This window comes from Anolis sagrei, chromosome 6 (genome assembly GCF_037176765.1).
Source record: "Anolis sagrei isolate rAnoSag1 chromosome 6, rAnoSag1.mat, whole genome shotgun sequence".
NCBI classification, from domain to species: Eukaryota; Metazoa; Chordata; class Lepidosauria; order Squamata; family Dactyloidae; genus Anolis; species Anolis sagrei.
Genome location: NC_090026.1, coordinates 2,222,502 through 2,366,680, shown reverse-complemented (window position 1 = coordinate 2,366,680; position 144,179 = coordinate 2,222,502). Strand labels below are relative to the sequence as shown.

General features: G+C 45.9%; 3 protein-coding genes across 7 annotated transcripts; 2 read left to right on the top strand and 1 right to left on the bottom strand.

Annotated features, from left to right (window-relative positions):
* Positions 1-33,320: 33,320 nt before the first annotated feature.
* On the top strand, positions 33,321-50,457 carry LOC132777493 (UDP-GlcNAc:betaGal beta-1,3-N-acetylglucosaminyltransferase 9-like). 3 transcript variants are annotated; one of them, XM_060779813.2, is made up of 3 exons: positions 33,321-33,560; positions 35,990-36,552; positions 47,957-50,457. In XM_060779813.2, exons 1-3 carry the CDS (start codon positions 33,352-33,354, stop codon positions 48,412-48,414), a joined length of 1,230 nt encoding a protein of 409 aa, XP_060635796.2. In that variant the 5' UTR covers positions 33,321-33,351; the 3' UTR covers positions 48,415-50,457. The 3 variants fall into 3 exon arrangements, with proteins under 3 accessions (XP_060635796.2, XP_060635798.2, XP_060635795.2); XM_060779815.2 differs by having other exon boundaries at positions 33,499-33,543; positions 47,957-50,455; XM_060779812.2 differs by having other exon boundaries at positions 33,554-33,643; positions 47,957-50,454.
* A 16,474-nt stretch (positions 50,458-66,931) lies between these two features.
* On the top strand, positions 66,932-78,997 carry LOC132779159 (beta-1,3-galactosyltransferase 5-like). The gene is made up of 3 exons (XM_067469658.1): positions 66,932-67,362; positions 72,720-73,252; positions 78,189-78,997. The coding sequence occupies exons 1-3, from the start codon at positions 67,358-67,360 to the stop codon at positions 78,749-78,751; spliced, it is 1,101 nt and encodes a 366-aa protein (XP_067325759.1). The 5' UTR covers positions 66,932-67,357; the 3' UTR covers positions 78,752-78,997.
* A 4,845-nt stretch (positions 78,998-83,842) lies between these two features.
* SRRT (serrate, RNA effector molecule) lies at positions 83,843-143,863 on the bottom strand. Of its 3 annotated transcripts, XM_060779808.2 has the most exons (20): positions 143,740-143,863; positions 139,135-139,278; positions 136,714-136,842; positions 133,785-133,931; positions 126,710-126,898; positions 120,459-120,628; positions 110,815-110,987; positions 109,706-109,810; positions 106,685-106,799; positions 103,026-103,195; positions 102,665-102,726; positions 101,691-101,769; positions 98,150-98,341; positions 96,937-97,107; positions 95,047-95,200; positions 93,164-93,357; positions 92,909-93,065; positions 89,240-89,329; positions 87,199-87,295; positions 83,843-84,116 (listed from the first exon to the last, which is right to left on the bottom strand). In XM_060779808.2, the coding sequence occupies exons 2-20, from the start codon at positions 139,251-139,253 to the stop codon at positions 84,041-84,043; spliced, it is 2,589 nt and encodes an 862-aa protein (XP_060635791.2). In that variant the 5' UTR covers positions 139,254-139,278; positions 143,740-143,863; the 3' UTR covers positions 83,843-84,040. The 3 variants fall into 3 exon arrangements, with proteins under 3 accessions (XP_060635791.2, XP_060635792.2, XP_060635793.2); XM_060779809.2 differs by lacking the exon at positions 89,240-89,329; XM_060779810.2 differs by lacking the exon at positions 133,785-133,931.
* Positions 143,864-144,179: the final 316 nt, after the last annotated feature.

Genomic DNA, 144,179 nt, shown 5'->3' with positions numbered 1-144,179 from the left:
GGAGCCTCCACCACACTCCGGGGCAGAGAGTTCCACTGCTGAACGACTCTCACAGTCAGGAAGTTCTTCCTCATGTTCAGATGGAATCTCCTCTCTTGTACTTTGAAGCCATTGTTCCCTTGTGTCCTAGTCTCCAAGGAAGCAGAAAACTCCTCCCTGTGGCTTCCTCTCATATATTTATACATGGCCCTCATCATATCTCCTCTCAGCCTTCTCTTCTTCAGGCTAAACATGCCCAGCTCCTTAAGCCGCTCCTCGTAGGGCTTGTTCTCCAGACCCTTAATCATTTGAGTTGCCCTCCTCTGGACACATTCCAGCTTGTCAATATCTCTCTTCAATTGTGGGGCCCAGAATTGGACACAATATTCCAGGTAAAGTGGTCTAACCAAGGCGGAATAGAGCATGGGGAGCATGACTTCCCTGGATCTAGACAGTAGGCTTCTCCTCTTGATGCAGGCCAAAATCCCATTTGTTTGTTTTTTTGCCGCCACATCACATTCCTGGCTCATGTTTAACTTGTTGTCCACGAGGACTCCAAGATCTTTTTCACACGTACTGCTCTCGAGCCAGGCATTGTCCCCCATTCTATATCTTTGCATTTCGTTTTTCCTGCCAAAGTGGAGTATTTTGAGGCATGATCATCCCACAAACTAACATTACATATATATAGATTTAAGCATACATTGTGTTTTAAGGCATCGAATCATTGCCTGTATGTATGTATGTATGTATGTATGTATGTATCTATTATACTGCGTCTGCAAATGCCTGCTCAAACAACCAGGTTTTAACTCTCTTTCAAAACGTCAGGAGGGAGGGAGCCAATCAAATGTCCCTAGGGAAGGCCTTCCATAGCCAGGGGGCCACCACTGAGAAGGCCCTGTCTCTCGTTCCCGCCAATCGGCTCTACGAAGAAGGCAGGACTGAGAGCAGGGCCTCTCCACGGCATACCCCGCATCTATCCAGTTTGTAATTCGAAAGAGTTACAAGCTGGGTAGATGCGGGGAATGCCGTGGATGGAGCGTACCTGGATTTCAGAAAGGCCTTCTTGGACAAGGTCCCCCATGACCTTCTGGCAAGGAAACTAGTCCAATGTGGGTGAGGCAAAACTACGGTGGGCTGGATCTGGAATTGGTTAAGGGTGATTCTCCCCAAGGCTTCCTCCTCTTCATCCTGGAAAGAAGTAACAAGTGGAGTGCCATCCGCAGGGTTCCCTCCTGGGCCCGGTCCTGCTCAGGATCTCCATTAATGACTTAGATCAGTGGTTCTCAACCTTTCTAACACCATGACCCCTAAATATGCTTCTTCATGTTGTGGTGACCCCCAACCATAAATTTTTCGTTGCTCCTTTATAATTGTAACTTTGCTACTGTTATGAATTGTAACGTAAATATCTGATGTGCAGGATGTATTTTCATTGTTACAAATTCAACATAAAATGTGTTGAATTTGTAAAAAAAAAAAGTTAATCTACATCTGGATAGCATTGTGAACCCAAACAACTATGGATCTGGACCATACGTGACACGAATACTCAATATGCCTAAATTTGAACACTGGTGGAGTTTGGTGAAAATAGACCCTGGCATTTGGGAGTTGCAGTTGCTTTGATGTATAGTTCCCATGCCATTAAAGAGCATTCTGAACTTCAGCAACAATTGAATTGAACTAAACTTGGCATACAGAATTCCCATGACCAAAAGAAAATGCTGCAGAGGTTTGGGGCCAAAGGAGGCAGCCTCGCGACCCCTCCGAAATGGCCAAATGACCCCCCTGGGGGTCGCAACCCCCAGGTTGAGAACCACTGACTTAGATGAAGGGCTAGAAGGCAGGATCATCAAGTTGGCAGACGACACCAAACGGGGAGGGAGAGCCAAGACTCCAGAGGACAGGAGCAGGATTCAAAGGGATCTTGACAGATTAGAGAGATGATGGGACAAAACTAACACAATGAAGTTCAACAGGGACAAAGGCAAGCTACTCCACTTAGGCAGGAAAAACAAAATGCAAAGAGAAAGAATGGGGGATGATGAGGCCTGGCTCGAGAGCAGGATGTGTGAAAAAGATCTTGGAGTCCTCGTGGACAACAAGTTAAACATGAGCCAGGAATGCAATGTGGTGGCAAAAAATGCCAATGGGATTTTGGCCTGCATCAAGAGGAGCCTAGTGTCTAGATCTAGGGGAGTCATGCTCCCCATGCTCTATTCTGCTTTGGTTAGACCACATCTGGAATATTGTGTCCAATTCTGGGCACCACAATTTAAGAGAGATATTGACAAGCTGGAATTTGTCCAGAGGAGGGCGACTAAAATGATTAAGGGTCTGGAGAACAAGCCCTATGAGGAGCGGCTTAAGGAGCTGGGCATGTTTAGCCTGAAGAAGAGAAGGCTGAGGGGAGATATGATAGCCATGTATAAATATGTGAGAGGAAGCCACAGGGAGGAGGAGGGAGCAAGCTTGTTTTCTGCTTCCCTGGAGACTAGGATGCAATGGAGCAATAGCTTCAAACTACAAGAAAGGAGATGCCGTCTGAACATGAGGAAGAACTTCCTGACTGCGAGAGCCGTTCAGCAGTGGAACTCTCTGCCCCGGAGCATGGTGGAGGCTCCTTCTTTGGAGGCTTTTAGACAGATACTGGATGGCCATCTGTCAGGAGTGATTTGAATGCAATATTCCTGCTTCTTGGCAGAATGGGGTTGGACTGGATGGCCCATGAGGCCTCTTCCAACTCTTTGATTCTAGGATTCTATTCTAAGCCAATCCTCTTATCCTTTAAGTAAGATTTTCTGATTTGTGCGAATTGGAACCATGAGATGCTTACATCTAGTATTTTCTATTCTTCTTGTGTTTTAGTATTATTTCGCCACCTTGTTTTTTCAGAATATCTTTGTAAGTTAACTATGTTTTTTGTGGGTTTTCTCTTCTGTGGACTGCTTCTTGAGGTGATATCCAAAGTGGGGACTTGTTATGGAATCGGTCCTTATATTTTTCCCATATCTTAATGAGGGCGATTCTTTTGGACATACCAAAAACTATTCTTTTAGACATACTTCTGGGTTCTGACAATCCCAAATGGGATATTCTCTCAGCCCTGGAGACAAACCAAGTGCAAAGAAGCCAGAATGGATGTCCAAAGAACTTCTAACTGTGCTAAAACACAAAAGAGACATGCACAAGAAGTGGAAAAAGGGAGAAATCACCAAAGAAGAATTCAAACAAATAGCCAACACCTGTAGGGAAAAGGTCCGCAAGGCTAAAGCACAAAACGAGCTCAGACTTGCCAGGGACATTAAAAACAATAAAAAGGGCTTCTTTTCTTATGTCAGTAGAAAAAGGAAAAACAAGGAGGCGATAGGGGCCTCTTCGAGGAGAGGATGGGGCAATGCTGACAGGGGATAGGGAAAAGGCAGAACTACTTAATGCCTTCTTTGCCTCGGTCTTCTCACAAAAAGAAGGTCATCTTCAACCTCAGCAAGATGGAGTGGATGAGGGATTAGAGGACATCCAACCCCAAATTGGGAAACAAGTCGTCCAGGAATACCTGGCTGCTCTAAATGAGTTCAAGTCCCCAGGTTGGACTGGATGGCCCATGAGGTCTCTTCCAACTCTTTGAATCTATGATTCTATGACCTTTCCCATGAGCAAGAGTTGGATGGGGATATCAGGGTCTAAGGCCAAGAGTCACCTTCACAACCCTTTGGCAAGGGTACGGAGCCAGGACCGGTGGCTTCAAAAGTTCCTGTCAATGGTAGAGGACACCCTTCCCTTTGAACTTAGGCAACTTAGTGGGGTGATTCACAGAGAGAGTAAAGAAGAAATGCAAACAACACTCCACTAGATCCTGGAGATAATATCAACAAGGAAGAAAGATTTTGAAATATATTTGTTGCTTGCAGAATAGGTTTCTGGCCGTTCCACCGTCCCAAGCCAGTTTCCTGCCGCCTCCCAGCCTCATTAGATTTAACAAATGAATGACTAATCTGTGTTTATCACAGGGCCAGCAAGACGCAAAGCCAAATGAATTTATTTATTTATGTATTTACTATATTTATATACCGCCCTTCTCAGCCCAAAGGCGACTCGAGGTGGTTTACAGTCAGCAGTCAATGCCCCCAAACAACATAAAATACAGTCAAAAACATTACATATAATATAAACCATATATTTAGACTACTGCAACGCTCTCTATGTGCAGAGGTGGCCCTAGGTAATTTTCAGCAGTAAGCAAACAGTATTTTGCCCCCCCCCCCCCAACCAATCATTGATATATATTTTCTGTTTGTCGTGGGAGTTCTGTGTGCCATATTTGGTTCAATTCCATCATTGGTGGAGTTCAGAATGCTCTTTGATTGTAGGTGAACTATACATCCCAGTAACTACACTTGCCGCATTTGCTCCCTTGGCTGACCCGCTTTGGGTCCGGAGGTGTGCCTGAAGACCCCGGCGTGTGCACCAAAAGTCACCTCGTCTCCTGACTTTCTCCTCAGCCATTGGGACCGAGAGAGAGAGAGAGAGAGAGAGAGAGGTGGAGATGCCCACCTTTCCTGAAGGTAGGCGCAAAAACAAAGGAGGGAGCGGAGGTGGGAGATACCTCCAGCCGGAAGGGCTCTCTCTCTCTCTCTCTCTCTCTCTCTCTTGGTCCCAATGGCTGAAGAGAAAGTCAGAAGAAGAGGCGACTTTTGGTGCGCACGCTGGGGTCTTCAGACACGCCTCCGCACCCAAAGCAGGATTGGGGAGAGGAGAGGAGGCGGGTGGAGTTCCAGGGGATCAGAAAAGGGAGCCGGTCATGGGGAAGGGATCGAACGCAGAGAACGATTGAGCGCCGGCTCTGCTCGCACACCCTTTGGCCTGGTGGAGCAGGAATGAGAGGGGCTAGGCGAGGCTCAAGGGCCCGGCCCCTTTGGGAAGAGGATTGCCCGGCAGCGAGGCAAGAAAGCCGAGGCTCCCTCCGGACTGCTAGGGCTGTTGTGAGCTGAGGGGCTCTCCTCAAGTGGCAGTCGAGGGGCATTTACAGATGCGCCTCTGCGCCCCTGGCAAAAAAAAGTGTTCTGCGACCGCTTACTTCGCGTAATGGACGAGCCGCCCCTGTCTATGTGGGGTTGCCTCTGAAGACTGCCCGGACGTCCATTTCGATTTGTCTTTCCATCCTCTGGCAATCACTGCATGGGCTGCTCTTATTGTTACCTTAAATAACTCCTGGCAATTAATTATTATACTCGGATGATCCAACACTCCCCAAAGTAGCAAATCATTATTAATTTGAATTCTTATCTGGAATATCTCCTGAATTTTTACTTGTATGATTTGCCAGAATTTTTTTATTTCAGAACACTCCCTCCACATGTGTGAATAAGTACCTTTTTCTTTATTACAATGCCAACACTTCGAATTCTTTCCTTTTAACATATAAGCCAATTGTTCAGGAGTTCTATACCATCTTAATATCATCTTTTTTTCTAATTCATTATATTTTTCTATTTTTATTTTATTCATATTCCTAATTATTTCCTCTATTTCTCTTGTCTGTAATGATTTAACTCCAATCCATTTATTACTTATTGCTCTAATCATAAACTCTTTATCTTCTACCATTAAATTATATATTTTTGCCACTGTTCCTTTACTTGTCTTTTCTCTTGCATTTAGCAATTTATCTACCTTTAGTTCTTCAGTGGGTTTTGCACCCTCTTTTTTTACTTTTTCCCAAATCCCTCTTAATTTTAACCAATTTTCTTTCCCCCCCTTTTCCAAAAATTCTGGCCAATTAATTATCTCTCCATCTTGTTTCCACATATCTTGTACCCTCCTTAATCCCTTTTCTTCTAAGTTATTTGCTAACCTTTCGGGGAGTCCCATGCTCTTAATAGGGGTCTTTCCTGATATTTTATATGCCCATAGTTTTTGCCATTTTTGCCAACAGTCATATGCTACCTTTCTCGGCCCTGTTAGATTTTCCTTTATTTTGTTAATATCTCTGGTGTATAGCCCGTATTTTCCCCATCCTAGATTTATTTCATTCTCTACTTTTATCCATTTATCTTCTCCCTTTAAACTTATTTCTAGTAGTGCTCTTAATTGGAAAGCCTCATAATAACATTGTAGGTTTGGAAACCCCCATCCAAGAATTCTCTTTGGGGTATATTGAATCTTTTTCATTATTCTGTTTCTCTTTTTCCCATATATCCATTCTCTCAAAGTGTTGTCCCATTCTTTTAATTGTTTATATTCTATTTTTATTGATAAAGTTTGGAAAAGATAAAGTAGTTTGGGAATTATGCACATTTTCAGAGCTTGTATTTTCCGTGGGATACTTAATTGCTTATCCCTCCAGGCTTTTATTTTTTCCTGAATTTTTTTCCATATTGCCCCATAGTTGGCCACTTTTAACTTGGTTATTTCTTTTGTAATAGTAATGCCTAAATATTTTATTCTATTTCTTATTATTTTTATTTCTCCCATTTTTGCCTGCAGCGCCTTCTGCTCCTTTTTCCCCATATTGTATATAAGCATTTCTGATTTGCTCATGCTGACTTTCAATCCTGAGTATCTTTCAAAATCTTTTAGAATTATTTGTATTTCCATTATTGCTTCTATTGGGTTTTCCATTATTAATAAAATGTCATCCGCATAAAGATTTATCTTCAGTTCTTCGTTCTTAATCTGATAACCCTTTATCCTGCCATTGTTTCGTATTCTGTCTGCCAGAGGTTCCATTGCTAATGCAAATAACAGCGGAGATAGAGGGCAGCCTTGTTTTACTCCTCTTTCTATTTTCAAGAATTTTGTTAGTCCTTCATTTACTCTTATTCTTGCTCTCATATTACTATATAACTCTTTTATTATTTTAGTAAATGAAATGTCAAATCCATAGTTACCCATTAATTGCAACAGATAATCATGGTTTAGTGAATCGAAAGCTTTGTATATGTCTAACTTTAAGAGTGCAAATTTTCTTTTTTGTTATGATTAAGAATGTTTAATACATTTCTTATAGGATGTGCGATGTTTCTACCTTTTATAAATCCGTATTGATCGTCCTTTACTATTTTACTTATAATCCCTTCTATTCTGTTGACTAATATTTTCGTGAATATTTTGTAATCCTGATTTAGGAGGCTAATGGGTCTATATGAATTAGGGTCTTCTGGATCTTTCCCGCTCTTTCTCACTGTTATTATCTCTGATTCTCTCCATGTGTCTGGGGGCTTTCCTCCTATCATTATACTATTAAATAAATCCTTCAATTCTGGGATTATTATTTCTTTCGTTTCTTTGTAAAACTCTGCAGTGTACCCATCACATCCCGGGGATTTTGCATTTTTCAGTGTATCAATCACCTGCTCTATTTCTTGATATGTTATTTCTGCTCCTAGTTTCCTATTGTCCTCTCTATCTAATATCTTTGGTATATTTTCATTAAACTTTTCTCCATGTATTTGTTTTCTATATAGGCCTTGGTAGAAATCTTCAAATACTTCTCTTATTTCCTTATTTGAATTTACCTTTTTATTATATTTATTCTTTAACTGGGTGACTCTTCCTTTCTCTTTCGCATTTTTCAAATAGTTAGCCAATTTTTTCATTGTATTTGTATTTTGTCTTTGAAAATTATTTTTAAGAAATATCTCCTTTCTCCACAAATCCAAATTATCCATTTCTTCTAATTGTTTCTTTAATTTTTCTAACTTTAGTTTCACCTGCACTTGGTATTTACTTTGCAATAGTTTTTGTGTTTCCTCTATTTCTTTAACCATTATTTTTCTTTCTTTATCTTGCCGTTTCTTTACTGCCACTTCTTTTGCTATGCAATAACCCCTAATAACTGCTTTTGCAGCATCCCAGACTACTTCTATACTTGCTGATCCTCTATTTTCCTTGAAATAGTTTTTTATCTCTTCTAATAGTTCTTTTTTAAGTTTTTCTGTCTTGATTATCAAATTTTTATATCTCCAAGTTTTTATTACCTCTGTTTCATCTGGCTCATCTAGCTTTAACTCCACTATAATAGGCGCATGGTCTGAAATCCAGATTGGTTGTGTTTCTGTATTTAGAATTCTAGACCTGTTAGTGTTTTTTATTAATATGTAGTCTATCCATGTGAAACATTTATGACTATTTGAGAAGTATGTTGGCTTTTGATTTATAGAATTTCCTTCAAATACATCCTCCAACTTCCATTCTTTTAAAAGTTTTTTATTATTTCTAAGGTCCATGTTAAAGTCTCCTCCAACTATTAGCTCCCCTTGATAGATTTCTTGTACTTTCTTGAACCACTTTCTAAAGTATTTCTTTTGTCCTTTATTTGGACCATATACATTACCTATTGTATATTTCCTGCCATTTATTTTACATATCAACACTATATATCTCCCTTCTTTATCTATTGTTGTTTCTAATATTTCCAAATTTAATGAGTTTTTCATTGCTATTGCTACTCCTCTGGCTTTATTTGTACCCCTCGCTTCTGCTATCACCCTCCAACCTGGTATATTTATTAATTGTTTGCTATCTTTTTTATGTTTGTGGGTTTCCTGTAAACAGAGGACGTTGCAATGCAATTTCCTTACTAACTGTGCTATTCTTGAGCGCTTCAAATCCGAAGCCATTCCGTTTGTATTAAAAAAACACATTTTCAGATTATCACCCATTATCTTTGTCTATTTGTGGCTTTTCATCTGCTATTATCCCTTGTCTTATAACTGTGGTTGCCCCTTCCCCCTTCTCAAATGTTTTTTTAAGGAAATCTATCTTTCCTTTCATTTGAGATTTCTTGGAGTACTACGCCCCCTGTTCCATCTCCTGTTTATTTATTATTAGTATTATTATTCCAGTCCGTCCCATTACTTCATTGTTTTTTACCCTTTGTATGACCCTGCCTTCAACCCCCTTCCCTCCATATATGCTAGTTTCCTTATACCAATATTACAACCCATCAACCCTACAATCATCTTATGAAAAGGTTCCAAAAACAACTTCCAATAGGAATCTTTATCTTTTTCTCCAGATAAAGAAAAAAGCAAAAGTTACTTTCACCCTTACTTCCCCCCATACTTAGTCCCAAGGCAGAGTTAGTACTTATAATAATGTTGTAGTCCATGTTCATTTTGAAGTTCTTGTTAATCCAGTTACTAGTTATCCTTCTGTAACAGTTTGATCTTCATCTTCATCTTCCTCTCCTTCTTCTGACTTGCTTACTTCTCCTTTTTTCTCTGTTTCTGGTATTGAGGGAATACCCAATTTTTCCAGCATTCTCTGGGCTTGCTCTGGAGTTCTTGCAATATATTTTTCCTTATCTTTATAGACCAGAATGGCCATTGGTAACACCCAGGAAAACTTTATTCCATGAGCAAACAAACTGTCTGCATATGGTTTTAGGAGAGCTTTTATCTTCAAAGATTCAGGAGACAAGTCATGTTTTGGAATTATTTTTTTTCCTTTGTATAATAAGTCTCTGTTTTTTCTAAGATGTTTAAACACTTCCTCCGTTTTTCGTTCTGAAGTAAAGGCAATTAGGATGTCTTTAACGCCTCCCCCACTTGCTTGGCGAAAAGCTCTGTGCACTCTTTCGATTTGAGTTTGCGTTATTTCCAAGTTTAATCCTTGAAACCATGATATTAATTCCGCTTCTAGCTTTTCTGCAGGTATCTGTTCTGGGAAGCCTGACAGTCTTAAATTCTTTCTTCTTTGCCTGTCTGAAAGCTCAGCCACTTTAAGTCTTAAAGCTGCAATTTCTTCCTGGTTCTGCTGTGATTTTTTCTCAGTCTGTTTGAGCTTTTTCTTAATTATTTTGTTATCTTGTTGTATTGTCTTCATTTGTTCCAATAGCAAGTCAACCTTTGAATTCAGAGAGTCAGATAGCTCTGTAATCGTTTGTTGAATGTTTTGCAGCTCCCGTTTGGACGCCATTTTTGGCTGTCTTCCCGGTTTTATGCTTACTTGATAAAGTCTCTTTTCCCCCAATGTTTATACTATAAAGAGAAAGTTCATCAGCTGCGGGGGCCTCTTATGCAGAGTTATCTTTTATCTGACTGTTAATTAGTACTTATCTCAGGCTCTGGACATTTATTTTCATTTGTTTCTCCGGAGCGTCAGGAACAGAGTTGCTTCCTCTTAGCCAGGCATGCGCAGTCCCCAACTAATTGGAATGATTATATGTACGACCAAGTGCTGTTAGACATTACGGGAATTATGACCAAGCAAACACCAAGAATGGACAAAGAAAAGATCATTACAAATAGATGGAAGGTCTACTTCAACTGGGTGAAAAATGGAGGAGCCAACGATCACATCAAAGAAAAAACACAAAGACTCTACCAGTGGCTGGATCTGCAAGATTAGTTAGAAATACACTGTGGTTGAAGAGGGAGGGAGGGTGGGAGGGAGGGAGAGGGAGGGAAGGTGGAGATAAGGTAATATACACCAGTGTAAATTAGTATAATATCTTTAATATTTGTCGAATTATTTAGGTTTTATATGTGTAACACTTGGAATTTGGCTTACTGATCTGTGTGTATAATATAATAAAAATATCTTAAAAAAAAAAAAAAATGAAGACTGCCCGGAAGCTGCAGCTAGTCCAACGCTCAGCAGCCAGACTACTAACGGGTGCTGGGTACAGGGAGCACACCACTCCACTGTTACAATTAGCTTCCGAGCACAATTCAAAGTGCTGGTGTTAACCTATAAAGCCCTAAACGACTCCGGCCCGGTTTACCTCTCCGAACGTATTCTCCCCTATGAACCATCAAGATTATTAAGATCGTCTGGAGAGGGCCTGCTCTCGGTCCCACCGCCCTCGCAAGCACGCCTGGTGGGGACAAGGGACAGGGCCTTCTCGGTGGTGGCCCCTCGACTTTGGAACTCTCTCCCACTGGAGATCAGAACCGCCCCATCTATCCTGACATTTAGGAAACAGGTGAAGACTTGGTTATGGAGACAGGCATTCGATGAGTGAGCCAACACCCTGAGGTATGGATGGAGGAGGATGAGCAACGATTTTAGTGTGACGACTGACCATTATAGTTATTGATTGTAATTGCTGTTTTAATGTTTTACTGTAATATGTATTATGATGTTTTATTGATTGTATGTGATATTATGGTTGGAAACCGGCCTGAGTCCCTCAAGAGAGGTGAGAAGGCCAGGATACAAAACTTTTAAATAAATAAATAAAAGCAATGAAACAATAAAAGCCATAAAACACAAGTCCTCAGCGTCTCATCACTAAAATCATTTTTCTGTCACATCGTCCGATCGCTCCGTGGATCTCAATTAGTCTGTTACACTGTGTCTGCAAATGCCTGCTCAAACAGCCAGGTTTTGACTCTCTTATGGAATATTAGGAGGGAGCGGGCTGATCTAATATCCCTAGGGAAGACGTTGCTTAGCCGAGGGGCCACCACTGAGAAGGCCTTCTCGTCCCTGCCAATCGCATCTACAAAGCGGGCGGGACCGAGAGCAGGGCCTCTCCAGATGATCTTAAGCACCTAGATCAGTGTTTCTCAGACTGGGGGTCGGGACCCCTGGGGGGGTCGTGAGGGGGTTTCAGAGGGGTCGCCAAAGACCATCAGAAAACACACATTTCTGATGGTCTTAGGAACCGTTTTGGCAGAGAAGGCTGAAGATCTCTCTGCCTGTCCTCATCCTTGTTGGTGTTGGTAAATGACAACTCCCAGAATTCAAAAACAGCCCCCCCCCCAACCCCACTAAGATCGTCTGGAGAGGGCCTGCTCTCGGTCCCACCGGCCTCACAAGCACGCCTGGTGGGGACGAGGGACAGGGCCTTCTTGGTGGTGGCCCCTCGACTCTGGAACTCTCTCCCACTGGAGATCAGTTAATGTTGGCCATGTCAGTAGTGTGCCAAGTTTGGTGCAGATCCATTTTGGGCTGGGTTCAGAGTGCTATTTGATTATAGGTTAAGTATAAATCCCAGCAATTACAACTCCCAAATGTCAAGATCTATTTTTCCCAAATTCCACCAGTGTTCACATTTGGGCATATTGAGCATTCATGCCACGTTTGGTCCAGATCCATCACTGTTTGAGTCCACAGTGCTCTCTGGATGTAGGTGAACTACAACTCCCAAACTCAAGGTCAATGCCCAACAAACCCTTCCAATACTTTCTCTTGGTCTTGGGAGTTCTGCATGTCAAATTTGGCTTGATTCTTTTGTTGGTGCAGTTCAGAATGCTCTTTGATTATAGGTGAACTATAAATCCCAGCAACTACAACTCCCAAATGACAAAATGAATCCCGCCCCCCCCAACCTCACCAGTTTTCAAATTTGGGCATATTGGCTATTTGTGTCAAATTTGGTCCAGTGAATGAGAATACATCCTGCATATCAGATATTTACATTGCGAAGTACCAATTGAAATAATGTGATGGTTGGGGGTCACCAACACATGAGGAACTGCATTAAGGGGTCACGGCATTAGGAATGTTGAAAACCATTGGCCTAGATGGTTCATAGGGACAGGTGCGTTCGGACAGGTAAACTGGGCCGGAACCGTCTAGGGCTTTAAAAGCTAAAGCCAGCACTTTGAATTGTGCCCGGTAGCAAACTGGCAGCCGGTGGAGCTGACGCAACAGAGTTGTGTGCTCCCTGAGCGCCACTCCTGATAACAACCTGGCTGCTGCATGCTGGACCATTTGAAGCTTACGAACAGTCTTCAAAGGCAGCCCCACGTAGAGCACATTGCAGTAGTCTATACGGGATGTAACCACAGCATGGACTACCATAGCCAAGTCAGACCTCCCAAGGTACGGGTGCAGCTGGCGCATGAGCTTTAACTGGCACACAAGCTTTATGAATGGCACTATGTGGCATTTGCAGGTGATGTGGCTGGCTTACCTTACTGCATTTTCCTGCCCCATCTCTTCCTCCTTGAAGGAAGTTAAAGAGACGGGAAGCAACCCTGAACATGATTTATATCGGCATCACTCAGCGTGAATATAATCATTCTGGTTCAACTGTTCTTGTGAGGTCGAACCCAGAACTCCCTGCCTTCAATCTGATCTGACCTGCAGCAGGGAGTTCCTCAGTTCTCCATTGCCCCACTTGGGCCAACCTGCATGAACGTGGCCACAGCAGCAGCTGCAACTCAGAAGCCTTCTTATTACTTTCATAGAATCATAGAATCATAGAATCAAAGAGTTGGAAGAGACCTCCTGGGCCATCCAGTCCAACCCCATTCTGCCAAGAAGCAGGAATATTGCATTCAAATCACCCCTGACAGATGGCCATCCAGCCTCTGCTTAAAAGCCTCCAAAGAAGGAGCCTCCACCACACTCCGGGGCAGAGAGTTCCACTGCTGAACGGCTCTCACAGTCAGGAAGTTCTTCCTCATGTTCAGGTGGAATCTCCTCTCTTGTAGTGTGAAGCCATTGTTCCCTTGCGTCCTAGTCTCCAAGGAAGCAGAAAACAAGCTTGCTCCCTCCTCCTCCCTGTGGCTTCCTCTCACATATTTATACATGGCTATCATGTCTCCTCTCAGCCTTCTCTTCCTCAGGCTAAACATGCCCAGCTCCTTAAACCGCTCCTCATAGGGCTTGTTCTCCAGAACTTTTATCATTTTAGTCACTCTCCTCTGGACACATTCCAGCTTGTCAATATCTCTCTTGAATTGTGGTGCCCAGAACTGGACACAATATTCCAGGTAAAGTGGTCTAACCAAAACAGAATAGAGGGGTAGCATTACTTCCCTAGATCTAGACACTAGGCTCCTATTGATGCAGGCCAAAATCCCATTGGCTTTTTTTGCCGCCACATCACATTGTTGGCTCATGTTTAACTTGTTGTCCATGAGGACTCCAAGATCTTTTTCACACGTACTGCTCTCGAGCCAGGCATCGTCCCCCATTCTGTATCTTTGCATTTCGTTTTTCCTGCCAAAGTGGAGTCTCTTGCATTTGTCACTGTTGAACTTCATTTTGTTAGTTTTGGCCCATCATCTCTCTAATCTGTCAAGATCCCTTTGACTCCTGCTCCTGTCCTCTGGAGTATTGGCTCTCCCTCCCAATTTGGTGTCGTCTGCAAACTTGATGATCCTGCCTTCTAGCCCTTCATCTAAGTCGTTAATAAAGATGTTGAACAGGACCGGGCCCAGGACGGAACCCTGCGGATGGCACTCCACTCGTCACTTCTTTCCAGGATGAAGAGGAAGCATTAGTGAGCACCCTCTGGGTTCGTCCACTTAACCAATTCCAGATCCACCTCTCCGTAGTTTTGCCTCACCCACATGGGACTAGTTTCCTTGCCAGAAGGTCATGGGGGACCTTGTCGAAGAAGGCCTTCCTGAAATCCAGGTACGCTCCATCCACGGCATCATTCCCCGCATCTACCCAGCTTGTAACTCTATCGAAAAAAGAGATCAGATGAGTCTGGCATGACTTGTTTTTGATAAATCCAAACTTTGCTTTCTTCCCCCTCCTAACATTGTAACTAATCCCCCCAATAAAAGTATCAATTAATTGTAACCTTTCCCCTCTCCATAGTGTTACTTTGTGTTCTTTTACTTCCTCTAACACCTCTCTCTGCATGAACCTTTCCTCTCCTGGCTTGCAGTTGGCTGCCGGCCCGCCCGGGATGCGATTTTCATGTCCTGGGGAGGCTGAAACTGCGTTCCCTTAAATGGCGGATAAGGAAATCCATCGGGTCCCCGTATCTGCAAGTCAACGGCTTGCTTTGAAATTGATGTCATTCTTCTCCTGGGAGAATTCTAAGACTAATGGCTACCTCAGTTTCGCTCCGCTAACCTCTCCGCCACGGGAATAACCCTTTTTGCCTCTCAAACCTCGACCTGGAGCCCGGCTGTTTCTCTGAAGACACTGCCTTGTTGCCACCATTTTGTGGGTGCCCAGCGAGCCTGCCGATCTTGGGAAACTGTCGTGGTCACCCCATAGGATCCCCAAGATGTCGGCGGGCCACCTTGGTCCTTGTTGAGGAGGGATCTGTAATTCTCTCTGTGGATCTTGATCTCCAATGCTGGCAGTTGGCTCATAAGAACTCTATGGACTCTGGGACACCTTTTCCAACTTGCCTCCCATGGATTTTACAACTTTTATCAACTTTTATCAACTTTGCCAACTTAAAAAAAACTTTTGAAAACTTTCTGGAACTCTTTCTCCGAGCCCTAAGGACTCCTCATCATGATTTTGGAGCTATATTATTTCACAATATTGGGCTCTCTATGGACTTTAGTGGGTGGGATAGGTTTATATGAATTTCCCTTTTGCTTATGTGCAAAATATGAAAAGCCACCCTTTCGTGACCCCAGCATGACAAAAACAATGGGAAATTCTGAGGTGAATTCCCCATTGACTTAAGGATTCCAACAAGGACTTATTGCATGATAATAACCATGGTGCGCCTTGGGTCTCGGAGCATGACCGCCCGAGGAGGCACCCCATGGTGAACCTAGTCACTTGTCAACAATGGGACATCCTGCCTTCAGGGAAGATCAGGATGTCCCATCCGCCTCTCTCATTGTCTTTGCCCCTTGGACTGAAAGCCACACACAGATAGCATCAATCAATCCCATATCTGAGACAGAAGGATATCAAGACTTGGCAGCCGTGCCAGCAACATTTGCATATTTCAACCTCTCAGGACAATACAAGGCCAGTTTGAGTAATCTCCAGATTATCACCGGCCATCGGACAACACATTAAGTCACAATAATCCACTCATTTTTCCTCTCGGTTCATTATTTTCCCGCATGTATCGCCTACTCAACTTTCATTGGCTCAGGAGCTGAAGCGGTACTGGCTTCCCCATTGGCTGAGGCGCGCCTAAGCCGGCTGCGCCTCCCTCCAGCTGATGACACCAACCAATCAGCGCGAAGCTGGCAGAGGGACGGGGGCGGGAACTTTGAATCTGACAACTCTGTATTTTCTATAAAATGTACCCTTTTCTCCATTGCCAAACATGTCGACTTTGGCAAAGGATTGCGGTTTTACATCCGTACCAGTTGGGACGAAATAAAGACAACTCAGTGGCTTTTCTTCAACTTGGTGAGACTTTTATTGGGAAAAATTAGGAAAAATCTTGGGTGCTTTCTTTGTCTCGCCAGGGCTCCGGACTCTCCTTGGTGAGTCTGATTGGTCTTTGCCTCCTAGCAAAGACCCCTAAATTCTTGCTCGATATCACTTGGACACCTGTGTACAGATCTAGCCACCACAACTCAGAAAAAGGCTACTTGGAGTAAATACCCAATTTCTACAGTGGCACAGTGGGTTAAACCATTGAGCTGCTGAACTTGTTGACCAAAAGGTTGCAGGTTCGGATCCAGGGAGCAGGGTGAGTTCCCACTGTTAGCCCCAGCTTCTGCCAACCTAGCAAATGCAAATGTGAGTAGACCAATAGGTACCACTCCAGCAGGAAGGTAAGAGCACTCCATGTATTCATGCTGGCCACATGACCTTGGAGGTGTCTATGGACAACGCCAGCTCTTCGGCTTAGAAATGGAGATGAGCACCACCCCTAAGTCAGACATGACTTGACTTAATGCCAGGGGGAAACCTTTACCTTTACTAACCTTTCCAAGCTCTGGCAATGAGCTTTCTGCCCCCCCCCCCCCGCCCCGTTTGTTCCTCCCCTTCTTCCTGTAATCTCTCACAATTTTTACTAAGGTTAATTGTATTCTAAACATGGGGAAAAGGAATCCCGTTTATTCTGTTTTTATGGCCCCGGGAGTCATAGAAATCTAATTGGAATGGAAAACTTGACTCACCAGAGTAATCTCTCCAGCATCTTGGGTCAACCAGAGTCCTTTAGAATTACATCATATCTGTTTAATATCTTCATAAATACACATTATTCTGCCCAGTCATTCTGTTTGCAGAACAAATCGCAGGAGCAGGGAGGAAACAGAGGCAACTTAGGATACCGGTAAGACTACAAGATTTGATTAAAGACACAAAATTATAGTGGATTGCATTGTCCAACCCCAAAACTTTTTTTTTCTTGGTGCCTGGTTTTTAGGCCTGTTTATGAGGTTATTTTGGGCGCTGATTCAGAAAATTGCATTGCAGAGACCTCATAAGCTCTCATTTCTTAAATAGTTTATCATGGTTTTCTAATGACACATGTCACATTATCACGGGGTACTGTAAACCACCGCCTCCTCCTGAGAAAAATGTATAATATCACAAAGGACGACCACCTCACCCACCTCATAGGAAACCTGCTACAAAACAGGAGCTTTTCTGTTGAGTTCCAGGGCCAGAGAAGCAGATGGCGGAAACAGAAGAACGGCCTGCCTCAGGGGAGCGTGCTTGCTCCATCCATGTTCAACATCTACACAAATGACCAGCCACTGCCAGAAGGGACAGAGAGCTTCATCTATGCTGATGATCGTGCCATCACCACACAAGGAAATCAGCTACAGAACAGGAGCTTCTTTGTTGAGTTCCAGGGCCAGAGACGCAGGTGGCGGAAACAGAAGAACGGCCTGCCTCAGAGGAGCGTGCTCGCTCCATCCATGTTCAACATCTACACAAATGACCAGCCACTGCCAGAAGGGACAGAGAGCTTCATCTATGCTGATGATCGTGCCATCACCACGCAAGGAAATCAGCTACAGAACAGGAGCTTCTTTGTTGAGTTCCAGGGCCAGAGACGCAGATGGCGGAAACAGAAGAACGGCCTGCCTCAGAGGAGCGTGCTCGCTCCATCCATGTTCAACATCTACACAAATGACCAGCCACTGCCAGAAGGGACAGAGAGCTTCATCTATGCTGATGATCGTGCCATCACCACACAAGGAAATCAGCTACAGAACAGGAGCTTCTTTGTTGAGTTCCAGGGCCAGAGACGCAGGTGGCGGAAACAGAAGAACGGCCTGCCTCAGAGGAGCGTGCTCGCTCCATCCATGTTCAACATCTACACAAATGACCAGCCACTGCCAGAAGGGACAGAGAGCTTCATCTATGCTGATGATCGTGCTATCACCACGCAAGGAAATCAGCTACAGAACAGGAGCTTCTTTGTTGAGTTCCAGGGCCAGAGAAGCAGATGGTGGAAACAGGAGAACGGCCTGGCTCAGGGGAGTGTGCTTGCTCCATCCATGTTCAACATCTACACAAATGACCAGCCACTGCCAGAAGGGACAGAGAGCTTCATCTATGCTGATGATCGTGCCATCACCACGCAAGGAAATCAGCTACCGAACAGGAGCTGTTTTGTTGAGCTTCAGGGCCAGAGAAGCAGATGGCGGAAACAGAAGAACGGCCTGCCTCAGGGGAGCGTGCTTGCTCCATCCATGTTCAACATCTACACAAATGACCAGCCACTGCCAGAAGGGACAGAGAGCTTCATCTATGCTGATGATCGTGCCATCACCACACAAGGAAATCAGCTACAGAACAGGAGCTTCTTTGTTGAGTTCCAGGGCCAGAGACGCAGGTGGCGGAAACAGAAGAACGGCCTGCCTCAGAGGAGCGTGCTCGCTCCATCCATGTTCAACATCTACACAAATGACCAGCCACTGCCAGAAGGGACAGAGAGCTTCATCTATGCTGATGATCGTGCTATCACCACGCAAGGAAATCAGCTACAGAACAGGAGCTTCTTTGTTGAGTTCCAGGGCCAGAGACGCAGGTGGCGGAAACAGAAGAACGGCCTGCCTCAGAGGAGCGTGCTCGCTCCATCCATGTTCAACATCTACACAAATGACCAGCCACTGCCAGAAGGGACAGAGAGCTTCATCTATGCTGATGATCGTGCCATCACCACACAAGGAAATCAGCTACAGAACAGGAGCTTCTTTGTTGAGTTCCAGGGCCAGAGACGCAGGTGGCGGAAACAGAAGTACGGCCTGCCTCAGAGGAGCGTGCTCGCTCCATCCATGTTCAACATCTACACAAATGACCAGCCACTGCCAGAAGGGACAGAGAGCTTCATCTATGCTGATGATCGTGCCATCACCACGCAAGGAAATCAGCTACAGAACAGGAGCTTCTTTGTTGAGTTCCAGGGCCAGAGACGCAGATGGCGGAAACAGAAGAACGGCCTGCCTCAGAGGAGCGTGCTCGCTCCATCCATGTTCAACATCTACACAAATGACCAGCCACTGCCAGAAGGGACAGAGAGCTTCATCTATGCTGATGATCGTGCCATCACCACACAAGGAAATCAGCTACAGAACAGGAGCTTCTTTGTTGAGTTCCAGGGCCAGAGAAGCAGATGGTGGAAACAGGAGAACGGCCTGCCTCAGGGGAGCGTGCTTGCTCCATCCATGTTCAACATCTACACAAATGACCAGCCACTGCCAGAAGGGACAGAGAGCTTCATCTATGCTGATGATCGTGCCATCACCACACAAGGAAATCAGCTACAGAACAGGAGCTTCTTTGTTGAGTTCCAGGGCCAGAGACGCAGGTGGCGGAAACAGAAGAACGGCCTGCCTCAGAGGAGCGTGCTCGCTCCATCCATGTTCAACATCTACACAAATGACCAGCCACTGCCAGAAGTGACAGAGAGCTTCATCTATGCTGATGATCGTGCCATCACCACGCAAGGAAATCAGCTACAGAACAGGAGCTTCTTTGTTGAGGTCCAGGGCCAGAGACGCAGATGGCGGAAACAGAAGAACGGCCTGCCTCAGAGGAGCGTGCTCGCTCCATCCATGTTCAACATCTACACAAATGACCAGCCACTGCCAGAAGGGACAGAGAGCTTCATCTATGCTGATGATCGTGCCATCACCACGCAAGGAAATCAGCTACAGAACAGGAGCTTCTTTGTTGAGTTCCAGGGCCAGAGAAGCAGATGGTGGAAACAGGAGAACGGCCTGCCTCAGGGGAGCGTGCTTGCTCCATCCATGTTCAACATCTACACAAATGACCAGCCACTGCCAGAAGGGACAGAGAGCTTCATCTATGCTGATGATCGTGCCATCACCACGCAAGGAAATCAGCTACAGAACAGGAGCTTCTTTGTTGAGTTCCAGGGCCAGAGAAGCAGATGGTGGAAACAGAAGAACGGCCTCCCTCAGGGGAGCGTGCTTGCCCCATCCATGTTCAACATCTACACAAATGACCAGCCACTGCCAGAAGGGACAGAGAGCTTCATCTATGCTGATGATTGTGCCATCACCGCTCAAGCAGGGAGCTTTGAGATGGTTGAACAGAAGCTCTCTGAAGCTCTAGGTGCCCTTACCACCTACTACAGGGAAAACCAGCTGATCCCTAATCCATCTAAAACACAGACATGTGCCTTTCACCTTAAGAACAGACCTCAGAGGATGCTTGCCATAGATGCAGGCGAAATGTCAGGAGAGAATGCCTCTAGACCATGACCATATAGCCTGAAAAAACCTACAACAACCCAGTGATTCCAGCCATGAAAGCCTTCGACAATAACATATTTAGTTTACACACAACTTCATGTGTTCAGCATAACACAGGTACATAGCTTGTCAGTCCAGTTACAGATATGTTTGAAATAATCTCTGTGTGCAGATGGCACAAAGCATCTTTCTTACAACAGCAGCAGGCATGTGTTGGTCTGAGCAGTCCCAAAGTCTGAAAAGTCTTAAATCAGATCATGTGGTTTGCAGCCCCTCCCACAACCTCTCAGGAAACATAGAGCAAAAGAAGCTGCATATCAAAACAGTGGTATGGGCATACCAAATCACCTTGTCTCTCTCCTGAGGAATCTCTATGATGACCAAGTAGCAACAGGAAGAACTGACCATGGCACAACAGACTGGTTCAAGATTGGGAAAGGCGTACGGCAGGGTTGTATCCTCTCACCCAAGCTATTCAACTTGTATGCAGAACACATCATGCGACACGCGGGGCTTGAGGAATGCAAGGCTGGGGTGAAAATTGCTGGAAGAAACATTAACAACCTTAGGTATGCAGATGATACCACTTTGATGGCCGAAAGCGAGGAGGAGCTGACGAGCCTTATGACCAAGGAGAAAGAAGAATGCGCAAAAAACTGGATTGCAGATAAACATCAAAAAACCAAGATCAAAGATTCGTAGAATCAAAGAGTTGGAAGAGACCTCCTGGGCCATCCAGTCCAACCCCATTCTGCCAAGAAGCAGGAATACTGCATTCAAAGCACCCCTGACAGATGGCCATCCAGCCTCTGTGTAAACGTTTCCAAAGAAGGAGCCTCGACCACACTCCGGGGCAGAGAGTTCCACTGCTGAACGGCTCTCACAGTCAGGAAGTTCTTCCTCATGTTCAGATGGAATCTAATTTCTTGTAGTTTGAAGCCATTGTTTGAACCCTCTTCCAACTCTTTGATTCTATGATTCTATGATTCTAAGAAAGGCAAGGGAACTACTCTGGAGATCTGGGCTTGAATCCCTGCTTAGGTCTTTAAAACTCAGGGTTTCCTTGTTTCATTCCAACTTCTTTTCTTGATAAGCATTAGTAGGCAGCCTCAGCTGAGTCCATTTGGCTTCGAGGGAGATGTGTTCCCATGTATTTTACCTTTTTGGCACTCTGTGAGATCCGCAGCACTCTCCTTCAGCGCTGCATCTCAAATGAGTTGATTTGCTTACTGCCAACATTCTTCACTCTCCAACTTTCACAACCATGAATAGGAAATGGAAATACTTGGATGGACAGCGTGGTCTTGGATATTTAATGATGTTGATGGTGGTATTTTAATGACGTGACCCAATTATTCTTCTTCTTCGCATTTCATGGAGTTTGTAGTCATAGAATCCTAGAATCAAAGAGTTGGAAGAGACCTCCTGGGCCATAATCCAGTCCAACCCCATTCTGCCAAGAAGCAGGAATATTGCATTCAAATCACCCCTGATAGATGGCCATCCAGCCTCTGCTTAAAAGCTTCCAAAGAAGGAGCCTCCACCACCCTCTGGGGCAGAGAGTTCCACTGCTGAACGGCTCTCACAGTCAGGAAGTTCTTCCTCATGTTCAGATGGAATTTCCTCTCTTGTAGTTTGAAGCCATTGTTCCATTGCATCCTAGTCTCCAAGGAAGCAGAAAACAAGCTTGCTCCCTCCTTCTCCCTGTGGCTTCCTCTCACATATTTATACATGGCTATCATATCTCCTCTCAGTCTTCTCTTCTTCAGGCTAAACATGCCCAGCTCCCCAAGCCGCTCCTCATAGGGCTTGTTCTCCAGACCCTTGATCATTTTAGTCGCTCTCCTCTGGACACATTCCAGCTTGTCAATCTCTCTTTTGAATTGTGGTGCCCAGAATTGGACACAATATTCCAGATGTGGTCTAACCAAAGCAGAATAGAGGGGTAGCATTACTTCCTTAGATCTAGACACTATGCTCCTATTGATGCAGGCCAAAATCCCATTGGCTTTTTTTGCCGCCATATCACATTCCTGGCTCATGTTTAAGTTGTTGTCCACGAGGACTCCAAGATCTTTTTCCCACGTACTGCTCTCGAGCCAGGCATTGTCCCCCATTCTGTATCTTTGCATTACTCTCCTTCAGTACCACATTTCAAATGGAGAGGCTTCTTCGCACCAGCTATGCGCATCACGCAGCCGTCCTCTTGACCAAGGGGTGGCAGGTGGATGGAGAAGCGGCCATCTTGGGCCCTGAACCAGAACTCTCCCTGGGCAAGAAAAGGAAGGGACCACATTTCATCTTAGAATCCACTTCAAATCTGGTTTCTGCAGAATTTTGGGGTTTGTAGTTTAGAGAGTCTCCTGAGGAATCTGTATAAGGACCAAGTAGCAGCAGTAAGAACTGACCATGGAACAACAGACTGGTTCAAGATTGGGAAAGGCGTACGGCAGGGTTGTATACTCTCACCCAACCTATTCAACTTGTGTGCAGAACACATCATGCGATGTGCGGGGCTTGATGAATGCAAGGCTGGGGTGAAAATTGCTGGAAGAAACATTAACAACCTGAGATATGCAGATGATACCGCTTTGATGGCCGAAAGCGAGTTGGAGCTGAGGAGCCTTCTCACCAAGGTGAAAGAAGAAAGCGCAAAAGCTGGGTTGCAGTGAAACATCAAGAAAACCAAGATTATGGCAACAAGAATGATTGACAACTGGGAAACAGAGGCAGAAAACATGGAGGCCGTGACAGGGTTTGTATTTCTAGGTGCAAAGATGATTGCAAACGCAGACTGCAGCCAGGAAATCAGGAGATGCTTACTTCTTGGGAGGAGAGCAATGACCAATCTTGATAAAATAGTGAAGAGTAGAGACATCTCACATGTAATGAAGATCTGCATAGTTAAAGCAATGGTATTCCCCATAGTCACCTACGGATGTGAGAGCTGGACCATAAGGAAAGTTGAGGAAAGGAGAAGAGATGCTTTTGAACGGTGGTGTTGGAGGAAAGTTCTGAGAGTACTGTGGACAGTGAGAAGATCCAACCAGTCCATACTTCAGGAAATAAAGCCCGACTGCTCATTGGAGGGAAGGAGATGAAGTCCTTTGGCCACATCATGAGAAGAAGGGAAAGCTTGGAGAAGACAGTGAGGCTGAGAAAATGGAAGGAAAAAGGAAGAGGGGCCAACCAAGGGCAAGGTGGATGGATGGCATCCTTAAAGTGACTGGATTGACCTTGAAGAAGCTGGGGGTGGTGACGGCCAACAGGGAACTCTTGCGTGGGCTGGTCCATGAGGTCATGAGAAAGCTTAGAGAAGACAATTATGCTGGGGAAAGTGGAAGGAAAAAGTAAGAGGGGCCGACCAAGGGCAAGGTGGATGGATGGCATCCTTGAAGCGACTGGATTGACCTTGAAGGAGCTGGGGGTGGTGATGGCCAACAGGGAGCTCTGGCATGGGCTGGTCCATCAGGTCACTTAGAGAAGACAATGATACTGGAGAAAATGGAAGGAAAAAGAACAAGGGGCCGACCAAGGGCAAGGTGGATGGATGGCATCCTTGAAGTGACTGGAATGACCTTGAAGGAGCTGGGGGTGGTGACAGGGAGCTCTGGCGTGGGCTGGTCCATGAGGTCACAAGAAAGCTTAGAGAAGACAATTATGCTGGGGAAAGTGGAAGGAAAAAGTAAGAGGGGCCGACCAAGGGCAAGGTGGATGGATGGCATCCTTGAAGTGACTGGATTGATCTTGAAGGAGCTGGGGGTGGTGATGGCCAACAGGGAACTCTGGCGTGGGCTGGTCCATGAGGTCACGAGAAAGCTTAGAGAAGACAATTATGCTGGGGAAAGTGGAAGGAAAAAGTAAGAGGGGCCGACCAAGGGCAAGGTGGATGGATGGCATCCTTGAAGCGACTGGATTGACCTTGAAGGAGCTGGGGGTGGTGATGGCAAACAGGGAGCTCTGGCATGGGCTGGTCCATCAGGTCACTTAGAGAAGACAATGATACTGGAGAAAATGGAAGGAAAAAGAAAAAGGGGCCGACCAAGGGCAAGGTGGATGGATGGCATCCTTGAAGTGACTGGATTGACCTTGAAGAAGCTGGGGGTGGTGACGGCCGACAGGGAGCTCTAGCGTGGGCTGGTCCATGAGGTCACGAGAAAGCTTAGAGAAGACAATTATGCTGGGGAAAGTGGAAGGAAAAAGTAAGAGGGCAAGGTGGATGGATGGCATCCTTGAAGCGACTGGCTTGACCTTGAAGGAGCTGGGGGTGGTGATGGCCAACAGGGAGCTCTGGCATGGGCTGGTCCATCAGGTCACTTAGAGAAGACAATGATGCTGGAGAAAATGGAAGGAAAAAGGAAGAGGGGCCGACCAAGGGCAAGGTGGATGGATGGTATCCTTGAAGTGACTGGATTGACCTTGAAGGAGCTGGGGGTGGTGACAGGGAGCTCTGGTGTGGGCTGGTCCATGAGGTCACGAGAAAGCTTAGAGAAGACAATTATGCTGGAGAAAATGGAAGGAAAAAGAAAGAGGGGCCGACCAAGGGCAAGGTGGATGGATGGCATCCTTAAAGCGACTGGATTGACCTTGAAGGAGCTGGGGGTGGTGACGGCTGACAGGGAGCTCTGGCCTGGGCTGGTCCATGAGGTCACAAAGAGTCGGAAACGACTGAACGAATGAACAACAACAAGTTTAGGGAGGAGCCTTTAACAGCCTCACTAAACCACAAAGCCCAGAATTCTGCAGGAGGCAGAAACCAGATTTCAGTGGATTCTTTCTCTAGTAGTGTGATGAGGTCCCCGCTGAACTGCTGCTTTTGTGCCGCTCACTATCCCAGTAGAGGAAATGACCACTTTGCATGCTAGAAGATAGGTGTGACCATCTGAAGCATTTTGTCTCAGTGCATTCCTGACATTTGTCTTCTCAGCCGTGATAAAAGCCTGGGTGCTGCTCTGCCACATTCTTGCCCTTCTGCTTTTGCGTCCGGACAGGAGTGGTTTTTGCTCAGCAACCAAGAGGCTGCAAAGTGGAATGGTTTGAAAGCCTGGACATGGGGTTCGAATGCCCACTTGGACATGGGGACCCACTGGGGACCCTTGGGCAGGTCACACTCTCTCAGCCTCAGAGGGAGCCAAATGCAAATCTGCTTTGAACAAATCTAGCCAAGAAAACCCTGCCAGAGGTGTGTTTTTGGGAGTCAGAAACAACTTGAAGACACACTACCTGATGCACGATGTACACTGCCTTCTGCACCCACAAGACACAATAAATAAATACCCAGAAGACAACCGGTTCTCGTAAATCTTGTGGAAGTACTTCCTCCTCGTACGCATTCAACCGTCAAGATTAAGTTACCACGTCTTTCTTCCTCTTTTGAGCACAAGTCTCGGCATTTTCTTTCGGTCTTCCACCCGGCGACAGACCCATTGGATGTAAGTTTAGGTTTCTGAATCTTCCTTTTTTCAGAGCCAGAAGTGGACAACCATTTCTTTATCTTTTCAAAAATGGGGGGGGGGGGGTCTGTGCAGTCAGTCCCTGAAGGGTCCCCAGGGCAGAGACATGTGGCTCCCCCCAACAGGCTACCTTGCCCCTTCCGGGTAGAGTTTCCCCACAAAATGTCACCAGACCGTCACTTCTTGGCCATCAATATGCACTTGAAGGACCCCTAAGGCTCTAAGGCTGGATCTTCATTGTCATTTAATCCAGTTTCTAAATCCTGATTATCTGCTTTGAACTGGATTATATGACTCTACACTGACCTACAGTATAATCCAGTTCAAAGCAGATAACGTGGATTCAGATACTGGATTATCTGGCAGTACTTACTTACTTACTTAGGCGATCCCTCGTTGGACGAGTAAGATGGTCTTCCATTATGGATTTCCTTGTGGGTCCGTATGTGGCTGTGGAGCCCTATTCTTGCTCTGCATCTTCTCCCGCAGTGAGGGCATTGGTTTCCAGGTGGAAGGCGGTCCCGGTCGGGGTTGGCTTGACGCGCCTTCCTCCTGGCACGTTTCTCTCTTTCACCCTCCACTCGTGCCTCCTCAAATTCTGCAGCACTGCTGGTCACAGCTGTCCTCCAGCTGGAGCGCTCAAGGGCCAGGGCTTCCCAGTTCTCAGTGTCTATGCCAGAGTTTTTAAGGTTGGCTTTGAGCCCATCTTTAAATCTCTTTTCCTGTCCACCAACGTTCCGTTTTCCGTTCTTAAGTTCGGAGTAGAGCAACTGCTTTGGGAGACGGTGGTCAGGCATCCGGACAACGTGGCCGGCCCAGCGGAGTTGATGTTGGAGGACCATCGCTTCAATGCTGGTGGTCTTTGTTTCTTCCAGCACACTGACGTTTGTCTGCTTGTCTTCCCAGGAGATTTGCAGGATTTTCCGGAGTCAGCGCTGATGGAAACGTTCCAGGAGCTGCATGTGACGTCTGTAGACAGTCCACATCTCACAGGCGTATAGCCGGGTTGGGAGGACAATAGCTTTATAAACAAGCACCTTGGTGTCCCTACGGATGTCCCGGTCCTCAAACACTCTCTGCTTCATTCTGGAAAATGCTGCGCTTGCAGAGCTCAGGCGGTGTTGTATTTCGGCGTCGATGTTGACTTTGGTGGAGAGGTGGCTGCCAACGGAGCGGAAATGGACCACATTTTCTAATGTTACACCATGAAGCTGTATCTCTTGCATTGGAGAGGGAGTAGGCTTGGGTAACTACGGAAAAATTTGATTCTAAACTCGTTTAGTTTTTAGGGGGCCCTTGAGTTTCGTTTTTTTAAAGAATTCCGAAATTTTCCTTTAAAAAAGTTTGAAATATACGAAATTTCGTAAAATTACGAATCGATTTGTTAATGGCGGACCCGATTGCGCAATATGCTAAAAAACCCTCCAAATGGGGTTCCAGAAGCTACTTCTGAAGCTTCCCTCTCCCTCTGTTGTTGACTGTTGGTGTGATAATTTATTTTTTATCACTGATAAAACAAACAACAACTATAAAACTTGCACCAGACATACGGAAAGAATTACGAAACAATTTTGAAACAATTTTGAAACAATTATGAAACAATTACGAAACAATACGAAATAAATTGGAAAAATTGTTTCGATTTTTAATTACTCCTCACAGTAGTCCTGCATGGCTCAATATTGGATCGTAAGCTAATTTAAATACGAATTAATAACGAATTACGAAATTAACAAACGAAACCGCCCAAGCCTAATAGACAGGGCTCCCGTTGCTTGAACCCAAATGTACTGATTTGGAAAGGACCGTACTTATTATGAAATGGCAGGGAGAAGGTTTCAGGAAAAGAGACAAAGAAAGGTCCGGAGGTCTCAAAAGCACGGATTTTATTTCCAGCTGGGACTCTGGTGAGGAGTTCTGTCCAAAAGCACCAGAGCAATGACATAGGCGTTGACTGTGGCTTTTATATCCTCCAGTCGCAGTCAAACAAAGAACATGCATCTACATACATTGACATCATTCACTGTGTCATCTTAGCAATATACAAATATCAAGTTCTACCTTCCAACATGCAAAAGGCATGCCTGTATGTATTTCTTTCTAGCAGCAGCTTACATCCATCAGTCAAGGGGCCTAACTTTGACCTGTCAGGAGGGAGAGGGGGACTCCTTTTAGAGCCTAGTTGTACCAGTCTGTTGCCACTAGGACAGGCTTATCTCTCTCCTGGAATGTATAGATAACATGCCCCCCCCCTCTTCAGCCCCTCTCTTGCTGTGCCTGGACAGCAGCTTGCTTGTCCGTTAGCATTCTTTCTATACAGAGAGAGCCTGATTTTTCTATACATTCCAGTGCTTGTAAAGGACATACAATTTATACTTAAATAAATATCTATTTTTCCAATATCTCATCAATTAACCCCCTCCCATAAGGCTTTTTCCACCTGCCTTTTGAATGTTTTGTTTTCTCCTTCTGCCCCCTACTTGATGCTTCTGCCTTTGGCTCTGTTCATCTGCTGGCTGTTGAATTGGATCACACGTCGGACCCATCCCAGGTGTCTAGGACTGTGTGATGTATCAGTAAATAATACACCTTACTGTGCAGATCCCAGTAAGGTGGCCTTCAGCAGATGGTAATTTTGTCAGCGCCGATTGTGTTTAAGTGCAGGCCAAGGTCTTGAGGCACTGCACCCAGTGTGACGATCACTACTGGGACCCCCTTGACTGACTTGTGCCACAGTCTTTGCAGTTTGATCTTTAAATCCTCGTCTTGTGTCAGTTTTTCCAGTTGTTTCTCTTCAATCCTGCTGTCACCTGGGATTGCGACATTGACGATCCATACTTTGTTTTTTAACACGATTGTGAGGTCAGGAGTCTTGTGCTCCGAAATTCTGTCTGACTGAATTCGGAAGTCTAGAGGGGTTTGACGTGTTCATTTTCTGTAACTTTTTCCGGCTTGTGATCCCACCAGTTCTTTGTCGCAGGCAGATGGTGTTTGTGGCACAAGTTCCAATGGATCAGCTGAGCAAAGGTGTTGTGCCTCTGCTTGGAGTCTCTCTGCGCGATTTGAATGCAATATTCCTGCTTCTTGGCAGGGGGTTGGACTGGATGGCCCATGAGGTCTCTTCCAACTCTTTGATTCTATGATTCTATGATCTTCTTGCAGCAGCTGAGGATGGGATCTATTGTTTCATCTGCTTCCTTGCAGAGTCTACACTTGGGATCTGTCGCCGACTTTTCAATTCTGGCTTGGATGGCCTTGGTTCAAATGGCTTGTTCTTGGGCTGCCATCAGGGGCGGCTCAACCATTACGCAAAGTAAGCATTTGCAGTAGAGTTGATTTTGCCCAGGGATGCTCTTGAGGTGCTCTTGGGGGAAAATAGACCTTGACATATGCAAGTTGTAGTTACTGGGATGTATAGTTCACCTACAATCAAAGAGCATTCTGAACCCCATCAACAATAGAATTGGGCCAAGCTTCTCACACAGAACCCCCACGACCAACAGAAAACACTAGAAGGGTTTGGTGGGCACTGACCTTGAGTTTTGGAATTGTAGTTCACCTACATCCAGAGAGCAGTGTGGACTCAAACAATGATGGATCTGGACTAAACTTGGCATGAATCCCAATATGCCCAAATGTGAACACTGGTAGAGTTTGGGGAAAATAGAATCTTGGCATTTGGGAGTTGTAGTTGATGGGATTTGTACTTCACCTACAATTAAAGAGCGTTCACCTAAAATCAAGGAGCATTTTGAACTCCACCAATGATGGAATTGAACCAAATATGGCACACAGAACTCCCACAACGAACAGAAAATATATATCACTGATTGATTGGGGGGGGGGGGAGCGCCAAAATACTGTTTGCTTACTGTTGAAAATTACCTAAGGTCACCTCTGGCTGCCATATATTATTATTATTATTATTATTATTATTATTATTATTATTCATTTAGATCCTGCCTTTCTCCTGATCATGGGACTTAAAGTGGCTCACAACGTATTAGAAAGAATACAAATTTAAAACAAGACAAAAGTGTTAGCAAAAGTACACCCAAATAACTGGGAGTTACCCTGGACTGTGCTCTGACCTACAAGAAGCATTGCTTGACTATCAATATCATACAAACAATATCATACGAACGCTGACTGGCACAACCTGAGGATCACAACCAGGCACAGTGAAGACATCTGCCCTTGCGCTGTGCTACTCTGCTGCTGAGTATGTGTGCCTAGTGTGGGGCACATCTCACCACACTAAAGCAGTGGGTGTGGCTCTTCATGAGACATGCTACATGATCACAGGATGTCTGCGCCCTAAAGGTAAAGGTATAGGTAGTCCCCTGACATTAAGTCCAGTCATGTCTGACTCTGGGGTGTGGTGCTCATCTCCATTTCTAAGCCGAAGAGCCAGCGTTGTCCGTAGACACCTCCAAGGTCATGTGGCCGGCATGACTGCATGGAGCGTCTGCGCCCTACACTACGGGATAAATTATACTGTCTCGTCGGTATTGCACCACCTGACATCCGCAGGGAAGTAGCAATTAATAGTGAAAGGACCAAGGCGGTGACATCTCCGGCCCATCCTCTGTTTGGATATCAGCCAGCATGCCAATGCCTTAAATGAAGAAATAGTTTTCTAAGATCTACAGAGACACTCGCAGGAATACCTCAGCAAGCGAGAGTCCAAAAGTGGCAGGCTCAAACCCAGAACCTCAACTAATGGCTGATACCAAATGAGAGACTCCCCCCTGGGCACACAGAGGACTGGGCGACTTGGAAGGCGCTGAACAGACTGCGCTCTGGCACCACGAGATGCAGAGCCAACCTCAAGAAATGGGGCCACAAAGTGGAATCCACGACATGTGCATGCAGAGAAGAGGAAACCACTGACCACCTGCTGCAATGCAACCTGAGCCCCGCCACATGCACAACAGAGGACCTTCTTGCAGCAACACCAGAGGCACGCCAAGGGGCCAGAGACTGCTCAAAGGACCTTTGGTAGAATGACAAGGTTTTTTTAAACGTTGTGTTTTTAAAATACATTACAACTGTACTGTTCACTCCTGATATGATAAAAAAATACGTGAAAACAGATCACTCATAACATCACAATGGTTCAAATAAGTCTCACTTATAAGACTTTTTTCTGTGTCAGGAGCGACTTGAGAAACTGCAAGTTGCTTCTGATGTGAGAGAATTGTTCATCTGCAAGGACGTTGCCCAGGGGACGTTACCCGGATGTTTGATTTTTTTTACCATCCTGTGGGAGGCTTCTCTCATGTCCCCACATGGGGAGCTGGAGCTGACAGAGGGAGCTCATCTGCGCTCTCCCCGGATTCAAACCTCTGACCTGTCAGTCTTCAGTCCTGCCGGCTCAAGGATTTCACCCATTGCGCAACCGGGGGCTGCCATATAAGACTGTATATAAGACTGTAAAGTAATGAAACATTCACATAGTACTGTTTTAAGGTTTGTGTATCCCCCATGAACTAATGTATATAGAAATTGTATATAGAAATGTATATAGAAAACCAAAGTGCTCTTCCAACAGGCACCAGCCAGTCCCTTTCCAGTGCCAGAAATACAGCTTAATGGTGTTGACTATTTCCTCTCCCTTGGCAGCCACCTCTCCACAAAAGTCAACATTGACACTGAAATACAACACCGCCTGAGCTCTGCGAGTGCAGCATTTCTCCGAATGAAATAGGGAGTGTTTGTGGACCGGGACATCCGCAGAGAGACCAAAGTGCTTGTTTATAAAGCTATTGTCCTCCCAACCCTGCTCTACGCCTGCGAAACGTGGACTGTCTACAGATGTCACATGCAACTCTTGAAACGATTCCATCAGCGTTGCCTCCGGAAAATCCTACAAATCTCTTGGGAAGACAAGTGGAGAAATGTCAGTGTGCTGGAAGAAGCAAAGATCACCAGCATTGAAGCGATGGTCCTTCGCCATCAACTCCGTTGGACCGGCCACATTGTCCGGATGCCCGACCACTGTCTCCCAAAGCAGTTGCTCTACTCCGAACTCAAGAATGGAAAACGGAATGTTTTTGGGCAGGAAAAGAGCTTGAAAGATGGGCTCAAAGCCAACCTTAAAAACTCTGGCATAGACACTGAGAACTGGGAAGCCCTGGCCTTTGAGCACTCCAGCTGGAGGTCAGCTGTGACCAGCAGTGCTGCAGAATTTGAAGAGGCTCGAATGGAGGGTGAAAGAGAGAAACGTGCCAAGAGGAAGGTGCATCAAGCCAACCCCGATTGCGACCGTCTTCCACCTGGAAACCGATGCCCTCACTGCGGGAGAAGATGAGGATCAAGAAGAGGGCTCCACCGTCACCTGCGAACCCACCAGTACACTTTATTTATTCATCACGTTGTTTTGCATTTTTTAACAAACAAACAAACAAACACAGACAAAACACAAAATTTGCAAGCTTGGTAGTTGATTAAATGTCCTTAGAGCAGTATCTGGCCCCTTGGAGTGACTCTGGTGTTGCCACAAGGAGGTCCTCCCTTGTGCATGTGGCAGGGCTCAGGGTGCATTGCAGCAGGTGGTCAGTGGTTTGCTCTTCTCCCCACTCGAATGTCGAGGACTCCATTTTGTGGCCCCATTTCTTGAGGTTGGCTCTGCATCTCGTGGTGCCAGAGCGCAGTCTGTTCAGCACCTTCCAAGTCGCCCCGTCTTCTGTGTGCCCAGGGGGGAGTCTCTCATTGGGCATCAGCCATGGATTGAGGTTCTGGGTTTGAGCCTGCCACTTTTGGACTCTCGCTTGCTGGGGTGTTCCAGCGAGTGTCTCTGTAGATCTTTGAAAACTATTTCTTCATTTAAGCTGTTGGCATGCTGGCTGATACCCAAACAGGGGATGGGCGGGAGATGTCACCGCCTTGGTCCTTTCACTATTGGCTGCTACCCCCTGGCACTTTTGGACTCTTGCTTGCTGAGGTGTTCCTGCGAGTGTCTCTGTAGATCTTAGAAAACTATTTCTTGATTTAAGTCGTCATGCTGGCTGATACCCAAACAGGGGATGAGCTGGAGATGTCACTGCCTTGGTCCTTTCACTATTGGCTGCTACTTCCCGGCAGATGTCAGGTGGTGCAATACCAGCTAAGCAGTGTAATTTCTCCCGTGGTGTAGGGCGCAGACACCCCGTGATAATGCGACATGTCCCATTAAGAGCCACATTTACTGTTTTAGTGTGGTGAGATGTGTTCCACACTGGGCATGCATACTCAGCAGCAGAGTAGCATAGCACAAGGGCAGATGTCTTCACTGTGTCTGGTTGTGATCCCCAGGTTGTGCCAGTCAGCTTTTGTATGATATTGTTTCTAGCACCCACCTTTTGCTTGATATTTAGCCCTTGTTGTCCCTACTCGGACAACAAGGGATCACCTAAGTAACAGTAAGTAAGTAATAGAAATTTTAGACAAAAAGTGAAAGCAAATAACCTGGCTTGGCTTATCTGCAGGGCAATGTCATTATTTACCTTACCCCTTATCAAAAGAAGAGTTTTTCCCCTTTTCTCTGGTAGGCTTTTAATACATTTTGAACTGACTAAAAGCCACCCCAAGGTGAGAACCGAACCTTAGCCACCTTTCTGCAGAGCATGGCAAGGGCCACCCCAATCCATTGGCAAGAGGCCGAGAGAGGACCATCTCTGGCTCTCTGCTGGGTTTCCTCCCTCCCCTTTCCTCCTGCCGAAGAGGGCTTTGGCACCGCCCTTGGCAGGGGAGCCTCCCTCCAGCAAAGGCTTCAGCCTTCAGCCTTCATTTCCAGCCTGCAGCCTGGTGGGGCACAGGTAGGAGGAGGACACAGGTGGGAAGAGGAGGAGGAGGGCAAAGGAGCCTTGTCTGGGTCACAGGAGGCAGAAAGGAGACTAAAGAGGCCTTCCTTGGCAGGTGAGGCAAGAAGCCATAGCTGGAGGGCAGGGAATCTGAGAGCGGTTTGGGAGAACCCTGAGGAGGGAACCGACCGGCAGGTGTTTTACAGGTGAAGGGCGGAGCTAGTGCTCCCAAACTTTTGGTGTCTCTTTGGGGCTGGGCGCTAAAGTCTTCACTGTCCCGCCATACATTTTGCTTCTGACTGTAAGAGCTGTTTAGCAGTGGAACTCTCTGCCCAGAGTGTGGTGGAGGCTTTGAAACAGAGGCTGGATGGCCATCTGTCGGAGGCACTTTGAATGTGTTTTTCCTGCTTCTTGGCAGAATGGGGTTGAATTGGATGGCCCACCAGGTCTTTTCCAACGCTAGGATTCTATGTTCAGCAGTGGAACTCTCTGCCCCAGAGTGTGGTGGAGGCTTTGAAACAGAGCCTGGATGGCCATCTGTCGGGGGTACTTTGAATGTGCTTTTCCTGCTTCTTGGCAGAATGGAGTTGGACTGGATGGCCTACCAGATCTCTTCCAATTCTAGGATTCTATGTTCAGCAGTGGAACTCTCTGCCCCGGAGTGTGGTGGAGGCTTTGAAACAGAGGCTGGATGGCCATCTGGTGGGGGTACTTTGAATGTGCTTTTCCTGCTTCTTGGCAGAATGGGGTTGAATTGGATGGCCCACCAGGTCTTTTCCAACGCTAGGATTCTATGTTCAGCAGTGGAACTCTCTGCCCCAGAGTGTGGTGGAGGCTTTGAAACAGAGCCTGGATGGCCATCTGTCGGGGGTACTTTGAATGTGCTTTTCCTGCTTCTTGGCAGAATGGAGTTGGACTGGATGGCCTACCAGATCTCTTCCAATTCTAGGATTCTATGTTCAGCAGTGGAACTCTCTGCCCCGGAGTGTGGTGGAGGCTTTGAAACAGAGGCTGGATGGCCATCTGTCGGGGGTGCTTTGAATGTGATTTTCCTGCTTCTTGGCAGAATGGGGTTGGACTGGATGGCCCACCAGGTCTCTTCCAACTCTAGGATTCTATGTTCAGCAGTGGAACTCTCTGCCCCAGAGTGTGGTGGAGGCTTTGAAAGAGAGGCTGGATGGCCATCTGTCGGGGGTGCTTTGAATGTGATTTTCTTGCCTCTTGACAGAATGGACTTGGACTGGATGGCCCACCAGGTCTCTCCAACTCTAGGATTCTATGTTCAGCAGTGGAACTCTCTGCCCCAGAGTGTGGTGGAGGCTCCTTCTTTGGAGGCTTTGAAGCAGAGGCTGGATGGCCATCTGTCAGGGGGTGCTTTGAATGTGTCTTTCCTGCTTCTTGGCAGAATGGGGTTGGACTGGGTGGCCCATGAGGTCTCTTCCAACTCTAGGATTCTATGTTCAGCAGTGGAACTCTCTGCCCCAGAGTGTGGTGGAGGCTCCTTACTTGGAGGCTTTGAAGCAGAGGCTGGATGGCCATCTGTCAGGGGTGCTTTGAATGTGTTTCTCCTGCTTCTTGGCAGAATGGGGTTGGACTGGATGGCCCATGAGGTCTCTTCCAACTCTAGGATTCTAGGATTCTATGTTCAGCAGTGGAACTCTCTGCCCCGGAGTGTGGTGGAGGCTTTGAAATAGAGGCTGGATGGCCATCTGTCGGGGGTGCATTGAATGTGTTTTTCCTGCTTCTTAGCAGAATGGGGTTGGACTGGATGGCCCATGAGGTCTCTTCCAACTAGGATTCTAGGATTCTATGTTCAGCAGTGGAACTCTCTGACCCAGAGTGTGGTGGAGGCTCCTTCTTTGGAGGCTTTGAAACAGAGGGTGGATGGCCATCTGTCAGGGGTGCTTTGAATTTGTTTCTCCTGCTTCTTGGCAGAATGGGGTTGGACTGGATGGCCCACCAGGTCTCTCCAACTCTAGGATTCTATGTTCAGCAGTGGAACTCTCTGCCCCAGAGTGTGGTGGAGGCTCCTTCTTTTGAGGGTTTGAAGCAGACTCTGGATGGCCATATGTCGGGGGTGCTTTGAATGCGATTTTCCTGCTTCTTGGCAGAATGGGGTTGGACTGGATGGCCCACCAGGTGGAGTGTGGTGGAGGCTTTGAAACAGAGGCTGGATGGCCATCTGTGGGGGGTGCTTTGAATGTGTTTTTCCTGCTTCTTGGCAGAATGGGGTTGGAACTGGATGGCCCACCAGGACTCTTCCAACTCTAGGTTTCTTGGATTCTATGTTGAGCAGTGGAACTCTCTGCCCCGGAGTGTGGTGGAGGCTTTGAAACAGAGGCTGGATGGCCATCTGTTGGGGGTGCTTTGAATGTGTTTTTCCTGCTTCTTGGCAGAATGGGGTTGGACTGGATGGCCCACCAGGTCTCTTCCAACTCTATGTTTCTATGATTCTGCCCAGGCTCACCATGAAGAAGTCCCACCGCTTTTGGGTGATGGTGGTGGTTCTCATCTGCGTCGTCATCTACGCCAGCTTTGTCACTCGGCACCATTTGGAGCCTCCGCCACCCCCTCGGGACAAAGCCGTCATCCTCAACAATGGCTCCACAACGATCCGCCTCGACGGGAGCGTCTACGAGGACTTCTTCCCGCAGCTCCAGCGCTACCAGTGCCATGAACTGGTCTCCCAGGAGGACCTGTGCCAGAAGGACCTCTCCCCAAAGGGCCCTCCACTGCTGCTCCTGGCCATCAAGTCCCACCCGTTCTCCCACCATCGGAGGTCCGTCCTACGCCGTACCTGGGCCCAACCGAGAGAGACGGGGGGCTTCCAATTGAGGCACGTCTTCCTCATGGCCATGGACCCCCACTCTAAACACTCCAACCTGGCGTGGGAGGAGAGCAAAGGCATCGGAGACATCCTGATGTGGGATTTTGAGGAGTCGCACCACAACCTGGCTCTCAAAGAGCGGTGCTTCCTGCAGTGGGCGCAAAGGCACTGCCAGCAAGCGGCCTTCGTCTTCAAAGGTAAGAGGGGAGGTGGGCGAGGTGGAAAGAGGAAGGGGAAGTGGAAGTGTCCTGGGGAAGAACCATCACGTAGGAGTGACAGCCCAGGAGTTGGAGCTTCCTCACTTGAAACCTGAGACCTCAGGAAGGCCCTCAGCCATCTTTAGCATTTGGCATTAGGTACGAAAGCGAGGAGGAGCTGAGGAGCCTTCTAATCAAGGTGAAAGAAGAAAGCGCAAAAGCCGGGTGGCAGCTAAACATCAAAAAAACCAAGATGATGGCAACAAGAATGATTGACAACTGGGAAAGAGAGGGAGAAAACGTGGAGGCCGTGACAGGGTTTGTATTTCTAGGTGCAAAGATGAGTGCAGATGCAGACTGAGGCCAGGACATCAGGAGACGCTTCCTTCTTGGGAGGAGAGCAATGTCCAGTCTCGATAAAATAGTGAAGAGTAGAGACATCAGACTGGCAACCAAGATCCATTGCCTAGTCCAAGCCATGGTCTTCCCTGTAGTCACCTACGGAGGTGAGAGCTGGACCTTCGGGAAGGCTGAGCGAAGAAGAGAGATGCTTTTGAGCTGTGGTGTTGGAGGAAAGTTCTGAGAGTGCCTTGGACTGCGAGAAGATCCAACCAGTCCATCCTCCAGGAAAGAAAGCCCAACTACTCATTGGAGGGAAGGAGAGTAGAGACAAAGTTGAAGTCCTTTGGCCACATCATGAGGAGGGAGGAAAGCCTAGAGAAGGGAATGATGCTGGGGAAAGTGGAAGGTAAAAGGAAGAGGGGCCGACCAAGGGCAAGGTGGATGGATGGCATCCTTGAAGTGACTGGACTGACCTTGAAGGAGCTGGGGGTGGTGACGGCCGACAGGGAGCTCTGGCGTGGGATGGTCCATGAGGTCACAAAGAGTCGGAGACGACTGAACGAATGAACAACAACAATCAAAGAGCATTCTGAACTCCACCAACGATGGAATTGAACCAAACTTGGCACACAGAACTCCCAGAGACGACTGAACGAATGAACAACAACAATCAAAGAGCATTCTGAACTCCACCAACGATGGAATTGAACCAAACTTGGCACACAGAACTCCCACAGACGACTGAACGAATGAACAACAACAATCAAAGAGCATTCTGAACTCCACCAACGATGGAATTGAACCAAACTTGGCACACAGAACTCCCAGAGACGACTGAACGAATGAACAACAACAATCAAAGAGCATTCTGAACTCCACCAACGATGGAATTGAACCAAACTTGGCACACAGAACTCCCAGAGACGACTGAACGAATGAACAACAACAATCAAAGAGCATTCTGAACTCCACCAACGATGGAATTGAACCAAACTTGGCACACAGAACTCCCAGAGACGACTGAACGAATGAACAACAACAATCAAAGAGCATTCTGAACTCCACCAACGATGGAATTGAACCAAACTTGGCACACAGAACTCCCAGAGACGACTGAACGAATGAACAACAACAACGAAAGGCAGGTGCCCACCCACAGCTTGCCTGTCAAACAGAGGGAAAAGGTGACATAACGTCTTGCCCTGCTTGGAGATTAATGTGCAAATCTTCGCTGAAGGAAATGTTTCCAGATCAAGATAAGGATTATTCCTTCACACTTCAAAGCTTATCACACAACACAACAGCACCTCGGACCAGGACTTTGCAGTTCTCCGGATGCTCTCTCAGTAGCAAAGCGCCTGGAAAGTGTTGCTTTTACAAACACAAACAACATGGGGTCGTTGCAGGTTTTTCGGGCTATATGGCCATGCTCTAGAACAGTGTTTCTCAACCTGGGGGTCGGGACCCCTCGGGGGGTCACGAGGGGGTTTCAGTGGGGTCATCAAAGACCATCATGAAACACATATTTCTGATGGTCTTAGGAAAGCTTTTGGCAGAGAAGGCTGAAGATCTTTCTGCCTGTCCTCATCCTTTTTGGTGTTGGTGAACTACAACTCCCAGAATTCCAAATCAGCCTCCCCCCCAACCCCACCAGTAGTTAATGTTGGCCATGTCAGTAGTGTGCCAAGTTTGGTGCAGATCCATTTTGGGCTGGATTCAGAGTGCTATAGGATTGTAGGTTAACTATAAATCCCAGCAACTACAACTCCCAAATGTCAAGGTCTATTTTCCCCAAACTCCACCAGTGTTTGCATTTGGGCATATTGAATATTCGTGCCAAGTTTGGTTCAGATCCATCATTGGGCTGTTGTAGGTTTTATCGGGCTATATGGCCATGTTCTATAAGCATTCTCTCCTGATATTTTGCCTGCATCTATTGCAAGCATCCTCACTACATCTGAGGATGCTTGCCATAGATGCAGGCAAAACGTCAGGAGAGAATGCCTCTAGAACATGGCCATATAGTCCGAAAAAACCTACAACAACCTAGTGATTCCGGCCATAAAAAGCCTTCGACAGATCTATCCTTGTTTGAGTCTGCAGTGCTCTCTGGATGTACGTGAACTACAACTCCAACACTCAAGGTCAATGCACACCAAACCGTTCCAGTACTTTCTGTTGGTTATGGGAGTTCTGTGTGCCAGGTTTGGTTCAATTCCATCGTCGGTAGAGCTCAGAATGCTCTTTTGGTTGAAGGTTACTATAAATCCCAGCAACTACAACTCCCAAATGACAAAATCAGTCTCCCCCCAACTCCACCAAATTTGGGTGTATTTACTATTTGTGCCAAATTTGGTCCAATGAATGAAAATACACCCTGCATATCGGATATTTACATGACGATTCATAACAGTAGCAAAATGACAGTTGTGAAGTAGCAATGAACATAATGTTATGGTTGGGGGTCACCACCACATGAGGAACTGTATTAAGGGGTCACAGCATTGGGAAGGTTGAGGAACACTGCTCTAGAAGCATTGTCTCCTGAATGCCATGGAGAAGAAGAACTCAACAGGTTCCTGGACCATCTCAACAGCATCCACCCAAACATATGGTTCAGATATGTGGATGACACCTTCACCATTTGGAGCCATGGAGAAGAAGAACTCAACAGGTTCCTGGACCATCTCAACAGCATCCACCCAAACATATGGTTCAGATATGTGGATGACACCTTCACCATTTGGAGCCATGGAGAAGAAGAACTCAACAGGTTCCTGGACCATCTCAACAGCATCCACCCAAACATATGGTTCAGATATGTGGATGACACCTTCACCATTTGGAGCCATGGAGAAGAAGAACTCAACGGGTTCCTGGACCATCTCAACAGCATCCTCCCAAACATCCAGGTCACCATGGAAGAAGAAAAGGAAGGAAGGCTGCCTTTTCTAGATGTCCTAGTCAGCCGCAAACCAGATCAACAATTGGGTCACACTGTTTACAGAAAACCCACACACAGAGATAGAGATCTACATCGAAACTCCAACCATCACCCAAGTAAAAAAAGAAGCACCATGAAAGCCTTGGCAGACCGTGCAAAAAGAATCTGCGAAGCCCACCTCCTCCAAGATGAACTGAACCACATCAACTGGGCTCTCCAGGCCAAGGGAGACTCCACCTCAGACATCAGAAGAGCTGCAAGACCACCAAGAAGAAGCCACGAGAGTCAAGACGAAGATCCACCCAGAGGAAGAGTGTTCTTGCCATACGCCAAGGGAACCACTGACTGCAGAGTGAAGCTGATGAGGAAACACAACACACAAACTATCAACAGACCCACCAAGACAATCCAACCAATGCTTCGTTCAGCAAAGGACAAGAGGGATCCTCTCACTTCTGCAAGAGTCTACCGTGTACCATGCAGCTGTGGACAAGAAGTCTCCATAGGGACCACCAAACGCACCTTTGCCCAGACACGCATCAAGGAACATGAAAGGCACTGCAGACTCCTTCAACCAGAGAAGGAGTCTGCAGAGCACCTGAGGAACCAACCTGGACACAGCATATTATTTGAGAAGACAGAAATGCTGGACCACTCTCACAACCACCATGTCAGACTACACAGAGAAGCCATTGAAATACGCAAGCATGTGGACAATTTCAACAGAAAGGAGGAAACCATGAAAATGAACAAAATCTGGCTACCAGTATTAAAAAAACTCTAAAATTACAACAGCACAACAACAGAGAGGAAATAAACAAGGACATCTCATCACCTCTCAGCAAAAGTTTGCTCTAGGAACTGTCAGGCCATTACATGCTAATCAAGGTGATCAGTTGACACATTCACACCTAGCTCCAGCAGGCAAGAGTCCTTTGTCCCACCCTGTCATTCCACAGATATATAAACCCTTTTTCCTAGTTCCAACAGACCTCACTACCTCTGAGGATGCTTGCCATAGATGCAGGCGAAACATCAGGAGAGAATGCCTCTAGACCATGGCCATATAGCCCGAAAAAACCTACAACAACCCATTCTCTCCTGACATTCTGCCTGCATCTGTGGCAAGCATACACAGATCTGACAACCTCTGAGGATGCTTGCCATAGATGCAGGCGAAACGGCAGTAGAGAATGCCTCTAGAACATGGCCATTCCCAACCTCTGAGGATGCTTGCCATAGATGCAGGCAAAACGTCAGGAGAGAATGCTTCTAGAACATGGCCATTCCCAACCTCTGAGGATGCTTGCCATAGATGCAGGCAAAACGTCAGGAGAGAATGCTTCTAGAACATGGCCATTCCCAACCTCTGAGGATGCTTGCCATAGATGCAGGCGAAACGTCAGGAGAGAATGCTTCTAGAACATGGCCATTCCCAACCTCTGAGGATGCTTGCCATAGATGCAGGCAAAACGTCAGGAGAGAATGCTTCTAGAACATGGCCATTCCCAACCTCTGAGGATGCTTGCCATAGATGCAGGCGAAACGTCAGGAGAGAATGCTTCTAGAACATGGCCATTCCCAACCTCTGAGGATGCTTGCCATAGATGCAGGCAAAACGTCAGGAGAGAATGCTTCTAGAACATGGCCATTCCCAACCTCTGAGGATGCTTGCCATAGATGCAGGCGAAACGTCAGGAGAGAATGCTTCTAGAACATGGCCATTCCCAACCTCTGAGGATGCTTGCCATAGATGCAGGTGAAACAGCAGGAGAGAATGCTTCAAGAACATGGCCATTCTCAACCTCTGAGGATGCTTGCCATAGATGCAGGCGAAACTTCAGGAGAGAATGCTTCAAGAACATGGCCATTCTCAACCTCTGAGGATGCTTGCCATAGATGCAGGCGAAACGTCAGGAGAGAATGCTTCTATAACATGGGCATTCCCAACCTCTGAGGATGCTTGCCATAGATGCAGGCAAAACGTCAGGAGAGAATGCTTCTAGAACATGGCCATTCCCAACCTCTGAGGATGCTTGCCATAGATGCAGGCGAAACGGCAGGAGAGAATGCTTCTAGAACATGGCCATTCCCAACCTCTGAGGATGCTTGCCATAGATGCAGGCGAAACGGCAGGAGAGAATGCTTCTAGAACATGGCCATTCCCAACCTCTGAGGATGCTTGCCATAGATGCAGGCGAAACGTCAGGAGAGAATGCTTCTAGAACATGGGCATTCCCAACCTCTGAGGATGCTTGCCATAGATGCTTGGGGTCTTTTCTCAGGCCCTCTCTCCCTCACCATCCTACCCTTCCTTCTCTTCCTTCTTCCATCCTTCCTTCCTTATCTCCTTCTTTCTCCTTCCCTCCCTCCTTCCTTCCCTTACACCCTTTCATCCTACCTTCCCTCTCCCTTTCCTCCCCTCTCTCCCTCTTTTTCCTTCCTTCCTTCCCTTTTGTCTTTCCTTCATTTTCTCTTTCCTTCCTCCTTCCATCCTTATCTCCCTTTCTCCTTCCCTCCCCTTACGCCCTTTCGTCCTTCCTTAATCCTTCTTTCCTCCCCTCTCTCCCTCTTTTTCCTTCCTTCCCTTTTGTCTTTCCTTCCTTCTCTTTCCTTCCTCCTTCCATCCTTATCTCCCTCTTTCTCCTTCTCTCCTTCTTTCCTTTCCTTACACTCTTCCGTCCTTCCTTTCCCCTTCCTTCCTTCCTTCCTTCCTTCCTTTATGCCCTTTTGTCCTTCCTTCCCCCTTTCCTCCCCCTCCCTCTTTTTCCTTCCTTCCCTTTTGTCTTTCCTTGATTCTCTTTCCTTTCTCCTTCCATCCTTATCTCCCTCTTTCTCCTTCCCTCCTTCTTTCCTTACACTCTTCCGTCCTTCCTTTCCTCTTTCTTCCTTCCTTAATCTTTCTTTCCTTCCCTCTCTCCCTTTTTCTTTCCTTCCTTCCCTTTTGTCTTTTCTTCCTTCTCTTTCCTTCCTCCTTCCATCCTTATCTCCCTCTTTCTCCTTCCCTCCTTCTTTCCTTTCCTTACTCTTCCATCCTTCCTTTCCCCTTTCTCCCTTCCTTCTCTTACGCCCTTTCGTCCTTCCTTCCCCCTTTCCTCCCCCTCCCTCTTTTTCCTTCCTTCCCTTTTGTCTTTCCTTCCTTCTCTCTTTCTTTCCTTCCTCCTTCCATCCTTATCTTCCTCTTTCTCCTTACCTCCTTCTTTCCTTTCCTTACACTCTTCAGTCCTTCCTTTCCCCTTCCTTCCTTCCTTCCTTCCTTCCTTCCTTCCTTCCTTCCTTCCTTCCCTTACGCCCTTTGTCCTTCCTTCCCCCTTTCCTCCTCCTCCCTCTTTTTCCTTCCTTCCCTTTTGTCTTTCCTTCCTTCTCTCTTTCCTTCCTCCTTCCATCCTTATCTCCCTCTTTCTCCTTCCCTCCTTCTTTCCTTTCCTTACACTCTTCTGTCCTTCCTTTCCCCTTCCTTCCTTCCTTCCTTCCTTCCTTCCTTCCTTCCTTCCTTCCTTCCTTCCCTTACACCCTTTTGTCCTTCCTTCCCCTTTTCCTCCCCCTACCTCTTTTTCCTTCCTTCCCTTTTGTCTTTCCTTCCTTCTCTTTCCTTCCTCCTTCCATCCTTATCTCCCTCTTTCTCCTTCCCTCCTCCTTTCCTTTCCTTACACTTTTCCATCCTTCCTTTCCCCTTTCTTCCTTCCCTTACGCCCTTTCGTCCTTCCTTCCTCCTTTCCTCCCCCTCCCTCTTTTTCCTTCCTTCCCTTTAGTCTTTCCTTCATTCTCTTTCCTTCCTCCTTCCATCATTATCTCCCTCTTCTCCTTCCCTCCTTTCCTTACACTCTTCTGTCCATCCTTCCATCCTTTCCTCTTTCTTTCTTCCTTCCTTCCCTTATGCCCTTTTGTCCTTCCTTCCATCCTTCCTTCCCCTTTTCCTCCCCTCTCCCTTTTTCCTCCCTTACCTTTTGTCTTTCCTTCATTCTCTTTCCTTCCTCCTTCCATCCTTATCTCCCTCTTCTCCTTCCCTCCTTTCCTTACACTCTTCTGTCCATCCTTCTATCCTTTCCTCTTCCTTCCTTCCTTCCCTTATGCCCTTTCATCCTTCCTTCCTCCCCTTTCCTCCCCTCTCTCCCTCTTTTTCCTTCCTTCCTTCCCTTTTGTCTTTCCTTCATTCTCTCTTTCTTTCCTCCTTCCATCCTTATCTCCCTTTCACCTTCCCTTCCTTCCTTCCTTCCTTCCTTCCTTCCTTCCTTCCTTCCTTCCTTCCTTCCTTCTTTCCCTTCCCTTCCACTCTTCTGTCCTTCCTTCCTTTCCTCCCATCTCTTCCTCTTTTTCCTTCCTTCTCTCTTTCCTTCCTCCTTCCCGCCCTCCCTCTTTCTCCCTCCCTCCTTCCCTTCCACCCTTTCGTCCTTCTTCCCTTCCTGCCCTCTTCCCTCCTCTCCCCCTCTTTTTTCTTCCTTTCTTCCCTTGTGTCTTTCCTTTTCTTTCCTCCCTTCCCTTCCACCCTTACATCCTTCTCTTCCTTTCTTCCCTCTTTCCTCCCTCCTTCCCTTTCTCCTTCCTTCCTTCCCTTTTGTCTTTCCTTCCTTCTCTCTTTCCTCCCTCCCTCTCTCCCCTTCCACCCTTCTCTTCTTCTCTTCCCCCCTTCTCTTTTTCCTTCCTCCTTTCTTCCTGGGGGATGTTTAGCTGGGAGAAGAGATGGTTAAGATGGAACATGAGAACCATGTCTCAAAATTTCAAGGGGTGTCCCATTAAGGCAGAGGGGGGGACTGACCTTCTGATGTTCCAGAGACCAGGGCACAAGAAGGAAACAAAGGATTCAAATGTCAGGGAAAAAGAGACGACTGAAAGATCAGGAAAACCTTCCTGGAGAGTGCTAGGTGGTCCTGGAGATTAGGAAGAGTACTAGGTGGTCTTGGAGATTAGGAAGAACTTCCTGGAGAGTGCTAGGTGGTCTTGGAGATTAGGAAGAACTTCCTGGGGAGTGCTAGGTGGTCTTGGAGATTAGGAAGAACTTCCTGGAGAGTGGTGCTAGGTGGTCTTGGAGATTAGGAAGAACTTCCTGGGGAGTGGTGCTAGGTGGTCTTGGAGATTAGGAAGAACTTCCTGGGGAGTGCTAGGTGGTCTTGGAGATTAGGAAGAACTTCCTAGAGAGTGGTGCTAGGTGGTCTTGGAGATCAGGAAAACCTTCCTGGAGTGTGCTAGGTGGTCTTGGAGATTAGGAAGAGCTTCCTGGAGAATGCTAGGTGGTCTTGGAGATTAGGAAGAACATCCTGGAGAGTGCTAGGTGGTTTTGGAGATTAGGAAGAGCTTCCTGGAGAGTGCTAGGTGGTCTAGGAGATTAGGAAGAACTTCCTGGAGAGTGCTAGGTGGTTTTGGAGATTAGGAAGAACCTCCTGGAGTGTGCTAGGTGGTCTTGGAGATTAGGAAGAACTTCCTGGAAAATGCTAGGTGGTCTTGGAGATTAGGAAGAGCTTCCTGGATAGTGCTAGGTGGTCTTGGAGATTAGGAAGAACTTCCTGGAGAGTGCGAGGTGGTCTTGGAGATTAGGAAGAACTTCCTGGAGAGTGCTAGGTGGTCTAGGAGATTAGGAAGAACTGGGGAGTGCTAGGTGGTCTTGGAGATTAGGAAGAACTTCCTGGAAAATGCTAGGTGGTCTTGGAGATTAGGAAGAGCTTCCTGGAGAGTGCGAGGTGGTCTTGGAGATTAGGAAGAACATCCTGGAGAGTGCTAGGTGGCCCTGGAGATTAGGAAGAACTTCCTGGAGAGTGCTAGGTGGTCTTGGAGATTAGGAAGAGCTTCCTGGAGAGTGCTAGGTGGTCTTGGAGATTAGGAAGAACTTCCTGGAGAGTGCTAGGTGGTCTTGGAGATTAGGAAGAACTTCCTGGAGAGTGCTAGGTGGCTTTGGAGATTAGGAAGAACTTCCTGGAGAGTGCTAGGTGGGTCTTGGAGATTAGGAAGAACTTCCTGGAGAGTGCTAGGTGGTCTTGGAGATTAGAAAGAACTTCCTGGAGAGTGCTCGGTGGTCTTGGAGATTAGGAAGAACTTCCTGGAGACTTGTTGTAGGTTTTTCCGGGCTATATGGCCATGTTCTGGCTGCTAGGTGGTCTTGGAGATTAAGAAGAACTTCCTGGAGAGTGCTAGGTGGTCTTGGAGATTAGAAAGAACTTCCTGGAGAGTGCTAGGTGGTCTTGGAGATTAGAAAGAACTTCCTGGAGAGTGCTAGGTGGTCTTGGAGATTAGGAAGAACTTCCCGGAGAGTGCTAGGTGGTCTTGGAGATTAGAAAGAACTTCCCGGAGAGTGCTAGGTGGTCTTGGAGATTAGAAATAACTTCCCGGAGAGTGCTAGGTGGTCTTGGAGATTAGAAAGAACTTCCTGGAGAGTGCTAGGTGGTCTTGGAGATTAGGAAGAACTTCCTGGAGAGTTGTTGTAGGTTTTTCCGGGCTATATGGCCATGTTCTGGCTGCTAGGTGGTCTTGGAGATTAAGAAGAACTTCCTGGAGAGTGCTAGATGGTCTTGGAGATTAGAAAGAACTTCCTGGAGAGTGCTAGGTGGTCTTGGAGATTAGGAAGAACTTCCTGGAGAGTTGTTGTAGGTTTTTCCGGGCTATATGGCCATGTTCTGGCTGCTAGGTGGTCTTGGAGATTAGGAAGAACTTCCCGGAGAGTGCTAGGTGGTCTTGGAGATTAGAAAGAACTTCCCGGAGAGTGCTAGGTGGTCTTGGAGATTAGAAATAACTTCCCGGAGAGTGCTAGGTGGTCTTGGAGATTAGAAAGAACTTCCTGGAGAGTGCTAGGTGGTCTTGGAGATTAGGAAGAACTTCCTGGAGAGTTGTTGTAGGTTTTTCCGGGCTATATGGCCATGTTCTGGCTGCTAGGTGGTCTTGGAGATTAAGAAGAACTTCCTGGAGAGTGCTAGATGGTCTTGGAGATTAGAAAGAACTTCCTGGAGAGTGCTAGGTGGTCTTGGAGATTAGGAAGAACTTCCTGGAGAGTTGTTGTAGGTTTTTCCGGGCTATATGGCCATGTTCTGGCTGCTAGGTGGTCTTGGAGATTAGGAAGGACTTCCTGGAGAGCTCTAGGTGGCCTTGGAGATTAGGAGGAACTTCCTGGAGAGTGCTAGGTGGTCTTGGAGATTAGGAAGAACTTCCTGGAGAGTGCTAGGTGGTCTTGGAGATTAGGAAGAACTTCCTGGAGAGTTGTTGTAGGTTTTTCCGGGCTATATGGCCATGTTCTAGCTGCTAGGTGGTCTTGGAGATTAGGAAGAACTTCCTGGAGAATGCTAGATGGTCTTGGAGATTAAGAAGGACTTCCTGGAGAGTGCTAGGTGGTATTGGGGATTAGGATGAACTTCCTGGAGAGTGCTAGGTGGTCTTGGAGATTATTTATTTATTTATTTATTTATTTATTTATTTATTATTTGCATTTATTGACCGCCCCTCTCAGCCCGAGGGCGACTCGGGGCGGTGAACAGCAACAAAAAAAGGACAGTGTACAATAAGTCAAGACAATACAAACCAGACAATACAAACATAACATATACTTATACTAAAAAGGACTTCCTGGAGAGTGCTAGGTGGTCTTGGAGATTAGGAAGAACTTCCTGGAGAGTTGTTGTAGGTTTTTCCGGGCTATATGGCCATGTTCTGGCTAGGTGGTCTTGGAGATTGGGAAGAACTTCCTGGGGAGTGCTAGGTGGTCTAGGTGGTGTGGTGGATTCTCCTTCTCTGGAGGCATTTCCGCAGAGGCTGTCTATTGGGAATGCTTTGATTGTGCCTTCCTGCATGGCAGGGGGTTGGACTGGATGGCCCTTGGAGGTCTCTTCCAACTAGGATTCTATATCGGGGTAGGCAATATCGGGTCTAACCTTAACTCTAACCATCAACCCGCTTCCTCCTAGCCCACCCACCCTGCTCTGTCCCGCCATACAGCCCCCCAAGTTAGAAAGTTTGCCCCTTCCTGTCTTAAGTGCATCCTCAGGCACTTAAGTTGTTTTGGGCAGGAGTTCTTCCAAAGCCAGGAGAAAGGACTATGTAGGGCAACAAAGGAATGCTTATCATGATTTATGAGTGAATTAATTACCTCCGTTTGCAAATGCAGAGTTGCTAAGTGACCGTTGCCCTGTTGCCTTTCAGGGGACGACGACCTCTTCGTCAACATCGATGCGCTCACCGATTACCTTCACCGGACGCCCAACGTTTCCGAATTCATCCATGGCAACATTCAGTACCGTTCGGCCGTAGTGAGAAAGGGGAAATATGCGGTGTCCACGGCTTTCTACCCGCTGAATGTGTACCCCAACTTTGCCTCTGGCGGGGGGTTCATCATGCCCCAGCCCGCCATCCCAGAACTCTACAGCGCATCGTTGCGGCTGCCGGTCTTCCCGCTGGATGACGTTTACCTGGGGTTCCTGGCCTTGGCGGCGGGGATCCAGTACCACCACGACAGGCACTTCCGTGTGTGGGGGCCCCCAAAGGATGAACTCGAAGTGTACCGGGACTCTGTGGTTGTCCATGGGATCTCGATGGAGAGGATCGAGCAAGTGTGGAAGGAGATCCAGAAGCCCATCCAGAAAGGCACTCCTGGCCACTAGCCTTGGCGCATGGGCAGAGAGGGGTCTCAAGCCCTCCCTCTGCCCACGGACAAGGATGTGGTCAACGGGCAGATTGCCTTGCGTCCACTAGCAAGGAGTTCTTTGAGTGGCTGCATTTTGAAAAAGAGGGTGATCAGAAGCAGCTATCTGATTGGAAGGGCCCTCGTCCTGGTTTGGCCTCGCACATGAGAATCAGAGAATCCCCCAATGGGCAGGGGGTCTCGGGGGCCATCTAGTCCAGTGTTTCTCAATCTTGGAGGGGTCACGAGAGAGTTTCAGAGGGGTCGCCAAAGACCATTAGAAAACACGTATTTCTGATGGTCTTAAGAATCCCTTTGGAATAGTCCTTTGGGTTCACAGTGCTCTCTAGATGTAGGTGAACTATATCTCCCCTAAATCACCGTCGGTTCATCCAAAATCCCTTCAGTATTTTCTGTTGGTTATGGGGGTTCTGTGTGGGACGTTTGGCCCATTTCTATCGGTGGTGTGATTCAGAGCGCTCTTTGATTCTAGGTGAACTATAAATCCCAGCAATTAGTACAATTAGTACAGAGAAGCCATTGAAATCCACAAGCATGTGGACAATTTCAACAGAAAGGAAGAGACCATGAAAATGAACAAAATCTGGCTACCAGTATTAAAAAACTCTAAAATTACAACAGCAAAACAGCAGAGAGGAAACAACCAGGCACATCTTAACACCTCTCAACAAAAGATTTTCCCAGGCTCAGCCAGGCCTTCAAATGCTAATGAAGGTGATCAGTTGAAACATTCACACCTGGCTCCAGCAGACAAGAGCTCTTTGCCCCACCGCAGCCATTCCACAGATATATAAACTCATTGTCCTAATTCCAACAGACCTCACTACCTCTGAGGATGCTTGCCATAGATGCAGGTGAAACATCAGGAGAAATGCCTCTAGAACATGGCCCTATAGCCCGAAAAAACCCACAAGGACCTAATTAGTACAATTCCCAAATGTCATGATCTATTTTCCCCAAACTCCACCAGTGTTCACATTGGGGCATCTTGAGAATTTGTGCCATGTTTGGTCCAGATCCATCATTGTTTGAGTCGACAGTGCTCTCCAGATGTAGATGAACTACAACTCCAGAACTCAAGGTCAATGCCCACCAAACTCTTCCAGTATTTTCTGTTGGTCATGGGAGTTCTGTGTGCTAAAATTGTTTCAATTCCATCCTTGGTGGAGTCCAGAATGCTCTTTGATTGTAGGTGGACTATAAATCCCAGCAACTACAACTCCCAAATGACAAAAATCAACTACAACTCCCAAATGCCAAATTTGGTCCAGTGGATGAAAATACATCCTGCATATCAGATAGCTACATTACGACTTGTAACAGTAGCAAAATTTGTCATGGGAGTTCAGTGTGGCAAGTTTGGTTTAATTCCATCATTGGTGGAGTTCAGAATGATTGCAGGTGAACTATAAATCCCAGTATCTACAACTCCTAAATGACAAGATCAATCCACGCCAACCCCACTAGGATTCAAATGTGGGCGTATCGGGTATTTGTGCCAAATTTGGTCCAGTGAATGAAAATACATCTTCCATATCAGATATTTACATCACGATTCATAACAATAGCAAAATTACAGTTGTGAAGTAGCAACAAAAATAATTATATGGTTAGGGGTCACCACAACATGAGGAATTCTACTAAGGGGTCACGGCATCCGGAAGGTTGAGAACCACTGGTCTAGTCCATCCCCTGCCATGCAGAAATACACAGCTAAGGCATCATCAAACCTCTGTTTGAACTTCAGCCACAACACTATGGGTCATGTATACACCTTGTCCGCGATGGCAAGGAGAAAGCCTCTATGATGCTTCTGAACTGATATTGGGAGGGATAGCCAATACTCCAGAGGACGGGAGCAGGATTCAAAACGATCTTGACAGATGAGAGAGATGAATGGGCCAAAACTAACACAATGAAGTTCAACAGGGACAAATGCAAGATACTCCACTTTGGCAGGAAAAATGAAATGCAAAGATACAGAATGGGGGACGCCTGGCTCGAGAGCAGTACGTGTGAAAAAGATCTTGGAGTCCTCGTGGACAACAAGTTAAACATGAGCCAGGAATGTGATGTGGCGGCAAAAAAAGCCAATGGGATTTTGGCCTGCATCAAGAGGAGCCTAGTGTCTAGATCCAGGGAAGTCATGCTCCCCATGCTCTATTCCGCTTTGGTTAGACCACTTTACCTGGAATATTGTGTCCAATTCTGGGCACCACAATTGAAGAGAGATATTGACAAGCTGGAATGTGTCCAGAGGAGGGCGACTAAAACGATAAAAGGTCTGGAGAACAAGCCCTATGAGGAGTGGCTTAAGGAGCTGGGCATGTTTAGCCTGAAGAAGAGAAGGCTGAGAGGAGATATGATGAGTGCCATGTATTAATATGTGAGAAGAAGCCACAGGGAGGAGGGAGCAAGCTTGTTTTCTGCTTCCTTGGAGACTAGGACGCAAAGGAACAATGGCTTCAAACTACAAGAGAGGAGATTCCATCTGAACATGAGGAAGAACTTCCTGACTCTGAGAGCCGTTCAGCAGTGGAACTCTCTGCCCCGGAGTGTGGTGGAGGCTCCTTCTTTGGAAGCTTTTAAACAGAGGCTGGATGGCCATCTGTGAGGGGTGATTTGAATGCAATATTCCTGCTTCTTGGCAGAATGGGGTTGGACTGGATGGCCCAGGAGGTCTCTTCCAACTCTTTGATTCTAGGATTCTATGATTCTATGTGACTGGACTGACCTTGAAGGAGCTGGGGGTGGTGACAGCCGACAGGGAGCTCTGGCGTGGGCTGGTCCATGAGGTCACGAAGAGTCGGAGACGACTGAACGAATGAACAACAACATGATTCTATATTATTATTAAATTTAAAACATTTATATTCCGCCCTTCTCACCCCGACTCAGGGGACTCAGGGCAGAGCACAGCATATACACGGCAAACATTCAATGCCGGGACACAAATTCCTATACACATACATAAACATTAAAAACATTTATCAAAATGTTAAAATACACCATTTAAAACCGTCCTAGTCATCCACGTCAAATCTAATTGGCTTGGTCATCTTTCCCATTGTTGCTTTATTGCCCTGTCCCGAAATCTGGATCCCACAGCCAAGTTTTGACCATCCTTCTGAAGGACAGGAGGGAGGGGGCCAACCTGATCTCACCAGGAAGGAAGTTCCATAGCCAGGGAGCCATCACCGAGAAGGCCCTGTCTCTCGTCCCCACCAGTCGTGCCTGTGACAATGGCGGGACGGAAAGCAGGGCCTCCCCGGAGGATCTTAATCTCCGCGATGGTTCATAGGGGGAGATGCGTTCATAGAATCATAGAATCAAAGAGTTGGAAGAGACCTCATGGGCTATCATCCAGTCCAACCCCATTCTGCCAAGAAGCAGAAATATTGCATTCAAATCACAGAATCATAGAATCAAAGAGTTGGAAGAGACCTCCTGGGCCATCTAGTCCAACCTCATTCTGCCAAGAAGCAGGAATATGGCATTCAAATCACCCCTGACAGAAGGCCATCCAGCCTCTGTTTAAAAGCTTCCAAAGAAAGAGCCTCCACCACACTCCGGGGCGGAGAGTTCCACTGCTGAACGGCTCTCACAGTCAGGAAGTTCTTCCTCATATTCAGATGGAATCTCCTTTCTTGTAGTTTGAAGCTATTGTTCCCTTGCGTCCTAGTCTCCAAGGAAGCAGAAAACAAGCTTGCTCCCTCCTCCCTGTGGCTTCCTCTCACATATTTATACATGGCTATCATGTCTCCTCTCACCCTTCTCTTCTTCAGGCTAAACATGCCCAGCTCCTTAAGCCGCTCCTCATAGGGCTTGTTCTCCAGACCCTTGATCTGTTCCCTCCTCCCTGTGGCTTCCTCTCACATATTTATACATGGCTATCATATCTCCTCTCAGCCTTCTCTTCTTCAGGCTAAACATGCCCAGCTCCTTAAGCCGCTCCTCATAGGGCTTGTTTCTCCAGACCCTTGATCATTTGAGTCGCCCTCCTCTGGACACATTCCAGCTTAGAGTCAATCTCTCTCTTCAATTGTGGTGCTCAGAATTGGACACAGTATTCCAGGTGTGGTCTAACCAAAGCGGAATAGAGCATGGGGAGCATGACTTCCCTAGATCTAGACACGATGCTCCTATTGATGCAGGCCAACATCCTGGTTCACAGTACATTTCTGGTTCACAGATTAGGGAAAGAAGGCCATTCCTCCCTTTGTTGTTTGTTGTTGTAAGGCAATCCCTCGTAGCCTGAGGATGATGTTCCTCCAGGTGTAGTGTCTTGGCGGTAGGTCCGTAGGTGGATGTGGAACCCTATTCTTGGTCCCATGTTCTCCTGCAGTGAGGACATCAGTTTCCAGGTGGGAGGTGGTCCCGGTCAGGGTTGGCTTGACGTGCCTTCCCCTTGGCACGTTTCTCTCTTTCGCCCTCCATTCGTGCCTCTTCGAATTCTGCAGCACTGCTGGTCACAGCTGACCTCCAGTTAGAGTGCTCAAGGGCCAGGGCTTCCCAGTTCTTGTGTCTATCCCACAGTTTAGACTCCCTTTAGACTGAAGATCATAGCAGCAGGTTATTTCCCTTCTCTAGTCAAGAGAAAAAAGGTGAAAGGGCAGGTCCCTCTCTACCTGAGATCCTCAGAATGAAGTAGTGGACTGGGGCCCCCAACCTACTCCAATTGGCAGAGGGTCAGATTTCAACCTCAGGAACCTCCTTGGGGGTTGCATGGACTTCCCAAAAAGCCCAATAATTGTTTTCATCTTTTAAGCTGTTTTTATTTTGTTGGTGTGTGTGTGATTGTTTTTTTAATTAAATTATTGGTTTGGGTTGTAGTAGTTTGGGTTTTTTTTGGGGGGGGGGGCTATATGGCCATGTTCCAGAAGCATTCTCTCCTGACGTTTCACCCACATCTATGGCAGGCATCCTCAGAGGTTGTGAGGTTAAATGTAAACAGTTTGCAACCATTTTTAAAAACAAACCAACAATTTGTATTGTCGACGGCTTTCATGGCTGGAATCACAAGGGTTGTTGCAGGTTTTTTGGGCTATATGGCCATGTTCTAGAAGCATTCTCCCCTGACCTTTCACCCACATCTATGGCAGGCATCCTCAGAGGTTGTGAGGTTAAATGTAAACAGTTTGCAACCATTTTTAAAAACAAACCAACAATTTGTACTGTCGACTGCTTTCATGGCTGGAATCACAAGGGTTGTTGCAGGTTTTTTGGGCTATATGGCCATGTTCTAGAAGCATTCTCTCCTGACGTTTCACCTGCATCTATGGCAAGCATCCTCAGAGGTAGTGAGGTCTGTTGGAACTAGGAAAATTAGGTTATATATCTGTGTGCCTCTCAACAAAAGATTGCCCCAGGCACTCCCAGGCCATCAAATGCTAATCAAGGTGGTCAGTTGAAACATTCACACCTAGCTCCAACAGACAAGAGTTCTTTGTCATTGGTCATTCCACAGATATATGAACCCTTTTTCCTAGTTCCAACAGACCTCACTTCCTCTGAGGATGCTTGCCAGATGAAATGTCAGGAGAGAATGCTTCTAGAACATGGCCATATAGCCCAAAAAACCTGCAACAACCCTTGTGATTCCAGCCATGAAAGCCGTCGACAATACAAACTGTTGGTTTGTTTTTAAAAATGGTTGCAAACTGTTTACATTTAACCTCACAACCTCTGAGGATGCCTGCCATAGATGTGGGTGAAAGGTCAGGGGAGAATGCTTCTAGAACATGGCCATATAGCCCAAAAACCCTACAACAACCCTTGTGATTCCAGCCATGAAAGCCGTCGACAATACAAATTGTTGGTTTGTTTTTAAAAATGGTTGCAAACTGTTTACATATAACCTCACAACCTCTGAGGATGCCTGCCATAGATGTGGGTGAAAGGTCAGGAGAGAATGCTTCTGGAACATGGCCAGACAGCTCAAAAAAACTCACAACAACCCAATTGTTTTCACGTTGTTCTTAATTTGTTCATGTGTGTCACTGTTTTGTAATTAAATTATTGGTTTGCTTTTTAAAAAAATGTTGCACACTGTTTACATTTAACCTCACAACCTCTGAGGATGCTTGCCATAGATGTAGGTGAAACGTCAGAAGAGAATACTGCTGGAACATCGCCAGACAGCCTGGAAAACTCACAGAATCCCACTGTTTACATGTATATCACTTTGTATGCCATTGTGAGATCTTGTGAGAAGATCTCACAATGGCATACAGTGTTCACATTTGGGCATATTGAGTACTCATGCCAAGTTTGGTCCAGACTCATCCTTGTTTGAGTCCACAGTGTTCTCTGGATGTAGGTGAACTACAACTCCAAAATCCAAGGTCAATGACCACCAAACCCTTCCAGTATTTTCTGTTGGTCATGGGAGTTCTGTCCCAAGTTTGGTTCAATTCCATCGTTGGTGGAGTTAAGAATGCTCTTTGATTGTAGGTGATCTATAAATCCCAGCAACTACAACTCCCAAATGACAAAATCAATCCCCCCAACCCCACCAGTATTCAAATTTGGGCGTATCGGGTATTTGTGCCAAATTTGGTCCAGTGAATGAAAATACATCCTGCATCTCAGATATTTACATGATGATTCATAACATTAGCAAAATTACAGTTAATTATTATAATATTTTGTATTACTATTTCAATGCCCATCTATATATGTTTACTAGCCGTCCCCTGCCACGCGTTGTGTGGCCATGGGGTTCAGCGTGGGAGGTTTGGCCCAATTCTATCATTGGTGGGATTCAGAATGCTCTGTGATTGTAGGTGAACTATAAATCCCAGCAACTACAACTCCCAAATGTCCAGATTCTATTTTCCCCAAACTCCACCACTGTTCACATTTGGGCATATTGAGTATTTGTGTAGAGTTTGGCCCAGATCCATCATTGTTTGAGTCCACAGTGATCTCTGGATGTAGGTGAACTACAACTCCAAACACCAAAGGACACTGCCTACCAAACCCTTCCAGTATTTTCTGTTGCTCATGGGAGAACTGTGTGCCAAGTTTGGTTCGATTCCATCGTTGGTGGGGTTCAGAATGCTCTTTGATTGTAGGTGAACTATAAATCCCAGCAACTACAACTCCCAAATGTCCAGATTCTATTTTCCCCAAACTCCACCACTGTTCACATTTGGGCATATTGAGTTCTCGTGTAGAGTTTGGCCCAGATCCATCATTGTTTGTGTCCACAGTGATCTCTGGATGTAGGTGAACTACAACTCCAAAACCAAAGGACACTGCCCACCAAACCCTTCCAGTATTTTTTGTTGGTCATGCGAGAATTGTGTGCCAAGTTTGGTTCAATTCCATCATTGGTGGGGTTCAGAATGCTCTTTGATTGTAAGTGAACTATAAATCCCAGCAACTACAACTCCCAAATGACAAAATCATTTTTTGAGTGAAGGACATACATTGGGTTGTTAGGTGGCTTGTGTCCAAATTTGGTGTCAATTCGTCCAGTGGTTTTTGAGTTCTGTAAATACCACAAACGAACATTACATTTTTATTTATATAGATTGCTTTGTTATTAATATTTATTATTATTTATTATTATTAATAATAATAATAATAATAATAATAATAATAATAAATAGATTTCTTTGTTGTTTACCAATGTGTTGTTGGGCTTGGCCTCATGTAAGCCGCCCCGAGTCCCCTTGGGGAGATGGTGGCGGGGTATAAATAAAGTTATTATTATTATTATTATTATTATTAATAATAATTTATTGATTTGTATTGATTGTTTATTATGCTACTGATTTAATTATTTTTAACTGTGTTATGATGTTTTCGAGCATTGAATTTTGCTATTGTGAACCACTCTGAGTCGCCCTGAGTTTTGCTGAGAAGAGCGGAATGCAAAGATAGTAAATACATAAATAATTGGAAAACAAGCATCCAAACCCTCCCGACAGATGGCCATCCAGCCCTTGCTTAAAACCCTCCAGAGAAGGAGATTCAGCCAGACTCCCTGGCAGCCTTTAAAGTGGTTTTGCAAAGGTCCTGACCTCTCTTTTGACATAGCCTTTTTCGGCTGGGTGCGTCTTTGTGTTTTTTCTTTCATGGCAAACTTAGCGTGTTTCCCCGCAAATATTTTTACAAGACTCAGCGTGCAACCACAATAGCGTGGTGCTGTCATGGGTGGTGCTGTCATGGTAAGGTGCACCTACAGTTCAGAATGAATGCAGTTAGACTCCATTTTTCCATGGCTGTGCCATCAAGGGATTTGTAGATGGTGAGGCACCTGCACATACTGACAGAGAAGCTTAAAGTCCTTGTAAAACTATAACTCCCATTATTCCATAACGCTGAGATAGTGAGGCCCCTGCACGCACTGATAGAGAAGCCTAAAGTCCTTGTAAAACTACAACTCCCATTGTTCCATAGCGTCGGGACAGTGAAGTACCAGCATTCACTGATAGAAAAGCCTAAAGTCCTTGTAAAACTACAACTCCCATTATTCCGTAACATTGAGATGGTGAGGCACCTGCATACACTGACAGAGAAGCCAAAAGTCCTTGCAAAACTGCAACTCCCATTATTCCATAGTGTTGGGACGGTGAAGCACGTGCACTCACTGATAGAGAAGCCTAAAGTAAAACTACAACTCCCATTATTCCATAACGTTGAGATGGTGAGGCACCTGCACACACTGACAGAGAAGCTTAAAGTCCTTGCAAAACGACAACTCCCATTATTCCATAGTGTCAAGACAGTGAGGCACCTGCACACACTGACAGAGAAGCCTAAAGTCCTTGTAAAACTACAACTCCCATTATTCCATAATGTTGAAGCCCTTGTAAAACTAGAAATCCCATTATTCCATAATGTTGAGATGGTAGGACACCTGCACACACTGACAGAGAAGCCTAAAGTCCTTGTAAAACTACAACTCCCATTATTCCATAGCGTTGTGATGGTGAGGCACCTCCACACACTGACAGAGAAGCTTAAAGTCCTTGTAAAACTACAACTCCCATTATTCGATAGCGTTGAGATAGTGAGACACCTGCTCACACCGACAGAGAAGCCTAAAGTCCTTGTAAAACTACAACTCCCATTATTCCATAATGTTGAGACGGTGAGGCACCTGCACACACTGACAGAGGAGCCTAAAGTCCTTGTAAAACTACAACTCCCATTATTCCATAGCGTTGAGGTGGTGAGGCACCTGCACTCACTGACAGAGAAGCCTAAAGTCCTTGCAAAACTACAACTCCCATTATTCCATAGCATTGGGACGGTGAAGCACGCGCCCTCACTGACAGAAAAGCCTAAAGTTCTTGCAAAACTACAACTCCCATTATTCCATAACATTGAGGTGGTGAGGCATCTGCACACACTGATAGAGAAGCCTAAAGTCCTTGCAAAACTACAACTCCCATTATTCCATAGCATTGGGACAGTGAAGCACGTGCACTCACTGACAGAAAAGCCTAAAGTCCTTGTAAAACTACAACTCCTATTATTCCATAGCGTTGAGATAGTGAGACACCTGCTCACACCGACAGAGAAGCCTAAAGTTCTTGTAAAACTACAACTCCCATTATTCCATAACGTTGAGATGGTGAGGTATCTGCACACACTGATAGAGAAGCCTAAAGTCCTTGTAAAACTACAACTCCCATTATCCCATAGTGTTGAGACAGTGAAGCTCCTGCACACACTGATAGAGAAGCCTAAAGTCCTTCCAAAACTACAACTCCCATTATTCCATAGCGTTGAGACAGTGAGGCACCTGCACACACTGAAAGAGAAGCCTAAAGCCCTTGCAAAACTACAACTCCCATCATCCCATGGCATTGAGATGGTGAGACACCTGCTCACACCGACAGAGAAGCCTAAAGTCTTTGTAAAACTACAACTCCCATTATTCCATATTCTACAGGTATTCAACAGACCTCACAACCTCTGAGGATACCTGCCATAGATGTGGGTGAAACGTCAGGAGAGAATGCTTCTGGAACATGGCCAGACAGCCTGGAAAACTCACAGCAACCCAGTGATCCGGGCCATGAAAGCCTTCGACAACACATTGCGTTGAATATTTGCTAGGCCAAAGTAGGAAAAGCAAATAACATAGATTTCAATTCTTCCTACCTAGGCCTCTTGAATATTTCCAAAACACGGCAGCCATCTTGGATTCAGGCCTGACAGGCTCCATTGTGTGATTTTTGAACAGGATTTGGCCTATTGTTTTCCAGCACGTTTTCAACAACTGTTTCTCTCGATCCGCTTTCTTCTCTGCCCATCTTTATCAAGAGTCAGCCACAGTTCTCCCAATGAGCCTGAGGTGGTGGAGAAGGGCAGCAGCCATCTTGGATTGATTAATCAAGGCCTTGCTTTTGTCCTTTTTGGAGTTTGCTCTACTCCAAGTTGGATCCGGCCCTTCCCAATGGCATGGCGGCCTTACTGGAGGTTTGCATCCAAGACAGGGCCAAGAGAAGGGCGGATTTATGCCAAAGAACGATGGCGGCTCTGGGCAACTGGAAGACATGGCGGCGTGCGAGGAGGTGGGTGAACGAAGCCAGGCCTGGGAAGGAGGAAAAAGACCCACAGAACTGGGGAGAAGAGAAGGAACGGTGTCTGTGTTGGGTGAGGGAATTGTGAGGCAGCTGTGAGAGGAAACTGGAGGCAACAGGGTGTTGTGTGTGAGGGAAGAGTTCAGCACACAGTTGTGTGTGGAGATTGTGAGGCACACAGAGCTGTGGAGAAAGGAGGGAATGGCACCTGAGGGAAGGCGCAAGAGAGTTTTGTGAGGAAATTGTTAGGCAGTTATGAGAAAAGATTGTGTGAGGGAATCGTGAGGCAGTTATCAAAGGGAACTGTGAAGGCAACAGGGCATTGCGTGTGAGGGACTTTTCATGAGGGAAGTGTGAAGCGTACAGAGTTGTGTGCGGGGGTTGTGAGGCCCACAAAGCTATGAGTAGGAACTGTGGAGAAGGCAGGAAATGGCGTCTCAGGGAGATACACAGAACGCACTGTGAGGGAATTGAGAGGATATAATGAAGGCAACAGGGCATTAGGTGTGAGGGAATTGTGAAGCACACAATGATGGAGCTGTGGAGATTGTGAGGCACACAGAGCTATGAGAGGGAACTGAGAAGGCCGGGAATGGCTTCTGAGGGAGATACACAGAACGCTGTGTGAGGGAATTGAGAAGCAGCTATGACAGGAAACAGAAGGCAAAAGGGTGTTGGTGTGAGGGAATTGTGAAGCACACAGTTGTGTGTGGGGATTGTGAGGCACACAGAGCTATGAAAGGGAACTGAGAAGGGTGGGAATGGGCTGAGAGGCTGCCACGGGAGGATATAATGAAGGCAACAGCGCATAGGTGTGAGGGAATTGTGAAGCACACAACGATGGAGCTGTGGAGATTGTGAGGCACACAGAACTATGAGAGGAAACTGAGAAGCCCAGGAATGGCATCTGAGGGAGATAAACAAGGCTGTGTGAGGGAATTGAGAAGCAGCTATGAGAGGATATAATGAAGGCAACAGGTGTGAGGGAATTGTGAAGTACACAATGATGGAGCTGTCGAGATTGTGAGGTACACAGAACTATGAGAGGAAACTGAGAAGCCCAGGAATGGCATCTGAGGGAGATAAACAAGGCTGTGTGAGGGAATTGAGAAGCAGCTATGAGAGGAAACTGAAGGCAATAGGGTGTTGATGGGAGGGAATTGTGAAGGACACAGTTGTGTGTGGAGATTGTGAGGCACACAGAGATATGAAAGAGAACTGAGAAGGCAGGGAATGGTGTATGAGGGAGAGACACAAGTATGTGTGAGGGAATTGAGAGGCTGCCAAGGGAGTATATAATGAAGTCAATGGGGCATTAGGTGTGAGGGAATTGTGAAGCACACAATGATGGAGCTGTAAAGATTGTGAGGCACACAGAGCTATGAGAGGGAACTGAGAATACAAAGAATGGCGTCTGAGGGAGAAACACAGAACACTGTTTGAGGGAATTGAGAGGCAGCTATGACAGGAAACTGAGAAGGCCAGGAATGGCATCTGAGGGAGATAAACAACGCTGTGTGAGGGAATTGAGAAGCAGCTATGAGAGGATATAATGAAGGCAACAGGGCATTAAGTGTGAGGAAATTGTGAAGTACACAATGATGGAGCTGTGCAGATTGTGAGGCACACAGAGCTATGAGAGGGAACCAAGAAGGCCGGAAATGGCGTCTGAGGGAGAGACACAATGCTTTGTGAGCGAATTGAGAGGCAGCTATGACAGAAAACTGAAGGCGACAGGGTGTTGGTGTGAGGGAATTGTGAAGTACACAGTGATGGAGGAAACTGAAAGGCAACAGAGTGTTGTGCGTGAGGGAATTGTGAAGCACACAGAGCTATGAAAGGGAACTGTGGACAAAGGAGGGAATGGTGCCTGAGGGAAGGCGCAAGAGAGTTTTGTGAGGGAATTGTGAGGCAGTTATCAGAGGGAACTGTGAAGGCAACAGGGTATTGCGTGTGAGGCGCTTTTCATGAGGGAAGTGTGAAGCATACAGAGTTGTGTGCAGGGGTTGTGAGGCCCACAAAGCTATGAGTAGGAACTGTGGAGAAGGCAGGGAATGGTGTCTCAGGGAGATACACAGAATGCGCTGTGAGGGAATTGAGAGGATATAATGAAGGCAACAGGGCATTAGGTGTGAGGGAATTGTGCTGTGGAGATTGTGAAGCACACAGAGCTATGAGAGGACTGAGAAGGCTTGGAATGGCGTCTGAGGGAGAGACACAGAACACTGCGTGAGGGAATTGTGAAGCACACAGTTGTGTGTGGGGATTGTGAGGCACACAGAGATATGAAAGAGAACTGAGAAGGCAGGGAATGGTGTCTGAGGGATATACACAGAACGCTGCGTGAGGGAATTGAGAGGCTGCCATGGGAGGAAATAATGAAGGCAATGGGGAATTGAGGAGTGAGGGAATTGTGAAGCACACAATGATGGAGCTGTAAAGATTGTGAGGCACACAGAGCTATGAGAGGGAACTGAGAAGGCAAAGAATGGCGTCTGAGGGAGAAACACAGAACACTGTTTGAGGGAATTGAGAGGCAGCTATGACAGGAAACTGAGAAGGCCAGGAATGGCATCTGAGGGAGATAAACAACGCTGTGTGAGGGAATTGAGAAGCAGCTATGAGAGGATATAATGAAGGCAACAGGGCATACGGGTGAGGGAATTGTGAAGTACACAATGATGCTGTGGAGATTGTGAAACACAGAGTTATGAGAGGGAACTGAGAAGGCCGGGAATGGCGTCTGAGGGAGATACACAATGCTGTGTGAGGGAATTGAGAGGCAGCTATGACAGGAAACTGAAGGCAAAAGGGTGTTGGTGAAAGGGAATTGTGAAGCACACAGTTGTGTGGAGATTGTGAGGCACACAGAACTATGTGAGATAACTGAGAAGACAGGAAATGGCATCTGAGGGAGAGACACAGAAACCTGAGGGAATTGAGAGGCAGCTATGAGAGGAGATAATGAAGGCAACAGAGCATAGGTGTGAGGGAATTGTGAAATACACAATGATGGAGCTGTGGAGATTGTGAAACACACAGAGTTATGAGAGGGACCTGAGAAGGCCGGGAATGGCGTCTGAGGGAGTTACACAATGCTGTGTGAGGGTATTGAGAGGCATCTATGACAGGAAACTGAAGGCAAAAGGGTGTTGGTGTAAGGGAATTGTGAAGCACAAAGTTGTGTGTCGGGATTGTGAGTCACACAGAGCTATGGGAGAGGACTGAGAAGGCAGGGGATGGCATCTGAGGGAGAGACACAGAAAACTGAGGGAATTGAGAGGCAGCTATGAGAGGTGATAATGAAGGCAACAGGGCATAGGTGTGAGGGAATTGTGAAATACACAATGATGGAGCTGTGGAGATTGTGAGGCACACCGTGCTATGAAAGGGAATCATAGAATCCTACAGCTGGAAGAGACCTCCTGGGCCATCCAGTCCAACCCCATTCTGCCAAGAAGCAGGAATATTGCATTCAAATCACCCCTGACAGATGGCCATCCAGCCTCTGTTTAAAAGCCTCCAAAGAAGGAGCCTCCACCATACTCCGGGGCAGAGAGTTCCACTGCTCTCACAGTCCACTGGCTCTCACAGTCAGGAAGTTCTTCCTCATATTCAGGTGGAATCTCCTCTCTTGTAGTTTGAAGCCATTGTTCTGCGTCCTAGTCTCCAGGGAAGCAGAAAACAAGCTTGCTCCCTCCTCCCTGTGGCTTCCTCTCACATATTTATACGTGGCTATCATATCTCCTCTCAGCCTTCTCTTCTTCAGGCTAAACATGCCCAGCTCCTTAAGCCGCTCCTCATAGGGATTGTTCTCCAGACCCTTGATCATTTGAGTCGCCCTCCTCTAGACACATTCCAGCTTGTCAGTATCTTCAATTGTGGTGCCCAGAAATGGACACAATATTCCAGGTGTGGTCTAACCAAAGCGGAATAGAGGGGTAGCATTATTTCCCTGGACCTAGACACTAGGCTCCTCTTGATGCAGGCCAAAACCCCATTGGCTCTTTTTGCCGCCACATCACATTCCTGGCTCATGTTTAACTTGTTGTCCACGAGGACTCCAAGATCTTTTTCACACGTATTGCTCTCAAGCCAGGCCTCATCGTCCCCCATTCTGTATCTTTACATTTTGTTTTTTCTGCCCAAGTGGAGTCTCTTGCATTTGTCCCTGTTGAACTTCATTTTGTTAGTTTTGGCCCATCTCTCTAATCTGTCAAGATGGTTTTGAATCCTGCTCCTGTCCTCTGGAGTATTGGCTCTCCCTCCCAATTTGGTGTTGTCTGCAAACTTGATGATCCTGCCTTCTAGCCCTTCGTCTAAGTCATTAATAAAGATGTTGAACAGGACCGGGTCCAGGATGGAACCCTGCAGATGGCACTCCACTTGTCACTTCTTTCCAAGATGAAGAGGAAGCCTTGGGGAGAACCACCCTCTGGGTTCGTCCATTTAACCAATTACAGATCCACCTCACCGTAGTTTTGCCTCGCCCACATTGGACTAACCACTTTACGGCAGATAAACTGACCTCTATTGATAACAGATTGGTATGGCCCCTAACACTAACTAATTTGTCCAAGCATGTTATTAAAACCGTGAAAAAATATTGACAACTCATAAGTGACATACCTGGGTGCGAGAAACCTCCCATGATCGCACATAAAAGAACATAGAACATCAGAGACATGCTAGTACATTCGGACATAGACTACCATTCTCAAACCACTAAAGTCAAACCCAACTTAGTAGGAAATTTTGCATGCCGCCACTGTTTGATATGTCCGCAAGCTGGTCTCCATCACGGATCACCTTCGATGCCAGCTTGACCAGGGTGGGTCAGCGCTGCTTTTGTTATTGGATCTCACAGCTGCATTTGACACAGTCGACCACCATCTTTTGACCCACCGCCTTGCTGTTGCTGGATCAGGGGGAGAGCTTTAAACTGGCTGTCCTTCCTTCACAACCGTGGACAGCGAGTGGAGAGGGGAGGCCTGGTCTCCGAGAGGTCCCCCCTCTCTCTCTGGTGGGGTTCCTCCTCAGGGGGCCATTCTCTCCCCTCTGTTGTTGAACATCTGTATGTGACCACTTGCTCAGCTGGTTCGAGGTTTTGGGCTTGAGTGTTATCAGTACACCGATGACACCCAGCTGGTGCTGAAGATGGAAGGCCGACCGGACTCTGTACCCGATTGTTTCCATCAGTGCCTCGAGGCCGTGACTGGATGCCAGCAGGTTGAGGGTGAATCCAGCAAAGACGGAGATCCTATGGCTGGGTCAACCGGGCAGTGGGGACATCCAGCTGCCTACCCTGGATGGCGAGGCGCTACGCCCATCATCATTGGTCAAGAGCCTGGGAGTCCTTTTGGACCCTCTGCTGACGATGGAGGCCCAGGTCTCTCTCCGCCGTGAGCAGAACCGCCTTCTTTCACCTGCGGCAGGCTAGACGGCTGGCCCCCTCCCTGTCCAGGGACAACCTAGTTACGGTGATCCAGGCCACGGTCATCTCAAGACTGGACTACTGTAACACCCTCTACATTGGCCTTCCTCTGTTGGTGATCCGGAAGCTCAAGTTAGTACAAAATGCAGCTGCTCGGCTTCTTGCAGGAATTCCAATGAGAGGCCACATAACCCCAATCTTATTGCAGCTGCATTGGTTACCAATTGAGCACCGGATCACTTTCAAAGTGATGGTACTCACCTTGAAGGCCTTGCATGGTCTGGGGCCGATGTACCTGAGGGACCGCCTCACCCCCTACCAACCCCAGAGATCCCTCCGTTCTGAGGACCAAGATCTATTGGAAATTCCCAGTGTCAAGACTTTGCGTCTAACAGCAACCAGACGCAGAGCCTTCACAGCAGTGGCACCATCATTCTGGAATAGTCTGCCACCTGAAGTCCGTGCCTTGCGGGACTTACCAGCTTTCCGCAGGGCATGTCAGACATACCTGTTTCGACAGGCTTTTAATGTTTGATATTGCCGTTTTTAAATTGTTTTAAATTGCTTTTAAATTTTGTTAGATTTTAGCCATTCTTGTAAGCCGCTCCGAGCCTCAGGGGAGTGGCGGCATATAAGTCCAAATAATAAATAAATAAATTCATCCAGACAAAGGTATTTCAGAATCGTGACACCAAAGCTCTTTACCGGTTACAATATTTTGCCACTTGTACTACCAAAGGCATGATCTATATTAATGTTTGCCCATGTTCTCTTATGTATATCGGCCAAACAAGCAGGCAAGTCACACAACGGATCATCGAGCACAAGAGCAAAATCAGGAATCACTCCGCTGATTCCATTTTTTATAAACATTTTGCTGATTTAAATCATAATGCAGAATCACTTCATAATGCAGAATCCCTCTAATTTGGATTTGAGTACTAAATTATTGCAGCGTGAATCCTTTTGGATCTTTACCCTTAAAACTGCACATCTCAATGGTCTAAATGACACCATTTCATACCATAGTTTATTTATTTATTTATCGTGTCATCAGCAGCCATACCATTGTATTACATTTCTAACAGAACAAAACAAACAGATTTTTAAAAAACCCCACATATTTTGCAAACTTGGTAGTTGATTAAATATCCTTTGACCAGGAGGACTACTTGGAGTGCCTCTGGTGTTGCCGCAAGAAAGTCCTCCATTGTGCATGTGGCAGGGCTCAGGGTGCATTGCAGCAGGTGGTCTGTGGTTTGCTCTTCTCCACACTCGCATGTCGTGGACTCCACTTTGTAGCCCCATTTCTTGAGTTTGCCTCTGCATCTTGTGGTGCCAGAGCGCAGTCTGTTCAGCGCCTTCCAAGTTGCCCAGTCTTCTGTGTGCCCAGGGGGGAGTCTCTCATTTGGTATCAGCCATTGGTTGAGGTGCTGGGTTTGAGCCTGCCACTTTTGGACTCTCGCTTGCTGGGGTGTTCCAGTGAGTATCTCTGTAGATCTAAGAAAACTATTTCTTGATTTAAGTCGTTGACGTGCTGGCTGATACCCAAACAAGGGATGAGCTGGAGATGTCTCTGCCTTGGTCCTTTCACTATTGGCTGCTACTTCCCGGCAGATGTCAGGTGGTGCAATACCGGCTAGGCAGTGTAATTTCTCCAGTGGTGTAGGGCGCAGACACCCTGTGATAATGCGGCATATCTCATTAGTGTGGTGAGATGTGTTCCACACTCTGCATGTGTACTCAGCAGCAGAGTAGCATAGCGCAAAGGCAGATGTCTTCACTGTGTCTGGTTGTGATCCCCAGGTTGTGCCAGTCAGCTTTCGTATGATGTTGTTTCTAGCGCCCACTTTTTGCTTGATGTTCAGGCAGTGCTTCTTGTAGGTCAGAGAATGGTCCAGAGTGACTCCCAGGTATTTGGGTGTGCTGCAATGCTCCCGTGGGATTCCTTCGTTCCCAGGTAATAATCCTCAGAGCTTGGGATGCTTCTCTGTTCTTGAGATGAAAGGCACATGTCTGTGTTTTAGATGGATTAGTGATCAGTTCGTTTTCCCTGTAATAGGCAGTAAGAGCACCTAGAGATTCGGAGAGCTTCTGTTCAACCATCTCAAAGCTCCCTGTTTGAGCGGTGATGGCACGATCATCAGCATAGATGAAACTCTCTGTCCCTTCTGGCAGTGGATGGCCATTTGTGTAGATGTTGAACATGGATGGAACAAGCACGCTCCTCTGAGGCAGGCCATTCTTCTGTTTCCGCCATCTGCTTCTCTGGCCCTGGAACTCAACAAAGAAGCTCCTGTTTTGTAGCAGGTTTCCTATGAGGCGGGTGAGGTGGTCGTCCTTTGTGATGTTATACATTTTCCTCAGGAGGAGGCGGAGGTTCACAGTCTCATAAGCCACTGACAGGTCTATGAAGACAGCTCCTGTGATCTGCTGCCTTTCAAAGCCATCTTCTATGTGCTGAGTCAGGTTCAGCACTTGCGATGTGCAGCTTTTGCCTTTCCTGAAGCCAGCTTGCTGTGGGATCAGACAGGGGTCTATATTTTTCGTAATTCTATGCAAAATAAGCCTCTCCAGAACTTTGTAGAGGTGGCACAGCAGGGAGATTGGTCTATAACTTTTTGGGTCATTACGGTCTTTGCCTGGCTTCAAGATGGAGATGACTCTTGCTTTCCTCCAGATTTTGGGGATCTGACAGGATGCCGTGCATCTGACAGGATGGAGTGACAGGTTGCACCTCAACTGCACTGCACTGAGGCAGGCCGTTCTTCTGTATATCATAGTGTATAGCTCCTTAAAACTTTGATCTCCACCTTAACCTGTTCTGGGCCCCTTCAATTGCTTCAATTTATATACTAGTTGCTACTTGTTGGCCGTGTGCTTGCGACAGAATCTAACCATTGCAGAGCACTGTTTAGGAGAACATGTTGTAAGTATCTATGCCTATTTTGTTTTGTATGCCTTACATGTTGGCAATATATGGGAAAAAATCCTTTTTGGGACATGTTCTAGCCACCTGTATATATTCCCTTTAGATCCACCTAAGGGAGAAGTGTTATTTTGGAGAACTTGATATACTTTTCACATTAGACAGTCGAAACCGGTCTGGAAATCCTCTACATGGATATCCTCTTACAAGGGACTGGAAGCTCCACTCAGTAGTATCTTTAGAGAAAGTAAGGGATCTTATGCCCTTAAGAGAAGTCTGCTTTACAGCAAGAAAGACTCCACTTTTGTGACTGATGTAAAATAATTGTGTAAATAACACTTTTTTGTTCCTTGTATATCGCTCAACGCTGTATTATATACATTGGTTATACGTTTAATATTGTATCATATAAGCTGCAAAAAAAAAGCATTTACCTTTGTGATTTATGTACTACAACTTGTATTGGATTTGTGTTTGTTGCGATTCTGGAAATCCATTGTCTTTTGTGCCTCACAATCTCCACAGCTCCAACATTGTGTGCTTCACAATTCCCTCACACACAACATTTACCTTTGTGATTGATGTGCTACGGCTTGTAGTGGATTTGTGTTTGTCGGAATTGAGAGGCCGCCATGGGAGGATATAATGAAGGCAACAGGGCATCAGGTGTGATGGAATTGTGAAATACACAATGATGGAGCTGTGGAGATTGTGAGGCACACAGAGCTATGAGAGGGAACTGAGAAGGCTGGGAATGGCGTCTGAGGGGGATACACAATGCTTTGTGAGCGAATTGAGAGGCAGCTATGAGAGGAAACTGAAGGCAACAGGGTGTTGGTGTGAGGGAATTGTGAAGGACACAGTTGTGTGTGGGGATTATGAGGCACACAGAGCTATGAAAGGGAACTGTGGAGAAAGGAGGGAATGGCGCCTGAGGAAAGGCGCAAGAGTTTTGTGAAGAAATTGTGATGCAGTTATGAGAAAAGAATTGTGTGAGGGAATTGTGAGGCAGTTATCAGAGGGAACTGTGAAGGCCACAGGGCATTGCATGTGAGTGACTTTTTGTGTGAAGCATACAGAGTTGTGTATGGGGATTTTGAGGTTCATAAGGCTATGAGTAGGAACTGTGGAGAAGGCAAGGAATGGTGTCTGAGGGAGAGGCAGAATGCTACATGAGGGAATTGAGAGGCATCTATGAGAGGAAACAGAAGGCAAAAGGGTGTTGTGTGTCAGGGAATTGTGAAGCACAGTTATGTGTGGAGATTGTGAGGCACAAAGAGCTATGAAAGGGAACTGTGGAGAAAGGAGGGAATGGCACCTGAGGGAAGGCAGAAGGGAGTTTTGTGAGGGAATTGTGAGGCAGTTATGAGAAAAGAGTTGTGTGAGGGAATTGTGCGACAGTTATCAGAGGGAACTGTGAAGGCAACAGGGCATTGCATGTGAGTGACTTTTTGTGTGAAGCATACAGAGTTGTGTGTGGGGATTTTGAGGTCCACAAAGCTATGAGTAGGAACTGTGGAGAAGGCAGGGAATGGTTTCTGAGGGAGATACACAGAACACTGTATGGGGGAATTGTGAAGCAGCTATGAGAGGAAATACTTAAGGCAATGGAGCAGTAGGTGTGAGGAAACTGTGGAGTACACAATGATGGAGCTGTGGAGATTTTGAGGCACACCGATGAGAGGGGACTGTGGAGAAAAAAAGGGAATGGCGTCTGAGGGAGATACACAGAATGCTGTGTGAAGGAATTGAGAGGCTGCCATGGGACGATATAGTGAAGGCAACAAAGGTGTGATGGAATTGTGAAGTACACAGTGATGGAGCTGTGGAGATTGTGAGGCCCACAAAGCTATGAGTGGGAACTGTGGAGAAGGCCGGGAATGGCGTCTGAGGGAGATAAAATTAAATCCAGACAAGACGGAGGTACTCCTGGTCAGTCGCAAGGCCGAACTGGGTATAGGGTTACAACCTGTGCTGGATGGGGTCGCACTCCCCTTGAAGGCACAGGTTCGCAGCTTGGGTGTGATCCTGGATTCATTGTTGAGCCTGGATCCCCAGGTTTCAGCGGTGACCAGGGGAGCATTTGCACAGCTCAGGCTCGTGCGCCAGCTGCGCCCGTACCTCGGGAAGTCTGACTTGGCCACGGTGGTACACGCTCTGGTCACATCCCGCCTTGACTACTGCAACGCTCTCTACGTGGGGCTGCCCTTGAAGACGGCCCGGAAGTTTCAGCTAGTCCAGCGCGCGGCAGCCATGTTACTAACTGGAGCGGGACGCAGGGAGCACACAACGCCCTTGTTGTCCCAGCTCCACTGGCTGCCGATCTGCTACCGGGCCCAATTTAAGGTGCTGGTGTTATCCTACAAAGCCCTAAACGGTTCCGGCCCAAAATACCTTTCGGACCGCATCTCAGCCTATGAGCCCACGAGGGCCTTGAGATCGTCTGGGGAGGCCCTTCTCTCGATCCCGCCTGCCTCACAGGCACGCCTGGCGGGGACGAGAGAGAGGGCCTTCTCGGTGGTGGCCCCCCGGCTGTGGAACACTCTCCCTGTAGACACCAGACAGGCGCCCTCCCTTATGTCTTTCCGTAAAAGCCTAAAGACATGGCTGTTTGAGAAGGCATTTAATTAAGTGCTACAAAAAAAGTTTTGGTAAAGATGACTGGAACGGAATATGGACTATGAGATTGGTTACGATTCTACTATGAGACGGAGCGGATTATTTAGTGTAACTATATAACTGTTGTATTGTGGATATGCTGTTTTTGCTATTGTTTTTTGTAAATTGCCTTTTATATGTTGTACACCGCCGTGAGTCGCCCTAGGGCTGAGAACGGCGGTCAACAAATGCACCAAATAAATAAATAAATAAATAAATAAATACACAATGCTTTGTGAGCTAATTGAGAGGCAGCTATGAGAGGAAACTGAAGGCAACAGGGTATTGGTGTGAGGGAATTGTGAATCACAGTTATGTGTGGAGATTGTGAGTCACACAGAGCTATGAGAGAGAACTGAGAAGGCCGGGAATGGCATCTGAGGGAGAGACACAGAACGCTGTGTGAGGGAATTGAGAGGCCGCCATGGGAGGATATAATGAAGACAACAGGGCATTAGGTGTGAGGGAATTGTGAAGTACACTGTGATGGAGGAAACTGAAAGGCAACAGGGTGTTGGTGTGTGGGAGTTGTGAAGCACACAGTTGTGTGTGGAGATTCTGTACTCCACCAATGATGGAATTGAACCAAACTTCCTGCGCAGGACCCCCATGACCAACAGAAAATACAGGATGGGTTTGGTGGGCATTGACCTTGAGTTTGAAAGTTCTAGTTCACCTTCATCCAGAGAGCACTGTGGACTCAAACAATGATGGACCAAACTTGGCACGAATACTCCATTTGCCCAAATGTGAACACTGGTGGAGTTTGGGGGAAATATACCTTGACATTTGGGAGTTGTAGTTGCTGGGATTTATAGTTCACCTCCAATTAAAGAGCATTCTGAACCCCACCAATGATAGAATTGGGCCAAAATTCCCACACCCCTATGACCAACATAAATACTTTGACGACCCTTCTGACACACCTCTCGTGACCCTCTCAGGGGTCCCGACCCCCAGGTTGAGAAACACTGTTCCAGAACATGGCCAGACAGCCCGAAAAACCGACAACAACCCACTACACAAAACATTAAACAAAATTGGTATGCTGCGCTGCTTCTGACTTTTTCGTATATTTATTTAGTTTGTTGCATATTTTCATAATTTTTAGTCTGTTGAAATAAATCATAGGATCTGTGTGAAACACTTGAGAAGATAGAAGTGATGACAAAGGTCAGCAGTTAGTTCTGAAAATGAAATCCATATACTGTGGAATAACCTGCCAAATCATACTAAGTCAATGAAAGCACTTGGGGATGTTTTCCTTCGTTTTCCTCACAACTCGTGCTTGTGAGCAGCTGTTTTCATCTTGGAATGATATCAAATCTGACACCAGAAACAGACTGACAGGTCACCTGAGTGCTGCATGCCTTGCAAAGCATGCATACAACAGCAAAAATCAGATTAATTGTTCAAGAGCATGCCAAATGCAAACTTTTACCTTTCAATAAAGAGTTGTTTGTTATCACTGAAACCTCTGCTGTTGTGTTTTCCTTTTAAGACAAAATATGTTAATGTAGGACCAGAGGCGGCCCTAGGTAATTTTCAACGGTAAGCAAACAGTATTTTGGTCGTCCCCCCCCCCCCCCCAAGCAATCATTGATATATATTTTCTGTTCATCGTGGGAGTTCTGTGTGCCATATTTGGTTCAATTCCATCACTGGTGGAGTTCAGAATGCTCTTTGATTGTAGGTGAACTATACATCCCAGTAACTACACTTGCCGCATTTGCTCCCTTTCCTGGCCCGCTTTGGGTCCGGAGGCGTACCTGAAGACCCCGGCGTGTGCACCAAAAGTCACCTCTTCTCCTGACTTTCTCCTCAGCCATTGGGACCGAGAGAGAGAGAGAGAGAGAGAGAGGTGGAGATGCCCACCTTTCCTGAAAGTAGGCGCAAAAACAAAGGAGGGAGCGGAGGTGGGAGATACCTCCAGCCGGAGGGGCTCTCTCTCTCTCTCTCTCTTGGTCCCAATGGCTGAAGAGAAAGTCAGGAGAAGAGGCGAATTTTGGTGTGCATGCTGGGGTCTTCAGACACGCCTCCAGACCCGAAGCAGGCCAGGCACGGCAGCTCCGCCCCTTGGCCCACCCACAGATTGGGGAGAGGAGAGGAGGCGGGTGGAGCGCCAGGGGATCGGGAAAGGGAGCCGGTCATGGGGAAGGGATCGAACGCGGAGAACAATTGAGTGCCGGCTCTGCTCGCGTACCTGGTGGCCAGGTGGAGCAGGAACGAGAGGGGCTAGGCGAGGCTCAAGGGCCCAGCCCCTTTGGAAAGAGGATCGCCCGGTAGCGAGGCGAGAAAGCCGAGGCTCCCCCCGGACTGCTCGGGTTGTTGTGAGCTGAGGGGCGCTCCTCAAGTGGCGGTCGAGGGGCATTTACAGAGGCGCCTCAGCGCCCCTGGCAAAAAAAGTGTTCTGCGACCGCTTACTTCGCGTAATGGATGAGCCGCCCCTGTGTAGGACTGAGTTGGTCATGGCCATACAGCCTGGAAAACTCACAGCAACGCTACAAGTTTTTTTTTTCTTTTTCTAAATGAAAACCTTAGTATTCAGGCGAAATTACCATGCTGGTACTTTGCGATACATAAATGGATTGCCGTTTGGGACTTTAAAAGGTTTGCCATTGGTGAAATAGGGTATTAGCCTCTTTGATATGCTCACTTGCGTCCCCAACTTGGTCCGTTTTCTCCCTTCTTTACTCCAGGTGCCGCGGCTGCAGGAATCAACAGATCTTTGTGGTTTGTCTCCTGGGGGTGGCTTTGGTGGTCCTCCTTCTGGGCCCCCGCCACAGTCGACTGAACAGATACACCCACTTCAATGAGACAAATTTCACCTTCCTCTACGACTGGGAAGCTTACGAGGCCTTCTTCCCGCAGCTCCAGCAGTACCAGTGCCACGAAGTGGTCTCCCAGGAGACCCTGTGCCAGCGGGACCTCTCCCCAAAGGGCCCTCCACTGCTCCTCCTGGCCATCAAGTCCCACCCGGCCTCCCACAGTCGGAGGGCCGTCCTGCGCCGGACCTGGGCCCAACCGAGGGAGACGGGGGGCTTCCAACTCAGGTACGTCTTCCTTATGGCCATGGACCACCGACCCAATATGGCGCTGCTCGAAAGCAACAGCATTGGAGACATCTTGATGTGGGATTTTGTGGAGTCGCACCACAACCTGTCCCTCAAAGAGCGATGCTTCCTTCAGTGGGTGCACCAGCACTGCCAGCAAGCCGCCTTCATCTTCAAAGGTAAGAGGGGAGGATGGTGAGCTTTCAGGTCCTTCTTCCACATGTCCACTTGCCATATATATGTATGCGTAGGGATACCATCCGTAGCGACACCAAGGTGCTTGTCTATTAACCTATTGTCCTTCCAACCCTGCTCTACGCCTGCAAAACGTGGACTGTCTACAGACGTCACATGCCACTCCTGGAATGATTCCATCAGCGCTGCCTCTGGAAAATCCTGCAAATCTCTTGGGAAGACAAGCGGACAAATGTCAGCGTGCTGGAAGAAGCAAAGACCACCAGCATTGAAGCGATGGTCCTCCGCCACCAACTCCGCTGGACCGGCCACGTTGTCCGGATGCCTGATCACCGTCTCCCAAAGCAGTTGCTCTACTCCAAACTCAAGAATGGAAAACGGAATGTTGTTTGCCAGGAAAAGAGATTGAAAGATGGGATCAAAGCCAACTGGCATAGACTCCGAGAACTGGGAAGCCCTGGCCCTTGAGCGCTCCAGCTGGAGGTCAGCTGTAACCAGCAGTGCTGCAGAATTTGAAGAGGCACGAATGGAGGGCGAAAGAGAGAAACCTGCCAAGAGGAAGGCGCATCAAGCCAACCCCGACCGAGACTGCCTTCCACCTGGAAACCAATGCCCTCACTGTGGGAGAAGATGCAGGTCAAGAAGAGGGCTCCACAGACACCTACAGACCCACCAGAATTCTGATCCTGGAAGACTATCCTACTCGGCCAACGAGGGATCGCCTAAGTAAGTATGTGTGTGTGTGTATGGAGTGCAGCGGGTTAAACCACTGAGCTGCTGAACTTGCTGACTGAAAGGTTGGCGGTTCGAAACCGAGGAGCGGCATGAGCTTCTGCTGTCAGCCCCAGCTTTTGCCAACCTAGCAGTTCGAAAACATGCAAATGTGAGTAGATCAATAGATAACACTTCTGCAGGAAGGTAAGAGCGCTCCATGCAGTCATGCTGGCCACATGACCTTGGAGGTGTCTATGGATAACGCCGGCTCTTTTTTCTTAGAAATGGAGATGAGCACCACCACCCAGAGTCGGACACAACTAGACTTAATGTCTAGGGGAAACCTTTACTATCTATCTATCTATCTATCTATCTATCTATCTATCTATCTATCTATCTATCGGTCTACCTGCAAACTTTGTGTTTTGTTTGTTTTTAATGCAATACAACTGTTCTGGTTTGCTCCTGACATGATAAATAAAATCTATCTATCTATCTATCTATCTATCTATCTATCTATCTATCTATCTATCTATCGCTGAATTGTGTTTTCCATGGGTCAATGTGCGTACTTTAACTTAACTCTTGTCAAAAGAAGAACTACACCCTTCTCCAAGGGCAGTGGTTCTCAACCTGGGGTCCCCAGATGTTTTTGGCCTACAACTCCCAGAAATCCCAGCCAGTTTACCAGCTATTAGGATTTCTGGGAGTTGAAGGCCAAAAACATCCGGGGACCCCAGGCTGAGAACCACATGAGTACAGCGACAAAAGGCAGGTGCTTAGAGCAGACATGGGCAAACTTTGGCCCTCCCTCTAGGTGTTTTGGACTTCAACTTCAGCTTGGGTGTGATCCTGGATTCATCGCTGAGCCTGGAACCCCACGTCTCGGCGGTGACCAGGGGAGCATTTGCACAGCTAAGGCTTGTGCGCCAGCTGCGCCCGTACCTTGGGAAGTCTGACTTGGCCACGGTAGTCCACGCTCTGGTTACATCCCGTTTAGACTACTGCAACGCTCTCTACGTGGGGTTGCCTTTGAAGACGGCCCGGAAGCTTCAATTGGTTCAACGTGCGGCAGCCATGATACCAACAGGAGCGGGACGCAGGGAGCACACAACCCCCTTCTTGTATCAGCTCCACTGGCTGCCGATTTGCTACCGGGCTCAATTCAAGGTGCTGGCATTGGCCTATAAAGCCTTAAACGGTTCCGGCCCAAGATACCTATCCGACCGCATCTCGACCTACGAGCCCACCAGGACTTTGAGATCTTCCGGGGAGGCCCTGCTCTCGATCCCGCCTGCTTCACAAGCACGGGGACGAGAGATAGGGCCTTCTCGGTGGTGGCTCCTCGGCTGTGGAACACCCTTCCCGTGGACATAGAATCATAGAATCAAAGAGTTGGAAGAGACCTCATGGGCCATCCAGTCCAACCCCCTGCCAAGAAGCAGGAATATTGCATTCAAATCACCCCTGACAAATGGCCATCCAGCCTCTGCTTAAAAGCTTCCAAAGAAGGAGCCTCCACCACACTCCGGGGCAGAGAGTTCCACTGCTGAACGGCTTTCACAGTCAGGAAGTTCTTCCTAATGTTCAGATGGAATCTCCTCTCTTGTAGACTGGCTCCTTCCCCGATGATATTCCGCAGGAAGTTAAAGACTTGGTTGTTCAAGAAGGCGTTCGAACAAGAAGTGCAATGATTGGTAATGACTATAGGAATGGAACAATGGAAAATGATACTGGATTGTGGCCTGGACGATGAGACGACGTTGAATGGTTTTCGTAGTAATGACGATGTTTTTTGTATAATGCTGGATTGTGAATTGTTTTTATACTGTGTCTTGAATTTTGTTCTTTCTATGTTGTACACCGCTGTGAGTCGCCCCCGGACTGAGCAAAGTAAATAATAAATAAATAAATAAATAAACAAACTCCCACAATTCCCAACAGCCTACAGTTGTTAGGAATTGTGGGAGTTGAAGTCCAAGACACCTGGAGGGAGGGCCAAAGAGGGCCCATGCCTGGATTAGAGCATCCTGCAAGACCTAAAGGAACCCCTTCTGCTCTCTCCCGTGGTGCCATTTCCTAGGACTTCATCGCAAATAGGATCGGCATCACTGCAAAACAGTACTTCCCAGCCTGTGTCTTCTGGGAGTAATTCTCATTTTAGCAACATGACACAATTTGCAAGCTTGGGCAAAAAACGCCGTGTTGAAACCAGGAGGCAGGCAAATACAGTGGAACCTCGCCTTAAGAGTGTCTCAACATACAAGTGTCCCAACTTAAGAGCATTTTGAGTTAGTACAAAACTTTATTACGGTCACTGACCAGCACAAGCGCCCTGGGAGGGGAAGGACAGCTCCCCAGTAAAGCAGTTATTTAAAAGTAGATATGAGCAATTGCTTGGCCCGTGTTTCACTTTGACATACGAGCAGCATTTTGAGTTAAGAACGAGGACCAGAGGGAGCACTAGTGTCAGAGTCCAAGGTTTTAGGTTCTTCAAGAGATCGGCCTCCTTGCCTCGTGTGCTTTGTCCACTTTGGGAGACTGCTGTCAGCTTTGCTTTTGTCCTCTTTGAGGAACTTTAGTTTAGTTGATTTTGTGTGGTTTTTGTTCCTGGTCTATTTGGCTTCATGAAGAGAGAGAGGGAGAGAGAGCGAAAGGGAGGGCGGGAGACTGGAATGAGGACAGTAGGAAGAAAAAAAATGATGCTTCTGCTTCTTCATTTTGTGCTTCTGATCTTTTTTATTTTTCCATGTGAATGTGTATTTATTAGGCCTGGGTAACAACGGAAAAATTTGTTTCTAAAATCGATTCGTTTTTGGGTTTTTTTTGCGTTTCGATATTTAAAAGAATTCCGAAATTTTCCTTAAAAAAAGTTCGATATTTACGAAATTTCATAAATGGTAAAAAAATTACAAAACAATAACAAAACAATAACAAATCGATTCGTTAATGGCGGCTGCGATCGCGCAATACGCTAAAAAAACTTCTGAAGCTTCCCTCTCCCTCTGTTGTTGACTGTTGGTGTGATATATATTTTTTTCACTAATTAAACAAAAACAACTATAAAACTTGCCCCAGACATGCGGAAATAATAACGAAACGACCTCAAACCAATAACGAAACGAATACATAACAAAATACGAAGCATTTACGAAACGAATTGAAAAATTCGTTTCGTTTTTAAGTTGCTCCAGAATGGTTCGTTATCGCTTCGTTAACAAAAAAAAAACGAATATTTAACGAATTACGAATTAACGAAACGAAACCGCCCAGCCCTAGTATTTATACATTACTCATTATTTATAAAGTACACGTTCCTATTTCAAAACCCAGAACAAAAAGACTGGGTGGGTTTTCGGGCCCCCGGAACAGATTACCGTATTTTCCGGCATATAAGACAACTGGGATATACTTGCCGTATAAGACTACCCCACTTCCAATGCACAACAAATAAAAATTTAAAAAGCACCACATTAGATTTCAATATGGTAATTTTCCTATTACTGTCCCTCCTTCTCTGCCTCTCAGATTTCGCACCTGCGCACTTGCACTGCTTCACTGCAGTCTTCAGGAGCGAGATCTGAGAGGCAGAGGAGGAGGGACGGTAAAAGGATACAAGGGCGGGCCAGATAGGTAAAAGAGGGGTGTTTTTCTGGGCCCAGAGCTTCTCTATCTCTTTTTTCCATGCTCCGGGCGCCCCGGACCCCTGCAGCATGCTCCGCCCTTCTCTTACACCTTCCCGGTGAGGCGCCCCTTCACCTCCCCATTGGGACAGCATTAGGTCCACGAATCCTGATGGATTTTCTTCTACCATACTTGCACAGCGTCCTCCTTAATGCTTCCATACAGTCGCTGCATACGGCAGGGATGCGGCCACTGCCATTTTTGAGCTCCCCCCACAACATGCGGCAACCACGGATTCAGCACCTGCTCTAGAAGACGACTCCTGGCGTATAAGACTACTACATATAAGACCGCTGAGTTTTGAGATTTTCTTAGGTTAAAAAGTAGTCTTATACACCAGAAAATACGGTAATAGCATTTCAATGGGAAAATTCACTTTGAGATAAGAGTAATTTGGGTTAAAAGTTACGGCACGGCAATGAATTAAACTCTTACTTCAAGGTATCACTGTAAGTGTTTATTTTATGAGTGAATAAGAAGTTTGCCAAACAGCCATCACAATAACGGACTGTTGACTTTCAGGTGATGACGACCTCTTTGTCAACATCGAGGCGCTCACTGAATACCTTCACCAGACGCCCAACGTTTCCAAATTCATCCATGGCCACATTCAATACCATTCAAGAGTAGTACGGCTGGGAAAGTATGCCGTGTCCTTGGATTTCTACCCGCTGAAGGAGTACCCCAACTTTGCCTCTGGCGGGGGGTTCATCATGTCCCAGACCATCATCTCAAAACTCTACAGTGCATCGTTGTGGCTGCCAGTCTACCCGCTGGACGACGTTTATCTGGCCTTCTTGGCCTTGGCGTCAGGGATCCAGTACCGGCACAACGAGCACTTCCGCGTGTGGGGGCCTCCAAGGGACGAGTTTGATGTCTACCTGGACTCGCTGGTTGTGCACGGGATCTCGATGGAGAGGATTGAGGAAGTGTGGAAGCATACCCAGAAAGTCCTGGTGTGGAAGAAGCGATCCCTCACCACCCAGACCATCAAAACTACTACTACTACTACCACTACCACTACCACCACCACTCAAAGCAACCCCCCCGTGGTCTGCGCGGATGGCTCCGTGATGGAATTTTAAGCTTTGTTCTATCCTTTCCGTGTTTTAAAGATGTGTCTAAAGCAGCCATGGGCAAACTCTGGCCCTCTATGTGTTTTGGACTACAACTCCCACCATTCCTCACAGCCTCAGGACCCTTCCTTTTCCCCCTCAGCCGTTTAAGCCTTTGTATTGTCGAAGGCTTTCATGGCCGGAATCACTGGGTTGTTGTAGGTTTTTTCGGGCTATATGGCCATGGTCTAGAGGCATTCTCTCCTGACATTTTGCCTGCATCTATGGCAAGCATCCTCAGAGGTAGTGAGGCCTCACTACCTCTGAGGATGCTTGCCATAGATACAGGCAAAATGTCAGGAGAGAATGCCTCTAGACCATGGCCATATAGCCTGAAAAAACCTACAACAACCCAGCTTATGCCTTTGTTTACATTCAGAAGGACAATCCCGGATGAGGCCCCATTTTTCACTTGAGCGGCAGAGGGGAAAAAGGAAAGGGCCTGAGGCTGTGAGGAAGGGTGGGAGTTGGAGTCCAAAACACCTGGAGGGACCAAGTTTGCCCATACCTGTCCTAAGTGATATTCCTTTCATACAAACCATACAACCCCTTGACTTCCTTTAGCCTAACCTAAATGCATACTTAGCGCCTGATTTCTGGGGATTTTGTCATTTAATTCACACTTCTCTGGAAAAGCTCTCCATTGATTTAGTATTCTTCTTAATTTCTAACTAATTAGAAACATTCTCTGTGGCACATGGTTGGTGGTGCCCTTTCCTCATCTGCACTCCAAGATTTTCCATTTAGAGCCAAGAATAAATATTATTATCTCAAAGAAAGATGGGTTGCTTACCTGTAACTGTGTTTCCTGTGGTGGTACCTGTGAAATCCACACATATATGGGTTTCTGCGCCTGGGTAGACAATTTTGGAACTTTCTGGAATTCAAAAGATACTTTTTGGCGGTAGCCCCGCCCATTTACCCTTGATAATATAAATAGCCAGTAGGCGGGGCTGCCGCTCCAGTTCTTTCTTTCCGCCACAAGCAGCAAGTTAGGAACTTCTCTCTGTCTTAGACTTACTTTGTTCTTTCTTACCTACGGCTTTTTGGACTTTGACTGGACTTTGACCACTCTTGACTTACTGATTTGGACTTTGTTGACTCTCTCGACCGACCTCAGACTGTTTTTGACGACTCTCAGGCTTGTGTTTTTCCCTCCTCCCTTACTTGGCTCCCTTACAATGGCGGCTGTGTTTCAAAAGTGCTCCCAGGGTGGGGGGAAATACCCAGACACGGATGCACACTCCGTTTACCTGTTGTGCTTAGGGGAAGGCCATGCGGTGCAATCCTGCCCCATTTGTCAGTCCTTTACCCCCCAAGCCCACAAACATAGGCAGATTTGTCTCTGCTTTACGAGCAGGCCCTCCTGCCGCCACCGCCCAAGGTTGCTAAAGTCCAAATCAGTAAGTCAAGAGTGGTCAAAGTCCAGTCAAAGTTCAAAAGGCCGTAGGTAAGAAAGAACAAAGCTAGTCTAAGACAAAGAGAAGTTCCTAACTTACTGCTTGTGGCCAGGGGCAGCTCGTCCATTGCGCGAAGTAAGTGGTCGCAGAACACATTTTTTTGCCAGGGGCGCAGAGGCGCCTCTGTAAATGCCCCTCGACCGCCACTTGAGGAGCGCCCCTTCAGCTCACAACAGCCCTAGCAGTCTGGGGGGAGCCTCGGCTTTCTTGCCTCGCTGCCGGGCGATTCTCTTCCCAAAGGGGCCGGGCCCTTCAGCCTCGCCTAGCCCCTCTCGTTCCTGCTCCACCAGGCCACCGGGTGTGCGAGCAGAGCCGGCGCTCAATCGTTCTCCGCGTTCGATCCCTTTCCCATGACCGGCTCCCTTTCCTGATCCCCCAGCACTCCACCTGCCTCCTCTCCTCCCCCCAATCTGCGGGTGGGCCAAGGGGCGGAGCCGCCATGACTGGCCTGCTTCGGGTCCGGAGGCGTGTCTGAAGACCCCAGCGTGTGCACCAAAAGTCACCTCTTCTCCTGACTTTCTCTTCAGCCATTGGGACCGAGAGAGAGAGAGAGAGAGAGAGAGAGAGAGAGAGCCCCTCCGGCTGGAGGTATCTCTCACCTCCGCTCCCTCCTTTGTTTTTGCGCCCACCTTCAGGAAAGGTGGGCATCTCCACCTCTCTCTCTCTCTCTCTCTCTCTTGGTCCCAATGGCTGAGGAGAAAGTCAGGAGAAGAGGTGACTTTTGGTGCGCACGCCGGGGTCTTCAGGCACGCCTCCGGACCCAAAGCGGGCCAGGCAAGGGAGCAAGTGCGGCAAGTGTAGTTACTGGGACGTATAGTTCACCTACAATCAAAAGAGCATTCTGAACTCCACCAATGATGGAATTGAACCAAATATGGCACACAGAACTCCCACAACAAACAGAAAATATATATCAATGACTGGTTGGGGGGGGGGGGGCAAAATACTGTTTGCTTACCGTTGAAAATTACCTAGAACTGGAGTGGCAGCCCCGCCTACTGACTATTTATATTATCGGGGAGAATGGGCGGGGCTACCGCCAAAAAGTATGTTTTGAATTCCAGAAAGATCCGAAACTGTCTGCGCAGGCGCAGAAACCCATATATGTGTGCATTTCACAGGACCACACAGAGGAAGCTGAATCTCTTTGCAGGGACTGCTAACATAGGTTGCTCACCTGTAACCGTAGTTTCCCGAGTGGTCACCTGAGAATTCGCACATATGGTAGTTTCTGTGCCTGAGCAGACAGTTCTGAAGCTGTAAGCGCACTACAAGTAAGATATGTGCAGTGTGAATAGGTATTCATTCATGCTTTTTTCAAATTATAATCCGGCCATCCAACAGTTTGGGAGTCTGTGACCTGGCCCTCTGTTTAAAAAGTTTGAGGACCCCTGCTTTGGGCAGTTCGGAGTTAACTAGCCTAACTAACCACAAGATGGCACATGTAACTGTCTTTTAGGAAGTTAATAAGCAGAAATAGGGGTTCATAAAGATGCACAACAGGAATAGTGGTGAAATGGAGTCTGTACTATGCTGCAAGATGGCGTTGTTTACGTAAATTAAGATGGCTGCCGCTATTTCTAATGGTGGGAAATGGCACCCATAGCACAGGCCCTTGCCTCTTCCAGCGTTCCCCTCACTTATCTCGGTGATGATGGTCAATTAGAAATCCACGACACCCCAGAACAGTACATTGGATGAATGTTGCTGTGGTTAAGTGGTTGCTGGCGATCACAGGGCCCCCAGAGATGCGTTCCCCGCAACACTGCGCTGCTCCCTGCTCCACTGGCCGGAAGTGAGGTCAAAGATCCCCAAACAGCCAAACTGGAAGTCCCAGAATTAGACGTTCTGTGCCGGAGTTCTTTTGTATTGGCCTACAGACCTCCGGTACAGAGTGACCACACTACATTGCAGCATATGTTTCATCCTCGGCTACTGCTCCAGAGCAGTACATGTGAAAAAGATCTTGGAGTCCTCGTGGACAACAAGATAAACATGAGCCAACAATGTGATGTGGCGGCAAAAAATGCCAATGGGATTTTGGCCTGCATCAATAGGAGCATAGTGTCTAGGTCCAGGGAAGTCATGCTCCCCATGCTCTATTCCGCTTTGGTTAGACCACACCTGGAATATTGTGTCCAATTCTGGGCACCACAATTCAAGAGAGATATTGACTCTAAGCTGGAATGTGTCCAGAGGAGAGCGACTAAAATGATCAAGGGTCTGGAGAACAAGCCCTATGAGGAGCGGTTTAAGGAGCTGGGCATGTTTAGCCTGAAGAAGAGAAGGCTGAGAGGAGATATGATAGCCATGTGTAAATATGTGAGAGGAAGCCACAGGGAGGAGGGAGCAAGCTTGTTTTCTGCTTCCCTGGAGACTAGGACACGGAACAATGGCTTCAAACTACAAGAGAGGAGATTCCATCTGAACATGAGGAAGAACTTCCTGACTGTGAGAGCCGTTCAGCAGTGGAACTCTCTGCCCCGGAGGGAGTGTGGTGGAGGCTCCTTCTTTGGAAGCTTTTAAACAGAGGCTGGATGGCCATCTGTCAGGGGTGATTTGAATGCAATATTCCTGCTTCTTGGCAGAATGGGGTTGGACTGGATGATGGCCCAGGAGGTCTCTTCCAACTCTTTGATTCTAGGATTCTACCTGGCATGCAGCCCAATACTTCTCTGTATGCGGCCGCATGATGCCGCGTGTCATTGAAAATGGCTACGCGTGTCAGTGCTGACACACGTGTCATTGGTTCACCATCAGGGGCTTAGAACGACATTCATAGAATAGAATCATAGAATCAAAGATTTGGAAGAGACCTCCTGGGCCATCCAGTCCAACCCCATTCTGCCAAGAAGCAGGAATATCGCATTCAAATCACCCCTGACAGATGGCCATCCAGCCTCTGCTTAAAAGCTTCCAAAGAAGGAGCCTCCACCACACTCCCTCCGGGGCAGAGAGTTCCACTGCTGAACGGCTCTCACAGTCAGGAAGTTCTTCCTAATGTTCAGATGGAATCTGCTCTCTTGTAGTTTGAAGCCATTGTTCCATTGCGTCCTAGTCTCGAGGGAAGCAGAAAACAAGCTTGCTCCCTCCTCCTCCTCCCTGTGGCTTCCTCTCACATATTTCTACATGGCTATCATATCTCCTCTCAGCCTTCTCTTCTTCAGGCTAAACATGCCCAGTTCCCTAAGCCGCTCCTCATAGGGCTTGTTCTCCAGACCCCTGATCTGCTCCCTCCTCCCTGTGGCTTCCTCTCACATATTTATACATGGCTCTCATCATATCTCCTCTCAGCCTTCTCTTCTTCAGGCTAAACATGCCCAGTTCCCTAAGCCGCTCCTCATAGGGCTTGTTCTCCAGACCCTTGATCATTTTAGTCGCCCTCCTCTGGACACATTCCAGCTTAGAGTCAATATCTCTCTTGAATTGTGGTGCCCAATTCAGCCGGTAGTGAGTGAAACTGAGAACAACAACAACAACGACTTGGTGGTTGCTCTTAATTCAATCCCAGCTTTCTCCCAAGATTGTCAGGAAACCATCTGGATCTTCGGCCAAGCCGGATATGCGATCACATCACTGCACCGAGCCCACAAGACAAGAGTTCACTTGAGGGGTTTATTGACATACATACCGGAGATAAAACATAAGCAGCATACACACAAAGGACACGGGCGAAAAGTGTGCACTGAGTTGGGGAGACAAATGCATAGAAGGAAGAGGGGGCAATGTTGTGTAAAAAAAAAGTAATAGGAGGGGAAGGGAAATAAATGGAAACTCAACCGGGCAGGAGGACTCTCGCTCAAAAAAAGTCGACGTCTTCCGGGGCATCCAGGTCTCGGTACTCGACAATCGCCCGGGGGTCTCCTCGGACCATCCTGCGGAGAAAGAGGGCCGGTGAATGGAAGCGGAGGGGGAGAGAGAGACCCAGGCAGATGGGACTTGGAGTCCTTGTTAGCATCACCAGCTGCCCAGAGGCACAAGTATGTTTGCGTTTGGTAGGCCTTGCTGGCTGGTTTATGTTTTAACTTGGCAATCTAGAGGAGTGCCCGGAGGCACAGTGGGTTAAAACGCTAAGCTGCTGAACTTGCTGACCGAAAGATCGCAGGTTCGAATCTGGGGAGTGGGGTGAGCTCCCACTGTTAGCCCCAGCTTCGGCCAACCTAGCGGTTCGAAAACATGCAAATGTGAGTAGATCAATAGGAGCCCCCGGTGGAGCAGTGGGTTAAACCCCTGTGCCGGCAGGACTGAAGACCGACAGGTTCGAATCCGGGGAGTGGGGTGAGCTCCCACTCTTAGCCCCAGCTTCTGCCAACCTAGCAGTTCGAAAACATGCAAATGTGAGATCAATAGGAGCCCCCGGTGACGCAGTGGGTTAAACCCCTGTGCCGGCAGGACTGAAGACCGACAGGTTCGAATCCGGGGAGTGGGGTGAGCTCCCACTGTTAGTCCCAGCTTCTGCCAACCTAGCGGTTCGAAAACATGCAAATGTGAGATCAATAGGAGCCCCCGGTGGAGCAGTGGGTTAAACCCCTGTGCCGGCAGGACTGAAGACCGACAGGTTCGAATCCGGGGAGTGGGGTGAGCTCCCACTCTTAGCCCCAGCTTCTGCCAACCTAGCGGTTCGAAAACATGCAAATGTGAGTAGATCAATAGGAGCCCCCGGTGGCGCAGTGGGTTAAACCCCTGTGCCGGCAGGACTGAAAACGACAGGTCGCAGGTTCGAATCCGGGGAGAGCGTGGATGAGCTCCCTCTATCAGCTCCAGCTCCTCATGCGGGGACATGACAGAAGCCTCCCACAAGGATGGTAAAACATCAAAATAACATCCAGGCGTCCCCTGGGCAACGTCCTTGTAGACTGCCAATTCTCTCACACCAGAAGGGACTTGCAGTTTCTCAAGTCACTCTTGACACGACAAAAAAAAATCCCCTGACATTAAGTCCCGTCGTATCTGACTCTGTGGGGTGGTGCTCGTCTCCATTTCTAAGCCGAAGAGCCGGCGTTGTCCATAGGCACCTCCAAGGTCATGTGGCCACTGGCATGACTGCATGGAGTGCCGATACCTTCCTGCCGGAGTGGTACCTATTGATCTACTCACATTTGCAAGTTTTCAAACTGACAGGTTGGCAGAAGCTGGGGCTAACAGGAAGGTAAGGGGACTCCATGCAGTCATGCTGGCCACATGACCTTGGAGGTGTCTATGGACAACGCTGGCTCTTAGGCTTAGTAATGGAGATGAACACCACAGTCCCAGAGTCAGACACGACTGGACTTAATGTCAAGGGAAAACCTTTACCTTGGCAATTTAAGACTGAAAAAATGGTTCAGGGTAGTATGTTTACTTTTTAGTACCTTGTTTGTACTGCTTCATAGTTATTGGGATGCAAAAGGAATCATGCCTGGGCTATACGGTGCTATGCATCCCTTGGGAGCCCACCTACACCAAAGACAGAAGTGTACCCCAACAAAGGGTCGCCCCTTTTAGCCAGCCATGGAGACCTGCAGTGTTGCTCTTGGGAAAACTGGGTATAGGTAACTGTTGGAGGACTCAGATCTATCTATCTATCTATCTATGGGAAGGTAAGGGCGCTCCATGTAGTCATACTGGCCACATGACCTTGGAGGTGTCTATGGATAACGCCGGCTCTTTTTTCTTAGTAATGGGCTTTTCAGGTCCTTCTTCCACATGTCCACTTGCCATATATGTGTGTGTGTGTATGGAGTGCAGCAGGTTAAACCCCTGAGTTGCTGAACTTCCTGACTGAAAGGTTGATGGATCGAATCCAAGCAGCGGCGTGAGCTCCTGCTGTCAGCCCCAGCTTCTGAGCTCCTGCTGTCAGCCCCAGCTTCTGCCAACTTGGCACTTTGAAAACATGCAAATGTGAGGAGATATTACCCTGAACCATTTTTTCAGTCTTAAATTGCCAAGGTAAAGTTTTTTACTTGACATTAAGTCCAGTTGTGTCTGACTCTGGGGGTTGTTGCTCATCTCCATTTCTAAGCCGAATAGCTGGCGTTGTCCATAGACACCTCCAAGGTTATGTGGCCACTGGCAGGACTGCATGGAGTCCCCTTCCTGCTGGAGCAGTACCTGCTAACCCCAGCTTCTGCCAACCTAGCAGTTCGAAAACATGCAAATGTGAGTAGATCAATAGATAGCGCTTCTGCGGGAAGGTAAGGGTGTTCCATGCAGTCATGCTGGCCACATGACCTTGGAGGTGTCTATGGATAACGCCGGCTCTTTTTTCTTAGAAATTGAGATGAGCACCACCACCGAGTCGGACACAACTAGACTTAATGTCAAAGGGAAACCTTTACCTTTACTTTACCATCTTATCTATCTATCTATCTATCTATCTATCTATCTATCTATCTATCTAGGAGCCTGAGGGTCCCTCAGCAAAAGGACCGCAAATCCCCCCCTCCGCTTTGGACCAAAAGCTGCCAACGATGACCGAGAACGAATTGAACAAACTCAGAAAACTATACTAATCAGAAAATGGCATCTGGTTGTAGTTTGGTGCTGAAAACAGGATAATAATAATAATAATAATAATAATAATAGAATTTAACAAACCCAGAAAAATGTACTAATCAGAAAATGGCATCTGGTTGTAGTTTGCTGCTGAAAACAGGATGATGATGATGATGACGATGATGATAATAATAATCATCATCATCATCTTTATGTATGCCCCGCCACCATCTTCCCAATGGGAACTTGGAGCGGCTTACGTGGGGCCAAGCCCGGACAACATAATACAACAAAATAAAACCAGAGCGTAAACAATAAACAACATAATCAAATTACATTTTTAAAAAAACCAGTCATAAAATAACATTCCAATAAGCACAATCACAATCACAATGGGCAGGCCACATGTACAGGATAAAAAACAATTCTAAAACTCTACGTGGGGTTGCTTCCCCTTGTGCCACCTCCTCCTTACAAACGTACCTGTTTCGTGGTTTGTTCAGATACCCGCCTTGCCCCCGGAAAGTGTCGTAGTTCCCTCGTCCGGCTGCATAGGGGGTGGGAGGGTACGGGGGTCCGCCTGAACAGAGAGAGAGAGCAACAGGGATGGATATGAAATGCCTGGGCTCCACCACAGAAGCAGCCTCATCACTTGGATTCTTGCTGGTTCATAAAAAGACTTTGCAAGGAATATGTGCCACTAAACCACGTCTGGGCCAACTTTTGGTGCGCCAGGTGTTTTGGACTTCAACTCCCACCATTCTTAACAGCCTCAGGCCCCTTCCTTTTCCCCCTCAGCCATTTAAGTGTTATATCTATTTGTTGGGATATGAAGGTAGGCAGAGGCGGCCCTAGGTAATTTTCAACGGTAAGCAAACAGTATTTTGCCCCCCCCCCCCCAAACCAATCATTGATATATATTTTCTGTTTGTCGTGGGAGTTCTGTGTGCCATATTTGGTTCAATTCCATCATTGGTGGAGTTCAGAATGCTCTTTGATTGTAGGTGAACTATACATCCCAGTAACTACACTTGCCGCACTTGCTCCCTTGCCTGGCCCGCTTTGTGTCCGGAGGCTTGCCTGAAGACCCCGGCGTGTGCACCAAAAGTCACCTCTTCTCCTGACTTTCTCCTCAGCCATTGGGACCGAGAGAGAGAGAGAGAGAGAGAGGTGGAGATGCCCACCTTTCCTGAAGGTAGGTGCAAAAACAAAGGAGGGAGCGGAGGTGGGAGATACCTCCAGCCGGAGGGGCTCTCTCTCTCTCTCCCAATGCCGTGTCTGAAGACCCCAGCGTGCGCACCAAAAGTCACCTCTTCTCCTGACTTTTTCCTCAGCCATTGGGACCAAGAGAGAGAGAGAGAGAGAGAGGTGGAGATGCCCACCTTTCCTGAAGGTAGGCGCAAAAACAAAGGAGGGAGCGAATGTGGGAGATACCTCCAGCCGGAGGGGCTCTCTCTCTCTCTCTCTCTCTTGGTCCCAATGGCTGAAGAGAAAGTCAGGAGAAGAGGCGACTTTTGGTGCGCACACTGGGGTCTTCAGACATGCCTCAGGACCCAAAGTGGGCCAGGCACGGCGGCTCCACCCCTTGGCCCACCCGCAGATTGGGGAGAGGAGAGGAGGCGGGTGGAGCGCCGGGGGATCGGGAAAGGGATCGAACGCAGAGAACGATTGAGCGCCGGCTCTGCTCGCGCACCCGGTGGAGCAGGAACGAGAGGGGCTAAGCGAGGCTCAAGGGCCTGAGGATCACCCGGCAGCGAGGCAAGAAAGCCGAGGCTCCCCCCGGACTGCTAGGGCTGTTGTGAGCTGAGGGGGGGCTCCTCAAGTGGCGGTCGAGGGGCATTTACAGAGGCGCCACTGTGCCCCTGGCAAAAAAAATGTTCTGCGACCGCTTACTTCGCATAATGGACGAGCCGTCCCTGAAGGTAGGCATCTTTTAGGTCTATCACTCTATCATCTAGCTTAAGTGGCTGAAGGGGAAAAGGAAAGGGCCTGAGGCTGTTAGGAATGTGAGTTGAAGTCCAAAACACCTGGAGGGAGGTCCAAAGTTGGCCCATGCCTGCAATACAAGAATCCACTCATCAAACTGAATGTCCAAGTGCCACAGCAGACGACGCATCTCCGGAATGGCGTGCACAAGAGAAAGATTCGAGAGTACTTAACAGGCCGCACGACCAACCGTTTGCTTCCTCAGCCTCTTAGAACTTGGAAAGTTATACTTTGTGTGCTACGCTTCCTACATTATCCCCCCTAATAATAATGATGATAATAATAATAATAATAATATCCTCACTACCTCTGAGGATGCTTGCCATAGATGCAGGCAAAACGTCAGGAGAGAATGCCTCTAGAACATGGCCATATAGCCCGAAAAAACCGACAATAACCCAATAATAATACTTTATTTATAAAGCGCTCCATCTCCCCGAGGGGACTCAGAGTGGTTCCCTAAACTGCCCTGCTGTCCAAAAAGGTCTATGTATAGTTCCAAAAACATCTTCTGCCAGCTCTGGACCCGAAGACGTACCTCCGTATCCCAGGATTGGGGGCCGGGGCTGTCCGTAGGGCATCAAGCCCTGGGGCGCCTGCGGAGGGTAAGGCAACCCGGGGGCCAGGCCTGCAAAGAGAGAAGGCAAGGCAATGAGCGGCGGCGGTCGAGAGGAAAGGCCCGAACATGCCCACGAGATCTGATCTTAATGTGCAAACGCACTCAGGACCACCGCCAAAAACAAAATGTGATAAAAAAACAGTATGAAAAATATCCTCCTTTGTCCACCAGATTCTCCCCCAAGACTATTTCTACTGACTAAACCCAGAGAGATTTGGAAAGTTTTTCTAGGAAGGGTAAACTCACCACAGAATTAAGAAAAGTTATTTTTAAGGGGGATCCCCAGTTCTCAGCATTACCGAGCCAACTCTGCTACAAATTAGGAGTCCCCAGAAGAGTGGCTCTCATGTGGGAAGTGATTCTGACCATGATTTCTTATACAAGGAGCGTCCATTAAAAATGTCCCCTGACCCACTTCCTGTGGACGGAGAGCAATGAAACTTGACCCAGCTCTGAGACCTTCTTCTCTCCATGGGTGCCACACACTTATCCAATCTTTTTAAGCTTGTAGAAGTTGACTTGTGGCAAGTTCCTTGTGGTCTGGGCATACCAAATCACCTTCCCTCTCTCCTGAGGAATCTGTATAAGGACCAAGTAGCAACAGGAAGAACAGACCATGGAACAACAGACTGGTTCAAGATTGGGAAAGGCGTACGGCAGGGTTGTATCCTCTCCCCCAACCTATTCAACTTGTATGTAGAACACATCATGCGAGGATGTGCAGGGCTTGACGAATGCAAAGCTGGGGTAAAAATTGCTGGAAGAAACATTAACTACCTTAGATATGCAGATGACACCACCTTGATGGCCAAAAGTGAGGAGAAGCTGAGGAGCCTTCTCACCAAGGTGGAGGAAGAAAGCGCAAAAGCTGGGTTGCAGCTAAACATAAAAAACCAAGTTTATGGCAACAAGAATGATTGACAACTGGGAAATAGAGGGAGAAAGCATGGAGGCAGTAATGGACTTTGTATTTCTAGGTGCAAAGATGACTGCAGACGCAGCCTGCAGCCAGGAATTCAAGAAATGTTTACATCTTGGGAGGAGAGCAAGGACCAATCTCAATAAAATAGTGAAGGGTAGAGACATCACACTGGCAACGAAGATCCACATAGTCAAAGCAATGGTCTTCCCCATAGTCACCTATGGATGTGAGAGCTGGACCAGAAGGAAGGCTGAGCGAAGGAAGAGAGGCACTTTTGAACTGTGGTGTTGAAGGAAAGTTCTGAGAGTGCCTTGGACCACCAGAAGATCCAACCAGTCCATACTTTAGGTAGCAAAGCCTGACTGCTCATTGAAGGGAAGAATGGTAGAGGCCAAGATGAAGTCCTTTGGCGACATCATGAGAAGATAGGAAAGCTTAGAGAAGAGAATGCTGCTGGGGAAAAATGGAAGGCAAAAGGAAGAGGGGCCGACCAAGGGCGAGATGGATGGAGGGCATCCTTGAAGGGACTGGACTGAACTTGAAGGAGCTGGGGGTGGTGACGGCCGATAGGGAGCTCTGGTGTGGGATGGTCCATGAGGTCACGAAGAGTCAGAAACGACTGAACAAATGAACAACAACAGAAGTGGACAGGTTGCTCCAAAAGCCACACTGTGACTTCAGAAATCAGAGTCTCATCACCTGAGAAAAGCTTTCCCTTCAAAAATGACTTCCTTGTTGGAAAGAGGTGGAAGTCCAGTGGTGCGAGGTTGGGTGAATCAGGGGGATGTGGTAGAATTCCAAAGCCAGAGGCGCATGCTTCTTCCATTTGAGCAACAGGTGAGTTGCGAACTAATGTATTGTCTTGCAGAAGGCAAAGGACACCTCTGGGGAGCATGCCATATTGTCTCTCGCTTTTTATTACCACACTGTCCACAGCAGTGAAGCCTAGTCTGTCCCAGGGATCATGGGACCCTTTCCTAGGAAAGCCATCCATCCTACTCCACGCTGGTCTCAAAATCCCGGAGAATGACCTTGCCTGCTGAGAGTTGGCTATGTGCCTTCTTTGGAGACGGTGAGGCATGATGCTTCCACTGCATCAACTGGACTTGAGTCTCAGGATCAGAGTGATGGACCCAGTTTTCCTTCTGTGTGATCAGTCTGTTGAGAAAGTCCTCCTGGTTTCCTTGGCACATCATTGTCAAGAGAGCCAGAGAGGATTCGACTTGTTCCTGCTTCTGGAAAGGTGTGAGCAGCAAGCGGATACCTTAAGCATGTGAAGAGGGTTCCATGGACCATCTTGATATTTTGGGCTAGGTGGCCAATGGTTGCATGGCAATGTTCCAAAATGGCGCCCTCCACTTGCTGGATGGTGTGTTCCTCAATAGCAAAGTGGGGTTGCCCTGGAATGGGAGCTGTTTCCACCAAAGTCTGACCACTCTGGAATTGATGAGGCCAGTTCCTGACATTATATGATGGGGAATCATCCACTTTGGCAGAAAAAATGAAATGCAAAGATACAGAATGGGGGACGCCTGGCTCGAGAGCAGTACATGTGAAAAAGATCTTGGAGTCCTCGTGGACAACAAGTTAAACATGAGCCAACAATGTGATGTGGCGGCAAAAAAAGCCAATGGGATTTTGGCCTGCATCAATAGGAGCATAGTGTCTAGATCCAGGGAAGTCATGCTCCCCATGCTCTATTCTGCTCTGGTTCTGAATCAGAGTTGTAAGAGACCTCCTGGGCCATCACCCAATCCAACCCCCTGCCAAGAAGCAGGAATATTGCATTCAAATCACCCCTGACAGATGGCCATCCAGCCCGTTTAGAAGCTTCCAAAGAAGGAGCCTCCACCACACTCCAGGGCAGAGAGTTCCACTGCTGAACGGCTCTCACAGTCAGGAAGTTCTTCCTCATGTTCAGATGGAATCTTCTCTCTTGTAGTTTGAATCCATTGTTCCGCGTCCTAGTCTCCAAGGAAGCAGAAAACAAGCTTGCTCCCTTCTCCCTGTGGCTTCCTCTCACATATTTATACATGGCTATCATATCTCCTCTCAGCCTTCTCTTCTTCAGGCTAAACATGCCCAGTTCCCTAAGCCGCTCCTCATAGGGCTTGTTCTCCAGACCCTTGATCATTTGAGTCGCCCTCCTCTGGACACATTCCAGCTTGTCAATATCTCTCTTGAATTGTGGTGCCCAGAATTGGACACAATATTCCAGGTGTGGTCTAACCATAACGGAATAGAGCATGGGGAGCAGGACTTCCTTAGATCTAGACACTATGCTCCTATTGATGCAGGCCAAAATCCCATTGGCTTTTTTTGCCGCCACATCACATTCCTGGCTCATGTTCAAACCCTCCTCGTCTGATTCTTCTTCTCCCTCCAATTCCTGAGCACTTCCCTGCTCCCCTTCCTCTTCCGAAGATGAGGAATCCCCAACTTGTTCTCAGTTCTGAATGGTAAATTGACACGTAACCTATAGAGACTTATATCTTTACACATGGGCAGTCTCAGTGTCCTGTGACAAACAGAAGTGGGTCAGGGGAAATCTTTAATGGACGCACCTCATAGTATCATACAGCTAGAAGAGACCACATGGGCCATCTAGTCCAACCCCCTGCCATGCAGGAAAAGCACAGTCAAAGGAACACTCCTTTCCCACTGACCTTGCCCTGGGATGGGGGGCTGGTTCATCTTGAGCTCGGGCAGCGCGGGCCTCTTGGCGTCCGTCAGGAAGTTGTTGAAGAACGCCACCTCCTTCTTCACCTCCTCGATCTTTTCCGCGTGTTTGTTGAAGATATGCTTCCGCACGAACTCGGGACCCTGTCGGTGGGAGAAAGAGAGAAACCAGGTCCTTGAAAAGCCCGTCTTCTGCCTGCCCCGTGGCAGACTGCCCTGCAGCGAGGGAAAAGGGGCCACACCTTGAACTTCTTCCCGCTGAGGGGACACAGCCACTTGTCTTTGCCCAGCTCCTGGGTGTTGGCGGTGACAAACTTCTCCACTTCCTGCTCGGGGTCCTTCTTGCCCATCTTCTGAGACTCCTCCTCGGAGAGGGACTCTCGGACGCTGAACAGCGGGGTCAGCTTCTCCTCAAAGGTCTTCTGCCACTCGGCCACTAAAGAGCAAAGCGGAGGAGCCGGGAATGAGTCACAAAGCAAAGCTCAAATAGAAGGTCCAAGGCTCTAACACAGGCACGGGCCAACTTGGGCCCTTCCTCCCCATGTTTTGGACTCTGACACCCACAATGCTGGCATGCAGATGATCCCTTGATTGACAAGTGTGTAATTCTGAGAGGACAAATGCATAGGCCAACTTGGCCCTCCCTCCAGGTATTTTGCAGTCTGACTCCCACAATTCCTAATAGCCGGCCCATGCCAGATTTAGAGAGTGTGTAAGGAGGTCTTAGGGTTTTGGACTCCAACTCCCACAACATGGGTATGCAGATGATCCCTTTTAAGGTGGTACCTAATTTTCCTACTTGACAGATGCAACTGTCTTTCGGGTTGCAAAGGTCAACAACAGGCTACACACAATTGGTTGGAAATATATAACTTTAGGCTAGGGGTCCTCAAACCAAGGCCCAGAGGCCAGATATGGCCCTTCAAGGTCATTTACCCCTCACTCAGGGTCAACCTAAGTCTGAAATGACTTGAAAGCACACAACAACAATCCTATCTCATCCGCCAAAAGCAGTTCCCATTGAAATACTAATAAGTTTATATTTGTTTAAATTGTTCTTCATTTTAATTATTGTATTGTTTTAAAGTGTTTTTGCACTACAAATAAGATATGTGCAGTGAGCATAGAAATACATTCAATCCGGGTCTCCAACAGTTTGAGAAACTATGACCTAGCCCTCTGTTTACAAAGTTTGTGGACCCCTGCCTTAGGGTATGTAAAAAAAATCAGTTGGTGAGTGTGTTAACTGAAAATGCAAAGCACGAAGCTGGCTGGTTGCGCTACGCTCAGATGACTAGCTGAGCCTGGGAGTTTTGGCAACAGTTACATTTTTAGACTTGAGCTGCGAAGGAGCTAGCAGACAGTTCTTGCTTCTAAGAAGATCTCGCTGGAAGAAGATCTACATGGACACCCAAAAACCATTTTGAATCTCTCTCAAAGGACATCATGTGAGTCAATGCAACTGTTCATATGACTGTATATATGTTGCTCTGCATTACAAAGAGTAAGCTCCTTGTTCTTTACTGATCACCTGCATGGCATATTTTCTTTCTCTGGCAAGACAGTGTGTGGACTGTTTAAAGCATGAACTATGTGTGATTTTAATTCCACCACACAAACATCTGATTTAAAACAACTCATAGTTACAAACAGGGGTGAGGCAATGGGAAGTGAGAGAAATCTACCCCTTGGAAGGAAAATTCAGAGTTATTATCATGTCTGCATTGGCACCAAATGTAGAGGTGGTCACTCATAGAATCATAGAATCATAGAATCAAAGAGTTGGAAGAGACCTCATGGGCCATCCAGTCCAACCCCATTCTGCCAAGAAGCAGGAATATTGCATTCAAATCACCCCTGACAGATGGCCATCCAGCCTATGCTTAAAAGCTTCCAAAGAGGGAGCCTCCACCACACTCCGGGGAAATAAGAGAAATAAGCACTGGTCACCAGGATAGAGCAACAAAGCAACCTCGTGGCCCCCCAGGCAAGACTGTCCATTTGGCAGCCAGGCTGTCACCTAAAAGTCCTTGGGGTTTATGTCAGAAGTGGGCAAACTGGTCCAGGGCCCAATTGGATGCCCAAAATGCCTGCCCACGCGCCCCCTCCTCAGCTCCAGCCTTACCTTCCCTGTGGGTGACGCGGTTGGGGGGGATGGGCCCCCGGACGTGGATGATCCCGCAGCGGTTGGGCATCTCGTCCTCGTTGAGGTACTCGGAGTTGTTGTAATAATCCACGGAGTGGACGATGCGCAAGTAGAGGAGGAGCTTGTCCAGCACCTGGCGGGGAAAAGCAACAGGGTGGGCAACGGCAAGACCCCCCCAAGGATCATGTGGGGAAATGCGAATTATAATCATATTCATTTCTATCCTGTCCTTTTCTCCCAGATTTGGAAGTCTGGGCAATTTTAAACTTACAATAGAATATTGCTTATCCGACATAGGACCAGTTTGTGGCGCAGCTAGTTAGTGGCCAGCTCCATTAAATCACTACTGACCGAAAGGTCATGAGTTTGAAGCCAGTCTGGGTTCAAAGCTCCCAACCATTAATAGTCTAGCTTGCTGTTGGCCTATGCTGCCCGAAAGAAATTTAGGTACCGCTTTAAACGAGGAGGCTAATTTAACTACTTTACGACACCATAAAACCTGAGTCAGAGTGAGCTCCTGACCATTATTAGACCAGCTTGCTATTTACCTATGCAGCCTAAAAGACAGTTGTATCTGTCAAGTAGGAAATTTAGGTACTGCTTTAAACGAGGAGGCTAATTTAACTACTTTACGACACCATAAAACATGAGTCAGAGTGAGCTCCTGACCATTAATAGTCCAGCTTGCTATTTACCTATGCAGCCTAAAAGACAGTTGTATCTGTCAAGTAGGAAATTTAGGTACTGCTTTAAACGAGGAGGCTAATTTAACTACTTTACGACACCATAAAACATGAGTCAGAGTGAGCTCCTGACCATTAATAGTCCAGCTTGCTATTTACCTATGCAGCCTAAAAGACAGTTGTATCTGTCAAGTAGGAAATTTAGGTACTGCTTTAAACGAGGAGGCTAATTTAACTACTTTACGACACCATAAAACATGAGTCAGAGTGAGCTCCTGACCATTAATAGTCCAGCTTGCTATTTACCTATGCAGCCTAAAAGACAGTTGTATCTGTCAAGTAGGAAATTTAGGTACTGCTTTAAACGAGGAGGCTAATTTAACTACTTTACGACACCATAAAACCCGAGTCAGAATGAGCTCCTGACCATTATTAGTCCAGCTTGCTATTCACCTATGCAGCCTGAAAGACAGTTGCATCTGTCAAGTAGAAAATTTAGGTACCGCTTTATATGAGGAGGCTAATTTAACTACTTTACGACACCATAAATCCTGAGTCAGAGTGAGCTCCTGACCATTAATAGTCCAGCTTGCTATTTACCTATGCAGCCTAAAAGACAGTTGCATCTGTCAAGTAGAAAATTTAGGTACCGCTTTATATGAGGAGGCTAATTTAACTACTTTATGACACCATAAAACCTGAGTCAGAATGAGCTCCTGATCATTAATAGTCCGGCTTGCTATTCACTTATGCAGCCTGAAAGACAGTTGCATCTATCAAGTAGGAAATTTAGGTACCGCTTTATGTGGAGAGGCTAATTTAACTAATTAACAACACCATAAAACCTTCCAGCTGGAAAGTTGAATTGCATCTTTGTCTGTCTATATATGTTATATGTCTAATTGGCATTGAATGTTTGCCATGTATATGTGCATTGTAATCCGCCCTGAGTCCCCAGTGCGGTGAGAAGGGCAGAATATAAATACTGTCAATAAATAAATAAATGGGCCAGCAGAATGTCGGATAAACGAAAATGTCAGATAATAGAGACTAATTAAGCAGTTGAAGGGCAAAAGGAAGGGGCCTGAGACTGTTAGGAGTTGTGGGAGTTGGAATCCAAAGCAGCTGGAGGGAGGGCTGAAGTTGGCACGACACTCTCCCATCCCACTGCCTCCCGTGCAGTTACCTTGACCAGCTTCTCGTCTCTCTCCACCGTGATCTCTGCGGGGTTCCCTTCCTTGGGGGCCTCTTCGGAGGTGTCCCCGCTCTTGCCCAGCAGCTCTTCCTCCTCGGCGCTCACCTCCTCGATCAGGTAGTCCGTGATGTTCTTGAGGATGGGGTTCTGGGAGGGCAGGCTCTGAAAGAGCGGAGGAGGAGAAGGGGTCTTCGGTGACAAAGAGCAGATGCCCCAAAACAAACCAGAACCACCTGGACCTAAAGGCACAATGGGCTGCGAGGAGAAGCCCAACCTGGGCCAGTGCTTCCTCGTGGCTTCTAACTCAGTCCCATTAAAAGCTGAAGCGCCATATTGAAAAGCAGCAAGGTAGAAATGCTCTGGGTTGTTGTAGGTTTTTTGGGACTATATGGTCATGTTCTGGAGGCAATTTTTCTCCTGACGTTTCGCCTGCATCTACAGCAAGCATCCTCAGAGGTAATGAGGTCTGTTGGGACTAGGAAAATGGGGTTTATATATCTGTGGAAAGTCCAGGGTGGGACAACGGACTGTTGTCTGCTGGAGCTAGGTGTGACTGTTTCAACTGACCACCTTGATTAGCGTTTGATGGCCTGGCAGTGCCTGGGGCAATCTTTTGTTGAGAGGTGATTAGATGTCCCAGATTGTGTCCTCTCTGTTGCTTCGCTGTTGTAATTTTAGAGGTTTTTAATACTGGGAGGCAGATGTTGTTCATTTTTATGGTTTCCAGGTTGGGCGCTGCGTTTGGTGGTCCCTATGTATACTTGTCCACAGCTGCATGGAGCATGCTCCCCTGAGGCAGGCCGTTTAAATGCTACGTTCAGCAAAGGACAAGAGGGATCCTCTCACCTCTGCAGGAGTCTACCGTATACCATGCAGCTGTGGACAAGTCTCCAGAGGGACCACCAAACGCAGCAGCGTTGCCCAGGCACGAATCAAGGAACATGAAAGGCACTGTAGACGACTCCAACCAGAGAAGTCAGCCATAGCAGAGCGCCTGATGAACCAACCTGGACACAGCATAGTATTATTTGAGAGCACAGCAATGCTGGACCACTCCAACAACCACCATGTCAGACTACACAAAGAAGCACACAAAAACAGAGGCAAACTCTTCCTGCAAGATAATCTGAGATGAGCGTGATCACCCTCTTAGGGATTGACCACTAGTTCTCATTTCCCTTCTCCTCTCCACTGGGCAACTCACCGAGACTTCGGAGGCAGGGCGTGCCTCTCCGGCTCCCCACAGCTGGGTCCGGTCGTCCATGGTGTGGATCAGCTTGGCGGCCAGCTTGATGTCGTTGCGCAGGATCTGCTTGTGCTGCGTGATGCCATTGACGTTGCGCACGCGCCGGGTCAGGTCCCGGTTTACCCCGGGGCTCAGCTCACAGTCCCGGAGCTTTGGAGAGAGAGGAAGGGAAGAGGCCACGTGAGTTTTCTCCCTCACAAATGATTCTGCTCTTTTATCTCACCCTGAGTTTTAATTCATTTTATGTACATGTGGCCTGTGCACTGTCACTATGTTTGGTTTACTGCTTTTTCTTTCTTTTTAAATTTTTTTGTGTATATTGTTTACTATATATGTTGTTTACTTTACTGCAACTTGCATTTTATTTTATTGTAATTTGTTATTTGGGCTTGGCCTCATGTAAATCGCCCTGAATCCTAGTTGGTGGAGATGGTGGCGGGATATAAATAAAGTTATTATTATTATTACTAGCTGTCCCCTGCCACGCGTTGCTGTGGCCCACATGGGGTTTCTGTGTGGGAGGTTTGACCCAATTCTATCATCGGTGTGGTTCAGAATGCTCTGTGATTGTAGGTGAACTATAAATCCCAGCAACTACAACTCCCAAATGTCAAGATTCTATTTCCCCCAAACTCCACCAGTGTTCACATTTGGGCATATTAAGTATTCATGTAGTTTGGTCCAGCTCCATCATTGTTTGAGTCCACAGTGATCTCTGGATGTAGGGGAACTACAACTCCAAAACCAAAGGACACTCCCCTCCAAACCCTTCCAGTATTTTCTGTTGGTCATGGGAGAACTGTGTGCCAATTTGGTCCAGATCCATCATTGTTTGAGTCCACAGTGCTCTCTGGATGTAGGTGAACTACAACTCCAAAACCAAAGGACACTCCCCTCCAAACCCTTCCAGTATTTTCTGTTCGTCATGGGAGAACTGTGTGCCAATTTGGTCCAGATCCATCATTGTTTGAGTCCACAGTGCTCTCTGGATGTAGGTGAACTACAACTCCAAAACCAAAGGACACTCCCCTCCAAACCCTTCCAGTATTTTCTGTTGGTCATGGGAGAACTGTGTGCCAATTTGGTCCAGATCCATCATTGTTTGAGTCCACAGTGATCTCTGGATGTAGGTGAACTACAACTCCAAAACCAAAGGACACTCCCCTCCAAACCCTTCCAGTATTTTCTGTTCGTCATGGGAGAACTGTGTGCCAATTTGGTCCAGATCCATCATTGTTTGAGTCCACAGTGCTCTCTGGATGTAGGTGAACTACAACTCCAAAACCAAAGGACACTCCCCTCCAAACCCTTCCAGTATTTTCTGTTGGTCATGGGAGAACTGTGTGCCAATTTGGTCCAGATCCATCATTGTTTGAGTCCACAGTGCTCTCTGGATGTAGGTGAACTACAACTCCAAAACCAAAGGACACTCCCCTCCAAACCCTTCCAGTATTTTCTGTTCGTCATGGGAGAACTGTGTGCCAATTTGGTCCAGATCCATCATTGTTTGAGTCCACAGTGATCTCTGGATGTAGGTGAACTACAACTCCAAAACCAAAGGACACTGCCCGCCAAACCCTTCCAGTATTTTCTGTTGGTCATGGAAGTCCTGTGTGCCATGCTTGGTTCAATGCCATAATTGGTGGAATTCAGAATGCTCTTTGATTGTAGGTGAACTAGAAATCCCAGCAACTACAACTCCCAAATGACAAAATCAGGTTTTTTTTTAGTGAAGGACATACATTGGGTTGTTAGGTGTCTTGTGTCCAAATTTGATGTCAATTCGTTCAGTGGTTTTTGAGTTCTGTTCATTTGAGTTCTGTTAAGCCCCCCTCCATCATCATCCCAATGTATCTCCAGTCCTTGGGCTCTTTATAAAGCTCTTTAGAAAGATATTTGGACGATGGTGGAGGCAGGAAACAGCCATCTTCTGCCATCCTTACATCAACATCTGAAGAAATTATGGCCTTGAGAAATGTTTAGCACCCTTTATCATATAATTAACGAGAAATAAATAGAGGACATCCTTGTTTAAGGGGAGCCCTCGGTAGTGCAATGGGTTAAACCCTTGTGCCAACAGGACTGAAGACTGACAGGTCAGAGGTTCGAATCTGGGGCGAGCGTGGATGAGCTCCCCCTGCCAGCTCCAGCTTCCCATGCAGAGACATGGGAGAAGCCTCCCATAGGATGGTAAAACATTCAGGCGTTCCCTGGGCAACGTCCTTGCAGACGGCCAATTCTCTCACACCAGAAGCGACTTGGAGATTCTCAAGTTGCTCCTGACATTAAAAAAAAATCCTTGTTTCAACCTGGGATTGATCAAGAACTGAATGGGGATAATGTACCTCCAATCAACTGGATTTACAGAATGGCAAACAGCACCAATCGCTGCTCTGCGAGTGAAGAGAGGGACCATGAAGGCACTTCCATATTGTCTCCTGCACTGTGCTTATAATATAATATAATATAATATATTGTATATACATATAATATTCATATTATAATGTATTACACTATAATACTAAAAATAATATGATATTATAATTATATATCTTATATTAGAGGTAATATTACTAATAATATTACAGTATAATGCTATAGTACAATGTAATATATAATATTAATATTGTGCTATGGTAATAATATAATATATTGTACGTTCTTGTGGGTTTTTTCGGGCTATATGGCCATGTCCTAGAGGCATTCTCTCCTGACGTTTCGCCTGCATCTATGGCAAGCATCCTCAGAGGTAGTGAGGTCTGTTGGAAGTAGGAAAAAGGGGTTTATATATCTGTGGAATGGCCGGGGTGGGGCAAGGAGCTCTTCTCTGCTGGAACTAGGTGTGAATGTTTCAACTGACCACCTTCATTAGCATTTGAAGGCCTGGCTGAGCCTGGGAAAATGTTCTGTTGAGAGGTGTTAAGATGTGCCTGGTTGTTTCCTCTCTGCTGTTTTGCTGTTGTAATTTTAGTACATAAATTTAGTACACATTGCTGTTGTAATTTTAATACATAATATTGTATTTACGTTTTACTTGTAAGCTGCTCTGAGTCTCCTTTGGGGTGAAAAGGGCGGCATATAAATGCCGTAAATAAATAAACAAACAAACATGACAGAAACTATTCACTGGAATGACACTCAGGTGGATGGATAATTTATAGCTGATTTCATAATATAGGTGACTTCAGAATGCACGATTGCATTTGACATTCTGGATTCAATTACATTATTAATTTCAGGGGGAATGGGAGGGAGGGATTGGTTTGCTTCTTGCCAAATTGAATTCCAGAAAGCATAAATAGAAGTTTCAAAATAATGTTTCCAAAGAGAGTCGCTGACTGGGATGAGCAGAAAGCAGGCAAGGGCAAACTTGGGCCCTCCAGGTGTTTTGGACTTCAACTCCCACAATTCCTAACAGCCGGTAGGCTGTTAGGAATTGTGGGAGTTGGAGTCCAAAACACCTGGAGGGCCCAAGTTTGCCCCTCCCTCTTGGCCTTACCCGGATGTTCTGGAGGTTCCAGCAGATTTCCTTGATGTTGACGCTGCGGTCGAAAGTGATCCAACCCCTTCGGAAAAACCTGCAAACGAAGGGAAATGAGTAGGCAACTCCTGGGCGGATGGACGTCTACACAGACAGGGCTATCTTGTCTTGCCTTGGTACAATTTTGCATCAGGCATCAATTTTAGCTTTTCCTACACTCCTGGCTTTCATGTTATGCAAACAACTGTTTTGCAAGGTGGGGCAGACGGAGAACAAAGCGTGTCTTGTCGAAGGCTTTCATGGCCAGAATCACTGGGTTGTTGTAGGTTTTTCGGGCTGTCTGGCCATATTCTAGAAGCATTCTCTCCTGACGTTTCGCCTGCATCTAGGGCAAGCATCCTCAGAGGCATTGGTGACTTACTTTTCCTCAACAGGATTTCTCCAGAGGTTTGCCTTCCTCTAAGGATGAGAGGGACTAAGCCAGACATTGGCCAGCTTGGACTTCAACTCCCAGCATTCCCAACAGCCTCAGGCCCTTTCCTTTTCTTAAGCGGCTGAGGGGGGAAAGAAAGGGGCCTGAGGCTGTTGGGAATGCTGGGAGTTGAAGTCCAACACACCTGGAGGACCCAAGCTTAAGTGGCTGAGGGGGAAAAGAAAGGGGCCTGAGGCTGTTGGGAATGCTGGGAGTTGAAGTCCAACACACCTGGAGGACCCAAGCTTAAGCGGCTGAGGAGGAAAAGAAAGGGGCCTGAGGCTGTTGGGAATGCTGGGAGTTGAAGTCCAACACACCTGGAGGACCCAAGCTTAAGCGGCTGAGGGTGAAAAGAAAGGGGTCTGAGGCTGTTGGGAATGCTGGGAATTGAAGTCCAACACACCTGGAGGACCCAAGCTGGCCCATGCCTGGACGAAACAGAAACCCAGCTCTCACTCAACCCACTGCTCTGCGCTGCCTCATTTTCTAGGGCTGAAAAGAGGGTGGGAGGAAGCCTTACCTCCTTTCTGGCTGGGGGTCCGACAGAGCCACTCGCATGAAGCCGGGGTACCTTTTGCACAGCTGAGGGAGAGGAAGGAAGGCAGGTTAAAGGGTCAGAATGGAAAGCCCACCTCTCAGCCTGCTTAGAAGACTCAGGAAGGGGGTCTTCTTTCTCAAGAGGTACCTCCACACTTGGGGCTCCGGATCCCAGCTTTAGCATGCTGGGAATCCCAGTGGTGTGGGGCTGTGGTCAAGGATGGAAAAGGCCAGAGAAAAGGGCGCTTTCCTTGCAGCCTTCCCTGATACCGGGGTGTCTTTGTTCCACTTCTCCCTGGCCAGGAATGGAGATCCGGAGCCCACCCCCCTGTGTCCCGACTCACCGCCACGATCTCAGCCTGGGAGATGTTGGGGGCGATGTTCCTGACGAAGAGGGAGCAGGTCTTGTGCAGGGGCCGTGGCTTGGGCTCCCCGTCCTTCTCCTTGGCCTTGGGGGACTCCTCGCCCTCTTTGGCCGCTGCCGCCGCCTCCTTCTCCTCTTTGGGCTTCTCCTCTGCAAACCCAAAAGAGACTCTTGAGACCTAGTTGCAAACCCCAAAATATCTAGGGAGGCGTGGGCCAACTTTGGCCCTCCCTCCAAGTGTTTTGGACTTCAACAGGGCATAGGGTTACAGCCTGTGTTGGACGGGGTTACACTCCCCCTGAAGGCGCAGGTTCGCAGCTTGGGAGTGATCCTGGACTCATCGCTGAGACCTGGAGCCCCAGGTCTCAGCGGTGGTCAGGGGCGCTTTTGCACAATTAAAACTTGTGCACCTTGGAAAGTCTGACTTGGCCACGGTGGTCCACACTCTGGTTACATCCTGTTTAGATTACTGCAACGCTCTCTGCGTGGGGTTGCCTATGAAGACTACCTGGAAGCTCCAACTAGTCCAACGTGCGGCAGCCAGAATGCTAACACGAGCAGGATACAGGGAGCATGCTACTCCGCTGTTACACCAGCTCCACTGGCTGCCAATTAGCTTCCGAGCACAATTCAAAGTGCTGGTCTTAACCTATAAAGCTCTAAACGACTCCTGTCCGAACGTATTCTCCCCTATGAACCATCTAGGTTGTTAAGATCATCTGGAGGGGCCCTGCTCTCGGTCCCACCGGCTGCACAAGCGCGTCTGGTGGGGACGAGGGACAGGGCCTTCTTGGTGGTGGCCCCTCGGCTCTGGAACTCTCTCCCACTGGAGATCATAACTGCTCCCTCCATTCTGACGTTCAGAAAACGGGTGAAAACCTGGCTATGGAATTTGGCTTTCAACAAGTAAATCAATATTTCTGTGTTTGGTTGGATGATGACGAATGACGATCAACAAATTTATTATGACGACTGACCATTGTTATGATGTGATTGCATTTTGCTGTTTTAACGTTTTAATGTGAATATGTTATATGACGTTTTTAATGATTGTTTTCTGATATTATTGTTGGAAACCGGCCCGAATCCCCCGATGGAGGGGAGAAGACCAGTATACAAAATTGCTAAATAAATAAATTCAACTCCCGCAATTCCTAACAGCTGAAGCGTGATAGATATGAGGTTTATTTATTTATTGTGCCAGGAGTGAACCAAACAGTTGCATTGCGTTAAAAACAAACAAACAAACCACAAAGTTTGCAAACTTGGTATTCGATTAAATGTTCTTTGACCAGTAGCTGGCCACTTGGAGGTATGAAGTATGAACTGGGAAATTTGATGGAACCACAACTTTTTATTTGTTAATCTGGAACAGAGCTTGGAAGCAACCAATTACATTAAGTTGTAATAATAAATGGATGCAATGACATGATTTAGAATTGCTGTTCCAGGGGGGTGGGGGGAATGTGGGGGACGGGGGGTTTGTTGGGTGATACATAATTAAGGAATGTATAGAATGTCATTTAAGGAAAATTTACTTCTGGAATAATGTTTATTGAAATAAGTCCTGTATGGCAAAAAAAAATGTTGATTGTTGGGATGTATCATAATAAAAAAAATTATTTTTTTAAAAAGTTGTAATAATAATAACATTAGTTACTGGGATTTATAGTTCACCTACCATCTAAGAGCATTCTGAACCTCGCCAACGACAGAATTGGGGCAAACTTCCCACACATAATCCCCATACTTAAGGCCATCCAGTCCAACTCCCTTCACCAGGGCAATAAAAAAGAGCCATCCAGCCATAGGTATAGATAGATAGATAGATAGATAGATAGATAGATATGATTCACACACACACAGATATAGTATCATAGATTTGAAAGGGACCCTTAAAGAAGGACAATGATATGTTGCATATTCCAGAGTAGGCAAACTAGACACTCTCCACATCAACACTGGCAAATAAACAGCAAGAAATAGTGTTGACCCACAAGCAGAAAGAAATTACATAGATTAGAAACCAACACTTTCTCATTACTTTATTTTCCAGTTCACCAAACTGGGCCACAGCAACACGTGGCAGGGGACCGCTAGTACATAGTTATGGTGAAAAAATGTCCCTGTTCCAGCTTACTTAAGAACAAACCCACAGCCTCTCTTGTCTGTAACTTGGGGACTGCTTGTAACAGGCAAACCTATTGTACAATCCTCCCCCAGCACCAACTGCTACTCTGGGCCAAGTGAGGGGGGGGGGGGGGAGGGCTGAAGACACTTCCACCTTGGCTCCTGTGCTATGCTAATAATATAATGTAATGTAATATAATATAACGAGCTGTACCCGCCACGTGTTGCTGTGACCAACCTTCCCTCCCTCGTTCCCTCCTTCTTTCCCTCCTTCTTCCCTCCCTCTTTCCTTCCTTTCCTTTTTCTTTCCTTCTCTCCTTCCTTCCTTCTCTACCTCTTTCTTTCCTTCTCCCCTTTTTCTTTTCCTTCCCTCTTTCTCTCCATTCTTCCTTCTCTAGCTTTCTTTCCTTCCTTCACTTTTTGCTTCCACCCTTTTGTCTTCTCTTCTTTCCTCCTCTTTGTCTCCATTCTTCCTTCTCTTTCTTTCCTTCCTTCGCTTTTTGCTTCCATCCTTCCTTCTCTTTCCTTCCCTCCCTCTTTTTCTCCTTCTTTCCCTTCCTTCGCTCCCTCTTTCCTTCCTTCCCTTTTTTTCTTTCCTTCTCTCCTTCCTTCCTTCTCTACCTCTTTCTTCCCTCCCCCTTTTCTTTTCCTTCCTCTTTCTCTCCTTTCTTCCTTCTTTACCTCTTTCCTTCCTCTTTCTCTCCTTTCTTCCTTCTTTATCTATTTCCTTCCTACCTTTGCTCTTTGCTTCCATCTCTTTCTTTCTTTCCCTCCCTCTTTCTCTCTTTCCTTCCTTCCTTTATTTCTTTCTCCCCTTCCTTCCCTCTCTCTTCCATTTTTTTCTGTGTTGTCATTTAGCTTTTTGGGGATTTTTAAGTCCTTTCCACTGTTTTTGGGGTGTAGTGGTTATGAGTGATGGTCACTCAGTCTGTTAGGGGTCTAGTGTCCAAATTTCATTTCAATTCGTCCAGTGGTTTTTGAGTTCTCTTAAACCCACAAACGAACATTACATTTTTATTTATATAGATATAATATATTGTATATACATATATTTCCACTGTTTTTTGGGGGTGGTGGTGGTGGTTATGAGTGATGGTCACTTGTTGGTCTGATACACGTATTGTGTCCAAATTTCGTGTCAGTTCGTCCAGTGGTTTTTGAGTTATGTTAATCCCAAAAACAAACATTACATTTTTATTTAAATAAGATATATAATATATTGTATATACATATAATACTTATAATATTATAATGTAATGCAATATAATACTAATAATATGATATATTTATATATTTATATTACATGTAATATTACTAATAATATTACAATATAATGGTATAGTACAATATAGTAATATTTAATACTGATATTGTACTATGCTAATAATATAATATATTGTATGCATATATATTTTGTAAGCCGCTCTGAGTCCCCTTCGGGGTGAGAAGGGTGGCATATAAATGTCATAAATACATAAATAAATAATACTAAAAGTATATAACACGCACCTTCCTTGTCGTCCTCTTCCGGGCGGCCACTTTCTGACTCGGAGTCCGACTCGGAGACGCTGCCCTCGTCGTAGCTGTCGTCTCCACTGCGCTTCCGCTTGCGCTTGTGGCTGCTCTGGGGAGACAAGAGAGACCGGCCGTCAGTCATGCCCAGCACCCACACATTGCTGAAACGCATACCTCTGACATTTGTGAGGGTTTGCTTCATTTTTTGCCTGCTCAGGGTGTTTCCACACTGTAGAATTAATGCAGTTTTTTGCCACTTTAACAGCAGTGTCTGGACGCAATGGATTTCTGGGAATTGTGGTTTTACAAGGCCTTTAGGCTTTACTACCAATGGTGCCTCAACAAACACAATGTGATACTGAACCATGGCAGTCAAAATTGCATCAAACTTCATTCATTCTACAGTATTGATCAAGCATGGGCAAACTTGGGCCTTCCAGGTGTTTCAGGCTTTAACTCCCACAATCCCTAACAGCCTCAGGCCCTTTCCTTTATGTAACCACACCCTTTTAAGTCAGTATTTTTGAAACAGCTAAGCTTTTTACCTGAATTCTTCCAGTTCTCTTAAATAAACATCATTGTTTTGTTATTCATAACATCTGCCTCATATGTGCCTCTGTGGGTGAAGGTTTCAAAGCAGTTCCCTGAACTAATCAAGAGCTTAATGGTGGCAGCGTATAATATTATGATCCAATCTTTAGTGTTACCTCAGAAACACAAGCCTGAGGGCTAAATCCAACACACTCTTACCTAAGAAACCTCAAGTAAGCCAAGCGCTTATCAGTGCTTCTAAGTGGGTGGCTGCCAGAGGGCTTTCAAAAAGGGTTTAACGGCCAGAAGGAAGTTCCAGCTTTCTCTACAGTTTTTTGTTTTTTTCCAAATAAGTCCCTACTTGCTATAGTGAGCAAGGCCCATCTCAAGAAATGCCTCCTGCTCCCGCCGTGTCCAGCAAGGCTGAGGGCTGCCAAGCTCCCTTCACATCGGTGCCCAGGCAAGACAAGGCCAAGTCTGATGAACGGCACCTGCATGGAACAGTCAGCCATCCGCCTTACCGGGGAAAAAGGAGTAGGAGGGGTCCCTGTTTGGTGGGGCCAACAGAGGACAGAGACTGGGAGGGAGGTAAGAAGGACCCACGCGAAGCCCCGGCGTGGCGGAGGAGGGAAGGCCCAAAAACATGGCTCAATGCTGTGGGATTGTGGGATCCTGGGATTCGTAGTTTGGCGGGGCACTAGTCCTCCTCGGCAGAGATGGCTTCAGCAAGGCCGCAAGAAAGTACAGCTCCCAGAACCCCATCGCATTGAGTTAAAAGTGGGGCCAAATTGCATCTGTTCTACTGTGTGTGCCTGAGCAGCAGCCAGAATCCATGGCTAAGCCTCACGGTGCCAGCAGGGATTGCCAGCTTGCAACGGATAGTTGGTGCATTCTTTATCCTTCGCATGGGGGGGGGGGGGGGCGGGGACATTTGGCAAGTCGGATCTGGCCACGGTGGTCCACGCTCTTGTTACATCTCGGATAGATTACTGCAACGCACTCTACGTGAGGTTGCCTTTGAAGACTGTTCGGAAACTTCCATTAGTCCAGCCAGACTGCTCACCGGAGCATCATACAGGGAGCATACCACCCCCCTGTTGTGTCAGCTCCACTGGCTGCCGATCCAGTTCCGAGCACAATTCAAAGTGCTGTTTTTGACCTACAAAACCCTATACAGAGCGTATCTGTCAGAACGCATCTCCCTTTACGTCCCATCTCGGAGTCTGAGATCATCTGGGGAGGCCCTGCTCTCAGCCCCGCCTGTCACAAGTGAGATTGGCGGGGACGAGGAGCAGGGCCTTCTCGGTGGTGGCCCCTCACCTATGGCATTCACCCCCTGGGGAAATTAGATCAGCAACATCCCTCCTTTCCTTCAGAAAGAAATTAAAAACATGGATGTGGGACCAGGCATTTGGGACCTGGCAGATGAATAAAGGACGGTGACGACGGATAGGAACAGACAATGTGGAACGAAGTATGGACCCTGAGTTGGCGAACGCTGTGCTTGAGATTGGCTATCGACTGTGAGATATATTGTTGTTTTAATTCTTAACCATTTAATTGCTGTTTTATATGTTATTGTATTTGTGTAGGCACCAAATTATGCCATTTTGTAAGCCGCCCTGAGTCCCCCCTCGGGGGTTGAAAAGGGCGGGGTAGAAGTATACGAAATAAAAATTTGTGCATGAGCTGTTACATATTCTTGGTTTTGGGGGGTTTTAAGTTCTTTCTGGTTAATTTCTTTGGTCTTTTTTTACTAACATTACATTTTTATTTATCTAGATACTAGGTGTACCTGCCACAGGTTGCTGTGGCGAACCTACCCTCCCACTTTCTCTCCTTCCTTCCCTCTCTCTTTCCTTTATTCCCTCTTTTTCTTTCCCTTCCACTTTCCCTTCTTTCATCCTTCTCTACCTGTTTCTTTGCTCCCTTTCTTTGCTCTTTGGTTCTATCCATCCTTCATTCTCTCTTTCATTCCTTTTCTTTCACTTTTTTATTTCCTTCTTCCTTTTCTTTCTTTCCTTCCTTCCTTCCTTCCTTACTTCCTTCCTTCACTCCTTCTTTCCCTCTTTCTCTTTTTCCTTCTCTCCTTCCTTCCTCCTTTCTGTGTACATGTGTGTATATATTTCTGCATATGTGTATATATGTATGTTTGCATGTATATATGTGGTTTTGTGCATGTGTTGTAATGCATATTTGGTTTTTTGCTTTTTAAGTCCCTTCCGCTGTGTTTTTCAGTGTTTTTCTGAGTGATGGTCACTCGATGGCCTGACAGATGTCTTGTGTCCAAATTTGGTATCAATTTGTCCACTGGTTTTTGAGTTCTGTTAATCCCACAAACGAACAGTACACTTTTATTTATATAGATTTCTTATTCCGACCCTGCCCTATCCTGACATAACTCTTACAATACAATGCATTAAAATAGAATTGGTTCAACAGTTAAATATGTGTTAAGGAAAGTGGACTGAATGGGAGAGGTACCTTCTTGGCCTCCTTGTCGGGCTCCTCCTTCTTCTCGGCCCGCTTCTCCTCCTCCTCCTCAGAGGCATTCTTCGCTTTGTCCTCCGCCGCCTCCTCATTGCTGGCCTAAGAGAAGAGAGAGAAGAGTTCTTCAGAGAACACCGAAGAGGCCCAAACAGCCTCCAGCTTCTCACTAGCAATATGTTCTCATCCTACAGAGTAGCCACAATAGCAAGATGGAAGAACAACAGTCAAGGAACAGCACACTGCCCATGACAAGTTGCTATAAAACAGCGTTTCTCAACCTGGGGGTCGGGACCCCTGGGGGGGTCACAAGGGGATGTCAGAGGGGTCACCAAAGACCATCAGAAAACACAGTATTTTCTGTTGGTCATGGGGGTCCTGTGTGGGAAGTATGGTCCAATTCTATTGTTGGTGGGGTTCAGAATGCAATTTGATTGTAGGTGAACTATGAATCCCAACAACTACAACACTATTGTCCCCAAACTCCAACAGTGTTCCCATTTGGGAATATTGAAGATTTGTGCCAAGTTTGGTCCAGATACATCTTTGTTTGAGTCCACAGTGCTCTCTGGATGTAGGTGAACTACAACTCCAAAACTCAAGGTCAATGCCCATCAAACCCTTCCAGTATTTTCTGTTGGTTCTGTGTGCCAAGTTTGGTTCAATTCCATCATTTGTGGAGTTCAGAATGCTCTTTGATTGTAGGTAAACTATAAATCACAGCAACTGCAACTCCCAAATGATAAAAATTAATCCCCTCACAACCCGAACAGTATTCAAATTTTGGGCGAATTGGGTATTTGTGCCAAATTTGGTCCAGTGAATGAAAGTATATCCTGAATATCAGATATTTATATTACGATGCGTAACAGTAGTAAAATTGCAGTTAGCAACTAAAACAATTTTATGGTTGGGGGGTCACCATAACATGAGGAACTGTATTCAGGGGTCGCAGCATTAGGAAGGTTGAGAACCACTGCTCTAAAACTTGGGCCTAGCTGTTAGGAATTGTGGGAGTTGAAGTCCAAAACACCCGGAGGAGAACCCAAGTCTGCCCATGCCTGCTCTACCCTGTCTGTCTCTCTTTGGATGAAGCCTCTACCTACCTTCTTGGCCTCCTCCTTCTTGCCGTCGTCCTTCTCGGCACCTTTGCGCTCCAGCTCCAGGAGCCGGTTCTCCTCCTTCTTGGCCAGTTCGGCCTTCTCCTGCCGCTCCTCCTCCTCCTCCTGCTCCAGGATCTTCAGGTCATTCTCAGTGCCTCCTTCCATCTTGATGACAGCTGCAGAGTTGAGCAAGTGGGCTTATTATCAAAAGATCCTCCTCATAAATGCACAGCGGAGTAACGTATTAGCAGTAGTGTGACCCAGAAGCGCCATGAAAATGAACAAAATCTGGCTACCAGTATTAAAAAACCCTAAAATTGCAACAACACAACAACAGAGAGGAAACAAACAAGGACATCTATTTACCTCTCAACAAAAGTTTGCCCTAGGCACTGTCAGGCCATTATATGCTAATCAAGGTGATCAATTGAAACATTCCCACCTAGCTCCAGCAGACAAGAGTCCTTTGTCCCGCCCTGGTCATTCCACAGATATATAAACCCTTTTTCCTAGTTCCAACAGACCTCACTACCTCTGAGGATGCTTGCCATAGATGCAGGCGAAACGTCAGGAGAGAATGCCTCTAGACTATGGCCATATAGCCCGAAAAAACCTACAACAACCCAATATGGTTGCACTATTTACAAGAACAAGATTTCCATGACATAAATAAAGTTCTTTACACTTCCTTTTTTGCTTCTGTGCTGGGCTTCTTTCTCATGCAGATAAATAGCTTCACTCTCAAAGAGCTTCCTCTCACACAGAAGTTACACAGGAGCTTCAGACACATAGCAGCCTTCACACATGAAGCTTCACACACAATGGCCTTCAACCTGGAGCTCCTCTCACCAAAAGTTCTCACGCAAGGCTTTCACATACTGAGGCATACCAACACATTGAGGCCTTTCCCTGACTGAGGCCTTCTCACACAGAGGGCTCTCTCAGACACCTCTCATACAGTGAGATGAACTAACACTGAGGCCTTCTCATTCTGAGGCCTACTAATAGAGACTTCTCACAGACTGAGGGCAAACTAATAGTGAAGCCTCCTCATACTGAGGCCTATTAACACACTGAAGCTTTTCTCCCACAGTTTAAACTACAGTTTTCGTTGAGCTCCCAACACATTGAGGCCTTTCTCCCACTGAGGCCTTCTCCCACTGAGGGCTCTCTCAGACTGACACGTCTCATACAGTGAGGTGAACTAACGCTGAGGCCTTATCATTCTGAGGCCTACGAATAGAGACCTCTCACAGATTGAGAGCAAACTGACAGTGAATCCTCCTCATACTGAGGCCTATGAACACACTGAAACCTTTCTCCCACAGTTTAAACTCTACACTTTTTGTTGAGGTCCCTTCTACGCTGCCCTATATCCCAGGATCTGATCTCAGATTATCTGGCAGTGCAGATTCACAATCCAAAGCTTATATATACATATATATTTGGCTGTATTTATGGTGAAAAACGTCCCTGTTCTGACTTACATACACATTCAAAAGGTCAAAGCAGATAATCTGGGATAAGGAAGTAAATAATAATAATAACTTTATTTATAACCTGTCATCATCTTCCCAAGGCTAGGAGCCCCCGGTGGCACAGTGGGTTAAACCCCTGTGCCGACAGGACTGAAGATTGACAGGTCGCAGGTTCAAATCCGGGGAGAGGGGATATGATAGCCATGTATAAATATGTGAGAGGAAACACAGAGAGGAGGGAGCAAGATTGTTTTCTGCTTCCTTGGAGACTAGGACGCAATGGAACAATGGCTTCAAACTACAAGAGAGGAGATTCCATCTGAACATGAGGAAGAACTTCCTGACTGTGAGAGCCGTTCAGCAGTGGAACTCTCTGCCCCGGAGGGAGTGTGGTGGAGGCTCCTTCTTTGGAAGCTTTGAAACAGAGGCTGGATGGCCATCTGTCAGGGGTGATTTGAATGCAATATTCCTGCTTCTTGGCAGAATGGGGTTGGACTGGATGGCCCATGAGGTCTCTTCCAACTCTTTGATTCTATGATTCTATGAGAGGCGGATGAGCTCCCTCTATCAGCTCCAGCTCCTCATGCGGGGACATGAGAGAAGCCTCCCACAAGGATGATAAAACATCAAATCATCCGGGCGTCCCCTGGGCAACGTCCTTGCAGACAGCCAATTCTCTCACAACAGGAGTGACTTGCAATTTCTCAGGTCGCTCCTGACACGACCAAAAAAATATATATCTTCCCAAGGGAGTTGGAGCGGCTTACACGAGGCCAAGCCCAACAAGACATCAATAAAACAAGAAAGCAATAAACAAAACAATACAATTAATATAAATCACATATAAACAATAAACAATAAGCAATAACACACAAGGAATTAAAAACCTATGGCTGGGCCAAATGTAATAGTTTATAAAATTTAAATCCAGCCTGAGGCCCTTCTACATCTAAGAGTAGATGTGGATTATGAGCTTTGATAACACTGTTCAACGGAGAAAAAGTTGCGGGCCTGAAAATAGTTGTTCTTTTATGATTTTGGGATGCTGAAAACAAAAATGACATTTAAAAATGTATATTGGCTCTAGTTTTTATGATATAAGCAATCACGTGATGGTTGAAAAAATGCATGTTGCGACTTCTACTATGGAAGTGTTGTAGTTCAGCATGGAAGTAGCGTTGTTACTACAGGGAGAAGGGGGAAGAGGGCTGCACAGCTGGAGGAGGAGGAACAGCAGCGAAAGCGCATTAGGGAGATTTTACTGGCTCCATCTGACACAGAGGAATTTGAAGGTTTTGTTGCTGAGGAACTGGAAGAAGGGGAGGAAAGCAGGGGAGTCAAGCGGGTTACTCGGGATTCCGATTCTGATGGGGAGTTGCAAAGAAAGCGTGTTAGGGATATCTTTAGCACTCAAACTTCAGACGAAGAATTTAGGGGTTTTGATAGGTCCTCGAGTGAAGATGAAGAGGATCGTGGATTAGACTGGACCTGTGTACAGGAGATTCAGAACATATGTAATCAGCCTACCTCGAGCGAGGAGTTTGAAGGTTTTATGGGGGATTGGCAAGCGGGGAGCTCCTGGATGGATGCTAGCCTTGAACAGCGTTGGAGGAATGGTCATCAATCTGGTGGGGGAGATGATTCAGCTGACAGTGCTAATGAGGGAGAAGGGAGTAGTCTCAGTAGCGATAGCGATTGCTAAATAAATATTGGGCTGCTAGCATTAGTTCCTCGCAGAGGACAAAGCGTCGTATTATGTGTTATTCTTTGTTGCTGCCAAACTTTTGATTGAATCCTTGGATTACAGCTCCCGTGTTTTCGTGTACCCTGACTCCTGGACTGAACTCTGTAAGTGACGTCATCATCCATCTTGCTGACTTAGGACCGTCTTGTTGACTACGCTACCTGTTTTCTGGACTACGTTATCTCACCTCTTCGTGTACTGACCTTGGACTGGTTTTCCTCTACGATTCCGTGTACTCCAATCCTGTCATTAAAACCTTTGTTTTGCTTTTTGAACTGCCAGAAGGCTGCCTCTATGTTCTCTTACTCCGGGACAATCCAGTTTATCTTTCAGTTGCTTTTTCTGCCTTAAAGAATGTTTGGTTGCTAGTGGCACTGCAGTTAAGTGTCACTAGTCTTGCTATAGTCCAAGTAAAGCTTATTTTTGAACCTTTCCTGCTGTGTTGGGCATTTCTGCACCTCTGGATCGTGACAGATTGTCCTCTGCCCCACACACACAGCCAAGTTATGGCAACCTTGGAAGGCTTGGCTGCACAGGTAGTGCAATTGCAGGCTCAAATTGCAAATTTACAAGGTGGAGCAGCTCCTCCGGCCCCACCAAGAGGTCGTATCATGCTGCCTGAACGTTTTGATGGCACCAAAGACCTGCTCCCAGTGTTTTTTACTCAGGTGGACTTATATTTTGGGCAGCTAACTGCAACAGAACTTCCAACTGATACCTCCAAGGTATCTTTTATGCTCAGTTTACTTTCAGGACGTGCAGCTAAGTGGGCTGTCTCCATAGTAACAGGAAATAGCCCTGTAAGAAATAACTTGGCAGCATTTCGTGAAGCTCTTACTAATGCCTTCGGGGACCCTCTTCAAGAAGAAAACGCTGGATGGGCCTTGCAGCGTTTAAAACAAGGGAAGGACTCTGTAATGGACTATTTGAATAAGTTTAATCATTTAAAGCACCAATTAGATTGGGGTGAGAAAGCTTTCACTGTGTTGTTTGCAGCAGGGTTGGCAGACTCACTTCAGGATGAATTAGCTCGCTTTGAGCCACCAGCCTCATGGGATGAGCTGGTAAAGAGAGTACTACGTTTAGAGGCTCGTCAGGAATCCCGCAGAAAGGGGCGACTCAGCAGAGCATCTATATGGTCCTCTAGTATCAGCAGCGGCGGCGGCGGCAGCGGAGGCAGCAGCAGCAGCAGCAGCTGGTCAGAGGAGGAGCCAATGCAGCTGGGTGTCCAACGTCGTTTATCATCAGCAGAGAAAGAGCGGCGACGTCAACTTCATCTTTGCTTATATTGTGGCGAAAGTGGCCATTTCGCTAGAAGTTGTGGGTTGAAAAGTTCCAAGGTGCAGGGAAAAGGCCAGCCCTAGTGTGTTCTGGGTCCAGCACATTAGGGCCAGTAATGCAATGGCCCAGAAGTAAGGATCACATTTTCATGGAAATAATGTTAACATCCAGTATGGGTGATAAGTTCACAACGTGGGCTTTGATAGACTCTGGGGCTACAGGGTCTTACATGGATGAGCAATTTGTATTAGAGCATCAGATTGATACAAAGAAGAAAAAAAGTGCAGTTTGGGTGGAAGGAGCTGATGGCTCTTTGGTTGGTCAAAGGTCTGTTATGTTCGAGACTAGTGAGTTAGAATGGGAGTCACAGGGTGTTAAAGGTAAATTCACGTGGGATGTAATAAGTCTACCTAGATACACGGTCATTTTGGGAATGAACTGGCTGTCCAGTCTTAACCCGGTTATAGACTGGAGGAAAAAGACTATTACGTTAATATCACACCAATGTTGTACGCTTGATGTAAACAAAACAGACCTTGAAGGGGTACCAGACTGTTATATGGACTTCCGCGATGTGTTTTGCAAGAAGCAGGCAGATCAGTTGCCACCCCATCGATCGTATGATTGTGAAATTAAATTAGAGGAAGGGGCTAAGCTTCCGTCGGGACGCCTATATGCTCTGTCAGTCCCAGAGAGACAAGCCTTAAGGGAATTTTTAGATGAGAATTTGGCTAAGGGATTCATTCGACCCTCTAGTTCACCTACTGCAGCACCTGTGTTTTTTGTAGCTAAGAAGACTGGAGAGCTAAGATTGGTCTGTGATTACCGAATCCTGAACAAGTTCACCATTAGGGACCGGTATCCTTTGCCACTTATACCAGAACTGTTATCTAAGGTTCAAGGTGCCTCCATTTTTTCCAAACTTGATTTAAGGGGGGCTTACAATCTTGTTCGTATTAAGGAGGGTGACGAATGGAAGACTGCTTTCAATACATGTTATGGAGCCCATGAATTCCTTGTGATGCCGTTTGGACTGTGTAATGCTCCTGCGGTGTTTCAGAGATTAATTAATGACATATTTAAAGACTTATTAGATCGTTTTATGGTAGTCTATCTTGATGATATACTTATTTTTTCCAGAAACGTGCAAGAACACAAGCAACATGTCCGCACTGTTCTCCGAAGGCTCAGGAAAAATGGTTTGTTTGCGAAAGCATCTAAATGTTCTTTCCATGTTACTGAAGTAGAATTTCTAGGGCATGTAATCTCTGGAAAGGAGGTAAAAATGGATCCGCATAAGATTGATGCTATTGACTCTTGGAAGGAGCTTACGTCTAAAAAAGATGTACAAAGGTTTCTGGGATTTACTAATTACTATAGGGAATTTATCCCTTATTACGCACAGATCACTGTGCCATTAACTCGGCTCTTGAAAAAAGATCAACCCTTTGTATGGTCTAAAGAGGCCCAGGAGTCATTTGAAACGCTAAAACGCAGTTTTGTAAACGGGAAAATTCTAGTTCATCCTGATGTGAATAAGCCATTTGTGATTGAAGCAGATGCTTCAAATTTCGCGCTGGGGGCAGTGTTATCTCAGGCAGATAACTTCGGGAGATTGCGTCCCTGTGGGTTCTATTCAAGGCAATTGACTTCCTTTGAACAGAACTATACTATTTGGGAAAAGGAACTGTTGGCCATTAAAGTAGCATTCGAAATTTGGAGACATTGGCTTGAAGGGGCTAGGCATCAGGTAGTAGTGCGCACGGACCATCGTAATCTAGAACATCTGCTAACAGCCCGTAAACTTAATCAGAGGCAGATTCGTTGGGCGTTGTTCTTTACAAGATTCAATTTTAAGATTGAGTTCATCGAGGGTAAAAATAACCTGAGAGCGGATGCTCTATCTCGTAAGTCTGAGTATAAGACTACTAATGCACCCATTGTCCAAACTGTATTGCCTCCTGCAACTCTTAATGTGATCAGCGATTTCAGTGACCTTAGTGATCAAGTTGTAGCAAGCCAGAAAAGTGATATCTGGACACAAGAACAGCTTACCTTATTGTCCAATGGGAGCAAAACAGTGTTACCCAATTTGCAGAGTTCTAATGGTTCGCTAGTACGTAATGGGCAGTTGTATGTACCTGCTGGGAGACTGCGTTTGGAGGTAATAAGGGCTCATCATGATGAACCGGCAGCAGGGCATTTTGGGAGATTTAAAACTGTGCAGTTGATCACCAGGAATTACTGGTGGCCTAAAATGCGACAGGACATTTTCAAGTACTGTGACAGCTGCGCCATCTGTCAGCAGTGTAAATCTCCCCCAGGGAGGCCCAGAGGGTTGCTTTCCCCTTTGCCAGTTCCGAATACGCCCTGGCAAATCATTTCGATGGATTTTATTACTGATCTACCTCGGGTTAGAGGGTTTACATGTATTTGGGTAATTGTTGACTTGTTTACGAAAATGGCTCATTTTGTACCTTGTTCGAAAGTTCCATCTGCGCCGATGTTAGCTCGTTTGTTTATCAGGCACGTTTTTCGGTTGCACGGTACTCCAGAGGTGATAATTTCTGATCGCGCCCCACAATTTGTTTCCCAATTCTGGAGGCAGTTTCAGTCACAATTAGGCACTAAGTTAAATATTTCCTCTGCGTTCCACCCGCAGACCGATGGTCAATCAGAAAGAGTCAATGGTTTTCTTGAGCAGTACCTGCGATGCTTTTGTTTGCAGCAAGCGGGAGATTGGGCGCAGTGGCTTCCGGTGGCGGAATTTGCTTACAACAATGCCACACATAGTGTGAGTCAACACTCTCCTTTTGAACTTACCTATGGTTTACACCCACGCTGGGGTTCGGCTCCATCACAAAATGTAGTAACATCGGATACAGTGTATCGTTCCAATGAGTTCCTAGCACTGCATGATGTGGCACATAAGATTTTACAGGAAGCTAAGGTTTCACAGAAAAGGCAAGCAGATAGATACCGTCAGGAAGGGGAATTGTTGAAAGAAGGGGATTTAGTTTGGCTCTCGTCTAAACATATTAAAACCTCAGGTGGCAAATTTGGTGCACGGTTCTTGGGGCCTTATCCTATTGAAAGGAAGATCTCGGCGGTAGCGTTTCGCCTGCGCCTTCCCCCGTCGCTTAAGGTGCATCCTGTGTTCCATCGTTCTCTCCTTAAGTTGGCTACTTCTGAGGAACGGCCAGCGGTCGTTTCTGAACTCTCTCATACTACGGCTTCACCGGTGGGGGCCTTTGGGGAGGGGGATAGTGTTGTAGTTCAGCATGGAAGTAGCGTTGTTACTACAGGGAGAAGGGGGAAGAGGGCTGCACAGCTGGAGGAGGAGGAACAGCAGCGAAAGCGCATTAGGGAGATTTTACTGGCTCCATCTGACACAGAGGAATTTGAAGGTTTTGTTGCTGAGGAACTGGAAGAAGGGGAGGAAAGCAGGGGAGTCAAGCGGGTTACTCGGGATTCCGATTCTGATGGGGAGTTGCAAAGAAAGCGTGTTAGGGATATCTTTAGCACTCAAACTTCAGACGAAGAATTTAGGGGTTTTGATAGGTCCTCGAGTGAAGATGAAGAGGATCGTGGATTAGACTGGACCTGTGTACAGGAGATTCAGAACATATGTAATCAGCCTACCTCGAGCGAGGAGTTTGAAGGTTTTATGGGGGATTGGCAAGCGGGGAGCTCCTGGATGGATGCTAGCCTTGAACAGCGTTGGAGGAATGGTCATCAATCTGGTGGGGGAGATGATTCAGCTGACAGTGCTAATGAGGGAGAAGGGAGTAGTCTCAGTAGCGATAGCGATTGCTAAATAAATATTGGGCTGCTAGCATTAGTTCCTCGCAGAGGACAAAGCGTCGTATTATGTGTTATTCTTTGTTGCTGCCAAACTTTTGATTGAATCCTTGGATTACAGCTCCCGTGTTTTCGTGTACCCTGACTCCTGGACTGAACTCTGTAAGTGACGTCATCATCCATCTTGCTGACTTAGGACCGTCTTGTTGACTACGCTACCTGTTTTCTGGACTACGTTATCTCACCTCTTCGTGTACTGACCTTGGACTGGTTTTCCTCTACGATTCCGTGTACTCCAATCCTGTCATTAAAACCTTTGTTTTGCTTTTTGAACTGCCAGAAGGCTGCCTCTATGTTCTCTTACTCCGGGACAATCCAGTTTATCTTTCAGTTGCTTTTTCTGCCTTAAAGAATGTTTGGTTGCTAGTGGCACTGCAGTTAAGTGTCACTAGTCTTGCTATAGTCCAAGTAAAGCTTATTTTTGAACCTTTCCTGCTGTGTTGGGCATTTCTGCACCTCTGGATCGTGACAGGAAGATTCTAGAATACTCTAGAAAGTTTGATCACGCAGTATTAGTGCCGTGTGCAAAAGCCAGAAAACCCTCTATAAGGCCAGACTTTTGAACGGTGAGGGTCAGTCAGTTGAAGACTGAGACAGTCTCGTTAAACATCCTTCTACATTGTTCTTTTTACTGTAGTTCTGCCTCGCACGTGTGTAAATAAAGCACTATGGGAAAAAGAGATCAAGGCCAATGGACTCCGTCAATGCTGTCAGCCTACTGCTGGAGCACTGCAAGAGGGAATCCTTTCCTTGAATACAAAAGAAAAGTCAAGAGAAGCAAACAGGATACAAACTAAAGTCACAATTCAAGCAACATTTGAACTTTCAGACTTTTCAACTGCATTAGGCCTACTCATAGAGTTTCTTGCTGCACAAACATAAACAATAGACTAATTAAATAAATATTTCTCATGTATAAACTATTGGCACTATAATTTGACTAAAATTTAGTAAATATTCACGGTTTATATACATGCAGTAAGGTTAGGCGCATTATCATAACATTAACGAATTACCTATTGTGGAGAAAATTGAAATAGCTGTTGCATAAAAACCAGAGCCAATTAACACATTTAATTATTATATTTGAATTCAGCATGTTAAATTTATTAAGAAACGGCACATTTCGTTTCCGCAACTGAGAAAAACTGAAAATTTGTAGAACAATCTGGACGATATAGCCATGCAGAAGGGGCCTGAGTCTCTCCCCTGGAGACCTTCCCTGCCCAAAGCCCCAGAGCTCCACTTTGGCCGAGTTCAATAGATTTGGGTCGGTCTCCTACCGGCGTCCAGGACTTTGATGATGGCGGTGGCCTTGTCAATGTCCAGCTGCAGGCCCTCGAACCAGCCGTTGTCCATGAGGTACAGGAAGACGCTGAGGCGGTTCTGGAGGCCGCTGTGGGACTCCTGCTTCCTCCGCCCGGCTTCGTCCGGGTGGTACTTGGACCGGAACCTGGAGGGAGCCCAACGATCCGGGGTGGGAGGAGGAAGAAGGAAGGGGGAGGCAAGGCAAGGAGGCAAGGAGGAGGAGGAGGAGACACACAGAGAAGAGGAGAGGGAGGGGGAGACCTGCATTAGCCCCCAACGGACACGTAGCCGGGACCAGGAGCACGGCCCTTCGGCCTCTAACTCATCACACATGCAAAGCCAGGGAGGAGGGAGAGAATCCAGGAGCCATGGGGGTCTGCGTTTTCTGAGGGCGAGGAAAAGGGGGCAAAAATCAACACGGCTGCTGCCCGAGGGAAAGGGGAGCTCCGAGGGCCGAGGAGGGTTTGCCCACAAGCCCAAGGCCTGGGGCAAGCAGAGGCCCCTCTCCCCACACAAGAGCTCCGCAGCCCGTTTGAGGTTCGGAAAGACCAGAGTTTGAGTGGCACTTGAGTTGGGCAAAGGAGGGGCAAAGGACCATTCTCCACAGCTTCCCACGGGAAGTCTTCTATACCAAGACTGGGGAAGGCTATGGTCCCAACACCTATGAGATGTCCAGTTGAGGGGAGGGGGTCCCCAAGTCCCATAATTCCCCCAGGGTGCAGCAGTTGTGTGCGCCCTTTCACGCAACACAATTATAGCCCTATGGTCCCAACATCTATGGGATGTCCAGTTGAGGGGGGGTCCCCAAGTTTCATAATTCCCCCAGGGTGCAGCAGTGGTGGTTAAAGTGGAGCCACAGTACTATAGCTAGGTGGCGTGAAAGGGCCTCACCTCAGAAATGGTCAGAAGTCTTTGGGGAAGGGATTCATGAAGCATGGCTACCTGGTCCACCTGACTCTTCCTCCACCACTAACCTACCCCCCTGTCCATCACCCCCTTGGGCTAAGTTGAAGACAAATTCCATCTCTCCTCTTGTAGAAGCTGCCTCCTGTCACTCTTTGCATTGACCCTTCTCTCCCCATGAATGCCCTCCCAAGCTCACCTGGTCTTACACCTGAACGATACCTGTCTGGGTTCTGCTGCGCTGCTCCCCACCAAAACCTAGCCAATCAGTTAGCACAGGGGTCCTCAAACTTTTTAAACAGAGGGCCAGGTCATAGCTCCTCAAACTATTGGAGGGTCGGATTATAATTTGAAAAAAAAACCATAAATTCCTATGCACACTACTCATATCTTATTTGTAGTGCAAAAAAACACTTAAAAGCAATACAATAATTAAAATGACGAACAATTTAAACACACTGTTTTACAATGTATTGCAATGTAATATAGCTGAGTCACGCACTGCTAATAGGCTTCTGTTGGAAATGCTGAGTCATGCATTAACTGTATATAGCTCGGTGGGGAATGTGTTCTGGCCTAGTCCATTTAGAGAAAGTGTTCTGCCCTAGTCCAGGTGATTGTGAATGATGTAATCCTGGGCCTGAGTTAAGTCAATGAGTTGGGAGCCAATCAGTGATTGCTATATGTAAATGAATTGTATATAAGGAAGTCGTGTACAGTGTATATTTCTCCTTGTGCTGTGATGTTGTTCGTCGAAGGTTATATGTAATTAAAGAACCTGTCTGCTAAGACAAGATATAACTGTGTGCTGTGGTAAGTCTGTAATATCATCTAGACTGGGGAAAAGACAATGGTAAAACTGACAATGGCCGGGCATGTGCATGTATTGCAATGTAATATAGCTGAGTAATAGGCTTCTGTTGGAAGCCTATTAATATTAATACACTGCTAATAGGCTTCTGTTGGAAATGCTGAGTCATGCATTAACTGTATATAGGGAATCATTTGGGGAATGTGTTCTGGCCTAGTCCAGGTGATTGTGAATGATGTAATCCTGGGCCTAAGTCAATGAGTTGGGAGCCAATCAGTGATTGCTATGTGTAAATGAATTGTATATAAGGAAGTCGTGTACACTGTATATTTCTCCTTGTGCTGTGATGTTGTTTGTCGAAGGCTATATGTAATTAAAGAACCTGTCTGCTAAGACAAGATATAACTGTGCTGTGGTAAGTCTGTAATATCATCTAGACTGGGGGAAAAACAATGGTAAAACTGACAATGGCCGGGCATGTGCTCAAGTGTCTATAAAAAGTTCCAGCGTGGCTGCAGGTTGTGGGAGCAGTTGACTGAAAATACTGTGCAGGAAGAAGCTACTGGAAAGCGCTGAAGTTGTGCAACTGATCTGCTGCTGAATTGTGAAGTTAATTTCAACAACCTATTAGTATTTCAATGGGAAGTGTGGGCCTGCTTTTTGCTAATGAGATTGTTGTTGTTGTAATTGGTTTTTTTTTTTTTTTTGGTCGTGTCAGGAGCAACTGCTCCTGTTGTGAGAGAATTGGCCGTCTGCAAGGACGTTGCCCAGGGGACGCCTGGATGATTTTTGATGTTTTATCATCCTTGTGGGAGGCTTCTCACATCCTTGTGGGAGGCTTGTTGTTGTTGTGTGCTTTCGTTTCAGACTTAGGCTGACCCTGAGCGAGGGCCAGGTAAATGACTTTGGAGGGCTGCATCCGGCCCCCGGATCTTAGTTTGAGGACCCCTGGGTTAGCACAAGCATACCACCTCCCTCCTTGCTCCCCACAGCACTCATGATGCTCCAAATCCCCAAGTGGGTGACTGGGAAGGGTCCTATACCCTATGGAGGACCTCTGGCCATGCGGAGCCCCCTCTGCCCCGCTTCCCCGTGATTTCATGACTCTCTAGAGACGCAGGATGTGTCTCTTGGCGGAGGGTGAGGAGGGGAACCTTTCAAAAGCAGCGCCAACTGGGGTTAAAGGCGGTTAAAAGGGGGGCAGGAGGACATTCAACACAACCAAATCCAAAGCACGCTTTCTTCTATACTTTTTTTGTTTACCTCAAAATTACAAAGATAAAGCGCTTAGAATGTATTTAATTTTTTTTTGTCTCAGCTCTTGATTTAAGAAGACAGAACGCGTCATACATACACTGAGGGGAGTCACACTCGGAGCCTTCCAAGCGAGGAGAGTTTTCTTCAGCGGATTTTAAGAAAAAAAAAGGAGGAAAAAAAAAGGCACCCCACTTGGCTTTACCAAGGTTGGAGCCCTTCCGTCTCTCTCTCTCTCTTTCTCTCTCCTTGCTGGGCCGCAGGACTTGGAAAACAAAACAAAAGAAGGAGCCGTGTGCCTGCGAGTCCCTGCCGCTGCCTACATCCTGCCAAGTCACACTCAGCTAGTCACTGCATTGTGCACAGTGAACGCCCTGGCTGTCTACGCTAAGGAGGAAAAAGGCAAAACCCAGCGGAGAGAGCGGAGGAGGAGGAGGAGGCAAAAACATTGGCTTATATATGGATTCTCCAGGCTGAGGACGGATGGATTTTGGAAGTCTCCTGTGAGAGGTTCTTGGGAGGAGGGGAGAAAAGGCCACGTTATTGACAGTTCACATCCAAAAGCAAAACCAAAAGAACTACAAAGGAAAGTAAAATGGCTACCAACAGAGAGAGAGAGAGGAAACCCAGCCAGGGGCATCCCAGGGCACGGTGCCTTTCCCAACTGGGCTCCACTGGTCAGAGCCGTCGGACTACAAAGCCATGGGAGTTGTAGTCCAACATGTCTGGAGACTCCCAGGTGGGGAAGGCTGCAGGAAGGGAGGGAAAAGCCATTGTGATGCATAGTGCACCTTCCCTTTGACTCTGTTGCAAAGGCTCGTTACACTCCATAGGGACTCAAGCCCTCTTCCGTGTTGGTCCCTAAGACCAAGTGTTCAGGAGGAAAAGAGGAGCCTCATCCTTGGTCTGCCTCGAGACTGGAGAGAGCGCTCCATGCTCGAGGGCAGACAAACCCAGTTTGGACACTGGGAGGCCAAGCACAACAGGCCACCAGTGCTCAAAAGCCAGTCCATTTCCAGGCCAAAGGCATGGAGGACACTCTTGAGGCTCAGGGATGGAGCCTCAGCATCCCTGGGATTGGGCCCTTGCAACTCCTTTTCTCCTCAAGAGGATGGACGGCCACGGCCACCCAACACATTATGAACAGAAGAGAAAAAAGGATTCCTTGCTCTGAGCGTGTATGTTGCACACCTTCCTTGGTAGTGAAATATGTAAGTAAAGCTTCAACATTCCCTGATCGTTGAGCATCAAATCCTTGCAAAAGTTGGGAGCAACTTTGAACCTGAAACCTTTAGGACAGGCATGGGCGAACTTTGCCCCCCCCCCCCTTCAGATGTTGTGGACATCAACTCCCATAAAGTCTGCTCACTCCATCTCTCTCTCCAAATACCTATCCTAGTTATATGTCACCTTGTCATGCCCAGCATTTTTTAAATTTTTAATTATTCCATTTGGCCCTGCCATAGGTTTTTAATGCGTCGTGGTGTTATTGTTACTGTTTATTGCTTTGTTTATGAGTTTATTTATTGCTTGTATTGCTGTTGTTGCTTTTTTATTGATGTATTTGGGCTCGGCCTCTTGTAAGCTGCACCGAGTCTTTCGGGAGATGGTAGCGGGGCATAAATAAAGGATTATTATTATTATTATTTCTAACAGGCGGTTAGGAATTTATTTATTTATTTATTTACAGCATTTCTATGCCGCCCTTCTCACCCCGAAGGGGACTCAGAGCGGCTTACTATATATATTTTCATACAATATATTATATTATTAGCATAGTACAATATCAGTATATATTACTATATTGCACTATACCATTATATTGTAGTATTATTAGTAATATTACATGTAATGTAAATATATAATTATAATATTGAATTATTATTACTAGTATTATATTGTATTACATTATCGTGGGAGTTGAGGTCCAAAACACCTGAAGGAGGGCCAAAGTTTGCCCATGACTGCTTTAGAAGATCATGGGGAGATTTCTAGACTGGAGGAGGAGGAAGGGACCTGGGCAACAACAACAACACTGACTTTCCAGAGGCCCAGGAGGACCTGGTCATTAGCAAAGGTGACATGCAACTCTTGAGGGATTGGACAATATTAAAATGGAATTAGGGGAACTGGAGACATGCCAATTAACCTCATGGGGTGGCATTTGGGCATTACTTCCACGCTTTCCCTTTCAAGCCCAGTCCACTATTCCTCTCCCCGTGGGCTTTGGACTTGTTTTGCTCCTCTGCTTCACACTTTCTCTTCCAGATTGTCTCTTCTTGCCTTGATTCCATCCAGCTATGCTGTGCCATACCTCAACAGTATTCATATTTAAGCTCCGGCACGTTAATTGGCCCCTTTCCTGTACTTATGACCCTTTAATGGCCAAGGACACTACTCTGGCAACCCAGCCTTCTGGCTATTGCACTTTCTCTCGGCTCTCCCAAGGAATCATTGCACTTACTCTGAGCCTGAACCCAGTTGCAAATTGCCCAGGTATTGTTTTTATGATATTAATTGATTTTAATGTTTTTTTTAATTTGTTGCTATTGATTGTTTTTACTGTGTCTGTTTTATTTGTAATCCTTGGGCTTGTCACTCTGAAAGCCCTTCAGGGAGATGGACGCAGGGTATAAAAATAAAGTTATTATTATTATTCAGTCAGTCAGTCAGTAGCCTTTATTTCGGTCAACAAACCATCGGCTAAGTCAAGTGAAAGTAGAATAATGAAATACAACATTTAAGTATTATTATTATTATTATTATTATTATTATTATTATTATTTTGACCTGGTGATTGTAATGATTCTGCTTCCTTTTTCATATTTTTAATACTTTCCTGTTCACTCAGTGAGTGCCTATCTCTTATGAGGGAGGAAGAATACACTTGTACAATGCAGGTCAGCCTCTGCTTCCATCGAAGCTCAGCAGTGCCAGCATTGCAGAGAGGTTCAAACGTGTGAAAATGAGTTGCATAACTCAGTTTCTAATAACCAGCCTGTCAAGGTAAGTGTGCAATTTGTCCCCCTCTAGAAAGCAGGCCATGGATTTCTCTGCCTGTTGTGATTCATTGAGAGGAGAAATCTACCCAACTTGCACAGAGACAAAATCTAGAAGTTTGACTGAGCAACACCCATTAAAAACAAAAAGATTATTCTATGAAAGGAAATGATATCTAACGTACCTAACGTCTCCTCCTGCCCCACCACTCCCCAGACCCATCCTCTCTCTGGGCAGCCCGGCTCTCGAGGGACTCACCACTCTTCGTCCTTGTGGGCCAGGAAGAACTCCTGCATCTGCTGCCGACGGAAGTCCAGCTTGTAGTCATTGTAGCGCTTGACGGCTTCGGTCTCGTCGATGGAATCGTCCAAAGAGAGGAGGAACTCCTTGAAGCTCTTCATCACCGGAGGAGCGATGCCCAGGTCCACCTCCGCAATGTTCCCCAACCTGCGGAAGGAGAGAGAAGAGATGTGGTTGCACTTCTCCGTTCCCACGAAGGCTGCCCTGCCTACTCTTCAAAGTGAAAAGGGGAAGGTGTGTGTGCCATTTCAAATTTTGAAGGTTTTCCTCGAGTCCAACTCTGGGGTGTGGTGCTCATTTCCATTTCTAAGCCGAAGAGTCGGAGTTGTCCGTAGGCACCTCCAAGGTCATGTGGCTGGCATGGCTGCATGGAGCACCATTACCTTCCAGCCAAAGTGATACCTATTAATCTACACACACTTGCATGTCTTCAAACTGCAAGGATGGCAGAAGCTGGGCCTAACAAAGGAAGCTCACCCAGCTCCACAGATTCGAACTGCCGACATTTCACTCAGCAAGTTCAGCAGCTCAAGGGTTTAACCCGCTGTGCCATCGAGGGCTCTGCACAACATTTACTCTACTCAATATATACATTGTGCTTGTTTGAGATACTGTATTTACTCAAATCACCTTTTTTTGCTAAATGACCTTACCAAAATTAGAATTGCATCTTAGTGCTGAGACAAAGCCATAGAGGAAGGGGCTTCGGAGGCCCCTGGAGCTCCTACTGGAGGGATTCCATCTCTCATTTCATGGCCACAGCTCAATACTATGGGATCGTGGAATTGTAGTTTGGTGGGGCATCAACATCCTTTGGCAGAGAAGGCTCAAGGCCTGGTCAAACTACAGCCCACATGATCCCATAGCACTGCACCAAGGCAATTAACGTGGATTCGCTCTGCAGCAGAGATGCACTCCAAGGTTTTCTTTCCCATTGCTGGAAGACTTGGTGTTCTAACACAATTGTTTTTAAAGAAGAAATTCTAACTGTAATGGGCATACCACAAAGAACGCACTTTTGGACACTGCACATTACGTTTGTCAGCAAAATACCGTATATTCCGGAATACAAGGCAACGGGGGGTATAAAACGATTCCCCAACTTTTGATGATAAAATACAGAGTTAGGGATATACTTGGATTTTAAGACTACTGCCTCTTCAAAGACTATGCCTCCATCACTCACTGTTCAAGGACCTCCTTGCCCTCGCTGCTTACCTCCTCTGAAGGCCACTGGGCTTGCCTAGGCCCAAGGAAGCGTCTCCAGATTACTCCTAGCAGCACTGGGCGATGGCGTGCCTTGGATGTGCTACTAGAGGCATGCTGGGAGCAGTAGTTCTCTGACTCCTACTGCTCCCAACAGGCCTCTGGGAGGATATCCAAGGCATGTCGTCACCCAGCGCTGCTAGGAGTCATCCGGAGACGCTTCCTTGGACCTCTGGATGCCAACTCCAAGCAGCGCCGGGCGACAGCGTGCCTTGGATGTGCTCCCGGAGGCATGCTGGGAGCAGTAGTTCCCTGAATCCCACTGCTCCCAGGATGCCTCTGGGAGCACATCCAAGGCACACCATCGCCCAGCGCTGCTAGGAGTCATCCAGAGACACTTCCTTGGTCCTCTGGACACCGACTCCAAGCAGCGCTGGGCAACAGCGTGCCTTGGAACTGCTCCCAGAGGCATGCTGGGAGCAGTAGTACCCCGACTCCTACTGCTCCCAGAATGCCTCTGGGAGCACATCCAAGGCATGTTGTTGCCCAGTGCTGCTAGGAGTCATCCGGAGACACTTCCTTGGGCCTCTGGACACCGACTCCAAGCAGAGCTGGGCAACACGATGCCTTGGAAGTGCTCCCAGAGGCATGCTGGGAGCAGTAGGAGTTGGGGAACTACTGCTCCCAGTATGCCTCTGGGAGCACATCCAAGGCACACCGTCGCCCAGCGCGGCTAGGAGTCGGCGTCTGGAGGCACTTCCTTGGGCCTAGGCAAGCCTTCGGAGGAGGTAAGCGGCAAGGGCAGAGGAGGTCCTTGAATGGAGGGAAAGGGAAAGCCCAGTGGGCCATCACCCCGTCTGTGTGGCAATGCAGCCTGCCATATCTCCTCCCCATGCCTTCCTTTCCTCTACCCTCCCTCCTCAAGCCATGCCACTAAGGGCAACTTTATTTTTTCCTTAACTTATTTCAATTTATACCCGGCATACTAATAAGATTTTCCAGGCATAAAAAGTCGTCTAGTACCCCAGAATATACGGTACCTTTTTTGCTTTGAGTTTTGAAAACTGAAGTGCGCATTAGATTCAATGGCACACTAGACTTGAGAAAATATGGGTAGATAATTAGTGCTCCAGATCTCAATGGTTTCTGGAGAGACAGAGGAAGAGAATTCCAAGCACCCAGCAGAGAAATAAATCAATAAATAACACAAGAGAGTGCAATTTTCAAAGGACAGCACCTACCAAGGTCAGAATAGCATCTTAGAAATCAGAATCAGGGAATAAAAATCCCAGCATTGGGGGAAAATAGCAACTGAGAGGCCTCCAGCACATGGGTGCAGGCCAAGGCCCAAGGGCAGCATTCGCCAGAAATCAGAGTCCCAAAATTGCACAAGTGCAAGCTTGTGTGGTTTATGTACTGGACTGGAACTCAGGTTTAAATCCCCAGTGATGTCGGGCAAGTCGCGCTCTCTCAGTCTCAAAAGGAAAGCAATGGTAGCAAACCTTCAAGTAAGAAATCTGGCTAAGAAAACCCTGTGATAGGTCACCAAAAGTCGACAACAACTTGAATGCAATGCAACAGACAAAAGGAGAATGTTTTTGCAGTCCAAAATCTAGGTTCAAGAAGGCCAGCATGGAAGCACAACTTTTTGCAGAGGAGGCAAAAGTCTGGTTGGAGGAGCTAGAGGCATCCATAGGGGCCTCGCGTCAGGTTCGAGGGAAGTCCGAGTCCTTTTCTATTCTGTTTTGGTGAGACCTCTTTACCTGGAATAACAACCCCCTGAGTCCAGTTCTGGGCAAAGCAATTCAAGAAAGAGATTGACTCTAAGGTGGAAGGTGTCCAGAGAAGGACCACCAAAAATGATAAACGGTCTGAAAATGGAGGGAGCTGGGAATGTTTGGCTTGGTGAAAAGAAAGAAGGCTGAGAGACGGGGATGTGAGGGCCGTGTTTAAATGTTGGAAAGGATGTCCCATTGGGGAGGAAAGGGAAGGCTTGTCTCCTGTGCTATTCTAATAATAAATATAATATAATGTAATATAATATAGTGTATATACATATATTTAGAATATTATAATGTAATGCACTATAATACTACTAATAATATATTATTATTATATTATTATATTACATGTATTATTACTAATAATATTACAATATGATGGTATAGTACAATATAGTAATGCATAATACTGATATTGTACTATTCTAATAATATAATGTAATATAGTATGTTGTATATACATATATTTAGAATATTATAATGTAATGCACTATAATACTAATAATAATATATTATAATTATATATTTATATTACATGTATTATTACTAATAATATTACAATATAATGGTATAGTACAATATAGTAATGCATAATACTGATATTGTACTATTCTAATAATATAATGTAATATAGTATGTTGTATATACATATATTTAGAATATTATAATGTAATGCACTATAATACTACTAATAATATATTATTATTATATTATTATATTACATGTATTATTACTAATAATATTACAATATGATGGTATAGTACAATATAGTAATGCATAATACTGATATTGTACTATTCTAATAATATAATGTAATATAGTATGTTGTATATACATATATTTAGAATATTATAATGTAATGCACTATAATACTAATAATAATATATTATAATTATATATTTATATTACATGTATTATTACTAATAATATTACAATATGATGGTATAGTACAATATAGTAATGCATAATACTGATATTGTACTATTCTAATAATATAATGTAATATAGTATGTTGTATATACATATATTTAGAATATTATAATGTAATGCACTATAATACTAATAATAATATATTATAATTATATATTTATATTACATGTATTATTACTAATAATATTACAATATAATGGTATAGTACAATATAGTAATGCATAATACTGATATTGTACTATTCTAAAAATATAATGTAATATAGTATGTTGTATATACATATATTTAGAATATTATAATGTAATGCACTATAATACTACTAATAATATATTATTATTATATTATTATATTACATGTATTATTACTAATAATATTACAATATGATGGTATAGTACAATATAGTAATGCATAATACTGATATTGTACTATTCTAATAATATAATGTAATATAGTATGTTGTATATACATATATTTAGAATATTATAATGTAATGCACTATAATACTAATAATAATATATTATAATTATATATTTATATTACATGTATTATTACTAATAATATTACAATATGATGGTATAGTACAATATAGTAATGCATAATACTGATATTGTACTATTCTAATAATATAATGTAATATAGTATGTTGTATATACATATATTTAGAATATTATAATGTAATGCACTATAATACTAATAATAATATATTATAATTATATATTTATATTACATGTATTATTACTAATAATATTACAATATAATGGTATAGTACAATATAGTAATGCATAATACTGATATTGTACTATTCTAATAATATAATGTAATATAGTATGTTGTATATACATATATTTAGAATATTATAATGTAATGCACTATAATACTAATAATAATATATTATAATTATATATTTATATTACATGTATTATTACTAATAATATTACAATATAATGGTATAGTACAATATAGTAATGCATAATACTGATATTGTACTATTCTAAAAATATAATGTAATATAGTATGTTGTATATACATATATTTAGAATATTATAATGTAATGCACTATAATACTACTAATAATATATTATTATTATATTATTATATTACATGTATTATTACTAATAATATTACAATATGATGGTATAGTACAATATAGTAATGCATAATACTGATATTGTACTATTCTAATAATATAATGTAATATAGTATGTTGTATATACATATATTTAGAATATTATAATGTAATGCACTATAATACTAATAATAATATATTATAATTATATATTTATATTACATGTATTATTACTAATAATATTACAATATGATGGTATAGTACAATATAGTAATGCATAATACTGATATTGTACTATTCTAATAATATAATGTAATATAGTATGTTGTATATACATATATTTAGAATATTATAATGTAATGCACTATAATACTAATAATAATATATTATAATTATATATTTATATTACATGTATTATTACTAATAATATTACAATATAATGGTATAGTACAATATAGTAATGCATAATACTGATATTGTACTATTCTAAAAATATAATGTAATATAGTATGTTGTATATACATATATTTAGAATATTATAATGTAATGCACTATAATACTAATAATAATATATTATAATTATATATTTATATTACATGTATTATTACTAATAATATTACAATATAATGGTATAACACAATATAATAATACATAATACTGATATTGTACTATTCTAATAATATAATGTAATATAATATATTGTATATACATATATTTATAATAATGTAATACAATATAATACTAAAATAATATGATATTATAATATTACATGTAATATTACTAATAATATTACAATATAATGGTATAGCACAATATAGTACACTATATTACTATATAATACTGATATTGTACTACGCTAATAATTTAATATATTGTATATACATATATTTATAATATAATGTAATGCAATATAATACTAATAATATGATATTATAAATATACATTTACATTACATGTAATATTACTAATAATATTACAATATAATGGTATAGTACAATATAGTAATACATAATACTGATATTGTACTGATATGCTAATAATATATCGTATGTATATATATCTCGTAAGCCGCTCTGAGTCCCCTTCGGGATGAGAAGGGTGGCATAGAAATATTGTGAATAATATTAAATTTACAATATTGTAATGTAATGCAATATAATACTAATGTGATATTATAATTATATATTTATATTACATACAATATTACTAATAATATTACAATATAATGGTATAGTACAATATAGCACTATATAATACTGATATTGTACTATGCTAATAATTTAATATATTGTATATACATATATTTATAATATACCCTAATGCAATATAATACTAATATGATAGTATAATTATACATTTATATTACATGTAATATTCCTAACAATATTACAATATAATGGGGTAGTACAATTTGGTAATACATAATACTGATATTGTACTATACTAATAATATATTGTATGTAAATATATCTCGTAAGCCGCTGAGTCCCCTTCAGGGTGAGAAGGGCAGCATATAAATATCATAAATTATATTAAATTTACAATACTGTAATGTAATACAATATAATACTAATATATTATAATTATACATTTATATAACATGTAATATTACTAATAATATTACAATATAATGGGATAGTACACTATAGTAATACATAATACTGATATTATACTATGCTAATAATATAATATATTGTATGTATATATATATCTTGTAAGCTGCTCTGAGTCCTCTTCGGGGTGAGAAGGGCAGCATAGGAATGTCATAAATAAATAAATAAATTGTTTGCTGTTCCAGAGACTGATACACAATGGAGCCATGGATTCAAATGGTAGAAAAATATTCAGAACTTCAGATGGTTAAAGGAGTTCTTTGACATGGGCATCTGCTGCTGAGTCCAGTAGCTTCTCCTTCTCTGAAGTTGGATAGGCATCTGTCAGGAGGGCTTTAATGGTCCCTTCCTGCCTGGCAGAAAGAAGGGGGCTGGGCTGGCTGGGCGTCCTTGGAGGTCTCTTCCAAGTCTGATCCTCGGGGGCCTGAGGGGCTTACCTGGCTTGGATGGGAAGGATGTGGTGCTGCGTCACGTGCATCTCGGGGTGGGCCCAGGGCTGGGGCGGTCCATAGGTGGGGCCCGTGGAGACCCCGGTGTAGGGCATCTCGTACCCGGAGTGGTAGGGGTCTGCCGTGTGCTCATCCCTAAAGAGACGGCCCCACAACAAACAATCAATACCCCGATGCAATGGGGAGGGAGCCAGAAAATGGGGCCAACCTTGTGTTGCTGTTACATTCCCCAGGAGAGAATTTGTGGGGGAGTTGTTGCGACAGAAAGCAAGTTTTGTTACTGGTCCTGATTTCTGGAGCAGGTGATGTGGGCCCATGAAGTGGGGGAACTGCTGAGGAATCTACACGTCACCTTGGAAATTTCACTGCCAGAGGACCAGCCAGTGGCCATTTTGATAAACAGCTTCAGTCAACAATGGATCCTGTGTTTGATCCTGGCATGTTTCTATGCTTATACTGATATAGGTTATGTTCTCCTGCTTGTGCTTCTGATACATGGAGTTGCTTTGTAGATGATGGATGTATATTTGCCTGAGAATTTTATTAGTAGCACACATGCTGCATTTTATGTTAATGTATAAGTATGGAATTTAGAATACATGAGAAAAACCACTGGTAATAATAATAATAATAATAATAATAATAATAATAATACTTTGTTTATATACCGCTCTATCTCCCCGGGGGGACTCAGAGTGGTTTCCAAGTAACATCATCAATACATAACAGAGTAAACAACATAACTATAAGATTAACAAAAGAATATAAGCACAAATATTGTCGCCGCAACACATATTTATTAAAAGTAATCCTGCCTGTTCAAGGCAATTTAAAAGGCCAGGCCGAGATTAGTGCAAGCTCAAAAGTTAATGGTGTCTGCTGAGGATGGTAGCAGGTAATCTCATGGTTAGGCCCTCAGAAATACCACGTTTTGGCTGTTTGATTGTGTTGTTTTGAGAAAGAGAACTAGACAAGGTCTTTCTCGTGTGAACCCACCTTGAGCCACGACGAGAGGCGGGTAAGAATTTATTATAATATTATTATTATAACTACTAGCTGACCCCTGCCATGCGTTGCTGTGGCCCAGTCTGTGTATATGTGTTTTGCGTGTGTATATATTTGTGCATATATGTGTGTTTGTGTGTATATATATATATATATATGTGAGTGTATATGTGTGTATATTTATTTGTATATTTGTGTGTTTATATGTGTACATGCTTATTGTGTATGTGTGTGCTTGTCTATATGCATATTTGTGTGTATATGTATATGTGAGTGCATGTATATATGTGTATGTATGTGTGTATGAATGTGTGCATGTGTGTAAGTATATGAGTGTATGTGTATATGTATATATTGTGTATTTTTGGGGGGCTTTAAGTCTGTTCCACTGGGGTTTTGTGTGTGTGTGCTTGTTTAGGGGTGATGGACACTCATTGGATTGGGTTGTTGTAGGTTTTTCCGGGTTATATGGCCATTTTCTACAGGCATTTTCTCCTGACGTTTCGCCTGCATCTATGGCAAGCATCCTCAGAGGTAGTGAGGTCTGTTGGAACTAGGAAAAACGGTTTATATATCTGTGGAATGACCAGGGTGGGACAAAGGACTCTTGTCTGCTGGAGCTAGGTGGGAATGTTTCAACTGACCACCTTGATTAGCATTTGATAGCCATGTCAGACTACACAGAGAAGCCATTGAAATCAACAAGCATGTGGACAATTTCAACAGAAAGGAGAAAACCATGAAAATGAACAAAATTTGGCTATTTGGTATTAAAAAATCTCTAAAATTAAAACAGCAAAACAGCAGAGAGGAAACAATCAGGGACATCTAATCATTTCTCAACAAAAGTTTGCTCTAGGCACTGTCAAGCCATTATATGCTAATCAAGGTGGTCAGTGGAAACATTCACACCTAGCTCCAGCAGACAAGAGTCCTTTGTCCCACCCTGGTCTTTCCACAGATATATAAACCCCTTTTCCTAGTTCCAACAGACCTCACTACCTCTGAGGATGCTTGCCATAGATACAGGCAAAACGTCAGGAGAAAATGCCTCTAGAACATGGTCATATAACCTAGAAAAACCTACAACAACCCAGTGATTCCGGCCATGAAAGCCTTCGACAACACATTGGATTGTTAGGTGTATTGTGTCCAAATTTGGTCTCAATTCTTCCAATGGTTTTTGAGTTCTGTTAATCCCACAATCGAACATTGCATTTCTGTTTATATAGATTACTAAAGGTAGTTGTGTGGGAATGTTTTAATTGCTTGAACCACAAAAGGGAAGATTACAAAAAGTATAAGACATGCTGCATTTTAAGAAAAGGTAAAATAGGATGTCAAGCCTTAGAAATGTGCAGGCTGCAATATATAGAAGGCGGTCAGTTCTGATAGAATCACTCCAACATAGTTAGCTGTTTTCCTGGTCTATTTAAATAGCTTATCTACCTCAAAGCAAGCTGTACCGAGGCTGAATGTGTTTATGTTTTAGACCAGGCCTGGGCAAACTTTGGCCCTCCAGGTGTTTTGGACTTCAACTCCCACCATTCTTAACAGCTGGTAGGAACTGTTAGGAAGTGTGAGAGTTGTCATCCAAAACACCTGGAGGAGCAAAGTTTGCCCAGGCCTGTTTCAGAGCAACAGAGAATGGGGGCAAACAGTAGAAAAGAGAAACTCCCACCCTGGTCTGTTTGCAAGCTTCCCTGGGCCAGAGGCTGGGTTATTGGAAATGCGAAAGGAGTTGCACGGAAATGAGATGGGAGAGGGTGCCTGGAGAAAGGATGGGAGAAACCAGCACTGTGCCCTGCACAAAGCGGTGTCAGTGCTGTTTTTCCCTCTGGAATCAGAAACTTAGGAAACACCCAGAGATAGTGCCAGCAGGAAGACGGAGAAGACAAAGGCGGGGACTGACCAGTCTCGCCGCATGCGTTTCTGCGGGGGGCTCAGTTCGTGGCGAGGCGGGGAGAAGCGCTCCCTCCGGTTCCGGTCGTAATCGCGGTATTCGCCGCGGCTCCGCCGTTCTCGGCCCCGGTCCCACTCCCTGAAAGCAAGACACACAATTCATATCACACACAACTCAAATCTGACCCCGTATTGTGCTTCAGTATTTATATTTACATTTTCAATGTACTAAATGCACCAAGTTCGTATGAAAATGTGACTTTTATTTCCTGTGCTGGTCTATGACCAAAATAAATGATTTGATTCGATACTCAAATCTAATCCTCAACCTTTTGGACTCAATTGCCTTGCCAAAAGTAGGGTGCGCATTAGATTTGCATAATACGGTAATCCTAGTGCTGAGCCAAAGCAAAAGGGGAAGCTGCTTCAGGAGCACCTGGAGCTTTTGTTTGAGAGATGGCACCTGTAATTTAACTGTCATAGCACAATGATATATAATCCTGGGATTTTTAGTTTGGTGAGGAATCCGCACTCTTTGGCAGAGAAGGCTCAAGGCCTTGTGAAACTACATCCCTATGATTCCATAGCATTGAACATTCCAAGGCATTTAAAGTGGATTCACTCTACAGCAGAGATGCACCCCAAGGTCTCTTTTCCATTGCTAAAAGCTTTGGTTCCAATACAATTGATTTGAAAGAAAGAAAAAGCACTCTAAGTAGGGAGCAACTGTAATGGGCATATTAGAAAGAATGCACCTTTTAGACTCAGCAGCAAATACTTTTTTCAGTTTCTGAGTTTTGAAAATTGAGGTGCGCATTAGATTCGATGGCACATTAGACTCATGAAAGTTGGTGAGATCGTTTGAGTGTTACAACAGGTTTTTGGAAGATCAGGACTTAAATCAGGCATGGAAAGGCTATGCAGATCTCCCCTGAAGAAATCTTGCCACGAAAATGCTTATAGGTACACAAGATGAGATAACACATTCTAGCAAAATAAAAAAAAAATCTTGATGTCTTGGTTTTTAGGCCTGTTCCTTGGGCTATTTTGGGTGCTGATTCAGAATATTGCATCGGATAGACCACATCAGTTCTAGTTTCTTAGATATGGTCATCATGGTTTCTTATGAGCAAGCACATGAAGAGTGGTATACGGCAGGGGTCCTCAAACTAAGGCCCGGGAGCCGGATACAGCCCTCCAAGGTCATTTACCCGGCCCTTGCTCAGGGTCAACCTAAGTCTGAAATGACTTGAAAGCAAACAATAACAATTTCTATGTCCCACCTCGGAGTTTAAGATCTTCGGGGAGGCCCTGCTCTCGGCCCCGCCTCTATCACAAGTGAGGCTGGTGGGGTCGAGGGACAGGGCCTTCTCGGTGGTGGCCCCTCGCCTGTGGAATTCACTCCGCGGGGAAATTAGGTCATCAACATCCCTCCTCTCCTTCAGAAGCTTAAAACATGGATATGGGACCAGGCCTTTGGGTAATCTGGCAGACTGACAAGGTAATGACGACCAGAAATTGGAATGGACTATGGTAATGCTGAATGGACTTATGGATATCAGAACTTGGTGAACGTTGGCCACTAGACTGGCTTTTAATTGTTATTGTTTGAATTGATTGTTTTTAACTATTGTGGTTATTGCTGATATGCAATTTATCTGCTGAATTGTTGGCATCGAATTGTGCTGGTTGTAAGCCGCCCTGAGTCCCCCCCTTGGGGGTTGAGAAGGGCGAGGTAGAAGTGCCCGAAATAAATAAATAAATAAACAAACAACCAACAACAATCCTATCTCATCAGCCAAAAGCAGGCCCACACTTCCCATTGAAATACTAATACGTTTATATTTGTTATATTTGTTAAAATTGTTCTTCATTTTAATTATTGTATTGTTTTAAGTGTTTTTTGTACTACAAATAAGATATCTGCAGTGTGCATAGGAATTCATTCATGTTTTTTCAAATTATAATCCGGCCCTGCCATATACCACTCTTCATGGACCCCTGGTATATGGCATATGTTCTACAGCTGATGGGGCGAAACTGTTGCCACTTATTGAATTTGCAGGTCAAATAAACCCAGAAACAGGGCTAATGCTTGAAGCACCAAAGTGTGTGCAAGCAAACTCTACAATTCTATAAGATCTTAGAATGCTATGATTCTGAGTCCCTTTGGGGAGATAGGGCAGTCTATAAATAAAGATAATGATGATTATCAAGACCTCTGGAGGATACCAAGAAAGCCTAGGGTGCCTCTACTCTAGGCATGGGCAAACTTGAGCCCCACCAGGTATTCTGGACTTCAACTCTCACAATTCCTTGTGGGAGTTGAAGTCCAAAACATCTGGAGGGAGAGCCTAAGTTTGCCCATGCCTGGTCTACACTACAGACCAAAGTGCTCCCTTCCAATCCCCCAAAATAGCTTGAACTCAACCTGTCGCTCCAGTCATCCCGCCGGCGCTCGTCCCGTTCCCGAGAGCGGTCATAGTCGCTCCGCTCCCGACGGAATTTGTCCCTGCGCCTCCGATCGTACTCATCGTCGCTGTCACCCATTGCAACAGGAGATGGAAGTCACTCTCTGCAAAACAGAGCACAAGGAAGAGACCGTAATCCTTTGCGAGCCAGAGCATAATTCCTACAGAGAGTTGTGTCTGAACCAGGACATCTGATCTTGGACCATCAAAGAGAAGCAGAACAGTTGGATTGTGCTGAGGAGCAAGCAATCCTCAGCACTGGATTCAGAAGTGGTTTGGGTGGCATGGATATTGACCATATGATAAAGTTGAAGTGAACAGTTTTAGGAGACATCCTTCTTAAGAATACAGGCCACCACCAAGTTGCAAACATCCGACTTACAAACAACCCATAGTTAAGAACGGAGTGAGACAGCAAGAAGTGAGAGGAACCTCCCCTCGAAAGGAAGGGAATCCACTCTTGGAAGAGTTATTGTCAGGGGGGAAAGTGGCCACCAATGAAGCTTTAACCCATTCCTTGTTGTCACAACAAGTCACATTTTCCAAAATTCCATTCTCATGGAAACAAAAAGTGAAATCTTCTGAACAGCAAAGGAAACACCAGGGAGTGTTCATCCTTCACTATACATACACGCACACACATATATAAAAAGAGAGAGAGAGTTTCACTTTAAAGTGTACTTATTCCAACTTACAAACTAATTCAAAATAAGAACCTACAGAACCGATCTTGTTTGCAGCTTGGGGATTGCCTGTCTATGGAATAAATGCACACCAACATTGCACTCTAAGCGCTTATACACTCTAGAATTAGTGCACTTTCACAACATTTTAACTACTATAGCTCAGTGTTACGGAACTCTCTGAATTGTAGTTTGACAAGACTAGAGTTCTCTCTGGAAAGAAGGCTGGTGCCTCACCAAACTATAACTCCTGGCCTCACATCCCACTGAGCCACACAGCTGAAGTGCATTCATTCTGTGGTGTTGATTCAGCCTTGGGGGAAAGTGTTTGTTGAAAATTAATGACTGACCCATTAATCTGCAAAAATGTATGAATGTATGTATATAAATATAGAAAATGTATTTGTTAAAAATTAATGACGTATTATCCATTAAACTGTAAATACACACACATATATATCCAAATATAGCATTTCTACTAAATTTTGCAGTTATAAAATTAAAATGGAAAAAAGAACAATAATAATAATAGGGGAAAAGTAATTGTTGAAAATTAATGCGATATTATTCACTAATCTGTATGTGTGTGTGTGTGTATATATATATATATATATATACACACACACACACACACACATACACACACACATACATACATACATACACACACACACATATTCAAATGCTGTGGACCAGTCTGGTGATCTGGAAAATAAAGTAATGAGAAAGTGTTGGTTTCTAATATATGTACTTTCTTTCTGCTTGAGGGTAAACAGTATTTCTTCTTGTTTCTTTGTCAGTGTTGATGTGGAGAGTGTTTGGTTTGCCCACTCTGGAACATGCAACATATTATTGTCCTTCTTCAGGGGTCCCTTTCAAATCTATGATACTATATCTGTGAGTGTGTGAATCATATCTATCTCTCTATATCTATGACAGGATGGCTCTTTGTCAGGAGGGCTTTGGTTACATTTTCTTGCCCTGGTGAAGGGAATTGGGCTGGGTCACCTTAAGTATTTTCTGATGGTCACGGGAGTTCAGTGTGGGAAGTCTGTCCCGATTCTGTCATTGGTGGGCTTCAGAATGCTCTTTGATTGTAGGTGAACTATAAATCCCAGTAACTACAACTCCCAAATGTCCCTCAAACTCCATCTGTACTCATATTTTGGCATATTGAGTATCCGTGCCAAGTTTGGTCCAGATCCATCATTGTCTGGATTGATCCACCAGGACATTAAGATCGTCTGGGGAGGCCCTGCTCTCGGTCCCGCCCGCATCGCAGGCGCGGTTGGCGGGGATGAGAGACAGGGCCTTCTCGGTGGTGGCCCCTCGGCTATGGAACGCCCTACCTGTGGACATCAGACAGGCCCCTTCACTGCTGGCATTCCGGAGGAAAGTCAAGACTTGGCTTTACAAACAAGCGTTTGGCTAAATAATGCAATGAAATACAGTAATACGGTACAATTGATCACAGGAATTGGTATAAAGGATTATCATTACGGATTCAGATTCTGATTTGTTTGCTGAGGCATATATTTTGACCTAATGTTTTGTATAATGTGTTTTTTAACTGCCTTCTTGTTGTTGTTATGTTGATCTTTACTATGTAAACCGCCTTGAGTCGCCATTCGGCTGAGAAAGGCGGTATAGAAGTAAAGCAAATAAATAAATAAAATAAATTGTTTGAGTCCACAGTGCCCTTTGGATGTAGGTGAACTACAACTCCCAAACTCAAGGTCAATGCCCACCAAACCCTTCCAGTATTTTCTGTTGGTCATGGGAGTCCTGTGTGCCAAGTCTGGTTCAATTCCATCACTGGTGGAGTTGAGAATGTTCTTTGATTGTAGGTGAACTATAAATCCCAGCAACTACAACTCCCAAGTGACAAAATAAAATTTTTTGAGTGATGGTCTCTCCTTGGGTTAGGAGGTGTCTTGTGGCCAAATTTGGTGGCAATTTTTCCAGTGGTTTTTGAGTTCTGTTAATCCCACAAGCTAACATTACATTTTTATTTATATAAGGAATATTTAGGGATCTCCAAACATAGCACTTCTCCTAAATTTTGGAGATATAATATCAGGCCCCTACGTTGGTAGTCTTCAGAAAGAACCTGAAGACCTGGCTGTTCCGATGTGCCTTCCCAGAATAGGAAATCTCCACCTCCAAGTCCAATAAGCACTTTATTAGAACCAATGATTGCCGCACACCGCACTTACCCTAGAAGCCTCATATATACCACCTGTCACATCAGCACTTTTAATCTCGTACCCATTGCTCTGGCCCGGCCCAGTTTTATTGTGCTTTGGTGTATTGTTTATTGCCTGTTGTTCATTTTTTGTTTTAATTGTTTTGATTTGCTTAGATTGTATTGTGATGTTGTGTGTTGAGGCCTCGGCCTGTGTAAGCCGCATCGAGTCCTTCGGGAGATGCTAGGGGGTACAAATAAAGTATAATAATAATAATAATAATATGGCAAAAATAAATATTATTTAATTAATTTATTGTCGAAGGCTTTCATGGCTGGAATCACTCAGTTCTTGTGGGTTTTTTCGGGCTATATGGCCATGTTCTAGAGGCATTTCTCCTGACGTTTCGCCTGCATCTATGGCAAGCATCCTCAGAGGTGAGGTCTGCTGGAAATGGGAAAAAAGGGGTTTATATATCTGTGGAATGACCAGGGTGAGACAAAGGGCTTTTGTAAGTTGGGCTAGGTGTGAATCTTTCCACTGACCACCTTGATTAGCATACAATGGGCTGACTGTGCCTGGAGCAAACTCTTCTTGAAAGGTGATTAGATGTCCCTGCCTGTTTTTCTCCCTGCTGTTTTGCTGTTGTAATTTTTGAGTTTTTTAATACTGGTAGCCAGATTTTGTTCATTTTCATGGTTTCTTCCTTTCTGTTGAAGTTGTCCACCTGCTTCTTGTGGATTTCAATGGCTTCTCTGTGTAGTCTGACATGGTGGTTGTGAGAGTGGTCCAGCATTTCTGTGTTCTCAAATAAAATGCTGTGTCCAGGTTGGTTCATCGTGTGCTCTGCTATGGCTGATTTCTCTGGTTGGAGTAGTCTGCAGTGCCTTTCATGTTCCTGGATTCTTGTTTGGGCGCTGCGTTTGGTGGTCCCTATGTAGACTATGTAGCATTTTATTTGAGAACACAAAAATGCTGGACCACTCTCACAACCACCACGTCACACTACACAGAGAAGCCATTGAAATACATAAGAAGCATGTGGACAATTTCAACAGAAAGGAAGAAACCATGAAAATGAACAAAATCTGGCTACCAGTATTAAAAAAATTCTAAAATTGCAACAGCAAAAACAGCAGAGAGAAAAACAGGCAGGGACATCTAATCACCCTTCAAGAAGAGTTTGCTCCAGGCACAGTCAGCCCATTGTATGCTAATCAAGGTGGTCAGTGGAAAGATCCACACCTAGCCCAACTTACAAAAGCCCTTTGTCTCACCCTGGTCTTTCCACAGATATATAAACCCCTTTTTTCCCATTTCCAGCAGACCTCACCTCTGAGGATGCTTGCCATAGATGCAGGCGAAACGACAGGAGAAATGCTTCTAGAACATGGCCCTATAGCCCGAAAAAACCCACAAGAACTGAATTAATTAGTTAATTATTAAGGCAAGCAGGCCCCCCTTGCAGAGAGAGCATTGTTGTGGCCTTCTAGAGTGCCAAGGCGGCCTTCTCCTGGGTGTGTGTCCGCACTGGAATGCCTGGGCTCGGCTCTAACTGTCTCCCCGAGGCCTCGCTCTCAAGAAGCCTCGAATCCCTCAAGAAGCCGGGAAGGATGGAAGAGGGAACGTGCCCGAGAGCCCCGAGGAAAAGCGGATTGTGGGCCTGGCGGGAGACGGAGTCCGAGGCCTCACTCACCTCGAAGGAAGGCCGAAGTCCGTCCTCGTCCTCCCGGGAAGCCGCTCTCTCTCTCTCTCTCTCTTTCCCTCTCGCTCCAAACGCGCCTTCTGCCGCCACTTCCGGTGCGCCTCAGCCACCACTTCCGGTCCCGCCCCACTCGGCGCAGGGCGGAGAACCGGATGTAGGCCGCAAAACGGAGGACTTCCGGTGTAAGAAGTGCGCGCACCCTGACCGGAAATGGCCCCGTGAGGGACTTCCGGAGGAATGGATATAGATAGATAGAAGAAGGGAGTAGCTGAGCTGGCAGGAGGCATCCTTCTTCCCTCTCTTCCTTCCTTCCTCCCTTTCCCTTCTCTCTTTCTCTCCTCCCCTTTCTTCTTTCAACCTTTCTTCCCTCTCTCCCTTCATTCATCCTTCCTTCATGACTTTCCTTTCTTCTTTCCCTTCTTCCTTCTGCT

Excerpts from the sequence above, each read along its gene's own strand:
- SRRT (XM_060779808.2), bottom strand. The coding sequence starts at position 139,253 with ATGGGTGACAGCGACGATGAGTACGATCGGAGGCGCAGGGACAAATTC. Across the intron at positions 109,811-110,814 it reads AGAAGGAGGAGGCCAAGAAG|GCCAGCAATGAGGAGGCGGC; the intron begins GTAGGTAGAGGC and ends CTCTTCTCTTAG. Across the intron at positions 102,727-103,025 it reads CCCAGGCTGAGATCGTGGCG|CTGTGCAAAAGGTACCCCGG; the intron begins GTGAGTCGGGAC and ends CCTCTCCCTCAG.
- LOC132779159 (XM_067469658.1), top strand. Across the intron at positions 73,253-78,188 it reads AGCCGCCTTCATCTTCAAAG|GTGATGACGACCTCTTTGTC; the intron begins GTAAGAGGGGAG and ends GTTGACTTTCAG.
- LOC132777493 (XM_060779813.2), top strand. The coding sequence starts at position 33,352 with ATGGCAAGGGCCACCCCAATCCATTGGCAAGAGGCCGAGAGAGGACCA. Across the intron at positions 33,561-35,989 it reads CAGGTAGGAGGAGGACACAG|GCTCACCATGAAGAAGTCCC; the intron begins GTGGGAAGAGGA and ends GATTCTGCCCAG. Across the intron at positions 36,553-47,956 it reads AGCGGCCTTCGTCTTCAAAG|GGGACGACGACCTCTTCGTC; the intron begins GTAAGAGGGGAG and ends GTTGCCTTTCAG.